Source organism: Manacus candei, unplaced genomic scaffold, assembly GCF_025592945.1.
Source record: "Manacus candei isolate 608988 ecotype Guabito, Panama unplaced genomic scaffold, ASM2559294v1 h1tg000059l, whole genome shotgun sequence".
Taxonomy (NCBI): Eukaryota; Metazoa; Chordata; class Aves; order Passeriformes; family Pipridae; genus Manacus; species Manacus candei.
This window is the reverse complement of record NW_026138107.1, coordinates 1586357-1687385: the sequence shown is the minus strand read 5'-3', so window position 1 is coordinate 1687385 and position 101029 is coordinate 1586357. Positions and strand designations below refer to the sequence as shown.

At 42.9% G+C, this 101029-nt stretch overlaps 3 protein-coding genes across 23 annotated transcripts; 1 reads left to right on the top strand and 2 right to left on the bottom strand.

Annotated features, from left to right (window-relative positions):
• Window positions 1-22364: 22364 nt before the first annotated feature.
• PIAS2 (protein inhibitor of activated STAT 2) lies at window positions 22365-49822 on the bottom strand. 11 transcript variants are annotated; one of them, XR_007907152.1, is made up of 15 exons: window positions 49803-49822; window positions 41033-41507; window positions 38386-38470; window positions 37698-37748; window positions 37502-37592; window positions 34271-34405; window positions 32178-32283; window positions 31519-31592; window positions 30521-30681; window positions 29799-29932; window positions 29215-29386; window positions 26931-27070; window positions 25430-25591; window positions 25059-25096; window positions 24275-24346 (listed from the first exon to the last, which is right to left on the bottom strand). XR_007907152.1 is itself a non-coding variant. In XM_051803675.1 (14 exons), the coding sequence occupies exons 2-14, from the start codon at window positions 41502-41504 to the stop codon at window positions 24166-24168; spliced, it is 1869 nt and encodes a 622-aa protein (XP_051659635.1). In that variant the 5' UTR covers window positions 41505-41507; window positions 49803-49822; the 3' UTR covers window positions 22365-24165. The 11 variants fall into 11 exon arrangements, 7 of the variants coding, with proteins under 7 accessions (XP_051659635.1, XP_051659637.1, XP_051659636.1 ...); XR_007907151.1 differs by having other exon boundaries at window positions 24279-24372; XR_007907155.1 differs by lacking the exon at window positions 25430-25591 and adding an exon at window positions 26368-26426 and having other exon boundaries at window positions 24287-24346; window positions 49803-49821.
• Window positions 49823-52774: 2952 nt separating this feature from the next.
• On the top strand, window positions 52775-82446 carry KATNAL2 (katanin catalytic subunit A1 like 2). Of its 6 annotated transcripts, none has more exons than XM_051803711.1 (16): window positions 52778-52924; window positions 60438-60508; window positions 60897-61063; window positions 63101-63143; window positions 63539-63659; window positions 64661-64771; window positions 65253-65351; window positions 65962-66039; window positions 69080-69178; window positions 69738-69801; window positions 71049-71167; window positions 73300-73391; window positions 74853-74963; window positions 80538-80700; window positions 81758-81860; window positions 82192-82446. In XM_051803711.1, the coding sequence occupies exons 1-16, from the start codon at window positions 52907-52909 to the stop codon at window positions 82329-82331; spliced, it is 1599 nt and encodes a 532-aa protein (XP_051659671.1). In that variant the 5' UTR covers window positions 52778-52906; the 3' UTR covers window positions 82332-82446. The 6 variants fall into 6 exon arrangements, with proteins under 6 accessions (XP_051659674.1, XP_051659671.1, XP_051659669.1 ...); XM_051803709.1 differs by having other exon boundaries at window positions 52779-52957; window positions 63104-63143; XM_051803708.1 differs by having other exon boundaries at window positions 52779-52957.
• A 176-nt stretch (window positions 82447-82622) lies between these two features.
• Window positions 82623-99156, bottom strand: HDHD2 (haloacid dehalogenase like hydrolase domain containing 2). Of its 6 annotated transcripts, none has more exons than XM_051803758.1 (9): window positions 99123-99140; window positions 98723-98789; window positions 97495-97622; window positions 95889-95999; window positions 93759-93967; window positions 91340-91424; window positions 87252-87468; window positions 86413-86476; window positions 82623-85469 (listed from the first exon to the last, which is right to left on the bottom strand). In XM_051803758.1, exons 4-9 carry the CDS (start codon window positions 95987-95989, stop codon window positions 85366-85368), a joined length of 780 nt encoding a protein of 259 aa, XP_051659718.1. In that variant the 5' UTR covers window positions 95990-95999; window positions 97495-97622; window positions 98723-98789; window positions 99123-99140; the 3' UTR covers window positions 82623-85365. The 6 variants fall into 6 exon arrangements, with proteins under 6 accessions (XP_051659718.1, XP_051659717.1, XP_051659720.1 ...); XM_051803757.1 differs by lacking the exon at window positions 99123-99140 and adding an exon at window positions 98929-99069; XM_051803760.1 differs by lacking the exon at window positions 97495-97622 and having other exon boundaries at window positions 99123-99156.
• Between the last annotated feature and the right edge of the window lie 1873 nt (window positions 99157-101029).

Below are 101029 nucleotides of genomic sequence, written 5' to 3'. Positions count from 1 at the left end.
GTCTTTAGAGGGGCTTATTTATCTTAAAATAGGAACATGATTCTAAATCTAAAATCCTAAATCGATGCAACTTTTTATAGGTATGAGTGCTGAAATGCAAAAAAAAAAAAAAAAGAAAAAAGGGAGCAGGAGACTTATTACTGGCATAATGTCTAGTTAAATGCTGAATCTACAGGGTAATCCTGCAAACTGGCTCAAGAGTAGCTTGACTCAATCACTGACTGACCTGTTGGGGCCACTCACGTTGAGTACAGTGGTAGCACAAAACAGCTTCAAATTTGCAGAATCTGGGGTATCATCTTAATATCTGAGTGAGGCCAGGACGGCCAGGACTGCCTGCTACTGTCTGTTTAACACACAGCACAAAGCAGCTTTCTGCTCCTGCTAAAAGCCTCCGGGTAGATCTCCAGTGAGACTGAACAATAACAGCAGATTGCTGATGACTTCTGGAGCAGCATTCCTGCCTTATCAACTCTCCATCAAATTTTACACCGCAAATCACATCTGAAGTTTTAAAGCTGGGTAAATGTGCGAGCTTGATTAGGGACACTCATACAGAAAAGAAGTTACAAGAAGCTGCATTGCAGGACTTCTCCATTTCTGGTACAATTCTGTACCAGATCACTGTAATTCTCTCATAACTTAGAAGTTTAGTTGGCATTCCCACTTAAAAAGTGCTTTCCCCAAGCTCTGAACAACTCACTCTGTTTAAAATAAACCAGCACTAAATCTAGAGTTTAACTCAGTGAAATTAATGACTTTACCATGTTCCAGCTTTCCCATCGGCAGTCTAGAACTCCCAAACCAGATATATTTGCAGGATTCCCTAAGATAAATGGGGATAGGAGGGATAAAATATTTCTCTGCCACTCAAATATACCTCTGATGGAGAAGTGTTGGTGGTCATAAGTAGCTCCCAGTACCTTAGTCCTCACAATACACTCAGAGTCCTACAGTTTATGGGAATGTTGCTCAAAACTTCTCATGAAAGAGCTGGCTTTTTGTCAGAATTGTTGAATGTTTTGTGAGTTATTTTTTTTTTAAATCAGAATTGTGAATGTTTGCTATATATGCTTCTCCCTGTGCTTTTATTTTTTTACAGTGCTCCCACTCACAGAAATATGACTTCACTCTTGATTTACCACCATCACCAGACAACAGTGGGCTGGCAGGAGATGGACAGAAAGGATCACAAGCTCCTCAGGGTGACATTTCTGCATTTTTTTCAGAATTTTGTTTCATCCCACAGAAGAGGCAGTAGAAAGAGTTGACATTGTTTTCATCCGATCTCAAGGATCCAGCAGAAATGGCAAGTTCAGACTAAGCATCTCAGCAGTGGCTTTTCACAGAGAGTTGTATCTCAGGGAAACAAAGCAGATCAAAAGGCACTGACGTTAAAAATGTTTTAAAAGTGCATGCACACTGAAGAGATCTGGTGCGTAAGAGGAGTGACAAGATGAGGTCCTACTGCTATTGTTATCAACACAGCAGTGTCCACTGACACCTTTAGAAAACCTTGCTACCTTCTTTTGGTCTGGTTGTGGAGCAGTACCCTGACCACAGAGGAAAAGCATTAAAACACAAAATACAATAAAATTAAAAACTCAGCGCATGGGCACTGCTAATAGAGCACACACTTGCTGTCAAAGCAAGATGATGCTGCCATTTTGCTGCTAATGTCACAAATGACATTCCCATAAATGTTGCCAACTCTGCTCTGCTCAACATTTGCGAACTAAGAGCGAGGTTTTTTGTGAGGAACACAACAATGACGCTGATGAAACCCAAATCCTTCAGTCTGTATTTGCAGGTGTCAACAAGGATCCTGCAGTAGGGCAGATAAACAAAGGAAGGGATGCTCCACGTGCCACTAACAAGAGATGATGCCCACAAGTCACTGCTGGGAAGCACAACTCGGATTCCACTTTATAACAGAATCTGCAATATTTGTTTAGCATTCACTTTGCATGAGTTTGTTCGCGTTACTTTGCATTTTCATCTTCCAGGGACAACAGGTATGAAGGAGATAAGGTGAGAAAAGCAAAGGAAGAAGAGAGATGGAAGCACAGCTAGTTTTCAGAAGTGTAGTCAACAGCTCATTATTCCAGCCCTGTCACTTACAACAGTACTACAACCATGCTGCAAAGCTAGCCTTGATTACAGCCTTGCCCAAATATACATTCACATCTTGCTTTCAACCATGCTGGCAGACACATCTTCAGGTTGAAAACACCCCTGTTTGGATACCACAATGCAGAAATGCAGTGTAGACATGCTTTCAGTGCAGGGAACCTTGTGAATGGTCAGTTTTTCTGCAAGGGAATTTGTGCAGATAAAAATCACAGAGGTCAAAAGCCTAATAGTATTTTTAAAATGGACTGGACAATGCAAATACCCACAGTTATGATAGAGATATGATCTCTAGAGATAACAATGATATATTTTAGGAGACGTAAAACCCTTTTCCAGCTTTGGAATAGAAGCCAGCCATGAAACTGCTTATGATCACAGATGAACTTCCCTGCACAGGTTTCTTATTTCAAAACTGCCAAGTGCCCAAGATTTATGCCTTTTTCCTCGGAAGCCACAAGCAACAGCCTCTCTCAGAAACTGCACTGTATGCTGAAATAAGATACTGAAACAAATATAACCTCTCCTGCTTTTTTCTATAATCTCTGATTTCACAGCTATCCGAAGCATTTCATCACATTCCGCAGAAATTAAGGCCCTGGAGATGTGAAGCTCACAATGCAGTCCTAGACATGCATGGCCAAGCACAGGAGACCAGGATGACAGGAACTCGGGTTTTGCTAACACTTCTGTGGCATTATGCCCCGAAGAGTGTGCTGAGAAACTTAAACAATAAACAATAAATCCTGAAATGCAATATTTTCCATGCAATCACCTCCCAGGCCAGGAAGGAAGTCCTGAGACCAAGCCAGCTGCACGTCTGCATTGTTGCAGGGGAACAAAAATTGGCTGAGGACCACCTCTGTTTTTCTTTGAAGCTGCCAGTGCTTCAAGACAGGGAGAGATTCCCTTGCCTGGCATTTCAGGGTCCTAAGGTTTCCATAAAGGCTGTTGAAATCCAAGCCTCTTCAACACTATAAAAGTGGTTCAAACAATGAGTGAGAAAATTTTTCATACCTCTTCTCTCTTTCTTGTGAGATTTTTTTCTGAAGTGGGACCTGATCTAATAGGTAGTTTAGAAAACAGAGGAGCACTCTATTCCTAGGCACAAACAGAACAGTTAAATATATATTAGAACAGTCATGTTTGCCAGAGAAGACAAGAGAAGGAAAATTCACAGTCAGAGCTGGAATGTTATTGTACCATATGCTTTCCCACAGCCAAGCACAACAGGGTCCCTGCACAGTCCTTGCCTTACTGCACCCTGTTGTATTTCCACCTGGAAAGACATATGGCAGTGCCTAGGACAGAAAATGTTCCTTTTTCTTTTCTTGTTTTTATTTTTATTTTTTTTATTTTTATTTTTATTTTTTTCTTTTTCTTTTTCTTTTTCTTTTTCTTTTTCTTTTTCTTTTTCTTTTTCTTTTTCTTTTTCTTTTTCTTTTTCTTTTTCTTTTTCTTTTTCTTTTTCTTTTTCTTTTTCTTTTTCTTTTTCTTTTTCTTTTTCTTTTTCTTTTTCTTTTTCTTTTTCTTTTTCTTTTTCTTCTTCTTTTTCTTTTTCTTTTTCTTTTTCTTTCTCTTTTTCTTTTTCTTTTTCTTTTTCTTTCTCTTTTTCTTTTTCTTTTTCTTTTTCTTTTTCTTTTTCTTTTTCTTTTTCTTTTTCTTTTTCTTTTTCTTTTTCTTCTTCTTTTTCTTTTTCTTTTTCTTCTTCTTTTTTCCTTCTTCTTTTTCTTTTTCTTCTTCTTCTTCTTTTTCTTTTTTCTTCTTCTTCTTCTTTTTCTTATTCTTTTTCTTTTTCTTTTTTCTTCTTCTTCTTTTTCTTATTCTTCTTCTTTTTCTTTTTTCTTCTTCTTTTTTTTGCTCTGATGTAAATGTTATTTCCCAGCTTTGTAGGAACATTTGATTATGACACATGCTCAGGCCAAGGATAAAAAATGTTCCTGTCTGTTCCCACTAATGACAAAACCCAGTCCATCGACCTGTTGGAATTACCACCAAATGAAAATTTGAAAGAATGGCTTGGATGCCACTTTGTCTCATGCGTCACTGACAAAATTGCCTCCTCTGCAGGAACCTGATGCCTCACAGTTATAGCAGGGACACTAAAACGTACAAATTTTGTTTTTTAGCTCTCAGGGTACACTGTGGGAGATAAAAATCATCCTTCTGGTTATAAAATGAAAAACACTGCTTTGTGGAGAACTGACCATGAACAGATATTCAGCACCACCACAGTCGCTTTTACCCTGATTACAGTCAGTTTTACAATGCCATTTTTTACTGTGAGAACATTCATCATTATAGCAAACTGCTTATGACTGCTGCTGGGTGAAGGAAGTAGTTATGCTAGAAGATGGCAGTCCCTATAATAATAAGAGACTACACAAAAAGCTCTTATAACTACCCTATCATCAGAAATATGTTAACAGTGGTGTTATTGCATCAGTAATGCTTTTTGCCCTTTTTCACAGTAGCTTTAAGAGAGGTGTGTTGGATCACTTCTGCTTGAAGAGGGCTATACTTCAAAAAATAAAAACAGTTGATTACTACAAGCCTCACCACCCCACACCACCATTGGGTATAAGGGGAAGGTGGTGAAGCTCTGGATTTGCTTCACCAGCCTGGATTAATATGACAATTGTGGAGGCTGGTTCCATCCTCCTTTAGTGAGGATGCCCCTCCTCTGGCCACCCCAAACTGCAGCTTATCCCTGTGCCTGAAAGGGGCACATGTGCCTTGGAAAGCTGTAGCCAGACATTGAGTTTGATTGCCCCAGGCAGCTGATCCAAACGGGCTTTCAAGTGACCGCTCCTCCAGCCCAGATTTGAAAGTGCTAGCAGTGTTTTTTCCAATGTATCACAGAATCAATTAGGTTGGATCTCCGAGACCATCGAGTCCAACCAGGGCCCGACCCCCAGCTTGTCCCCCAGCCCAGAGCACTGAGTGCCACATCCAGGCTTTCCTTGGGCACCTCCAGGGATGGGGACTCCACCACCTCCCTGGGCAGCCCCTTCCAATGCCTGATCACCCTTTCCAGGAAGAAATTCCTCCTCATGTCCAACCTAAACCTCCCCTGGTGCAACTGGAGGCCGTTTCCTCTTTTCCTATCCCTTGTTCCCTGGCAGCAGATCCCGATCTCCCATGGCTCCCCCCTCCTGTCAGGGAGTTGCAGAGCCAGAAGGTCCCCCCTGAGCCTCCTTTTCCCCAGGATGAGCCCCCCCAGCTCCCTCAGCCCCTCCTGCTGCTCCAGACCCTTCCCCAGCTCCATTCCCTTCCCTGCACACGCTCCAGCCCCTCAGAGTCTTCCCTGGATTGAGGGGCCGTGTCTGCTGGGCCTGGCTCAAGCTGGGAGCTTTTAGTCTTAATCAGTTCATTTCCTGAGTAATAAAGATCCACAGATTCCTCAGATGCTCCAAACCCCTGTACCCGAGGGTTCACCGGAGGCTGCTTGTTCCCGGTGGAGCACCTTGGAACGTGTTTGCTCCTGCCTGGGCTCTGCTCAGGGTGCACCCACAGCCGCTGCCCCTCGGCCCGCACCGCCTCCTTCAATCAGTTTCAGAACACATCCTGCTCACAGATAAACAGATGTGACCTTTCCAGTGCAATTTGGCAGATGTTCTCAATGTACCAAAGTTACCACAAAGCTGAGTGGTAGCCCTTATTTAATTCACTGCAGAAAATCTGCCTGCGCCCTTCCTGAAGCAGAAAAACCCTTAATTCCTTATGCTTTCCTTTCCTTTTCATTCTGTTTTTTTTTGCAGCCAGAATTGAGCTAACACTACAGCTAATCTTTTTTGAATCTTTGATAAAATATAACCAGTTCTACATTCATATCACCACATTAGAACTTAAAATAATCATACGTAATTAGAAAATATATTGTAATAACAAATTGTGACAAAGTAAGGAAGCATTACTAATTTAATTCATAAGCAGGGACCTCTTGGAGAATAAATTATGTAATTTTTCAGTAATGTCTTTCATTCATTTCTCAGTGAAGTCAGATGCCTTATTTATGAGGCCAGCCCCAAACTCTAAGCGAACTCGATTGAGTTACCTACTCATTCTTTTGGTTTGGGTAGACAAACTGGTGTGTTTCACTACCACAAATGGTCACACAATCCATTTCAGATTCTCACACGATGGTCTTTGCTTAGGTCTCATTTTTACAGCTTTTCAAAAACAGTCGTTTGGGGCCAAACTATTTCCAGTGACAACAGCAACCTCATTGATTTAAGGAGAACAGAATAAAGGCAGCATTGAGACAGCACTTTTGAAAATCATATGTGCTGGTTTTATGTGTTAGTATTAATTCTGAGTACTCTTGCACATCATCCAGTGAAGGAACAGAAATAATAGGGATAGTCAAGGGTTCAAACCCGCAGGGTACTTGAGGTTGCAAAGTTAAAAAAAAACTGTGGCAACAGATTAGGGAAAGTTCAGTACCACTTTGGAAAATTCCAAAAACTGGTAGCAAAATTATTCAGAAATTATTGTATCATAAAACTACCACTAACTACTTATGGGATTTTCATTTCACACTCCTAAAAATCCAAAAATTTAGGTTTTTTCTGCTCCTTACAAGGTTTACTGGCATCATTTCCACAGATTTTCTAACACTGTGTTGGTCAGGTTCCTTTTTTTGCTGCCATAAGCACATCCATCAGAGGTCTTTATTTGTATAGAAATACTGTAAAGGAGAAGATTCACAGGAATGTTTTGAGTATTTTTGAGATAAATGTTTTGAGTATTTTGAGATCCACCACTTCTTGATGGAAAATCTACAGAACCGGTCTCTGTTATTAAGTGAAATCACCAGTTGTAGAGAAACAGCTGCCCCATCAGGTATTTTACAACAGGGAAAGATTTTGTTGTAGAGTGGTTTAGTAATAAAGTTGGGAATTTTTTCTTCTTGTTACTAGAAATCAGGTCGAAATAGACAATCTACTGAAACATGGATAAACTTTCTGTCTTCAGAGGAGCCCTCAGAGTAGTTAATGGCAGGTTTAAAGAAACTTAATTGGTAAATAAAATAAATAGGCTACATATTGATCAAGATTAACTGCAGTGTTTTAACAGTATTAATACTGCAAATGAGAAATTATTTTAATCAATACATTTGATTTACAAGCAAGCTAAGTTTTTAGCTCAGGTAGTGTCTTCCTTATCCAGGCAGGGTTCAGATTTGAACTGTTCAGGGGAAAATCCTATGTACAAGCAGTTGAAGGCAGACTTGAGTTCCTCAGGTGCCCTTGGAATTCTTGAGATCTCAGGCAGCACTTACGTGGAAACTATGGATTAATGATAATGCCATAGAGTCATAGAATAGTTTGGGTTGGAAGGAACCTTAGAGCTCATCTCGTTCCACCCCCTGCAATGGACAGGGACACTTTCCACTATCCCACGTTGCTCCAAACCCCATCCAACCTGGCCTTGGACACTTCCAGGGATGGGGCACACCTGAATTAACACACTCCTGAGAAAAGACACATATTATTACCCTGATGGGCTCTTCGGCTTTCAGGTCAGAGCTGGTTTTCTGCTTGGCTAACCTGGATGACAGCCAGAGAAGGTCCTGCCTGTCTACACAAGTCCCTGTATAAACAACCATTGGTAACACCCACCCTCTAAACCACTGAATGTTATAGAAATGGGTTTGAACAGACAACAGGACTGTTTGGCTCAGTTACAGGCATGGAAAACCAAGTACTCCATGCACTGCAAAGCAAGGCAAATCTATCTATCTGAGCTGAATAGAAAGCAGAATCTAGACCAAAATGAGTCAGGAAATACATAGGAAAAACAGGAAACACACAGGGAAAACTTATGCACGTGTATGAGGATCCACTGCAGAACAGGGTAGGTGAAAATGCACAAATAATTCTGAGAAACAATGGAAGTGGGAAATGGCGTCTCCTGCCACACAGGTATTAACTAGCATGATATTTTTTTTTATTGTTCCAACATATCTTTAATGAGAATGATTCTGGCTCTTTGTGCCCTCACTACCATGGTGGTGCAATACTGGCTGCAGTCTGAACCAACTTCTTCTCATGAAGCCTCCGCTGCACTTTAACAAACCTTCTCTTTTCAGTGTTTTCCAATCCTCCAAATTGCCAATCTGCTCTTATTTACAGTGCCCTGAAAAGAACAATTCATCGCTTACAAAAAATCATTTCTGATTCTCACAGGCATATACTGGCATAGGAAAAAAAGACAAAGTCTACGCAGAAGGTGGGTACAAAAATAATGTACCACTTCAATTTCCATCCTGCCCTTAAAGTGTGTGCTTAATGGCACACAGCCCTTTCATTCTTCAGGCACAATTTAGGTGATTACATTGAATGTTTTTTTACTGGAGATAAAAGCAGAAGGGGTTCAGTACAACACTCTCCACATCCACGGCTGAAGGTGGTGCTATGGACGAGAGAATAAGGACAGTAGTTGCTCCAGAAACACAGAAGACTGTGCTTTTAGTGAAAAAAAAATGTGGGAAGAGGAATGGTTAGCATCTGTAAGAAGATTTTTCTAGGTAGTATATAAGCTGAAAGATACTTTGTGCAAGAGCTGTCACTTTTAAATGGAAAGGAGGTCATATAAAGAATAAAATACCCATGAAGATGGCATGCCAGTAAACACTGTGTGGTTTCTTCAGGCAGCCTGTTAGCTTGCAAAATTTTCAGCAGTTCTGTAAGGTTTATTTTCCTGCACAGACTGGCATAAATTGTAAAGGAATAAAAAGACAGAGGAAAATAAATTTCATTTCAATCATATGTAGAGGAACATGGCTGAGCACCAGCTGTGCAAAATGGTCCTAAAATTGTGTATTTGCATGCATGTAGACACAAGGAAAAGCTGGTTTTGTCACCAACCATCAAGTCTTCAGAAAGAACTCTCCTTGCAGACAAACAACTGTGCACAGAGCTGACATTCAGTCTGCATAAGCAAGTCCCTGCAAGTGCTGCTCAGCTCTTCAGAACAAAACAACAGCACTTTTCCTCTGTTGTGACACAACCAGGTTGTTTAAAGGAAGATATTTCATATCTACTTTCACAACTTCTGGAAGATATGCTTAAAGAAAAATGAGCCTTCGGGTAGGAAAAGCTTGACAGAGAAGTACCTGGTGAATATTTCCTCTTATTCAGGGAAAAGAGATGAATAGAGCAGCATTTTTCTTTCTTGGCCAAGAGAAGAACTTTGGTCAAATAGGTTGTTTTGTCTTGAATACAGGTACTGACCAGGCAGCAAACACATTGGGCTTATGGCCAGCTCAATGTGGAGTCGTGAAGTGTCTGGACAAAGGAGATCTGGAGCTCTTAGATGTAACTTTTCCTCTGTTATGGTGTTCATTTGAGGAGCATGGTGCAGCTACTACCTGCATTTTAATAAAAGGAGTAATGCCCTTGAGGAAACATGTAATTCTGAACTCCTGTCTGCACATTTATGACCACTGAAATTGCTGTTTAATAAAAAAAATACAACCTGCAGGCCAGAATTTCCACATCCCCACATTCTCGCCCCTCTCTGAGTGCTTGCTCTTGCTATTTTATTATCTTATATAAGTTTAATACATAATTAATTGTACTAAACTTTATCCAGTTGAGCAAAATCCTGCAAGTTCTCCGTGGAGCAGAAGCTCTGTGGAAAGTAACAGGACAGCATTTTTCCACACCCAAGGCTGGCAGGGGTTTTAGAAAAGACCATTCAATCTGTATGGCTGATACAGCCAGAGTGTGTTATATATAAATATATATACACATACATAGTTCTTTATATATAACAATATGCTTGTTTTGATATTCATATTTTCTGACCTTCAGTTCTTAGGAAGTATTACTGTATAAATTTTCCCTTAGTTTGGTCCCAGAAGCTGATGCTTTTCCGTGGAGACATTCACATACTCACTCTGTGCTTGACAATTTAATTACCTAATATTTCTAAGAGACATTTTCGGATGAAAGTCTGTATTAAAAATGTGAAGTGCTGTTATTACTTCAGTGCCTTCTGTGATAGTGAGTTATTTTTAAAGGACATGATGTCATCTTTGCGTTTCAACAGGGAGCTGATCAGTCATTTAACTGATTTTTAAAGGTAACTAATGAGGGGTTACAGCACCGAGCCTGACTGCCTGCTCCAAGCAAGAAATCAAAACTACACATCCTCAGAGGGAAAACCCAGTGGCGGTGGTCCTTGGAGCAGAGCAGTGAACACCGTGGCTGGCATGGGGCTCTGCCAGGAGAAGTTTAGGTTCGATGTCAAGAAAAGCTTCTTCCCCCAGAGGGTGGTCAGTCACTGAACAGGCTCCCCTGGAGAGTGGTCTTGGCCCCAAACCTGCCAAAGCTCAAGGAGAATTTGGACAACGCTCTCAGGGACAGGAGTTGGACTGGGTGATCCTTGTAGGTCCTTTCCAACTCAGGATGTTCGGTGATTCCATGTTTGAAAAGAGCTAAGCTTTGAATCAGTGTATTGTGGTAAGACTCATATTCCTCTTTCCCTGCAGCTGGAAGGGAGAAGACACAGAGCTCCCATCACATTGCAGGACACAATGACTTCATCCCTCTCAGTTTCCTTCACCAGGAGCTGGTATTTACAGTCTGCTTTTACTCTGAGGAACCCTCCTCTCCTCCAGAGGGACCGAGGGGGGATTAGCACGATGGTCGCACTCGGGGCTCTCCTGCATCTCCACATCTGTGCAACTCCTCCAACTTGTGCTGTAACATGAGTTCCCAGCCACAGGAGAACGAATGAACCCGGGATACCACCATCCCTGAGGTGGGGGTGCCACTGCCTCCCTGTGCCCTCCATCCCCTCCTGGTACCCTGGGACCCCAGGAAGACAATGGCACGAGGTAGCGCTGGTGTTCCTGAACGTATCCTTTTCTGCCTACCTGTGGGACTCAAGCACTCCCTGAGCTTACTCATTTGTTTTTACCCCTCCCATCCTCATTTTATTTCATCAGAAGGGTTCCAGGGAGGGTGTTGCTGGTTCTCTCTCTCCTCCTTTTGCAGGTATGGGGAGTGCTCCTGGTCAGCGCAGGTCACGAATTTGAACGTTCCTGTATGTTTTGCCCACAAATGTGTGCCATGAATTCAAGTGTAAGGTTTGGGGTTAAACCCTGATCATCAGTGTTTAGAATAAGAGATAAAAGCACTGCTTCTGATGAAGTAAAAGCTACGTGTATATGTGTGTGTGTATTATATAGTGCTGCAAAGCACTCACCTTGGGGAAGAATCACAGCATCACAGAATCAATGAGCTTGGAAAAAACCTCCTAGATCCACGGTCTGACCTGGATCAGATCAGCATTTTCTCAGGGAAATCAATAAGTTAGAAGCGCTGCAGGGTAGTTCTTTTGGTTTTCTTTTCATTTATTTTTCCCCTTAGCAAACCTGCCCTATTATTTTTGAACAGGTTGCCCAGAGCAGCTGTGGCTGCCCCATCCCTGGAAGTGTCCAAGACCAGGTTGGACGGGGCTTGGAGTAAACTGGGATAGTGGAAGGTGTCAGGAAGTTGGAACAAAATGATCTTTAAGGTCTCTTCCAGCCCCAACCATTTTGTGATTCTATTATTTTAAATCACTGCGTTTCTGGTAACGTTTCACCTGGTTTGCACCTTGTTTTATTCTAGTGAATCAGTGATAAACAGATGCTTGTACACATTTGCATTTCTTGATAATTAATGCTATCAAAACATTTTCCTTTTCTTTCTTCTTCTTCTTCTTTTTTTTTTAAATTCTTGTAATCTTTTGTTGTATTAATATTATTTTTTACTGAAATAGACATTCTAGTCACCAACATCAGCTTCCATAAGAGTTTTTATTTTTCTTTGGTTTTCAGAATATTTATTTCTGAGGTGAAGCATGCACTTCAATACAACAACAAATTTAACATCTTTAAGAGAAAGAGATGCCCTGCAGAAGAGGAAGGAGTCTACTCTGGAGGCATTTTTGGTAGCCAGGGACAGACATCGCTGCACTATGGGCTACCCAAATAACATAATGCACAGGTTAAAAGGAGCAAGGTCATTTTCTTCCTGTACTGGCCATGAAACTTTTCTTGGCGAAAGTGAGGTTCTGTTTGCAATGAAGGGGTGATGTTTCTCCCCCTTCTACAAATATTGGTTTGAGCTCACTCATTCTGGCTTGCTGGAGCACATGGACAACCTTAACTCCCCTGTAGAAAGCATCTTATAGCAAGATACCTGTGATCTGGTTGCTGCCTGTCGCAGCAGACGAGAAATTCTGTAACAGTTCCTTAACGAAAAACACTTAAAATGAAAGTTGCTGTTAATTTTTAATCCGACTTCGTGTTTTCTGTTGTATTTATGACCAAAAAAACTGCGGCACCAGTTCCTTTCTCTCTCACAGAGCAGCAAGGTCTGTTTTGGCATTTGTGTAGGTGAAGTGGTAAGTAAAATGTTTGTAAGTAGATAGCATTTATTAAAACATAATCCTGAAGTTCCTGACAGAAGGTCTGGTAGAACATTACTATTACCACAGGAGAACATCCAGGCCTGTTGGAGTAACATGTCCATGACCCTTACATTTAGAATTAGCATAAATGGAAACCTGTAGGAGGCTTAAAATAAAAGAATAGTGTAGCCTGTGTGTATAAATGATTTGGAAACTTGGAGACAACAGGAAAAACACAGGTTTCATTTCAAAATGTGGCACCTGTGCAGGTTAAATGTCAATCAGAAGTGAATTTCACTTGTATCATTAAGAAAGTGTAAAATTAGCTAAAACAAAGAGCAGGTAGGTGTACTTCTCAACACCTAAGTATTTATTTGCATTGTGAAATAACTGTATACAGCAAGTTCTGGCATTATACTTAATTGTAGTATTAATTGTAAGTATTGGTTTTAATTGTTTTAGCACAGTACAATTTAAAAGTGGGAAAATTATAAAAGTAGAAAAGAATGGCAGGGGTCCTGTTTTCTCTAAATGGAAAAGCAAGAGATCAAAGAAATATCTCAAGGTCTCAGAAGATGTGTGTAAATGGTGTGAGAATGAGACATCCTAGAATGCTCTAGAAAAGAAATATCACTGTTTCCTGATTAAGCTGAAGAATAACTCAAAGGATCAAATTCAGAAATGAAGTACCTTCGTGTGGGATGAGTCACTGATGAAAGCATAAGCACACACTAAAAATTGTCTTGTTTGTACTAAATTTTCTTTATCAGCAAAAGAAGGCAGGTGGGTTGGTTGATTTGTGCAGAGTTTGAAGTAGGAAAAAAATTGTAAAAGTGAGAGAGAGTAGGAAAATAATACATTTTGGGGTGAAGAGGGCAGGCTGCTGCTTAGATATTTCTCATCTCTGAAAAGAACTTGGCTACTTTAATAAGAAGTGTTCATTTTTTTAATGAGAACCAATTTTTGAGAAAATATATAATGCAAAAGTTGAATCTGAAGTTAGTATGAGAATATGCAGCAATACATATATCAGCAGTGTATCTGTTCTTTAAAAAAAAAAATCCTGTTTTGTTCCTTACGTATAAGTATACGTTTAGCTGGGCTGGGTTGTTTGCTTTTTTGTTTGGTTTTTTTTTAATTAAGATCTTATCCTTGTGTGAAGACAGGTTCCCTGTGTTCAGATGTGCCCAGCTGTGTTGGAAACTTCTGTTGGTGTAGCAGTAGAAATGCATTTCATTTTATTTCTATGATATTTGCAGCTCCAGTGCAGACTAGGAACACATTTAGGTGTTTCTTGAGGTCTATTTTTCTTCACTTGAACAAGTATGAACTACTGATGTAGCATGTGATTTTTGTATTTGCCTGTTTACTCTTCCCTATTATTTTTCCTTCCAGCTCTATCCTTTTCCCCGTTCCTGTGAAGCACTTCCTGCATTGAAAGGGATTTACAAGAATAGCCACTCCTGTGATTTACAGGTGACTCATTACAGACTGAGGCAGGCTGAGATTAGTGACATCTCACCTGCCTTTGCTAAGGTGTCATGTGCTTAATAGACAATCACCAGCACCTCTGGGGGTCAAGATTTCTATGGGGTAGTTTTTCTTTCTTTTCTGCAAGTGAAGGAGGGGAATTATTCTCAGCCAGAGATAGAATAATTATGGAAACAAGAACTATTTCTTTCTGTGATATAATCTGCGAGAGGAGTTCTAAAAATTTTGGTATATTGGTATATGAAAGGAGAAGAGCCAGGCTTTTCTGGAAGCCAGAAACATTTGGAAGGGATGAGCCGTTCTGCCTCCATGGGTGGATTCTTCACTACCGTGGTAGTCAACATTTTGTGGTACGAAATAGGAGCTGTGTTTTAAGTCATGCCTCCACTCCTCATACTTACACAAACATGCCAAAAGTATGGGCAGATATTTGTAATACTAAGCTTAAAGGTATGAACAACTTCGTTTCCTCTTTAGATCGTGAATTCAGTAAAAGTTTAAAATTTCACATCAACATCTGTATGCTTTTAAAGGAAGTGATAGCTGATTTTCCAAACTTTTTTCCTCCCACTTCCAGGTGAATTTCATAGCAGACCAGACCAAATCAACCTTGTCATACTATGTGCTTCAGCCACAGCTGAAGAAACCTGATTCACAGACACGCAGAAATAAGAGAATCAAGTCTACGTAAGATTCTGTTTGTATCTTTCTTCTCTTCCTTTTGTTTTCTTCAAAATCTGGAGAGAGAAAAAGAGTTTTCTCAAAGCCTTGCATTTTGCCAGATTTTTTTTTTTTAAGCTGACATGTGAATCAAGCTGGGCACTGCAGAACGGAGGCTCCCAGTTTTCAGAGTGCAATCAGAGTATTTTGTATTCTTCTTCTTCAAAAAGGAAAAATCATGATGGAAGAAGCTTGTTTCTCTGAAAGTTTAACTTCTAATGATATGAGCTCTGATATGCCTCCTCAGCCCATGGCATTTCCTGTATCTTAGGGCATTATATCCACCCCATACCCAACTTTTGGGTTGAACATAGAGTAACTGAGGAAATAAAGACAACTTTTCAGTGAAATCCTGGAGAGTGGAGCTGCCTGTCTCTCTTCTCCTTCCATCAGAAAACAGAGCTCTGCATGCAACTGAGAATGATGGGTTTGATACCACCAAATTCCAAATTTGAGTTTGCCAGTCACCACTCTATCAAGTAGACTAGAGATCTTCCCTGTATATAATGCAAGTGCTAATTGTGCCTGTGTTTTATCAAGGGCTTTGTGTACAGGCAGAGACTGTTCCGGGGCAGGGTATTGCAGAACATGTCAAACCACTACTGATGATGAACAAAATGGACCCTGGTGTGCTGGAATTGCAGCTGGAGATGGAGGAACTTTGCCAGTGTACTGTGGAAGATGTCACTGTCATCATTCCCACACATGGAGAAGGTGAAACTGGACCAATGGGTGATATTATTTGTAAAGAAAACTTTAAAGCTCTGCTCTGGCTGAAGTCTTGTTTTGGAAACTGCCAGCCTTGATAGGAAACAACGGCATATATTTATGGCAGTTCAGATCCCTGCAACCTGAAGGAGCCATTCTTCCATCCCCTCCCACCCACGCTGCTCCATACTATTCCTTTTGGGGTTGTTTTTTCAGACCAGCCAGCTGGGGAGTGAAAGCAGCTGGGAGAGAGGACAGAAATCACAAAGCAGATCATCCTTTAGTGATGCTTTCTCTCTGACAAAATGTGTATACCTCAAGCCAGTTTCTCAGTGTCATTCAAACATCAGATGTCAGACATTTGCCTGGGGCAAACTGCTGAAGGGAAGCTGTGGGTCTTTAAAGCCAGAACATGGGCTTTCTGTGCCTCACTTTGCTGCCTATGTCACTCACACAACAAGAAACATGGCCTTTCTGCTGTCCCTGATCAATGAGACATTTAATTTCCTCTTTTCTCATACCAAGATGCAAGTGTCTGTTTTTCTACCAGTAATTGTATCATAATGTGCTGGATGTCTCTGGAAGGATAGTTTGATAGAAAGACAAGTAGTATTTCCTGTATTGCAGCTGAGAATTGTAAAATAAAAAAAGGAAAGTCAACCAGAAGTCTTCTCTGGTGGTCCAACTGTTAGAGTGAGAAATTGTCAGAATTGGGTCACTTCAGATACTATTTTTTTTCAGCTAACAGCTACAAGACAGACCTTCTCACCAGATTTTAGACCTGTTTCCCTTTGTGCAAATGTGATTGTCCTGTACTGGCTTGTTTTACAATTAAAATTGCAGCTTAACCTAGTTGCTGAAATAAAGGTCTCTTGTTCAGGATTTAATTCTGATACTTGGATTCTGTGAACCTCAGCCATTCTTAGCTCAGTCTTGTCTGCCTGGCAGGAATGAGCCACCTCTACTTTAATTGCCAGAGGAAGTTCACTAACAATTCAGTTAATACTCTTGTCAAAGTGATCATCCCCCAAATCCTACGCAGGGCTCTACAAATGTGTTTCTGAAGTTTTTATTTTAGCCTCTGCTAAAAACATTCCCACCGTACGGAACAAAGAGAGGTTTTTGCTTCAAAGCTCCAGCTGAGCATCCAAAGAAAGAGGGAGACACCATGAAAAACCTCTGGGGTGGTGAGTGAGAACTACAACACTCATGGAATGGCTGTAGGTCCATGTTTAGATACCACAGTGACACTCTGAGGATGTCAGTGGTGCATACCAGTGCCTGCTCAGCCTGCAAAACTGAGCTTTCACAGGCACTTAGAGTCAGGAATTTGTAACTCTTACGACAAAAACATTTACACATTTGAGTGTTCAAGGACGACACTGAGAGAGGCATTTGTTGAGCAGATATGCTGTGAGAGCCTTCTCTGATAATCTGCTCCATAAGAGCAGAGAGAGAAGGTTCACTCCTACAGCTTCAGAGCACAAATGCTTTTCCTGAACTGAGTTACACAGACACAACACTGTGGAGCAAACACAGTCTTTTGGTTTCAGTGAGTATTTCTGTGCATTTTATAAACCTGAAACCGTATCTCATGAGTGGTGGAGTGAATTTCCTATTAGATGTGTACACAATTAGCTGAATTCTTTATACCTGTGTGAAAGCCCAATGTATTTGCTGGTCTTCTGAGGCCTTATAATAAATTAACTTACTCCGACTCTCTTTAGCTCACAGGATACTTCCAGGATTCATTTTGGATGGTATTTTAGCAAGGCTTCAAAAGACAGTTAAAGATCACAGGGTGAAGTAAGAGAATTCTTGACAGCAGTATTGCTTGCAGGGCCTAGTCCTCTGTAAAAGCCCAAAAATAATAGAATAGACTGGTCTGGCTTGGAAGAGACCTTAAATCAGCTCATTCCAACTCCCTGTCATGGCAGAGACACCTTCCAGGAGATCAGGTTGCTCAAAGCCCCAACCAACCTGGAAAAATGCATGTTGAAGTCCAGTGTTTATAGTAAAAAACCTCAAAAACCTAAACAAACAAAAAGCCATCCTTTGCCTCCCCAAACTTCTAACAGTTATGGCTATATTCAAATTAGCCACCTTCTGCTATTTTAATCTTGGCTTAAATATGAAACTTTGCAAAGTTGTTGGGGTTCTTTTTTAAAATAACTAAGTGGAAATTTGCAGGAGAAATGGATACTCCTCAAGTTCAAACTGACTGAATAAAAATAAACATCTCCTTTAGGTGTTTTGATCCAGCAGCTGGAAAATTCAGTAAATCAGCCACTAGGCCACATGGAAAGAAGTTGCTAAGGACATTCTGCCAACTAGTTCTGGATCCTGTTTTTAGGGTAGAATACTATTTTGTCTTCATTTAATTGCAGGGGTGTAAGGGGAGACTTCTTTTAATTTAGTAGGTTAACTTCTAGGAAAGATACCTCTCTTCTAAAGTGGGTCCATACCTCCTGTGGAGACTGGAAACAAGAAGTAAGAACAATGTGACAAAGGTGGGACAGAAGCAGAATACAGCAAATCTGAATGGTCTGTTAGCTGGAATAACATATTCTGCACTTCACTAGATTAAAGATTTCTGTGTTTTGTGTGTGAACCCATTCTGATAGGAATTTTAAACTTCTCTGTGAGGGGCCACCTGATGATGAAGCTGCTATGGGTAAAAAACACATTCCCAGAATACCAGAGGCTACCAAAAATACAAATACACCACCATTTTTTGTTGTTCTGTATGAATTACCAGTACCATTGGAAAAGTTGTGATTTGGGTGGGGTTTTTTCTCCCCTCCTTTCTTTCTGCCACTGTAAACAATCGGGATAACAAACAGTGGATATCCTAGAAAATCACAAAGAGCAGCAAAGATTTTTTTTTTTAACAAGCTCTTTTTGAACTGTTTAAACATTAACTTCTGTCCTTTGAATAAATGGATTTTCTTAGTACATTAAATTCTTCCATGAAAATCCTGGAAAATATATTCGATCCTGAAAGTATTTATTTATCAACAAGTGCACCTATTCACTTACCAGTTTGTCTTAACTGCCCTAAAAGCAATTGCAAGATTTTAAAATCTGCTTTAAAAATAAAATCCAGGCTGCAGTGCTGGGTGATGGGCAGGAAATCTACCAGACCAGTCGCTTAAAAAAATATCTTGGCCATCAGGGCTGAAAAATGTTTGTGCAAGTAAGGACAAAACAGCAAAATGGAGAATTTTTTTCACATTGATGGCTTCGTGAGACCCATTGTGACAAAGCAGGGGAGTTTTGCAGCTTTAGTGATAACGTGTCTAAGCCAGTGTCAGGGTTTTTTGGGCACAGTTTTTATCAGAGTGCTTGTCAGCCTGTTATGCCTGTGCATCTCCAGTTCAGAACAGATAGTTTACTCCCTTTTTCCTGGCAGCCAGCTCCCCTAGGCTTTGGTGACAGCAGAGGGTGCCAGAAAAATGTAGCAGCTTTTGCACATTCTGACTTTTCCTTGCACACCAGGCTGGGTTTCCATCATTTTAAGTAAAGGTTTTCCTTTGCAGCAAGTTTGGAAGAAAGGATTGGTCACCAGCAGCAGCAGGGTAGAAAATTCAGTACCAATCTGAATCTTTAAGGGGAGGACAGAGTGCCAGCCTGAGCAGCTTCTATGGCATTACACCCTTCTGCCAATCCTAAGACTACCTTGAAAATTATAATGTGATCCTTCTTATACTGCCCCTGAAACTTTCAGCTTATCAGTGTGGTACAGAGCCCTGGGGTTAGTGTGTGTGACCCATTTCCCTCCTCCCCATTTAAAAATGCACTTCAAGGGTAGCCTGTGACAGTGGGACATAAAGTTTACTGGCTTCATGGGGCACATTTGGAACTCCTCACATGATAAAACTATAAAAAATGTGTTTTATTTTGGAGAGTGCTTCTCTGCCAAAGCACATGACTGTGGTAACTGCTTAAATAATCAGTGATGAAATAAGAGATGGTTGACTTTTAAAGTATAAACTGGCGATTTAACATCTTAGAAGAATAATTTATATGTGTGTTTGTATGGCTGGTTTTGAGTATTTGGGGTTTTTTTTACATGTTGCTTGATTTTTAGCCTTCTGTGTCCTGCCTGCTACACTGCTGCCTTTTCCAAGCTGAAGAGTCGAGCTGCTCAGGTGTGTTCTTTGTGTGGAAGCCAGCCCAGGGCTTTGGTCACCTCTGTTCCCCTTCTGGAACCTTCGCTGCAGTAACTCCTTCGATAATAAAGGAACCACATAATAAAGGGACAGGCTTTCACTGGACACAATGTTTTGTTTCCTGTTCCTTTCCTAACAGGTACAAGCACTTATTAGGTACAAGAACTACCTAATAGGTACTTCTCACTTCACTTCTGAACACTAAACTAACACTTCTTGGAGTTATGGTAAGCAGTACAGATCTTAAGTTTTATCAGGTCAGTTCCTGAGACACACGAAACATATTTTTCCCCATATACTTTTCTATCCATCTAAATTGAATTTTGTTTGCCTTTTTATTGCCAATTTACTTGGTCACACAAGATCTTTCTGCAGCTGGAAGTTGGCCTCCCTTTAACCTCCTTGAAAGAATAACCTGCAAAGTAGTAGTTTCCTAACTGCAGTTAGGAATAGTGTTTTAGGGTTTTGTCTATGCAGAAACTCACAATTAGCCAGTTTTATTTTTTTCCCCTGTAGCTGGCTCATCCCTTTTTAATTTTAATTTTTTCCTTCCCACTAGGTTTTACTGCCAACTTGAGATACAGCACTGGCAGGCAGGTTTTTCCAGTGCGTCTTTGATCACTGGCAGATTTTGCCTGGAGATCCTTGTGATGCATTCTTATCCTTGGCAGCTTGTGGCTGAAACACATAAAAGCAAAGGCTTGCAGGAGGGTGTTCCACCTGTGGGTAACTTCCTAGATAAGTTATAATCACGTCTGTTTCATGCCCAGTTTTGTCCTGATATTGTTTCCTCACAAAATCAGGAAGGAAATGGAAAGCTTTTAGAGGGTCACATTGAACACACACACACATTGTTAACCGAGTGTAGTGATGGCATGATTACCCACTAAATGAAAGAAATAAAAATTACATTCTAATTCGATTTATGTGGTTGTTGTTGCCTGTATCTTGTTTGTGATCACCCCTACCTGTGTCAAAAATCCACATTTAAAAAAGTCAGTCACCTATGAGTAATGGTGATCTTTACAGTTTACCTAATCCACAGTCATTTTTAGCCTAGGAAGCATCTCCCTCCCGCTGCTCTTGCAGGAATTCCTGTTGAATTTTTTGAGGTTTTGTCCTCTCAGCCAGAAAACGGGTTCTCCAATTTCCCAACTGGAATCCTCCCTGCTCTTGGAGACTGATGGCAAAAGGCTGGAAAGTTCCGAGTAACCTTTCGATCATCCACCACCCAGATTTAAAGCAGATACAGAGAATTCCCACTAATGTTGAAATCACAGAGTCATTTAGGTTGGAAAAGACCTCCAAGGTCATTGAGTGCAACCTGTGCCCAATCCCCAACTTGTCCCCCAGTCCAGAGCACTGAGTGACACGTCCAATCCTTCCTTGGACACCTCCAGGGATGGGGACTGCACCACCTCCCTGGGCAGCTCCTTCCAATGCCCAACAACACTTTCTGTGAAGAATTTTCCCCTAATATCAAATTTAAATCTCCCCTGGCAGAACTTGAGGCCCTTTCCTCTTGTCCCAAGTCCTAGTTTAGGCCCCCGTGGGTGGCTGGAGAGGAAAATTGGAGGCACAAAGATCATAGGTTGAGATAAGAATTTACTGGAAATGGTAATGACATAAGAAAACCAATGGTAACAGCAACAATACTAATAACTAAAGGGTACAAAAGAGATTCACATGCAAAATGCTCTGGGGGGAGCCCAACCTGGCACTACCCTGACTGGGAGAGAATCCCTTTCCCCCCACTTGCAGTAAGGACCTGATGTGGTACAGAATAACCTCTGGGTCCCGGCTGTGCCCCTCCTGGCTGCACAAAAAATTAACCCTGTCCTGGCCAGCCATCACTGTTCCCTGGCAGCAGAGCCTGATCCCCCCCCTGGCTCCCCACTCCTGTCAGGGAGTTGCAGAGCCAGAAGGTCCCCCCTGAGCCTCCTTTTCTCCAGGATGAGCCCCCCCAGCTCCCTCAGCCCCTCCTGCTGCTCCAGACCCTTCCCAGCTCCGTTCCCTTCCCTGCACACGCTCCAGCCCCTCAGTGTCTCTCTTGTCTGAGGGCCCAGAACTGCCCCAGCACTGGAGGTGCCTCAGCAGTGCCAGCACAGGGAGGGCACTGCCCTGGTCCCACTGGACACACTGTTTTCCCATTCAGGAAACACCCAAATTCCTGCTGCTCGACAGGTGCAGAACCTCCTGGAGTATGAAAATCAGAAGCCAGTTCAGGCTGAGAGCCTTCAGGAAGGTAGAGCCTTTCTGTCACTAGGATTTTAGCAGATAGCTCACTTCCAGGAACTGCAGAAGTTGTAGCAAAGTGATGGGTGAGGGAAAAAAAAAAAAAAAAAGAGACCAGTTGGTGTAGGAAGGCTTTCACTGCACCTTTAATTATCTCACTGCATTTTTAATTATCTCACCTTTATCTCCTTCTGCAGTTGGCCTGAAGGTTTGATACAGTTCACTCAAAGTAGTAAGGTGTCATCTAACTTTTTCTCCAAGATTTTCCTTGTGTGAGAAGTTCTTGGATAGACAAGAATGTATTTGGGAATTTGCCAAAGGAAAAGTAAACCAAAACCTCATCTAGCTACAGCACAGTCCTGCAGTCCTGCTTAGCAGGGCTTGAGAGGTGCAGGCCTCAGTTCAGTTGCAGCCTCCTCCATCCACCCTCTCCACCCACCCCAACAAATTCTCTGGTGTCTTGAGGAGAGCAAATAAAAGCATCTTCAACAACAAAGACCAGTTTTAAATGCTTTATTCTGGAGCCCCTCTCCACACTCTACTTACAGGTCAAGTCACTGTGCAATGGTGATGCAGAAAGCACTGATCTGCTGCAGGCCATCAGGAAAAACTTCCTGAGAAGCATGGTTTTATAGGAAATAAATCATGCTGAAAACTGATCCTTAACAGGTACAAAAAATTAAACAGATAAGGAGAAGAAAGAAAGACTAGATGCACTATTAAGACCAACATGTGAACTCAAGACTGCTGTGAAATATCATACAAAAAAGGCAATAAGGAACAGTAATGCAGCATTAAAGGTGGGAGTACAGGGCAGACAAGAGTTACAAAACATTCTGCTTCAATATTTCTCATCCATGTACTTCGTTCAACACTGTAACAGCAATGGAGAGCAAAAAGCACCAGACATCCAATTAAAGAAATAACGAAAGAGGAACATAAAATTAGGAAAAAAAGTGAAACCTTCACATTAGGGAAGGAATAATCTCAAATACATTTATTCAACAGAAACACACCACTTGGAAAAGCTGCTATGTCAGCATACATAGACAATACCATTATTCCAGCTCTATGGAAATGACTTGTTTTTCCTAGTCTGTAACCTCTTCCACATACAGTACTGCTGAGGTTATCCCCAGGTGTATGGCAGACACTGCACACACACGAACAAAGCAGCACACTTGGAGGAGTAAAACAGGAGGAAATTGTTCCCTTTGAAGTAGAAAAGCAACAATCAGGAGGCCAGGAAACATGGGACAAAGCATCATTGAGCCCTAAACACATAATTCCAATTAGGTGGGGACATTGTGCAGCTATGGCTTCTGCCTTCCAAAAAGCCAAGCCTCCCCCACAGTCTAAGTGCAGTATTCCCATGTGGGATACAGCAGTTACTGAAGTGACAGAAACCATGAGCAAGAAATCCTTGCAAATACATTTGCACTTGAGAAACTAATTCCCATTTTATCTCCTTACAGCTGGCACAGAAAGCAACTGTACTCTCAACTGCACAGTTGGAGTTTTTGTGGTGGGGATGTGTCCTGATTCCGACATGGCAGCACAGAGACCGTGTGATGCAGGGTTTGCATAGATAGTCTGTCCCCTTCCCAGCCCAAAGAACACAAAAGAGGAAGAAGTCACAGCCTAGGATTTTGTTGCATTTGAGAAAGACATGAAATTAGGAAAAAACCCCCCCAAACAATCCCATTTACAGAGGTTTCTTATATATCCCCAGGTAAGGGGGAGGTGGGGAACAAGACAAACAACACATCATGGCTATTTCAAAGCTTCATTGTCTTAATGAAGTTTATTACAGGCCCCAGTGAAAATATTAAGAATTCACTAACTCATACACTTCTGCACCTTTATCCAGGTTGTTGTTCTAGAGTGATTAAGTTCCTTTATTTATTAAAAAAAAAAAAAACCACAACCTTATTAATTTTTACATTATTGCTGTTTCTTACAACCAAATTAGAAAACATTTATGGAATCCACCTAGCAAGAAAAAGGCAGTGCTCCCAGAACAAACCAAAAGCATAAACACATGTTCTCCAAGGGCCTTTTCTACACCAGCTACTTAATGAGCAGGGGGAAAAAAAAAAAAAAAACAAAAAAACCAAAACCAACCATCCAACCTATCGCTTCTGTCTCCTGGCGTCAACAAATTTACCCCCCTTTCCAGAAGGGAAATCCTTTCAAAATAAACACCAGGATTGACCTCCGGGGTGATGACGCTGGAGTTCCAGAGGGAGGAGCTGCAGCTCTGTGCAATGCCTGCGGGAGTCCAGTGCTGCCCCGAGTGTCAGTCCAGGGAGATGATGTCCAGGGAGATGATGTCAGGAGCGCTGCTGCTGCTGCTGCTGGTTATCACCCCGGCCTCGGGCTCGGCCCTGCCCGAGGAGCTAACGAGCGTGCTGCTCTCCTGGTGGCTGGCTGAGGTGATGATGCTGCCAGGCGTGCTGCTTGTTAAGGTTGAGGTGAGACTATCCAAAAACATAGGAGGACAGTACTGCTTGAAACAAACAATGAAGAGTGAAGAGACTAACTGCACAAGGGAAATGTATTCTCTGAAGATACATCTTCCCTACAACAAGCACCAGACATGTTTCTAGTGGAACACCCTGAGGGTGTGCACAGCAAGAACCAGACTTGTACAAAGAGAGTAAGCAAGTGGGGATGGCATACACAAGCACTTCCCCACTATCCTCCCCTTTCTGCTTTTCAAAGAATCCCAGAATGGTTTGGGTTGAAAGGGACCTTAAAGCTCATCTTGTTCCACTGCCCTGCCACGGGCACGGACACGTTCCACTATTCCAGGTTACTCCAAGCCCTGTCCAACCTGGCCTTGGACACTTCCAGGGATGGGGAAGCCACAGCTTCTCTGTGCCAGGGCCTCACCACCCTGGCTGTATTCAAGTTAGTGCTGAGCATGTACTTGCTTTAGAAAAGCAAACTGCCAGTAAGGAGCGAGTTTCCAGGCCTGGATTTATCAGAGTAAGGCTAAACTGAACCCTCCTCAGTGCACCTACATTACTGGTTCTCACTGGGAAACCAGATTTTCCTGGGCTGTGGTTAGGTCCAAGTAAGTGGACTGCAAACATGGTTTGGATGACAACAGCACCCTGATAATTACTGGAGCAGAATGTCACAAAAATCAGACTTGGAAATTAATGCCACAGCGGTTCAGAAACTTACCTGTGAATCAACTGGGATTAGCGAAAGAAAATCCAGACCTAGGAGGAAGAGAAGGATAATAAATTGATAAGTCTCTCTTTTATTCACATACAACAAATTTAAGGAATTTTTTTTTTTTTTGTGGTTGTAGAACAGATTTTGCAATTGATACACAGCTTCTAAATGGAATATACCACTGTGACACCACTCTCAATGACTACTTCAGGCAGCAGCAAAACAAGTTATCTAGTACAAGTGGCTCTTTTTAAGAATGAGGATGACAATGATGTATTATTCACTGGATATTGCAGGGTGGTTCAATGTGGTTGCTTAGATGGAGGTTGCCGTTTGGAGCTGTTGGTTCATAATGCAAGTTTCACTGCATATTGTACCTGACTTGGCCAAACTGGGACATGAAGAGTGTCATCACATTAAAGATGCTGGAATGAAGTAAAGTCACAACATGCACAAGTCCAAAAACAAGCAGCAGGTCTCTTCCTCCACCCACGGGCAGCCAATAAGGAAACATTTCTAATATCATCCCCGTTTTGTGTCTAGACAAATAAAAGGAATGAAGAAGAGGAAACTACAAGTAGTTCAAAGTATATCCTCTAAGAGCAGTGACAACTAGCGCCCATCTTAAACACCATTAGCGTGTAAGCATCTAGGGCAAGATGTTTAGAATTATGAAACCAATGAGAAATTACCACATTTTTTTGTTTTGTTTCTAAATATTGGCCTTGTGTTTGCTATGTCAACAGAAAGAAATGATCGACTTACTCCCTCCCTCTCCCCTCACCTCCACATCTGTTCTGGTCAGTGACATCTCTCCTCCTCTTTTCCATTAGAGAGAAATTTTGAAGGAGATTTAAAGCTCAGTTGCATTTACAGAATTGACAGCTTCTTTTGTTCATGCGCATTCTAGAACTTCTGTTGATACAGATGGACAACAGTTCTAGACTTCCATTCTCTCAGCTTACTCTCCTAACCAATTTGAGAAAACAACTGATTTCATAACAAGGGAGAAGTGGAGGGAGGGAGCAGTAAGGGAGCCAAAATGGACAGAGAAACAAGGGGAATGATATCCATCTCATTGCCAAACTGGTGCTGAAAGAAGAGGAAAAAACCCAGAGATGTTGCAGGGAAGGCATGGAAACAGGCAATGGAGCAGGGAGAGGGGAAGTACAGGAGGCCAAAGTGACACCTGTCACCACAAGTCACCACTTCCTGGGCTCTGGGTTTGTTACAGCCGGCCAAGAGAACCCCCAGAGTCCCTATATACAAGTGTTCTTTTCAAGGAGCCAGGATAGAAAACAATCAGTATCCCCACCTTTTGTCTGATATTTAGCAGCAGTGTTGAAGAATACATCATAGGCATTTAGGGTATGTCTAGGTAAAGAAAGTCAATAGAGGTCAGCTCACAGATTGTAGCTCACCTTAACCTTTTTCATACAGTCTAGACAGAGCACCACCACAATCAGCAAGCAGAGTATCTATACCAAGGGCTGGGATGAGTCAGCACCTTCACAACTCTACTAACTTAAACAAGCAACTTCTCTCCCTCACTTCTACAGAGCATAACCACAGGATGTTTACACAAAGTCTGACTGAGCACAGCGAGAGCAGTCTCTGGCTGCTGTGCCCAAGTGCCAATTTGTACCCCAAAAGCAACGTTTGTCACACTGCTGTTGCAAAATGCAACCTGAAACTGGGCAAACAGCCTGTACTGGGCTTGTCTAAACATCACATCAGAGCAATACTGCATATAGTCTTGTTCCATTAGAAAAAAAACCAACAAAGTGTTAATCAATTTTTCAATTTTTACCCCCCTCCTCCCGCCCCCTTAAATTAATAATGCTGTCAGAACACACACGAAAAACATCCAGCACCTACCTGGCAAGTCCGATGAAATACTGGATATTGGTGGGTGATGGAATGGTACTGGGTACTCTGTTAATGAAGGAGGAATTGCAACAGCATCGACCGTCGTCACGCTGGGCACTCTGGCAGTGGATGGCTGGTACATGAGAACCCTGTTTCAGACAGCATGGGAAATTACAAACAACCTGGCCGTTAGTTGCAGAAGGGAAGCCACACACTGCTGTGCACTCTCATTCACAAGTCACTGGGTTACGACACAACTCCAGCGTGGCTACTCACTACAAAGTATCCACTCTAATTTCCTCTTTCATAACAGTCTTCATAATAACATGACCGTATCTTGGCTCTCAACAGCAGCTGTGACATAAGAGCAAGTTGGCATTAAAACAAAGTACAGTGCTGGAGTCACTGGTGACAAAGACAGAAATGGGTGTCTGTGAGCACACTCAGAGGGGTGTGCAGGTGGCCAAAGTCAGGAGTGCTCAGTCTGATTCATCCTCAGAACTCCTCCTCAGTGCCAATCTGTCATGCCGGGGGCATGACTGACCATTATCCAGCCCCCAGAGCACAGATTATACATGTGGCAATTAAATATAAGCCCACCTTACTCAAAGCCTGAGCCCAAGCTAAGTTCAGCTCTCCAGGAGCATACAACCAGCTCCAACCTTACTGCCTTTCCTCCTGCTGCCCGATCTCTTCACAACACTGTAACAGACACCACCATGGGTGCTCAGGCCACATGAATAAAGTAGTTCATAAACTCCAAGTCAGGTGGAAACACCCAGAATCCTGCACCCAGCTGCTTCACATCACTCCCTCCAGCCATGAGCGTTATCCACTCATGTCTTCCTCCCCGGACTCCTGTCTTTAAGCTACTTCTGGTGTCAGAAACTTGGATTTCAGACCCTCCCTTCATAAGCACCTCTCACACTTCACCTACCTGCCTATAAGACACCCCACGGTTTTGCCAAAACCAGCAGACAACACTGTTTACAGGAGACAAGTTGTTGCCCAAAAGCCTGGCTTTGACTTGGATTTGAAGAATGAAAATGCCATATCCATACCCAAAAAGCAAGGAAAACACATGGGTCATAGAGAGACAAGAAAACTCAGTCCTCCTACAATTACGGTTGCAGGCAGCCATGTCAAACACAGGAGCATGGAAAAAATCTTGGTGCCTTCTGAAACTTCATTAGGAGATGCACTTGTAGCTATTTTTTCTTGTAAAAATAAGAAATAGAGTCTCTTGCAGAAGGATTCCTCCACAGTCCTCACAAAAAAGCAACAGCATTTCAGTATTGCTGCTGAAAGTGGTTGAAGATGACCAACTCTCTGTTCACCTAAGCCCACACACACATTCTTGTGGACTAGAGACACAGAGCACCTGCTCATTTCTTCTGGCAAAACAGATGGAGTTTGGGGTTATTTACTACTATTTTAGTACAAGACATAAGAGAGACATGGACACGCATGCAGCAACACTAACTGATGAGCCATTACTAAAAGCTGAGCTTGGAGCAGCAAGTGCTGGCAAGCCTGACCAGTGCCCCTCGCTCCCTGCAGGTCTCCAGTGCCCCACAGGCCACGAGCAAGAACAGGATGGAAGACACAAACAGTACCTGAGCCGAGGTGCACAGATCAGGACAGAGAAAAGGTGGCACAGCAGTAAAGTTAAGCCTGGTGCTGAAGTCAGGCCTGACTATAAAGATGGAGCAGTTGCCAGAGAACTTGGGAAGTCGTTTGCTGTGCCAAGCAAGGTGCAGGACTGACTGATAACCATGGCCAACAACAGCGTTCAAGACATTCCAGAGCTTATCAGAGACATGGAGGAAAAGGTTGTCTTGATTCAAAACAGCAAAGTGCCTCCCTTGGATGAAAGACACCACACAGTCTCGCTCCCTGGGCACCAGAGCAGATTAGATAAAGGGTGTAACAAACAGCAAGATAAAGGATCACACTTTAAGATGACACTAACTTAGTAAGAATGCACAAAACTCCTCCACACGGCATAATCTACTTTCTCATGGGAACACTGTCCACTAGATTAGTCAGCTTCCTTTTCTATGGAGAAACATCCCTGCAAACACAGCAACAGTCAGTGCAAGTCTTTTGTAAAGTGTAAAACTATTTAACAGTGTTTTGCCTGCACAAAGTTACCGTATCAATAAAACCTTCTGCAAGAAGAGGCCTAGAAGTTCTCCTCTGGAAGTGTGGAGCTGGATCCCCAGTCCATTTCTCCACACATCAGTTTATCTGAGACATTACAGAATAACAACTAACTTTAAAATTGACAAACCCTTTGGTTGGGCTCCCTTGTATTTCAGACATGAATATGCACTTCCTTTTGGCAGGAGGATCTTCCTCTTCATCAGAAGAGCTTTCTGTTGTCAGGTCGATAACGTCAACTTTCTTCTTGTTAACCTCACTGGCCACTGTCACAGGACAGGGTTTGCTAACAACACTGGAACCTGAAGAAGAAAATAAAGCACTGGTGACATCAGCAGCTTCTATTTGCAACACAACCAGGAACTCAGATCCTGCTTTATAGATCACCTTCCTGGCCACTACAGAGAATGTTACAGCCCAGTAACTGTTCTGTGACCATTCTGTGTCCCACTGAGGATATTAAAGCACAAACTTTCGTCTTCACTTATCAGTTAAGGGATGCAAAAGCAACCTTTTCATTTTCTTAACTGCTATTATAAAGAGGAAAGACAAAGCCCAAAAGCGCACTCTTTGTTTCTTAGTTCAAATTACAAGACAGTCAGAAGTACTAAGCCCTCCACAAAACAAACACCAACACCCACATACATTATCCAAGCTACAATTAAGTCTCCAAGACTTTTTGCTGGTTTGCAATCAGTACCCAGATGTACATACTTTCTATTTTGGTACATTGAGAACTTGAGACTTTCACAGCTTCTTTCTTTGGCCTCATGGGGCACCAGGAGCCATCTTCTTGGAATTTGATCTCATCCACATCTGAACATTCATTAAGAATTTCCATAAAGAGCCTGAAAAATAAATTTTCCCTTTTGAGTCCAAGTGAAATTTTTCTTCTAAGTGAAAAGGAGACACAGTAGAAAAGATAATTATGATCACCTTCCACCCACTCTTCTCTCTCCTTAGTTCCTGCTTACCTGAAAGCCTGTAATTACAGCCTTTGCAGATATCAGAAAAGATTATCCCAACCTATCCATATTTCTTTCACTCCAAGATTACTGTAATTCAAAGATTTTCATACAAAAGCAGAAATCATCACCATTTGAACCAAGTCTGGCAATTTTTTTATGAGTTAAACTTTGAAGTTAACAGCTTTCAGAGACAGGGACATGTGAAAGGAAGACCTATCCCTAGATGTCACATTTGGATTTCTCCAGAGGAAATACACTGAGGCTCAAGAGTCTCATGATGCAGTTAGGAGATAACTCACATAGTTCTTTACATGAGAGGAGAAATTAAGAGTCTAACAGTTCCTCCCAGACTAAAGCATTTTGACAAAAAACAGTGTGAAATGGCTAAACCTCAAGAACGAAAGTAGCTGTCAAGTACATAATGAAAACTTTTAAGTAACTGTGTAATCTGCAAACCCAGTCTCTTACCCATCTAGTATTAGGCTCTCATAAGCTGCCTTTTTGTCACAGACAGGGCAGATCCAGGTAGGCTTCTTTTCATTCATTTGAAGATAAAGAGCAGCATCAAAACATTGCAGGTGAGTGCAAGTCACAGCCCGGCAGGGGATTGTCAGTCTCATTTTTCCCAGCTGCAGGAGATGCATTTAAAGAGTGTCAAAACTGAAGACAGAAGCAGGCCTGGATGGTTAATAATGAATCCAGAGGCACTGGGTGAAACAGCTCTCTCTGCTCCTACAGAGGTGCCCTGGGATAAGGGTGCTGCCAACAAATCCACCCCACCACAGGACGTACAATGCTCCTAAAGGAACAATTAATCTACATTCAAAGGCTTCCCAAAGCAGAAAACAGTCAGGAACATTTCTAATGGACCTGCAACCACGTTATTTCTAGGATCCTATTTTTAATAAATTACCTACTGAAGTACCTGCTTTCACAGTTTTCTTTTAACTGAAAAATTCAGGCGTTTTCCCGAGCTCCATGAACTAGTAAGACTCAGAATGACCAATTTCTGCCTGAGAACAGAAACCCCAAGGCAGCAATACCTTGTTACGAGATGATCAACTTTTTGTTTGCTATAGTAGCTGCAGTAAAGCCATCAAGACGAGGAGGTATGGATTTTACTTACTTTTACTGTATCCTTTAATTATAAACCAGCCTGCCCCATTAGCCTCAACACCTCAGTATACAAGGTTACTCCCTCTACAGACATCACTATACAGGCACAAGCAGCAACTTGCCTCAGTGCTTCACAACTGAGGCATTCACAGTTCTAAACCACAGATGGGTGACTGCTGCTACAGCCAGGTGCTTTAGATGCAGCCCTCTCCCCACTACTTTATACTGGCTCATTAATATAAAATATAAAGCCAGTGAGGTTTCTAAAGCAGGGCTTCTGAAAAGCAGCCCAATTCTGCACTACAGATGAAAATACAAATCTGTATCTGTAAATTTCCAGCCATACTTACAGGACACATCAGAGATACCCGCAGACTGGTTGTAGCAATCTCACTATCAGGATCTGCAGTTAGCTTTTCTTTAACTATTAAAATAAAGTAGGAAGTTACACACAGACATCCTTATTTCAAATGCTAATCTTGATTCACTGGTACATGTACTTTCTTCCAGCCATCTAAAAAAATTAAGCATCTAGGAAACTAGTTCGTAGCAGTATCAAACAACAGCTTCACTACTTATCAGCAATTGGCAAACTGCATCACAACATTATCTGATGCTGTTTGATTGCAGATGCACTAACAGCCACATGGTTAGTAGAGCAAACTCAACCCAACATGTGAAGAGAGAAATGAAACAATTATCGATGAGTAAGGTACGAGTGAAGAGAATTTTAAGATATTTACCTGCACCTCACAGCCCAGTAAGGGGTGCTCATGGCATTCCCATAAGGACATTTCAGATGGGATCTCTGGGTGTGCTCCCTACCAGCACAGGGGACCCCCACTCAAAAAAAGTGTGACACCTCAGTAACAGCAAAGGGAACCTGTGACGACCTGGGCACGAATTTTCATCTCAAAATGCTGCAAATCCTTCTGTATTACCAGGTTTAGCTTTAGAGAGACACCAACCACCCTCCGAAAGTACAGACAGGCAAGTTAATGAGACTTACTTAGTGCTCTGGAATGGTCGGGGTTTCTGATACCTTTCAGCTTTAACCTCTGCAAAAGCATAGCTGAAGTGAGCTGACGGACGAGATACACAGACATGGAGTAACTCTACAAAGAGAGTGATTAAAGGTGAAATGTTGATTTCATACAGTACTTCCACTATGTCAACAGATCACTATTTACACTAGCTGTAGCATACAGTAAAAACAAAAAAACAACCCTGACTTTTTGCTTAACTGTTATTAAAAGCATTGACAGACAACTTCAATTTTGTGGAAGACTAAGGCTGTGCCGGAATTCTCTGGCCAATCAAATTCAACTGTCTCACTCCAGTTATGACAACTAAGAAAAATAATTCCACAACCAAGAGACAACCTTGGCTCTTTTCTTGAAAAGATCAATTAGATAATGACACATCTCATACACACAGTCTTTAGGAACTCCTTACATTTGTATCCTAAATCCTTCCCTTTTCACCAGTGTCAGCGGGGAGTTCAAAGGATCACATGACAGAAGATATATGGTCTTTATGGTGCAAACAGTACACCTTCAGATGGCACAGAACTGCCCCAGTTTCTTTGTACCTTTTCTTTATCTTGTTCTGCACTTCTAAGCCCAGCTTTGTTACACCGTGTTCACTCTGCTGAGCCTGGCCCCGCTCCCTGGCATTTCCTACTCCTCCCTAACTCACACCACTTGCCAGCTTCTTTTGTTCAGTGCTCACTCCCTCTTTGAGGTCACTAATGAAAAGTCTGCAAGCCCCACTGCTGCAGGATAATAATGGTTTCATCTGTATAATGAGCACAATCCATGACCTTTTATTTCCACTCTCTGCCGGCCACCTTCCCTCTGGCTCCTGTACTGCCTGGGTACTGCACAGGCATTTTAGACAACACCTACAGCTCTGCTCTTCCTTTACCACGTAGAGGAAAACCAGCTCTTACCTAGACAAGCATATAAATTGATCTAATTGCATGTGAAGCCACTAAGAAACAAGGATTTCTGGGGGTTTTTTTTGTTGTTTTTTTTTTTAAGGAACAACCATCTGTTACCTACAGAGAGGATGCTACAGGCTCAAGTCTGCCCAGCTCTGAGGGGTTTACACCCCCTTCACTCAGCAGCCCTTCACTATCAACCCAGTCCATGCCAACACCACATGAGCTGCTGACACCCCACGCTGTCCCCCAGGGTCTCACTTTGAGGATGAAAAGCAACGGCTGCTATGCAAGTTCTGGCACCAACTTTAAACCAAAGAACTCGCTTCACCTCTCAGGGCAAGAGGGAGGATGTCCAAGCATTCCAAGTCATCTGCTTTGGCAGTACAGGAGGGAAAGAAAGCAGGAGTCAGCAGGAGAGCCAAGACCACACACAGCACTGGAGTCATCTAAAGATTCTGTGCTTTGATTGGGAAGCAACAACTTAGATCTTTCCCTCCACTTCTGTTTTAGAAAAATCACCCTTTGATGTCAGCACTGCCCTTCATTTATTTCATGAACATTAGCTTTCTCTGCAATTTATTTTTAAAATTTTAATATAAAAGCTTATACTGGAGTCTCACTTTGAAACATGCGGTGACTTCAGTCCAAAGAATTTGATTTTGAAGAACAACTTAAGCAGCAAACTACTTTGCTAACTGAATCCAGAATTTACACAACTAGTCAGAGATAAAGGAATAAGTAGTTTTTGACTTGCCAAGAGCTGAAAGAGTGTTGCAACAATTATTTAAACCTAGGATGAAGTCAGAAATTCCTTGCACTCTCCCTTTCTTTCTGTAATAAATCCACAAGGGGATTTACTATTTACACAAAAAGAATTTGCTATTTTTGACATGCATTTCAGGCAAACCCTTAAAGGAAGCTTTCTAATGTGAATCCCATAAGGAAGTCTTTCCATCTGTATGTGAATCTTATATATATGTGTTACTGAAAACTACCACAGTTTTAGAGCAAACTTTGTTTCCTGGCACTGATGGTGAGTTCAGCCACCTAACACCAAACACTTGCTGGTGTTTGCCTTGCCAGGCAGCAGGGGGACAGGAATGCTAGAAGAGGTTATTTAGACAAACTTCCCATACCCTACAGAACACACAGGTTACCTTTCCAATTTCAGAAGCCCAGGAAATGGAAATCTGGTTTGGCACTGCTGACGACAGCCTAACTAGAGATGTGATATTCAAGGGACGGCCAGGTCGCTTCTGTTCAATTCCATTTTTTGGTGGAGGAGCATATCCCTGTGGGAAGAAAGGACAATTAATGTGTTACCAAGTCTGCTGACACAGACTTGTTTTAAACAGATCCATGGGAAGCATGGATCCAACAGGAGACTGCAGCTTTGTCTTGCACAGAACTGACTGACAGATTTCATTTAGTTCAAGACGGTGTTGTTTTATACAAGAAATGCTCCCAGAAAGAATATGCTGGAAAAATGTGTATTTCTTTACCCAGAGAAACTCATGCATTCACAGACTAGTGCTTGGGAAAGGAGTCACTTTGAAATATGGTAAGTCTAAAAATAAAAACAGTAATAAAAAAAAAAAGAAAAAAAAAAAAAGATAAAAACAGCCTCTTCCACCCCCTAGACCAGCAGACCATAGGATAATCACTGCCTTTAGTGGTGCTCACCACAGATGAGTGACCAGGAACCTCACCACGTGTGCTTTACCCCAGAACACAGAGGCAGCAGACTCAAGGGGACTGCTGACAATTTCACATTTAAAAGATGGAATGATTTGCCTTTTCTTTAACCAGACAAAACAGCTGCAGCCATTTACAGAGTATACATCCCTATTGCTTTGCTGTAGTAGGTCTTTCTCTACTAATGAGCTTATATGGATGAATACACCATTCCTGCAATATTTAGGAGGGTATTTCCACCCATACCATACCAGCCAAAACACCCCTGCTGCCTCCAACCTACAGTGAAGCTGCCCTGCTTTCAGAAGAAAAAGAATGCAAATTCCCTTACGTTTCCCAATTTTTTTCTTTTTTTAGAGACAGACTCTGCAGTGCACGTGACTCATTTTAGTGAAGCTTTTGTTGAGGTTTTCTTCCACAGACGTTTTTCTTGAGAACAGATTCACCCTAAAATTCCTACAACAAATTTGAAGCCTTCCCTTCCTATCCTCCAGGAGCTGAGAGCACTCTGCTTGCCTTTCACAACCAGAATGGCCTGTTTAGTCAGGTTGCCAACTCCAGTGGCAGGCAACTGCCAACATTATTTGGACCTTAAGTCTTCCATGCTTCTTCCAAGAACCATATTATTCAAAGCAGGTATCATCTGCTACAGTCAGGAAATTTATCAACAGAAAGAAGACTGCTCTTCTATCTGGCTATTTCCAACTTGCCCTGCCCTACTGGACTGTGGCCTTTGAAAGGGACCTGCAGTGGCCTACGGAGGTCACTTTTGACTTCCCTACAGGAGACTTCGACAGGAGAAGCCCTCGCTGTAATGCAACATGTATCAAATCCTTGTTACCAGCAGGGCAAGCTCTACATTTATTCCTTTTAATTCAGACCCAACACTAAGAGGAGGACACAGATGTAGGAGTACAAAGAAACACTGTGTTAACATGAGCTGGCACAACCTGAACCAGCATTAGCACACTGGCAGCATTTCCACGAAGCTTCTGGTAAGGACTGCAGCCAAGGAGATGACCAAGAATAACGTACAGACACCTGCAGAGGCGAGAACTGCCATACCAGAGAAAGACAGGTCAGTGCTCACTTATGAACTGTGCAAGCTGGCACCAGAGACTGGTATCATTACTTACCTAACACCAACACTACTGAGATGGACAATGCCGGTCTTTGAGGCAAAGAGGTTATCTTACTCTTCTTGTAACAGAAAGGAACCACGAGAGGACGCAGACAGTGACCACATCAACTAAAAAATGTCTGCAGAAGCACTCAGACTGAGACTGTATTTTTCATTCAGCTCATAGTGAAGGAGGAGGGGAAAGGAAGTTGCCAAGACAACAGTGTTTTTTTTTCACTTTCTCACCTAAAGTTCTGCTAAACAGATGAAAGAATCATCTTATGACATGCAGGAAGAATCTACAGAATTTAGATCCAAAGCAAAGCAATAATCCAAGGCTACAGTTTCTGCCATGACTGTGACAAGTTACGCACAAAATGGAGAGTACAACACAGCACAGCAGGGTGTAAACTATATTAACTCCTATAAAAACTGTAAACTGTATTAACAAGATACTGATGTCCACAAGATAACAACAGCCTCAACTCTTTTTGGTTGGTTGCTGCAAGAAATTAAGACAATCTGCCAAAGAAAGGAGAAAATGCTCAAGGTCATGGCAGAGAACGTAAGTGGCACTTGCAAAAAGTACTGACCAGAAAACATACAAAAGAAACCCTCTTATACCCTGAAGACATAAGTAGGGGGAAGAGAAACTGAAGAGTCTCATTGAAGCTGCATAGAGGCACAAAAAAAAAAAAAAAGTCATGGCTGCATAAGGGAGGAGGGAAGGTACAGGACAACACATCTGACACACCAAGACGGTTACAAGCATTCTGAAAAAGAAGTTTCACACTTTCTCCTGCCAAGCAGCATCTTTGCAAACCCACTGCTGAAAAACACCTCTGTACTATGACTTTTTCCATCTTCTATAGGTTCCAGAACTATTTCTGAGTGGGTTGTGTAAGAGCTTCTCTCTGTTCTCTTGAACAGAGAAACCTATTCCAGAGATATTTCGAGAATGAGTGCGCTTTTCCCTTTCTGCATGTATCCAAGCAGATGACCCTGCCCATGTACCGCAACATCAGACACCAGTGAAGTGTGACTGCCAACACCGTTCTGTCCCAGTATCAGCAAATGCTGGAAAGCCTAAGAAGTGCCTGTTCATCCCCATAATTAACTCTGCTCTACCCAGAACAGATGCATGGCAATGTACAAGTGGCACACAAGAAGGTGATGCCGTTCCCTTGTGACAAGGAAGAACTCAAGCCTATCACAAACTCAGATTGCCCACACAGCAAGAAATACCACCCGCAAATAAACTCAGTCTAAGGACTTATGAGGAGGATTCTCCATGCAGACACTGGTTTGTTCCTGACATATTCTGTTATGTTAACTGCAACAGATGAGGTTCACCATAGGTGGCTACAACACAGTTAGCCATTACTGCTATTAATCATGTTACAGCCACTGCATGGACTATCTCATACAGCAAATGTACAAACCACATGCCTAACCTTAGAAGAATTTGACTATTTGACTAATAGCTTGACTATTTTAGAAAGCCAACATTACAGAGGAATGCAACCTCCCCCCCATAAGCCACCAAGAAGGCACAAATGATGCAAACACTTACCGGCAATGGAAAAAGCTTCCCATTTACTTTAATACACAAACTATTAGGATAATTATCTTCTTGAGGGCAGCTTGTCTCTGCTAGGCATAACCTGAGTACACAAAAAAGAGAAAGCATCATTTTCAAGTGTCCCCACAAACACTTATGTTACATTAGCCAATTAAGAAGTTTTAAGAGAACATTACAGAAAAGGTACCTTAGTTGAACTTGGACTGTGTAATCTCTCCTGCCTCCAGGCAAGAAGTCCCTATGACAAAGAGAAGAAAAAAAAAGAGAAGTACCCATTAAGACAGCAGGACTCATATCCCAGTCATACACAGACAGAACTGGCACACCTGCCCCAGCATCACCAAACTTTGCTCTCATTTTTCTTTTATTGATCTATGAACAAGTCTTACAAGCGACACTTCCGTTTGGCTACTGCTAAGTTATGCAGGACTTCAGTATCGGCATCTCTATCAACAGTTTATAGTAGCCATAAAGTTTGATGATGCCAGAGAGGAAAAAGCACCTATGAATTGTTTTGGTTTACACCAACAGGTCTTGCAACAACATGAACCCTGGGACAAACGATAAAAGCAGTCTTCCATTCCTGCAGACAGGAAACATGCAGGGAAGAGAAGCTTTCCACCCCTCTAAATAGTGTCAATTATTTAAAAATCAGTCAATGTTAACTCTTTAATGGGGTAGGATTTACCCCAAATGCACACAAATTCTATGCACAGTAGTTCCTGAAGAAAACACAACAGATAAACTCAGCATAACTTGAGGATTATCACTCTGCATCTACAGAGCACATGATGAACAAAATGAACAAAAACCTGCACACTTTCTCTTGAAATTTTGCAGAAGTGTACTTACATTATGCCACACTCATTTCTTACCTGGAAATACAGATTTCTCTGACTTGCTGAGGTGTTAAAGCAAAGATAAAAAACTTCTCTTGGAATCGCTGAATACTGCTCTGTACTAGAAAAAGAGAGACACAAAAGAGGTTGAACCACAGTGATTAAAGTCATTGATTATAGCAGGATCTGCAATTGAGTTTTTCCTGGAATCAGGCAGAAGTCATTGAATGTACTCAAATTGTGGCTGAACTGCATGTAACTGTCACAAGGAAAGCAACAGAACAAATCACTCATTCAACTACACTCAGATGGCTTAACATCATGTTACACTTCAGTACTAAAGCAGCTTGGCAAACTGTGTTACAATCCTTTCTCCCAAGGGAGGAAGGCTCAAACAAACACACAACAGAATATTACACTGGATACCTGACATAAGGAGGACCACAGAGATGCTGACAACTTCTGTAACGTACTACAGGAAGAGAATGTGCACCAGAAGTTATCAATGGGCAGCTGGGAAATTCAGAAACAGTTAAAGGTAACTAAACCTTTGGGGAGGGAGGGAGACACCACAACCCCTACTGCCAGAGAAGCCAGCTAGACTTTGTGTCTGGAATTACCCATCAGTAGCATCTGGCAAAAAAACAAATAACTACAACTTTCACATCAGAGTCCAGCTTGTCTGTCAGTGATGGGAAGCAGCAAGATTTTAGTATTAAAGGTCAATAGTACGCACGTTTTACTTTTCTACTTTCCTTCAACTTGAAAACTTAAAAATCTTGACCTGAAATAAAGGAAGGCTAGACATGTCCAATTTAAAATAAGCAGCAAGGAGGACATATGCAAAAACAGCACAACTAAACCAGGCATACTTGTGAGAGCTGGACTGCCTTGGACACTGCAATATTGAGCAGATATCTCTATGCCCAGAAAAAACACACAAAAAAGAAGACAAACTTGAAATAGAGCCCAGGTGGAGCAAACACACATCAAGTTCTTCAAACAGTTACAAACAGCTACACTGTGCACACATGCACATACACACCACAGGAGGCACTTGATATTTTAAAATACTTGAGTACATGTCAAAAAGACCATAGAAATATTTTGCTATTTAATTAAGTGGGGGTTAAAACCACACACCTACACTTGTGCTCTCATGTTAGTGCAAAACAATACCTACACTCATCCCTTTTAAGAGTTGCAGTGAAGTGGACTGAACTCTCTGACCTACTTGTTATTTGAATCCTTAATTCCCAAACACCCAAAAACTGTTTGTTCCATGTCCCAGTTGCCAAGGTCTACTAACTGGGAATACAAGCTATCCACATAAATATAAAAATATTAAATAAAAGATGCCATATTTGCACATGAGTCCTCAATTAGCATGACTCTCAGTCAGTGTTACCATATCCCTATAACATCTGAAGGGTCCATTATTTGCATATCAATTACTCCTCATATCTGATTTCTATGCTCATCCAGTACATTGTGGCACTGACAGGTTATCTCTGCAAGGGTAATGACAGCACAAGCCAGAGCTGTCCATCACCAAAATAGCTATTGCACCAATACCCAGGTAGATATTAAACCCTCCTCTAACAGGGTGTCACAACAGACACAAAGAAGTGACAACTGGCACTGTAAATAACATTTCTTAGTAAAGTTTTCTGCTTTAGGTACTGGAGTATGACCAATGATCAGTATATGCCTCACTGAAACATAAGTCACAGACTTATTCAAAAAATAAAATGTTTAATAGGATGCAAACAGCTTATTACTAAATAGTTAGGGAACTTTTTTTGCCTTTTAAGGTAAGCCACATTGAATTTCAAGACAGAAAATGTAGTTCCAAATAATTAAACGTAGAAGACTGAGGCACTTGAGGAAGACAAACTGGATTTCAGGTTATTTGGAAGACAAAGGTCCACTCCACGCTGTAACATCCAGTATGGCAACAACCTTCAGGTTAAGAAACCTTCAGCACTCTGAGCTCAACACTGAACATCCCAACACAAAGTATCTCTTTCAGTGACAGATGTCAGAGCCTGCAGAATTGTTGCAGTGAGATAAGGGTAAAATAGACAAATGAATTTGTTCTCTTTACATTGTTGCAACTTGTAAGTTACTGAGACTCTGAAATCCTTTTCCTATTGACCCCGCCAGACCTATTCCTCATCTGTAACAGGCAGAGTTTTCAGGTCCAAATCTTTCAGCCAAAAAGTGGAGATTCAGACAAGGCATTAGGGAGCATTTATTTATCAGGAGCGTGATCAAACATCAGAACAGGCTTTTTGGAGAGGTGATCAATGCCCCAAGCCTGTCAGTGTTTAAAAGGCATTTGGACAATGACCTTAAATATTACTCTTCAACTTTCGGTCAGGCAGTTGGATGCCCATTGTAGGTACCTTCCAACTAAACTACCTGGCTCTATTATTTAATATTCAAAAGACAAAGGTCTTTAATCATATCACATTTACAAAAGAGAGCACTATTTTCCATGAAGTGTAGCTTTGCACTTCTGGGGACAAGTGGTGCAGAGAGGGCAAGCGTAAAGATGAGAAAGGAAGGGTGTTGCCACTTCTCCCCAGGAGCAAAAAGCCATTTAGGTCTGGGCTCAGTACTGTCAGAAGCAACACTTATTTCACGAATTAAGCCATCCGCAGAGGTGGTAAACACTTACCTAGACTGGTGGGTTTTATGAGCACATCAAGCACATCGTAGAAAGGTAAGCTTTTCAGCTGAACATCAGGATGAACGGGTGGGATTGGAGGGGACGGCTGCTGCATCTCAAAGTGGGACTTAGTGTCTTGGAGGAGCACGGACCTGACAGGCGAGGAAGGAGACTGAGGCGTGACCGAAGTGGAAGGGAGTGTGTGAATGCCAGAAACGGCCAGGTCAGGCTCCACAGGAGAGGAACTACTGTCCAAGTTGAAAGCCGCGGGTTTTATTGCCGATAAATCTGAAAGTCCCTCGATCGTCCTGGGGTACCGTCGCCTATAGAGTTCTCGGATTTTGATCTGAACTGCCGGGCTGCAGCCGCTTTTCACTAAGTGCAGAGCCCTCATCAGGAGGTCATGTTTGCGCCCACTTTTGTTACGTCCAGCAAACCCCAGCAACACTTGCAGTTCAGAAACACGAAAACTTGATACCATATTCTAGAGAGGAGAGAGAGATAAGCACAGGTGAGCCAAGAGTGCCCCAAGGAGGCCTTTTCAAGGAGCATGATGAAGCATCTACTTTCCATCATCGCACCTTAGGTACTACCCGCACCCTGACAAAACAAAAGAGCACGGCTGGTTTAAAGTGAAGAAACAAAGTGTCCAGGATGCAGGTTGAGTTCGGCTGAGTTAATAACTTCAAAGACTCGTTTCCACAGTGAAACAATACTAACAAACCTTTAATGCAACTCATGGAGCATTACCTTAAACTCACAGGCAGAAGCACATTCTGTAACACAAAGTAACTGGCTCACTTCAAGGAACAAGCAAACAACAACAACAAAAAAATCAGATGAATCAGTACTGTGACCTGCCTTCCAACACATTTCAAGCACTTCCTTACTTTATTTCTCAATTTCTGCATAGTTTGTTGTGAAATTCCCTTTATTTTGGACAGAGTGTTAAAAGCAGGCATGAACAGAGACAGGCACATCAGGTTTCACTGCTGAAAATATGGCACAGCAAGGCAGAGTTTTTAAAAAGCCACATTATATCTTACTGTATACATTCTATATACATCATACAATAGACACAGACTGTTTAGCCAACAATATTGATTCTTCAAATGTCACAAAAATCTTCCTGTCTTTTTCGTATCACATTCTGGCAACATGTGACACAAAGATCTCGGTTACTTGTGGAAGACTTTGAGGATTGAACTATGGTGTTTTGACTTTGCCTTCCCTAATCCTTACTACACAGAGCTTACACCCATGTGTTCTAACACAGATCTGATCTCAACTGAAGTTATAACACAACTATGGCTCAACCATGGAGTCAATCACCAAAAAACTCAAAACTTCCCCTGTGCCCCTGGTTGTTTGGTCCCTATCCCCCCCCCCTTAACATTGTGAAAATTGTTTTGAGAGTAAGACAGACCACCAAATTGTGTCAGATGAAAACTGAACTTAGAACCACAGAATCAATAAGGTGGGAAAATCCCTCTAAGATCAGAGTCCAACCATTCCCCAGCACTGCCAAGGCCCCCATTAACCCATGTGCCCAAGTGCCACATCCACAGAGTGTTTATATCCCTCCAGGGATGGGGACTCCATCATTGCCTTGGGCAGCCTCTGCCAGGGCTGGACAATTGTTTCCATGAAGAAATTTTCCCAGATATCCAATCTAAGCACTATCACCACTCCCAATGCAACTTGAGGCCGTTTCCTCTCATCCTGTCCCTTGTTCCCTGGGAGCAGAGCCCAATCCCCCCCTGGCTCCCCCCTCCTGTCAGGGAGTTGCAGAGCCAGAAGGTCCCCCCTGAGCCTCCTTTTCTCCAGGATGAGCCCTCCCAGCTCCCTCAGCCCCTCCTGCTGCTCCAGACCCTTCCCCAGCTCCGTTCCCTTCCCTGCACACGCTCCAGCCCCTCAGTGTCTCTCTTGTCTGAGGGCCCAGAACTGCCCCAGCACTGGAGGTGCCTCAGCAGTGCCAGCACAGGGAGGGCACTGCCCTGGCCCTGCTGCCACACCACGGCTGGGACAGCCCCGGGGCCACTGGCCTCTTGCCCCCCTGGGCACACCTGGGCTCGTGTCCACTGCTGTCAATGGCCATTTTTTGTGCCATTAAAAGACAGCAGGAATAAGTAGCCAGGACATGACTTTTCAAGGCCACATTATTTGTGCACATCAAAACAGCCATCTAAAAATACTATGGCAGTACTCTCATCAGGCACACCCTTTCTTCATTGTTGAGGAGACATGAATTCAGACACTGAATTTCAACATTTCCAGGTAGCCTGTTAAGATATACTCATGCTTCTATCAAGCATATATTTTGATCAGAGCTAACACAGCAGCCTTGAAACAAGTAGTCCCCCCAACACCCTGGCTATAAATGCACCACAGACACAGGAGGCAGAGAAAACAGTCACATTTGGCACTGAGCGGCTCACCCAAACTTCTGAAGAGCTCAACAGCAGATGTCACCTTAATTTCATCCCAGCAACTTCTTTCAACAGGAAAATAATATAATACAAGAGGAGATGGAAACAGAATTCCACAGAGTTTGCAAACTGCTGGAGAAGTTTAGTTTCCACCTGGCATTCCCCTTCTACTTTTCCTTACTCTCAGTCAAACAGGGTGAGGAAAAAGTGTTTCAGCATTCATAAAAAATGGTTTGAAGCACTATAATAGCTTTATAGTTATGACACATAAAAGAGGAGCTGTGTTAAAATACTCATATTCATGAATTTACTGAGAACTTGATGTTACATTTTTCTGTAGATGGCTGCAGAAGTTTGATAGCAACTCCAGCTCCTTTATTTCAGAAGCAGGCAGTAAGTATGATTCTGGATTCCATAATCAGAATGCAAATGAGCAAAATAATCCCTTACACAGATTAAGGAAACAGCATGTATTGCAAAATACCATCTATTACCCTGCCTGCTGCCTTCTGTGCATTCCTGCAAGTTAATCAAGGTGAAATGTGCAGTCAGTCACACCTCAAAACAGCTAACATTTCACAGGGAAATTCCACAAACTAGCACTTCACTACACCATGGATTCCATTTTATTAGAAGACACAGGCTGGATTCAATACCACGGTCAGAAAAATTTTAAATTAACACCTACATTAAGAAGTGCCTGGGAGTATAAAAAAATACACATGGTTTTGTCCATTTCAGGCTTTTGAAATAAGTCTTGCAAGGGTAAGGTTTACTGTAAGTATTTAAACACTGGCTTTTACAACATTTCCCCCCTAAAGCTGATTCTACATTCACTTTAAGGCAACAACCACCATGTAAATGAAAACACACCTCATCTGATCAACAAATTCTGCCTGACAAATCTGAAATAAAAGAGGCGAGAATGTGCAAACCTCATGAAGTTCAACAAGGCCAAGTTCAAGGTGCTGCACCTGGGTAGGGGCAATCCCAAGCACAAACACAGCATGGGTAGAGAATGTTGCTCAGCCAGGTGATGCTCTATGGAGACCTTGGAGCTCCTTCCAGTGTCTAAACAGGCTCCAAGAGAGCTGAAGAAGGACTTGGGACAAGGGGAATGGCTTCCCACTGCCAGAGGGCACTGTTAGATTGGATATGAGGAAGGAATTCTTGGCTGAAAGGGTGGTGAGGCCCTGGCACAGGTTGCCCAGAGAAGCTGTGGCTGTCCCTAGATCCCTGGAAGCATTCAAAGCCAGGCTGGACAAGGCTTGGAGTAACTTGGGATAGTGGAAAGTGTCCCTGCTGTGGCAGAGAGAGTGGAACTGGATGGCCTTTGAAGGTCCCTTCCAACCCAAACATATCCATGATTCTATACACATTTTACCTTCTTACTCCATTTACAGACATAAAGTGGACACTCTTATCATCAACACAGTTTTATGGACACAACATACACTTTGGAGCATTTATAATTACGGTGCAAGGCAGGTATTGCTTCCAACAAACCCTAACAAGTTATTTTCTTTTGAGGTTCCAGCAATATTGCAGAAGACTGCAGCCTAGTTATTAACATGCTTTTCACATCACTCAATTAAGATTAGACATTCAAGTTGTGTCGTGTAAATGCCATCAATTTTCTCTTAAGAGAAGTTCTTTACAGCTGCACAGCCCAATAAAAAGGCCTTTTTAACACAGAAGACCAAAGCTATTTTAGTTTTAATGTTTCTCCATGAACACAAAGAGTAGTTTGACAGAACTCTAAAGAAGGAAATCAGACTACATAATTCAAGCACTTTTATATTCCAGAAACATTTTTCCCCCTGAAATTCATACTTGAAGGTCATATGAAGTTTCTTATTACTAAACTTTAGCAACCATGATTAATCAGCAGAAATACTGTTCCAAAGCATTAAGCCGTAGGTGTATCTGATGTATCCTCTTTATGAAAAAAAAAAAAAAAGGCAGCTAAGGCCTTGCAGGCATGAGGCAGACTGCTACATTCTCTTCCAAAAAAATACTTAGAGCCTTCCCAAAACAGGACATGAATTATTATCAAACGTATGTTGAACATTTAGAAAAGCTCCAGGCAAACAGATTCATCCCATAGGCACTCCAGTTTACAAATAGGATGAATGGGAACATCAAAAACACGTCTTCAGACAATTTTTTTTTTTAACTATTGGCACCTCTTCTTTTGAGTGATGAAAGGGCAGCCCTGCAGCCAGCCTGAAACCCAGTTCCTTTTCCCCTCCATACCTCCTATACTATTTCTGGCAAGCAACTCAAGTGAGTTGCTATTAATTATCTGTTAATTTCAAAGGTATTTAGGTATCTAATTCCCAGAAGGAGAGTATCAATACTTATGGATATCCATCACAGTGCCCTGGGAAACATGGATCACAGCTCCAACTTAAACCTGAAGAGGAGGAGATAAAAGAAGAAGGGTCACCTCTGCCACAAAGTTTACACTGGGATGTTGGCTAAACCCTTGGAGACACCTTGGAATGAGGGTTGAGAATGAATGAGGACACCGAGCAAAAACACAAACAAGTTTAAAGGGAAAAATAAAAAACAAACAACAGAAGGTTACCTTAGGAAAAAATGAACCAACCATTCCTAAACCTAAAACTGAGACAGAGCGCTGTTGTCCTCAGACAAAGAAACTCAGTTCTTCCCATTATATTTTTACAAGCGAGCTCCTCAGCTGCACCCCAGCCGTGTTAGTGCTGGAAGAAGCCTCGGTGTAGGAAATTCTCTGGCGATTGCAGCACATTTCCCGCCCCTGGTCGCACCAACATCAGCTCAGCCCTCAGACCTTCCTCTCAACTAAAGCCCAGCTCACAGTAGTTCCTATTTAACCAGATTTTATCCCTTCTGTAGCAAAGTCTAGGTCGGGGGGACAAGGTGAGGGGTTGGCGTGCCCGCGGAATTCCCAGGAAGAATTCCACTTTTGCAGGTGCGGATGCTGCAGAAGGAACAACCTCCTCCTTCCGAACAAAGATACCCGCGGATTGCTCAGGAAACGGGAGGAAAAATATAAACTGTGCAGTCAGCTTTTTGTGTACACACCTTAAAAAATGAAAGGTCACACACACACACACAGACAAATCTGCTACAGCACAACATGAAAGACACTGAACTGGAGATAAAACAGGTCTGAAAAGCCAACATCGCGCTCCGCAGGCACAGCTTTCCCGGCGGGAAAGCAGTCCACGGATTCCCACAGATTCCACAACTATCAGCATTTTCAGCAACCCGGGGGTTATTCATCGCCTTCCCTTCGGCTCCCGGCAGGCGCCATGCGAGCCCCGGGGCCGCACGGCAGGGCCGAGGCGGCTCTAAAATGTCGGGAGGCGCGGGGAGAACCCCCCCGGCGGCGGCGGCGGCAGCAGCACAGCCCGCACGGCGGAGATGGAGAACCGGGCACCGAGAGGGAGGGTCCCCCCGGGCAGACCCCGCCGCCCCCCGGGGAGGCCGGGGCGGCCCCGCTCCCTCCGTCCCTCCCCAGGGAAGCCGCGGATCCCCCCCGCGCCGACATCTTGTCCCGCCGCCGCCTCTCGCCCCCTCCTTCCCCCTCACCCGCAGCTCCTCGAAATCCGCCATTTTCTACCCGCCGCCGCCGGACGCCGCCGCCACCATCATCGTGCACCCGGTGCGCGCCCCCGGCACGTGACGGGGAGGGCGGGCCGGCGGCGAGGAGGGAGGGAGGGACGCGGGGGGACCCTGGGGGGAAACCGGCCCGCTGCGGTACCGGGAACCCTGGCGGGAAACCGGCCCGCTGCGGTACCGGGAACCCTGGGGGGAAACCGGCCCGCTGCGGTACAAACACAGCGGCAACCACGAGGGGAGACAGGGCCGGCGTGCCACAGACACACCGGGAACCGTGAGGGAAATCGGCCCGCTGTGGCGCAGACACACCTGCCGGTGCCGGCAGCTGCAGGGTGGCAGGAAATCCAGCCGTCATGGACGTGATCCCGGTGGGATCACAGAATTGTTAAGGTTGGAAGGGACCTCTGGAGATCATCCAGTCCACACCCTCCCGCCCGCCAAAGCAGGGTCACCAGGAGCAGGTCACACAGGAAGGCATCCAGGTGGGTTTGGGATGTCTCCAGAGAGGGAGACTCCACGCCCACCCAGGGCAGCTGTTCCAGTGCTCTGCCACCCTCAACATGAAGAAGTTATTCCTCGTGTTGAGGTGAAGCTTCCTGTGTTGTAGTTTACGGCCACTGCTCCACATCCTGTCGCTGAGCGCCACTGAAGAGTCTGGCACCGTGCTCTGACACCCACCTTTGAGATGTTTATGTGCATTACTTATGCCCTCTCAGTTTCCTAGACTAAACAGGTGCAGCTCCTGCAGTTACTCTCTGCTCATCAGAGGAGACTCGTAATCATCTCTGTGCCCTTCACTGGACTCTCTCCAGTCTTTCTGGTACTGAGGAGCCCAGAAATGGACACACCTGCTGTGCTCCCTCCCCTCCAGGATTAACACTCAGCTCTTCAACAGAATTGTTCTGTTACAAAAAGAAAAAGAAAAACAGCAAATCACAGAAATAATAAATAAAAAGTAACCCGGTATTGCAATTGAAGTGGATTAAATGGAAAGCTGTAAAATCATAACCTTTCTCAGTTTATCTACCCAATCAAGAGCACTCTCTCATAATTTGTGTTATAATGATGATGCAGCACATTTTATTAATAAAAAATGAAGGGAAAATGTCACCAGCAGTAAGCTTCAAAAACTGGATAATGGGTTTCCCGCTGCAAGGGAAATGTTGAGACATTTACAGAAAAATAAACATCGAGGTGCAGCTGAGAATATTGTTTTCAAAAGCAGCCAGAGATCATTATCTAGTCACAATAATTACCTAGTCACAATATCCAGTTTCGTTGGCAACTGGGCCGTTAAACCAAACGACCAATTTATTGCAATAAAAAATAGCAAAGACTTGGCCAACAAACAGGCAAGCAGCCCAACCAACCCCAACAAGAAAATGAAGAGACACTGGAAGAGAAAGGAGGTCTGAAATGCAAGACATATTTGGTCATATGAACCAAAAGGCAGCTGTTTCAGCACAACTGACGGATTCAAAGCAGTGACTACAACAGTAACTAGTGGGCCAAGGGTCCAGGCTGCTCTGCTGGGGGGGATGCTGGCAGACAATTTTGGGAACAAGTAGCTGAGCTTTTCTAGAGGATACTGATCTCTACCATACACACCAGCTATAGACACTTAATACTGCTATAAGACCTGGGCACCAGGAAACTCAATAATTACCATTACTAGAGGTGATTTTGCAATAGCTTTCTGAAGCAGGCTTTCCTTTTTATTTGCTGTCAGCTACTCCAAAATAAACCTTTAGCTATGCTAAAATTTTTAACCACAGGCACAGATATCTAGTCCTCAGCATAAACTGGTTCTGTGCTTGGTCATAGGACACCCATTTCCTTGAAGTTATAAACATATGGACTTTATTAATTCCAAGCCCCTTTTGTTAATGAAAACCAAGAATTCACAGGCTAATAAAACATGCCATCTGCCACACCGTTGTACAAGTTCGACTCCCAAGTCCATCAAATGCTTGTTTTTCCCTGCAATTCAACACTAGACTAAAGGGGCAAGCTGTAGGTTAGGCTCTCTGAGATCATTAAAACACAACCAGACCAGAGCTTTCTCCTTGTCCTTTTTGCACATCCCCACAGGTTCCTTCCTGCAAGGAGAGACAACAGTGTTCAAGGTCACATCAGAGCCGGGCATTTCTTGTGTACATTCACCTCTCACTTCATAACCACATCTTTCAATATTCTCATTAATCCCATCCTCGATATCCGCTGGGATAAGAGCTAACGATATAGTTTATGTTTTAACACCTCACATGCATAAGAGAATAAGAGTTCCTTCATCGTATTTTGTTTTCCTCCACCTTTTCCTCGCAACCTTTCTGTTACACATCTCTGGAGCCATATCCTCAAAAAACCCCCAAACAAAACAAAACCAAAAAAGAAAAACACAAACCAAAAAAACACCCCAACACCAAATAAAACAACTATACTTTTGGTCCTTCTCAAGTTTTTTCTTGGGTCCCTACTTCACAAAAGCATAGGCCACAGTCATATCCTCTCCCATTCCATTATCTCCACACTGAAATTTCTCTCAAATCTCCCTCTTCTGCTTTTACAGTAACAAGAATCACTCTCCCCTTTTGCTCTACTTCTTCAAAAACCTGCTGTTTTATCAAAACTCCTCACACACACATCAACTCTAGGCTTGCACTCCACAGTTACCAGGCCATCTTACCAAAATTTCAACCATTCCAACATTTCCCTTTCCTCCAAACTTTTAAGAAACCTACCTCGAGTCTCTGACATCCTTCCAAGTTCTGATGCTTCTTCTTGCACTGACTCTTCCGATATCGCCTGTTTCCCCTCCTCCTTTTCCTCTGGTGACGTGTTGCTGCAGCTTCTAAACCATTCTGTGGGCTCTCCTGTTCTGGGTCTGCAGGGGAGGCCTCAGCACTCTGCTCATCAGCAGCCATCTGAGGAGCAGAAGACCTGCCCTTCCCCAAGGCACTCAGACCACAACCCCATCTGACAGGTTATCACAGGAGTTTTTTATATTTTTTTTTTCCCCAATAGGCTATAACTGGGGCAAGAAGGCAGCCTATAGGTGCTAAGCATCCCGCCCCCTAAACTGAGGCTTATTAGGGAAAAACAATCCATCTGTTTTCAACTTTTTCTAGTAATCTTTCTAGCACTATGAATGGTATGTCAACACAAGCACTGCCTGTTCCCCCAGCTGTGTTAACTACTGAAAGACATCTGAGCATCCAAACAAACCCTCCCAGCCTTCCACAAACTCTGCAGACAGTTAAAAATAAAAAGTTAAAAAAAACCAAAACCAAAACAAAATGAATCAAAACCATCAGTCTACAGCTGTTCCCAGCCATGCAGCAATTACTCTTATCTACATTATACCTCCTCAAACTCCTCCCGTGCTTCTGAACCAGCTGCTAATAGACAATGGAGTGTGCACTGCAAGCAGGGCTGGGAGTCTGGAGCGACTGGCTGGAAAGTAGATTTGTTCTGTGTGTGCTGTGTCTAAAGGAAAGAACTTTATAAGGTCAGCCTTAGGCTTCTCCCTCATCTCTCCTGTCCCATAGTCATTTACTTTAAGGTAAGACACGTTACTTTAAGGTAACACTAAAAATGGATGGCAAAAATGTTTAAGTCATGGTCAGTGCGTACAACCCTCTTTTGTGAGGTCTAGAGCTGTCAAAGCACAGATTAAATACATGTTTTGCTTGCCCATCCTAAGGTGATACACCTATATTTTGGTTATAAGTCCAAGAGGAAAATATTTAAATTTTGCTATAAAGTTGTTTACTTGAACATTATTATTTTTATTTAATTATGTCTGTTAACATATGCCTAGATTTCAAAGTCTTGAACACAGACTCCCTGGCTGTAGGTGGACATTTGCCTCCATGGACAGTTCTTGTGAAAATTATCCTCAAGTTTTGTTCCAAGGATTTGAAGAGTCTCTCTCTTTATCCATCAAAACAATAGAAAACCCCATATTAAGATACCACTAATCCTTTAACAGTCATGGTGGAAAACTCTCTCCAGTGGAGCACAGTCTCAAGCTGAGGCTATTCTCCCAGCAGTAATAAACTTGGAAACATTATTGGGATGGCTTGAATCCTAACTTTAATTCTCTTCACCTCTCTTTCAGAGCCATAAACCAGAAGTAACCAATAATGGAAAACCAAACTTATTACCCACTCTACTACCGCGTTAAGGCAAAAAAGATTGAATGCAAATTCTAGTAGGAGGGGACCTGACTTAGATGCAGGAACGCGAATCTGATCCACTTTGAAAAAATTCCATGTTTTATGGCACAGATTTAATAAAAGAGATATATATTTAATTAGATGCTTAACAGGGTGAAAGTACATTACATTTGCAGCACAACTATCTGAGCTGTGAAGATACACCAAAGTCATATTTTCGACTGGGACATCCTGGAGATTGAGACATACTGAAACGAGGGAGGGAAGGGTTGTAAGAGGTATGTGCCCTTGGAGATACTCATTGAAGGGAGCTCAAGGGACCACAAAGCCTGTGTTGGCCTCTACTGGAATGGGAAAGTTTAAGAAAAGGGCAAGGGAAACATCCTGAGTGGGAACAGTGAAACCACAAGAATAAGGGGATATTGACAGTGGTACTAAGGAGTGTGTTTGAAGGAAGGTCTGGATGTCTAGAAAACATGTTTTTGAGGATGAGATGCTAAGCAAGCATTGGTATGGAATCCCAGAACAGTTTGGGTTGGAATGGACCTTAAAGATTTCATTTCAAACCCCCTTCAGTGGGCAGGGACACCTTGCATTAGACCAGGTTGCATTGCATGGGTGTGAGAACCTGGTAGTTACGCTGTCCGAGAACAGCTGGTGAAACTGGGCAGCTGTTGGATTTGGGAATAGGGATGATAAAAGCCTTTCCCACAAAGCTGTTGGGTGCTATGCATGTGTATACCAACCCCTGTGAGTGGAAAGCACAAGTTTTGGGAGAGGTCTTGAGACAGAGCTTTAGGTTTCATCAACCTCTACCAGGATCATAGGTTCTCCTCCAGCTAGGCTGAAGCCGGACAGTATCCAAGAGGCACAACTGACCCCTCCAATAAATCACACCCTGAACCCAGGAGGCTGCAGCAACCAGGCAGCCGAGTCGTGCTCCGAGGAGGGCCCTTCTCTCAGCCCTGCGGTGCCTCGGAGTGGTGGTCTCCATTTTAACACTTGCCAGCATCTTTGACGTGAGGGACCGAGTGGAGTCTGCGTCTGGTTGGACACCCCTCGGCTGTGTCAGGTGAGCCTGGCGTACTTAACACTGAGGTGGGCAGGGCTGTGCTGGTTTGGCTTGGCATGTTCTTGGAATGGTTTGTTTTGGCTTGGTTTGGCTTGGTTTGGGTTGTTTTCGCTTGTTTTGGGTTGGCTTGGCTTGGTTTGCTTGTTGTGGGATGTTTTGGGTTGGTTCATCATGTTTTGGGTTGGTTTAGCTTGTTTGGGGTTGGTTTGCATTGGTTCGGCATATTTTGGCATGGTTTGGGTTGGTTTCACTTGTTTTGGGTTGGTTTGTCATGTTCTGGGATAGTTTGGGCCAGTCTGGCCTGTTCTGCGTCCCCTCAGACCGACCCTCCCCCGCTCCCCTCACAGATCCCCGCCGCTCAGGTGAGCCCAGCGCCATTGGTCAGCGCCGCTGCTAGCCCCGCCTTTCCATCACTCTACTTCACTCTTTATTGGTCGTCCCTCTTGTCAGTCTTTTACCTTCCGGCATTCCGATTGGCTGCGCGGGGAGGCAGGGCGGGCCTGTCCCCCGCGGCGCCCGCGGGGTCGGCGGGGTGCGGGCTCGTGCGTTCCCGGCTGCATTCCCCTTGGTACTCCCGCCGGCATTCCCCGCCGCCATGGAGCTGTCCTGCCAGGTGCTCAGAACCACCTACCAGGCGAGAGAAGCGGTGAGATCCGACAGGGCGGGTGGCCGCGCGTCGCCGTTGCCATGGCAACGGCAGTGCGCATGCGCAGGGGTGTGCGGGGTGTCATGGCGGCGGGGCCGAGGCCAGTTGTGATGGGCAGGGACGGGCACGGACCCCCCCACAGCCCCTCTGTTCATGATCCTGGAGCACCAGGCACAGCGAAAGCGGACAGTCCGTGCTCCTCCCTTCCCCGGCCCCTGTTTCCATCGGTCACGGCTGTACTGCCCCGCCGCGCCCCCACCCCATCAGCCCCATTCCTGGAAGTGTCCAGGGCCAGGCTGGACGGGCCTTGGAGCAGCTTGGTCTAGTGGAAAGTGTCCTTTCCCATGGCACGGGGCTGGAACTGCATGATCCTTAAAGATCCCTTTCAACCCAAACCATTCTGTTATTCTGTGATTCTTCCCCCAGAAAGCCCAGAAACAGCAGGATTTAGCTAAATTTTGTAGCCTGTTCTTTTGCTTCCATCTGCTGGTCAAATTACACCGGAGTGTGGGCGACTGCAGGGATGCTAGAAGCCTTTCCCATAGTGCTGTTGGGTGCTGTGCATGCATACACCAATCCTGTTCCTACTGTACCTGGAAAGCATAAGATTCCTCAAAAAAGAGGAGTTTTGGGAGGGGTTCTGTTGTCACCGAAAATCGTCGGGAAGAAGTGAAAGCCTCCAACACCACCTTTAAGTGTTGTTGAGCCAGGCATTGCTTTGTTCTGGGCAGAGACACCTAGTGAATTATTCCAGCCACATGAGTCCCTTGCAAGACTTTTCACATATTTATACATTTTAGCAAACAAAGAAAGTGACATTAATTGGTTCTAAGTTACACAGTTCTCTTAATTTAATTAGTATTCTGTCCTTTATTGTCTAATTGGGTCCACATTCTTTGGTTCTCTTATCATTCTTCCTTAGACAGAGAGTCTCTAACTCTCAGGGTGTAATGTCTTTGTTAATCTCCTCTGTGTCTTCTGGTTATTCCAACATGTCTTAGAAGGGTCATAAATTTAAAAACCCAGATGTCCAATCCTCAACTCCCTCAAGCTTTGTTTACTCAAGCTCATCAGAGCTAATCTAGAGAAACTCAAAGCTTTGGTGATTTAATGATTAAACTGACAAGAGTTTGTAAGGGGAGAAAAAAAGGAACCCAGCTAACTGCCACCATTAATTAAAGTTTTAGGAAAGTTATATCATACTGAACACTGAGACTGAGCTTTAGGTTATGTCAACCTCTTGCAGAATCGCAGTACACCCTGAGTTGGAAGAGACCCACAAGGATCATCTGGTTCTGCCCAGGACACCCCACCAATCCCTGTCCCTGACAGCATTGTCCAAACACACCTTGAGCTCTGGCAGCCTTGGTGCTGTGCCCATAGTAGATTATACATTTCCTAGGAATGGCGTCCTCCTGCAGAGTCTCTTTCTGAGCCCTGAAGTGGATTCAAATTCCAGCCACCGGGAATGGAGCCCTAAGGTGTGGTATTGAAACAGCACTGAGGTGCAGGAGGAAAAGGGATCTGATTTGTTACCTCACCAGTGGGTATTTGGGTGGCCTTGGTCCCGAGGATGGTGTTGGCTACTAAATGAAGAAACACCTGTGGGATGAGGGCCTGGCACTCAAGCTCTGTCAGCTGTACCACTGAGTTTGGGTTGGTGTGCTTTGTGAGCTGGCTTCTCCACAGCCTTTTGGCAGGATGGATGTGAAGATAGCAATCTGTAGTTCGGGTACAGAGTAGAAGGGAGTTGTTTGTGTTCCACAGAGGAGCAGAAGTTCGGAGCCCTTTTTTTAATTAGTGACTTGAAATGAAGCTGCCAAGAGGATTTTTTGGTTTGTTCTCTAAGGTTTTGCCTCCCTTCTATGGAGGGAGCCTCGCTACTTATTGTTTGGTTCTTGAATTCCAGTATTCCAGTGGAGTATCTCTAAGTTAGACTGTTATATGTTTAATTTGTAGCACTAAGTAATTACTGGGATTTCTAACTCCATAGTCCTACCCTTATCTGTACTGCATTTTCCCAGTAATCTGTTCTACAGAATGGAAATTATTATTTTCTAGCAATTTTGGGGAAAAGCGTTTTAAAAAAAAATTCCTACATGCACTGCAATTCCATAGCTGTTCACAGCTGCCCAGTGTAGTCTTACAGTCAAATAACTTTGTCTTGTGAGGCATTTCACTGGTGTTAATTGTAAAATATTTCCTGTGTTTGCTTTGTGAATGCCCCTTGACAAACAATATTATTGTGAACTTCAGTAAGACTTTGCAAATTCCTACAAAGGAGTGGGAGAGTTAATGCTTTATTGATCAATGCTTTATTGTTAATTGTTAATTAATTTGTAAATCCATCATCCTTAATGTGTATAATTCACCATACTTTGTGTCCATTCATTTTTATGTGTTCATAATATGTATCACTTCAAATTAGTGAGGTCTTGGCAGTGTAAAACCTGTCTTCAGCAGTGTTCCTATTAAAAGAGGGAAATAATAGTGCTCTGTGAGTGGCTCTTAAAATTGGAGCATGAATTAATGAAAGACAACATTGCAGTGGGGGCAGAAATCAGAAGGTTTTTTGTTTTCAGTGCACCAAACTCAAATTGTAAAATGTCTCTTGATTTTACATGTAACAGTGTCGGGTGCATCCTACTGCTAGGACAGCCATAAGTTCTGTGGTGAACTTGCTGTATGTCTTTAATTATGAAAGCTCATTGTAATCCTTGAAAACTTTGCCAACTCTTATTGTTTGCAGCAGCCGTGTGTAATTTGGAAGAGAGAAGAGGGCAAAGCGCTCTTTCTTTGTCCTGGGAAATTCTATTCAGTGGCAGCCAAGTTATACATTGTTTAAAACTCACCAGTTCCCTCCTCTGCTTATGTTTCTCAAAAAGTACTGTCAGCAAGCCAGACAATAACTGAACATTCAGCCCTCTAAAAAGCCTGTCAAGGCTGCAAATATCCAAAGCAACAAGGGGGAGGGAAAGCTGTGGGGATACAGGCTGATGGAGGGGGGAGGAAAACTGGGCGAGCCCCTAAAGCCTCTCTATCCTGGCACATGGTGCCAGCTTGATCTCGAGGAAGCCTGTTCTTGGCAGCGCCCTGGAATCCTAAAGACAAAGAGGGAAGGGACACTGCATGCGTGTCGTGATAAATTCTTTCCCTGTGCGATGACAGCCTGGATTCCTGACCACAGATCCCTCTGAACTCATCCTATTGACTGCCCCAGTTGGATATACACAGACACAATGCTAAAGCAGTACAGTTCTCATTCCCAAACTCCCCAGACCGTGACTTACACTGTGACCCTTTTTTTCCCCACCCTAACAAATATATTAATGTAGAATATATAGGGTCAAAAGACAATGAAACGTTATAGAGTTAAATTAATCTTTTACTAGGCCCATTAATTTGATGGAATTACACAAGAGACTTGGTTGATTTATAATGTAAATGGATTTTAATAAAAGGTGTGGAAATGACTAAACAAACAATTGCATTTAAAGATGCACAACTCTATTAGAGCTTAATTTTAAATGACTCAAAGAAAGGAGTATGTACAGCTCTTTTGTTAAGATAGAAATAAATAAAATAGCACTATAAGTGTTGGAGCTAATTAGTTAAGTGCTCAACTATTTAGTTTTTAAAACAAGATCACATTTAAGTGCCTTAAGCTTTTATTAATTTCAGGGACCCCAAAATCCCCTATAGTAATTGAAAATTTAATTACATACTTTTTTTTTGTTCTTTTAAGAATGGAAGCTTATTAAACTTTAAACATTTAAACATCTATTGAAATACCAGTGGCTATAAACAACATGCAATTCTAAATACTAATTAAACAGGACGGCTAAATCGCTATAAAGCTAAACTGAATTTTAAGTAACTTTGCACTTGTAAGCACTCCTATTTTTTCATGCTGTGTTAAGATTTACCATTTCCTCTCTGAGCACAGCAGAAGCCCTGGGCAGTGTTAGTGTCTGTCTGTACTGTGGCCATATTTTGTGGACATGTTTGCAGTGGGGGTCGGTCCCTGGAGGATAAACTGGAGTTCAGGACAGCAGACAAGGGTGGGCAGAGAGCTTTTTTAAGGGAACAGCTAAAGCTATTGGTGGCACTGACACAGGCATCTGGCAAGAGTATGTGGTACAATAGGCCTGGTGAAGGCAGGAAAAGGATTGGTCAAGAAAGCAGTGATCACCACTGACTCACCAGATTCATGATCTGGTAACAGCAACATAGTGTAAGGTCCTTGATTTTTCTTTTGTAGAAACCTCACAGAACTTGGACCAGAGATATCTCTGTTCTGTGTTTCAGATCCAACCTAATGCCAGTTGTTGTCAGTTGGTCGACTGATCAACAGCTTAGTTAGTTTTCTTTGGACATATCTGACTTCTCAAAATCAACCATTGCTCTTTGCGTTCTTAACATGAGTTAAAGGCAGAATTAACCTCTCAGTCTAAACTCTGCTGGTTTTTAGATGAGGCTCTTTTTGGATGTAAAGGTTCACTTTTCCTTCTCTTGGTCAGCGCAACCAGAACATTACTATGTCAAGGTTGAAGTAAATGTCTCATATGTAGGCACAATGTTGTACTATGCCCAAAGCAAGTCTCTACACACAGTATTTGAGATGCTGCCAATCACTGTATCACTAATTATACTAGAACTTAAAATGCTTTAGGGATAGCAGAAGTAACCCAGAGGGATGTAACAGCAGCAGAAGACATGCCAGAATGCAAACTCTTTTCAAGGGAAGTTCCAAGCATGGATAGTGAGCCCTGTCAGTTCATGAGGCAGAGGCAATTCCTCTCTTGTCAAGAGTATCCATGTTTATTACATGAAACACTTGATGTGTTTGTCTTCTGTGGCAGCTACTGTGTTTGCATACTGTGTTTTAAATATTCAGAGGTAGCTGTGACCTTGCCCTTTGAGAAATGTGGGCAAACACAACAGTTAATCTTTCTCAGCAGAAAACATCAGGAGCAGTTGCATTTTGAAGAATGTCCAGGTGGGATTCTCAGCTTCCTTCTTGCTCCTCCAACTGTGTTTCAGAAGATTCAGATCATCCAGGAGAAATGGTAAAAGGGCCACAATTCAAAATCTGTTTTCTGAGCACTGGCACCTCAAAAATTAAGAAGGAAAAGATCCTTTTGTCCCAGGATGTCAGTGTTTTCTCTTTCCTTATGACAGTTCTCAGAACTGGTTCATTTGTTGTTGCAGCACCTCACAGGAACCAGTCTGCTTCATTCAAGTGGTGCTAATCTACCAAGCATTTGCACAGTTTTCTTTTCTCACCAGAATGGTTCAGAAAAATTATCTTGGTACCACCACTGAAATGCAAACAGTATTGTAGCTTCCTTATGGACTCTGAAAAACCTTATCAAGATGGTATCGAAGTATCTAAAGGCTAGAAATGGTGTATGGTTTCTTCAGCTTTCCCCAGCCAGTTTTATTCTTCTTTCTTGAAAAGTGGAATGAAGAGTCTATGAATCTTTTTAGTAATATGTGAATTGCAAATACACTGTCACTCTGCAGTCACTCTGTTGTGAAGAGCAAGCCCCAGCCCTTTCTCAGTTGTGACACTAGGTGGCCCCACGACTGAAGGAAACATCCCAGGAAATACTTGCTGTACTGGGTTACCTTTTCCCTGCTCTACCCAGTACTTTTTACAGACTGACAGATTTTATTTTAAAATAAAACAATAGCTGACTGTGCTATCTCAAGTATTTAAATTAGCAGCAGAATGCTATGTGATATCCACAGTGCAGAGCAAAGGGAGTAGTTAGATCTAATCTGGCAAAGGAGCAACATGCTGAAGAGGTAAATTGGTTTTGCATCACCCAAAAGCACCTTTGGTTTTAGGAATATATGATTCTCCAATATCAGCAGTTTACTATAATGTCGTTTCCTTCCAAGAGATCATCATGAAGGATAGAGGAATTGTCTGTTTGTATTTATATTCCTTCTGGGTGCCTTGTGGGATTTGAGAACATAAGCCTTGGCCAGTAGTAATTCTTTGGCATGTCTGTGTGCCAGGCACGGGCAGAGCAGCAGAAGTCATTGCCACAGGTGCTGGGGCTCTGTTTGCAGCACGAAGGGGATGGAGGTCTTTGGGTCTGTCACCTGCAGGTCTCACAGTTGGGCTGGGCTTTTCTTGGAGGTGGATACAGGTGCTGTTCAGTTGGAATAGGAGGGAGGGGAACTGGGGGGAAGTGGGAGCCTGTGTAGCATTACTGTGCAGTGTGATCAGGAATTTTTCTGTGCTGTGCAAGCAACAGAAATTGCTGCTCTTACTGCATCCACTAAGTGCCACTCTTTCAGCTCACACTGGGTCCTCATAAGTAATTATAGAATTATAGAATACACAGAATATCCCAAGTTGGAGTGGACCCATGAGGATCATGAACTCCATCTTCCAATGCTGAATGCCAGCATCCTAAGAGAGAAAGAATTTATTTCCCTAAATGTGGGTTTGGCCATACCTGCTTTTCCTGTGGACCCAGCTCCAAGTCCCAGTGAGGCAGGCCAGAGTCAACCTGCTGATTTGTAGAAGTTCTATGTAGCAACTTCAGTTATGACCCTAAAATCTCAGGGTTTCTCTGCAGTCACTCAGCAAAGACAGCATATTCCACTGGAGTTAGGCCTTGTTCCAGCATCTGGCATGATTTCTGTTTCCACTGCCCCTTTAGCCCTACTTGATACTTCACCTGGTGTTCCCCCTGATGTTGCTTCACTGTATGAAGACAGAGGTGTTTTACACTGCTTTGTTTTTATTGCTGAACTGTTTGTGAATGACTTTGGGTTCTCCACTCTATACCGAGGAATCCATGGGACTGAATCCATATTGAAATTTCTGTGTCTTGAAACCTGGTTTTGGTCACCCCTGTGTTAAAATCACGCAAGTTCAGTGCTACCCCAACCCACTACAATTCTGCAAGTGTCTGTGTTTCATTTGCTGTGTTTATATGTCAAGGCCCATGAAACAGGAGGTGCCAACAGTGTTACAGCTGGTCTTTGTAGTAGAGCCATGCACATCCCAGACCTGTTCTCCATCCCCTCCTCCAAGCACTCAGAGAACAGGTTTCTAGTTGCAAGGGAAGTACACAGGCAGGCTGGAGCACTAGATTTCCTTGCACAGCCCCTGGAGATACTGGGCATTGAAGCCTCCAAGAGCCCTACCCTGGAGTCTTGCAGCAGCATGAACATGTTGGGCATCCATAACCCTAGTAAGAGAAGTAAGCTATTTGTTCAACCTCGAGGTAATTTTCTCTTTTCTAGGAAAAGGCTTCTACCCATCCAGTAGCCCTGATAATGTGTAAGAAAAATTAGATTGAAAACCACTTTCCTTGTGTTTATTAACAGTGAGTTGTTTTACAGTTCTTACATGCTGTTGTCTTAATTTGTTTGTTTCCACAGGCTACATTTAGATGCTGTTTACAGCAATAAAGAGAATATTACATTTGATCTAGAGTTCTGTCTTAATTCACAGGAGGAGATGCGAACAGAAGCTCGTCGGAAAAATCTCCTCATTCTAATTTTGCATTATTTAATGGAGGAAGGGTAAGTGTTTTAAATAGCAGGGCTCTACTTTGTGGGACTGTGTGTGTCTGACCTCCTGTACTGTGTCCTTCTGTTGGGTGGATGAATACTATGGGCCTTTGGGCTGATGTGAGAAAGAGGTAAACTACTGTTACATATTCTTGGCATTTTACTTTGCTAAATTGCTTCAGTTCCTGGAACAAAAATGTCGACTATAATTAAAAAATACTTTAGATCAACCAGCAAAGGCTTTTTTAAATAGAGTTTATACTTTTATAATAAGTAGACTTGTGGACAAGTTAAAGATACCATATAGTTACTAATACCATTGTTTGCTTTTTCTCTCAAAATCAGAGTAAGATAATGACTCTCAGTTTTTTGATCTTTGTTCCTTTTTTTAAATTACCAGATATGTCGATGCTGCAAATGCTTTGGAACAAGAGACGAAATTAAGTTTACGTGGCTTTGAAGTTTGTGACAACGTTGATCTTGAGACAATTTTGATGGAATATGAAAGCTATTACTTTGTAAAATTTCAAAAGTATCCTAAAATTACCAAAAAGGTCCTGCACACCGGTATGTGACTCTGTTCCAAAAAGAAAGCTTTTGTTTCCAAAGACTAAAATGTATGTTTGCTTGCTCTGCTAGCAGCCCTTTTTGTGTATGTCAGCATTTAGTGTTCCAACCCTTACAGTTACAGACCTATAGTTCTAGCATGGAAGGCATAAGAATTCAGAGATGGGGTTTTGAGCCCTTCTCCATTCTCTCATTATGTAGAGGAACAAAAAAGTGGCATTTTTCTGTCTTTTAAAAACTGCTGTGATAGTGGAAAATGTCAGCTAAGCACAAAGCGTTATGGCATAGATATATTTATTCACTTTCTTCTCATGGAGAGAGACTAGTAAGGCTGAGGTATAAAAGAATGATACAGAATAAGGCAAGTCAGAATATGACCATTGTGTTATGACCCTGAGAGCCTGAATGGTTTTGTACTTGAGCACAAAATGTGACTTAGAGAAACCATAAGAACAACTTTGTAAAAATCAGTGATGAAGAGCTTGAAGGATACAGATTTGAACTGGATATTTGGAAAATTTCTTCATGGAGAGGGTTGTCCAGCCAACCCTGGCACAGCTGCCCAGGGCAGTGGTGGAGTCCCCATCCGTGGAGGGATTTAAAAGCCATATGGATGTGGCACTTGGGGACATGGGTTAGTGGTGGCTTTGGCAGTGCTGAGGGAGTGGTTGGACTTGATGGCCTTGGAGGGCTTTTCCAGCCTAAGGATTCTGTGATTATTTGCATGAAAAAGGTGTGCACATGTAGAACATATTAATTGGTGCTAATACAAAAAGGAGCAGCCTTGCAGGACAAAACTAAAGGGATTTGTCGTGAATCAAGAGTGAAAATGTATTACAAAGCATTTTTTCACATCTTAGTCAAACTGAGTGGTAGTCAAGGCTCAATCCATGATCTAAGTGAAAAAACAATTCCTAGAAAGCCACTCTGGGACATTTCAAAGCTCTCAGGATGCATTTTTTTTGGTCAGTAAAGCCTCTCCGACTTGGAGTACTCCACCATTACCCAGGCTCAGAGCTGTGACTGTGTTGGCAGAGAGGCATCATCCTTTTTCCCTGAAGTGTAAGCAGCTTCCTCTCCTGCATGTAGTTTGCAAGGTGCCCTAAATTGTGCCATAGTCAGATATGTGTATCTAAACAAAAGGCTTAGTGTGGTGCTCCTTCCTACTTAACTGTTTGCAACACTCTTGGCAAGTCCTGCAGAACTAACTTGGTCATTTCCATGCTGGGTCCCAGTTGGAAGTATTACAGACAAACCCACAGGATTACAGGTTTATCTGTGGGCTCTGCTGCCTCTATGTTCCCAAGCTCTTTCAGGGAAAGAGCTGTTTGGGAAGGATTATTTTATATAAGCGTGTGAGAATCTTGAACGGAAGAGCGTCGTACAGAGAACACTGATGGGAGACATGTTTTGGAACAACCAGGTCTGTGCTGATAAGGGCACAAACCCTTGGCTTTATGAGTTCACATCTGGGCTTTGTGAGTTCAACATTTTATGACAAAAACCTTTTCTTTGACAGAATTTGTTTCAAATTATATAAACGCAAAAAATAACATAGTTTGATAACCATCATTGCAATGTGACTTTTATTCTGTCTTGTTATGTTGAACTTGATTATTATGAAGAGGAGTAAGGCAAATTCATATTTCCCAATTCAGCAGTGAAAAAATTCTTAGCATTAAATAAGCATTCTGTGTGATATATTAAATTATTGTGCTTAATCTAATTTCTGGTAGTGCCCATTTTACTGTGAACATGATACTTGTTTTAAAATGTAAGCAGAGAAACCAAAGACTGAATGAGCCTAAACTTGAACAAACTTGAAGCAAAACTGCTCTCACCAATATCAGTTTGTTTTCAAAAAGTTTTTGCAAGCTTGCAGTGCTTATAATCATGCTGATCCTGCTTATGCATCATTATTTCCAATGTCACTAATGTATGCTTGAAAATATTTTTGAAGGGAGGAAAAAAAAAGTCAAATTGCCTTTTTTTTTCTATCATTAATTATTTTCTATTTCAATGTTGATTTTGCCACAGCAGAAAATAAACAACAGCTGCGAACTGGGGGAAGAGCAAGAAGGTAAGAGAAACATGTGGGGTGTTTTTCTGGGCAGAAAATTTTCCTGTGAAAACAATATGCACCCTGGTTAAAATAATGTTGTGATACTGCAGGAATATTGAAGCCCAGGGCTATGAAGCTGACTGTGTGATGTGTTACAGGCAAATAGAGACTTATTTCCCAAATGGAGAGGCAGACAATTTGCAAAGTTTCTGCAGTGTGGATAAGGTGGGGTGAGGTGTTTGTAAACAGTGAGCACAGAACTCTGCTGTGATTGAAGTTGATGCCATAACTTCAGCGGGAGCAAAGTTAGCCCAAAACTGCTTTATTTGAAAACTTCACCTTCTAATATTTTGGTATTTGGAAGGAAAAAAGAAGTTGTGAAACTGTTTGGTTTTGTTTTTTTTTAGTTCTAGGGCAGCAAGCTCTTCTCAAAATATACCAAGGCTCAAGCAACAGACAGCGCAACAACCAGTGTCAAAAACTTTTGGGAGCACAACAGAACCTAAATCATCTGCCAAGGAGAGCCCCAGACAGGTTTAAACATGTTTTACCTTGGTAGCATTACAATTGAAATTAATGTGATTTTATTTTGAGAGTCTATAGGCAGCAAATGTATGGGAGTCACACCATTAATAACTGTGCAACTAATGGGCTTTACTGATTATGTAATTCAAGGTGAAAGACTTAAAGAGAACATGTTTTCTGGCTGTGAGTTGGGGGGGCAAGTCACAGGCAAAAATTGGAGGAAAAGGAGCCATATAATCCAACCTGCACTGAAAGCAATCAGAGTTTTCCCATTAATATCAGCATGTTCATCCTTTAGTGCCAGAAAGCAAGACAAACAAATCTAATAGAAAGCTTTGTGTCAGTTGTAAGCATCTTCACAGTGCATAAGGTGTTTGAGACTGGGGGAGTAATTTGACCCTGTAATTTTCAATTTTGGGGGTCTCATTTTGTTCAGATTACTGTGAAATCCACTTTATTATCATCCCTTACAGTGGGTCGTCCAGGAATAGCAGGTTGGTGGGCAAGCACTGTGTCTGTTACAGCTTTTTTTAAGGGCTTGTCTATATTTCCTCTTGCACCAAGAGGAATTAATCTCTGACCTGTTCTTACCCTTAAAAAACCCAAAACATTACCGTTTGGATTTTTCAGGAATAGCGGCTGTGAAGTGAATATGTGATAACTCGTCATCTCTGAGTTGATGTTCTGTGCCTTACACTTGCCTGTAATTTCTACTGTACATAAATGTTACTTCTTACAACTGTATAAAATGCAGTTTTCTGCTCTGTACATGTAATAACTGGACTGCTGAGCTCTAGAGCTGTGGCTTTCACTGCTGTCACCAGTCAGATGAAGCCTAACTAGATGTAAGTGGTGTTGGTCTGACAAGTATGGGATTACTCTTGGAACTTCCATGTAATGATACAGTTCATCTGGGCATATATGAAGAGGTGGGGTGATACCTATAATGTAATGTCTTCAATTCACCTGATTGGCAACACATCTTTTTAAAAATTTATTTGTTTTTTTAGGATAGTGACAGTGCAGTTACTCCAGACCAATCTGGCTTTGGCTTAAGCATCTCAGCAATCAGCAAACCAGGAGGAGACAGCCCTCACCCAAGAAAGGTTGGTGGAAACCTGGTATGTGATTTATCATAGAAATATGTATGGATTAAAAAACACAAAGGTTTTCAAAAATATCAAATGTTAGCCTTCTGAGTCTATATTTTTATAAAATGTTCCTGTATAGTCAGCTGAAAGGTGAATTTTATGATTTGGGTAACAATTCTTTGCATAGGAAGCTCTGTTTGCATTAAATACTATTTTAGACATACTCAAGAAGGAAGAATATGGTTTTTTTTAAAACCCAGTGGTAATACCTAAAATTGAAGATAAATTTTGAATTCCTGAATGAGATTATAAGAGGCTCTGCAGTTAAATTGTTTCAATGGCTGAGATATGTGTTCTACTCCTGTTGCTACCACAGATTTTGTGGTCTGTTTTTTGCCATAATTAGGACTGTATATGAAGTAAGGAAACCCTGTAACTGCAAACAAAATTTGGTCCAATGTAGAGCTACCGTCGTGGGTAGAGCCTATTACAACATTATTTTCTCCTTTAGGGCCAAGTAATTGACTTCCACGGGATGATCCAGGATGCTGTCAGAATGTCACCAAACGAAATTGCCTTGAACAGCCTTAATTATGATCCAGATCCCTCAGTAGGTGTTTCTGTTCATGTTTCCATCCAGTAATAATAAAATGAGTTTTACATAACCAGAAAAAAAACAAAATAGTGCAACAAAGTCGTCTTTGTTCCCAAGTGCTAAAAAGGGGCTTAGATTTCTGAGAGAGATATTTCCTCCTTGAAAGGACAGTCATACTTGATACTGGCTTAATTTGTTGACAGTTGTTTACTTTTTGAACATAAAAGTAAGCAACAAATAGAAATGATACCTTATGATGAAAAAAAAAAAAATAATTGCAGAAACCCACAGAACTTCTGAAGGTGAAATTCTGGTTCCTTTGAATGTAGTATGTTTTTAGCATTCGCCTCAGCTGAGACAGCAACGGAGTTTGGATGGCTGAGGTAAATTTTCAGTAATCACTCCTTGACACAAGCCAGACTTCTCAGACAGTGCACCCAGCTCACATAGTGCCAGTCTGCCTTACTGCAGAAATGGCTTACTTCAAAATCTTTATTATTATCCATGTTTCTACACCTGTAAGAGTTGATATTACACCACGTATCAGCTTTTCAAAAAGTATTTAATAGTTTGTCTGTCTGAAAATATTTGAAGTCTGACAAGAACTTATGTTTTTCTTTTTCAGGAACGATTATTGAAACCCCTTAGTGCTTTTATTGGCATGAGCGGTGAGATGAGGGAACTTGCAATGGTTGTAAGCAAAGTAAGATCAATCTCCATGTTAGTTTATCGAGATGTTGGTTATCTTTGTCATCTGAGAATGCTGTTTATTTCTTTTTACTGTCACTGAGAGTGCTTATTCTTGAATATGCAAGCTAATTTTCTTTTCATGCAACTCCCAACAAGTTATTTCTTTAGAAGTTGTTTCTTTTTGATAAACAATGGGAGTAATGGGGACCATTCCTTTCTAATGGGGGACATGTAATCTAATCATGCAATGGAGACTGTTGTGGCTTTTCCCTTTGTTCTTATTGCTACAGAAAAAGTACAATTCTTCTCTGAAAAGAGAGATTTAAATATATTAGTTAATACCAACTATCATCTGATGTATTATTTAACTGTAATGTAATGCTGGGAAAAAACCTGAGTCAAGCCTGTGGGTGCAGTTTCCATTCAAGGCATTGGGCTTGTGGCAGTGTGGCAGTGTCACACCAGGATCTGAATTCTGAATGTATCTACTAAACAAAAATTATTATTAAACCCTGATATTCATGCATTGTTTAGAATCACAGAATCACAGAACTGTTTAGGTTGGAAAAGCCCTCTAAGACCATCAAGTGCATCTGTTCCCCCAGCACTGCTAAGGCCACCACTAACCCATGTCCCCAAGTGCCACATCCACATGGCTTTTAAACCTCTCCAGGGATGGGGACTCCAACACTGCCCTGGGCAGCCTGTTCCTAGACTTGATAACGATTTTCATGAAGAAATTTTCCCTGATGTCCAACCTAAACCTCCCCTTGTGCAACTTAAGGCCTTTTCCTCTCATCCTGCCCCTTGTTCCCTGGGAGCAGAGCTCGATCCCCCCTGGCTCCCCCCTCCTGTCAGGGAGTTGCAGAGCCAGAAGGTCCCCCCTGAGCCTCCTTTTCCCCAGGATGAGCCCCCCCAGCTCCCTCAGCCCCTCCTGCTGCTCCAGACCCTTCCCCAGCTCCGTTCCCTTCCCTGCACACGCTCCAGCCCCTCAGTGTCTCTCTTGTCTGAGGGCCCAGAACTGCCCCAGCACTGGAGGTGCCTCAGCAGTGCCAGCACAGGGAGGGCACTGCCCTGGCCCTGCTGCCACAGCACGGCTGGGACAGCCCCGGGGCCACTGGCCTGGTACTGGTCCCATGCTTTGCTTTGTGCAGCTGCATGATCTGGAGTCCTTGTCTCTTCTCACCTGGTGCAGCTGAGAGATGCTGTAACTGCAGGCTCTGCAAGCAGTGCCCTCATCCCAGCACAGGAGCTGCTCGAGCAGCATCAGTGATGCACCATATCCCAGGGCAGACTGGGGATTCTTCCAGGATGGGAATTTTGACACCTGGAGGGTTCCATGACGTAGTCAGCACCATTTCATTTCACTCATGGGTCAGGGTGCAGACTAACGAACAGTCCCTGGGCTGCTGGGGATCAGTGGCTACAAAGCAGCTGTGCATGCATCACCTTTGGATGAGGCACTCATCCAAAAGGCTTCACAGTATTTGGTACTACAGTATTTGGTAGTGTTGTGAGTCTTTCTGGATAGAGACATCAGAAATGGTATCAGCTGTTGCTCCCACATACTTATATCACCTGTTTAAAAAGCCTGGAATACTTTTGCTGACTGATTTTTTCATAGCTGTGTATGGCCCAAATTCTTGCATTTGAAGTTTAGTAGAATTGAAGTCTTAAGAAATTTCCAACCTTAAAGTAAGAAAATTCTCATTCATTTCAGTTCCTGTCTGGTCTTTAATTTATGGTAAACCTTTAAAATAGTGATGTTCCTGCTGCTGCATTAGCAAGAAAGCAATACAGTTGCTTTCCCTCCATTATGTTATATGTTTTGCATTGTGCTTCATTGTGGTATATTCCTAGTTGCTGTGGTAATTGACACTGTATAAATCAATAAAAATAAAGAGCATGTAGTATCTATTTCATAACACAATCTAATTTAATTTGGAAACAGTTATGGAAGCCTCTACTTAATATCAGAAATCTGATTCATCTTAATTCGCTGTTAATAGAAAGTGCAATCTACTCTATATAAATAATTTTTTCTAATCGTATTAAATCAACTTTTCCCCTTGGATACAAGCACATAATCCTTCTTCAGTCTACAGGGGCTGTTTTTATTGGAGAGCAGAATTTGTCTTTAGTATCTGTATTGAGGATATGATACTTTTTGCAGAACAATTAGCCTCTGGAATGGAAAGCCACAAAATATTTCTAAGGCAAATGGAAAGATTCATAGAAGATTTGGAAAGTTTGATGAATTAAATGAAATTAATTTAGTGAGTGCTTCAGGGCATACACTAATTACCGACTATCTTTTGATAGAAGCTTAGGGGAAAATTTTCCTCCTGTTGCAGAGTTTCTTAAAGCTTTTCTTGCAGCTTATAAAATCTTGCATAGTGTGGGGTAAATAGCAATTTTTCAGTGTTACTTATAACATGAGTAATAATATAAGTAATTGGTGCAACCATAAAGTATCTGAGCATCAAGTTTAAAAAAACAAAAGTATTTTCACATTGCAGAGTGGCTGCTATTGTAAAAAGAGGGAAGAAAAATTTGCTGAAGAAAGAATGTCAAAAGGTGTTTGAACTCAAAGACTAGGATGGAATTTGAATTATTTAAGTCCTGTTGAAGTACACTTGTAGATATAAATTTGAACCAACATGTCAATACCATTGCTTATACTTCTGTTTTTTAAGCATCCCATAAGTGCCAGCAACAGAGGCAAAATATTAGCGTTGATGACCTTTCATATCATGATAGGTCTTCATATGTTGGCTGATTACTGAGCCAAACTAACAGAAAACATATCTGAGAGTGTATACATTTGGCAGGAATACATCAGGGAAACTGGGGGTTGGAGGGGAAGCTTGAGGGAAATGATTGCTGTGTATGCTTTCCTCTTGGGATGTCCCTGGCACATAGGGTTAAATAATACAGCTTGTATCACTTAACAGCACTTTTATTTTATCACCGAGTCGATCCTTTTACTTTGCCAGAGGTCATTATCCCAGTGCAGAAGGAGTTTTACTAACAAGATGTGATGTGTGTTGCAGGACATTTATCTCCATAAGCCCAACGTGAAGTGGGATGATATTATAGGACTGGATGCAGCTAAAAGGCTGGTCAAGGAAGCAGTTGTTTATCCCATAAAGGTAAAGTTCTAAATAGTTTTGGGAAAACCAGTGTTGGGCTCCTTAACATTTTCCTTGCAATTACAGTGTTGTTTTAGAGTTCTTACTATTTCTCTGCTTTTGTAAGCAGTTCATGTTAGAACTACTCCTGTTCCTGTTTCATGTCAGAACTATTCCTGTTCTCGTTCCATCTGAAATTGCATTTCCTATAGAAAAATGACCTTTCAGGATTAAAATTAACACATTAAAATATGTCAAGTTGAATTTTTGGAAGCTTTGACAATGTAAGAAGTGCTGGATTTGGCCTATATTAATTCCATGAAAAATGACTTACAGAAGAGAATATGAAATCAGTTGCATTTGAAAAAATCACTTAAAACAGATTTCAAATGGTAAATACAGTATTTTTATCAGTATTCAGATCATACATACTACATTGTTTTGGTGTGTTTTTATTCCCCTCTTCGAATTTCATATGTTTCCTGAATGTGTTAGGAGCAGTGAAGGTGGGGACTAGAATTCCTTGCTATTTGTTACAGAGGACACATTTTTAATCCCTGAATTACTTTTCTGTTTCCAGTACCCAGAGCTATTTACTGGTATTCTGTCCCCTTGGAAAGGATTATTGCTCTATGGACCACCAGGTATGGAGAGCTTTATACCATATCTCTGTGTTCATCATTGTTTCTGGTTTTGTCCCATGGATAAATCATTGATGCTAATTAGATTAAAGATGTTAGAAAAGAACCTGCTCTGTGATGTGAATTAAAAGGAGAGAGTGTTGGATGATTATGTCCACCACTGACACTCAAACCTGGCCTTTCTCGTGAGCCTTGACTATTTTTACACCTGAATATTCCAGAAACAGTGTTTATACTAACAATTCAGAGGCCTCATACCCCTGTTTTTACTGAGCTTGGACCATATTAATCAAGTTTGGCATGACCTGATCCTATGATATGTGAATAAATCTGTCATGGACTCATATCCTTAGTGAAAATGTCCTTCCTTTCTTCTGCTTTTGGGGGTTGTTTTGGGAATGGGTGGAAACTTTGCCCTCTCCTGGGCCAATTGTGTGTTTTTCTGAGTGTGTCAGCACAGCTTCCCTGCTCCCTCTGCTCCACTTTGACACAAGCACCACCACCATGAGTGTGGCTGGAAGGGGACACAGGGCACAGGCACCACTTGAGTCAGGATGCAGAGGCTGCCACTGCAGTGAACTCCATTTGTTCCTGTGAATGTTTAAATGTACTTGCCACAGAAGGCACCTGACCATTTCAACATGCACTGCTTCAGACTTTGGGAAGTGCATTTGCAGTGCTGTATTGCCTGAGTTTCCCCAGACAATCTGGAAGGACCACAACGTGCTCTGAGGGCTGGAGCCCCTCTGCTCTGGAGCCAGGCTGAGAGAGCTGAGGGGGTTCACCTGGAGAAGAGAAGGCTCCAGGGAGACCTGAGAGCCCCTTCCAGTGCCTAAAGGGGCTCCAGGAGAGCTGGAGAGGGACTGGGGACCAGGGATGGAGGGACAGGATGAAGGAGAATGACTCCCACTGCCAGAGGGCAGGGTTAGATGGGATATTGGGAAAAAATTCTTGTCTGTCAGGGTGGTGAGGCCCTGGCACAGGTTGCCCAGAGAAGCTGTGGCTGCTCCATCCCTGGAAGTGTCCAAGGCCAGGTTGGACGGGGCTTGGAGCAACCTGGGACACTGGAAGGTGTCCCTGTCCATGGCAGTGGAGTGGAATGAGATGAGCTTTAAGATCCCTTCCAACCCCAACTATACTATGACTTTTTTACTGATTTTACCTGACTGGTAGTATGATGAGGGGAATTACTGAAATGTTTGCACTTACTTTCTTTAGAGAGTGGATTTCTCAAACGCTGTTGTTTGTAGGTACTGGAAAAACTTTGCTTGCTAAGGCTGTTGCCACAGAATGCAATACAACCTTTTTTAACATATCAGCATCCACCATTGTCAGCAAATGGAGAGGTGATTCAGAAAAACTTGTCCGGGTAAGAATTATTCTCTCATTCATTATAATTTACAAACATCAGGTTCCCTCTTAAAGAACTGGGGTTTAACACAGAACTGGAAAGCAAATGTTCCTCTAGTGCTCATAGCCTTCCCTGACTTAGACAAAACATGACTTTGTTCATACGTAGTTCTCAGAATAGGAATAACATCACTTCTGCACAAGTCTCATAATGGATTCTTGCTGTTGAACTTTGTGATGTAAGATGAAGCAGATGTTCTGAAGGCAGCAAAGATCTTTGACTCAATGAAGAACAGACAGACAAGCAGAGTTCCTAACTGAAGCAGTGTTTGCTTAGTGACCCCTTCAGAGCATTTCACATCCTTTTTGCAAGTGTTGTCTCCTAGGCTTCCTACAAAATGTTACCAAATTCCCTGTTATTCTTAGTCTTCATGGCACAAAATTGACAATTCCCTTGTCACAAAGGTCTTACAGTCAAATGCACATGTAATGTTTTAAGGAAGGTAGTTTAATGGTAAATAGGTAAATGTATTTTCTAATATGGACTAGTAAGAAGTGTTCATGGCTCAGCTGTGGTCCAGAAAAATTCAGGAGTTCAGGTGTAGCATCCTTGCCCTATGATACCCATTGGAATCTATCCATAATATCCACCATATAAGAAATCCACAAGGCCTTAAGCCCTTCCTTTATGCTCATCTGTGATTCTGTGTTCTCTAAGGCTACACTTTGGATAGATGCAAAGCTCTTGGGAATGAATAACCATAACAAATTGTACTCCGCAAGTGGCATTCTGGGCATTGTTAATCTTTCTTGAAATGTTGGCAATGTCTGCAGCACAATTATTCTTCTTGCCTTCTTGTGCCTTTAAAACAGCACATTTTTCTTCTGACAGTCCCCTCCTGTTACTGATCCTCTTGACACCTGTCTCAGTAGTTTCCTGGACTTTTCCTTTCTGGCAACAGTAGGGATGGGACAGTCTGGTTTTTGACACCATTATCCAAAAGGTTCTTGTGAACATGCTGCAGCACGTGCATGTATATTGAATTTGTGACATTTTACCCTTAGCTGAGTTTTCGGCAGAATCAAAAAATGAAATAAGATTGTGGACCGGGAGAGCTCTAAGAAAAGTTTTGTGTGAATTTATATCCCAAGATCACACGAGGCTGGTGCAGGAGTTTTCCGAAGTTGTGGAGAGGATACATGGGTTTTGTGGTCATTTGGAGGCATGTCCACTCATTCTGTTTTCCTCAGTTCTACACAGTATTTCTGTGATTCTGTATTTTAGATTTCTAGTAAAATGTATTTCTGTGATTTTGTATTTTAGATTTCTAGTAAAATTTGTAATGGTCTACTTGTGACTCTAGGAAAATACTTTAAACCCTGTGTTTTTTATTCAAAGTGATGAATATAATAAATATCTTTTTAAATTTGCTTTTTTTAAGTGTTCAGGTTAAAAAGTGCTGGATTAATATATAGTGCTAGTGATGCTTATTTAAAAACTCAAAGAACACTTTAGTCTAGAAGAACTGGCATTATGGTCTTAGCACTAATACAGGCCTCTCCATGTTTATGGAAAAATAGATGAAACTTCTTTCTCCAAAGGGCAGATCCACATTTTTTGTGTCATCTTAATAGTCCATTTTTTAATCTTGATTGGTTAAGCAATTTGTGCTTGTTTTCACCAGAAAAAAAACCAAAATAACTGTTTGATTCTTATCAAGAGAATCAGTCCTATTTCTTTCATTATGGTTCAGCCAACTTGTAGGGTTTTTTTCTCAAATCCTTATTTAAAAAAAAACCTCAAATGGAGCAACAACAAAAGGCACATGTTTAATCTCTGATAACAATTTAGGAGTTCCCAGAATCCTCTGATGGATCATTTTCTTCTATCCCATTATTCTCAGGGTACTCTGATAGGATTTAACCAGAAAGATTTACACATAAAGACAGGATTACAAGGCTGTGTTCTTTATATCTCCTTTACAAACCTCTCAGAATTTGAGAGGATTCAGGGACCCTCAGCCTACCCAGAGGTTTTTCCCAGCAGACATCCCTTGGAATGTGGGTGCTGTTATTTATCTTCCATGCCAGTGGTCCTTGATGCCTTTTTGTGTCAGTTTATCCTTCACATTTACTCTTCTCTCTGAACAGGTGTTGTTTGAGCTCGCCCGGTACCACGCTCCTTCCACAATTTTCTTGGATGAGCTGGAGTCAGTGATGAGTCAAAGAGGCACTGCTCCTGGGTAACTGATGGGACCACTTTGGGGGATTTGAAGAGTGGGGTGTAGGGTTGTTTCAGTTGCAGAGGAGAAGCAAGAGTGAAAGGCAGGTTGCGTGAGGATGAGCGAGAGGCTACGGGGGCAGCAGGAGTCTGAGAAGGAGGGTGGTGCCAGAGTGTATAACCAGTGGTGCTGTATTTTAAAATCAGGGATTTGGAGTGGAAATAAAGGCAGTGGTGGGGGAAACAACAGATGAATTGTCAGATGATTTTTTGACACTTTGGACAATCTTAGGCATAGCAGAGTAATATGGAGAGTGTACACACTGGAATGGCATTTTCATTAATGGGACAGATTTAGGTGGCATTGTCAGGACTTCCAGTTGCAGGAATGGTTGAATATTATTATTTTCACCCAAGGTATAGACAGTTTATGTTTAAAAAAATGATTGAAAAGGTTAGGGATGAGAAAGGAGCAAGAGAAATGTAAAAGTATTGTTATAACCATTAGTAACTCATTACAGTGGATTTTATGTACAGTGAATTACGTGGTCACTTTGTATTATGGTTTTTGTTTACCATTTATAAATAGAATATGCCCTATTTTAATGATACTACTTGTAATCATTCTCAGTTAATAGATACTAATTATGACCCAAATTTTACCTTCCTTGATGCATTTTTACATATCCTTATTAAATACTGACTTGGCACTGATGTGTGGATGTCTTTGCAGAAATAAGCCATTAAACCTGAAGTGCAGCTCTTGCCATCTAAGACTCTGATGTTTTCCCTGGGCTCAATCCAGGAGTTTCCAAGAGTTACACATCTGGAACCAAGAGTTCCAGCTGGTCTTCTACAAAATTGATTACCTGAATCAGGGCCAGAACTCTTAGGACTTTGCTTAAGTTCTCCTTTTTTTTTGAGGAAGGATCCTTTCTGTGTGGTCTCTGCCCCATTTTTAAATTCATGTCATTGAGGCGTATTTTTCTGTTTGATTTTGATAGAACATTTTGCAACATGCTGAACTCAGTAGTTTAGTGTGTCTTTTTGTGGCCACTTAATATTCACTCACAGAAAAATACCACCCTGAATAGGTAGGTGTGTTAGTTATTTAAATGGCAACTATCACATTGTAAAAATTCCCTTCTATAGATCAGTTAATCAATCAATCAAAGCCTTAGCTGTTATCCAGTAAAAGTCAGCGTTGAGTGGAGATTTAATATGAAGGAAAAAAATAAAAATAAATATTTTCTTTGGATTCAGTAATAGTGAATTCACCTCACTTTAATGCACTGGAAAGAGTCCATTTAAGTAATCGTTAGAAAGCTTGATTTTAATGCTTAGATGTTAGCTAATGGAGCTTAATCATGCTTTGAACTGGGGCAAAACTGTGACAGGGGCTCAGTTGCTGTGAATGACACTTATAAATAAAGATGATTACTTTAATGCACTGAGCAAATAATATTTCTCTGAATCTTGGTAGTGGTGAACATGAAGGAAGTCGGCGGATGAAAACAGAATTACTGGTGCAGATGGATGGCTTGGCCCGATCTGATGATCTTGTATTTGTTTTAGCAGCTTCCAATCTGCCATGGTAAGAGATCCAGAGAGTACATTTTGAATACATTTTCATGAGCTTCTAAGCACAGATAAAGATTTTATTTAGACTTCTGCAGGAAAAGCCTTGATATTTGGTTAAAGCATTTAAAGATTAATTTGGAGCTTTTACTTTTAAACTCTTCAATTCTTGCTATTTGTGTCACATGAGAATAATCCATAATAAAGTCAACATATGCTGGTCCTACAGCTGCTAATATTTAAAATGGAGTATTTGAATTTATAGGCAAGTTATTTACTATGTTTAAGCTAAGAAGGGTTTCAGCCTGGAACTCTAAGGTGCTTAAAACATCTGGTGCTTAGAAGGATACTCCATAAATAGGAATGTTGGATTTTATTGGTATGAAATGGGACTTTGAAAAGTTGAGGGACACAATTCCTCAGTTTTCTTAACATAATTTAGTAGAGAAGAATAGACAATTTAAGACTGGAACTAGGGCATTTCATCACGTTGGTTCTCAAACTGGACAGGATATTTGTTGGGAACAAGGCAGGCAGGAGAGGGTGAGGGAGGGAGGTAAGATTTTTGGTGTAACAGCTCTGGATGCTCGGGATAGGCCAACATGGCCAGTGTTTTTGCAGCTGCTGATCCTCACAGCACTGAGGTGTTTCTGAGTGCCCATGTCCCTAAAGGCACACCAGCCTAAATTGGCTTTTCCCACCTCCAATGCAGAGGAACATGAGCTAGGAGTCATAAAAGGGGAAGATAGCAGTCCTGTTTCCAGGGAACTTCAAACCATAGTCTGGGAAATGTTTGGTGTAGCCCAGTGGAAGGTGTTCCCAGGAATGAACACCTGGGGATGAATCCCTGTGTAAACAGTGGATCAGCAGCATTTCAAGTGGCAATACTTGAAATTTGACATTAAAGGCACTTTGTTCGTTGAGGTGCCACTTACCCAGCTCTGCCGTGTGACAGCCACAGAGCAGGGCACCCAAAACCAGCTGGGAGCCAGAGGGGGCACTGCACCCACAAAGCACAGGTTTCATTCATAGATTGTTTTTCATGATTAGTGATTTTTGTCTCATTTTTATGGGGTTGCCATAAGGAGAAATGCTGGAAAAGCCTCTCTTTGTGACTTGAGGGCTCTGGGCTGTGATCAGAGCTGGGTGTGTCTGAGTCTGAGTGACAAAGTGTGTATCCCCATCTTGCTTTTGAGTACTTCAACTCCCAGTGCATTTTATTGTTGTTTTCTTTTTTTTTGTTTTTTTTAATTTTATTTTATGTTGTTTAACACATAGTTGCACCTCTCAGTCATGGCACACCACCTGACGTTCTCTCACAATGTCTGTGGTAATGTTTTATTCCTCTCCTCAGCTGATTCCCTTTTTGATTTCCCTGGCTGAAAGGGAACAGGAGAAGAGAGTTAAACCACAGAAGTGATGTTGGTGCCTGAGAATTGAGGCTCAGAGGTAGTTGTTGCTGAGAAGCCTCAGCCCTTCAGAGAAGCAGGAGGCTGTGGATCCCAATTCAAGTGCCAAAATGGCAGCATATTCAGCAGCTTTCATCTGCCCCTCTGTCTGTGGTTTGCCCAGAGCATTTAAGTAAGAGAATGGCTGTGTGGACACCTAAAATTTGTGTAGAAATTAGATGTACAAGTTAGGCTGGTTCCTACCCAAGAGTGTAAGTACAGAGCCATCACAGGCTTTTATAGCCATAATAGCTGAGTCTGTGTGTTGGTTTGGGGGATTTATGCCTTGGACAAACTCATGAATTTAAATCAGTACAAAATCCACCCCATTTTGTGTTTCAGTATCTACGTGAAAGGAACGGAGTGGAATTCTAATTATGTTCCATTATATAGGAAAGTGCGGAAAAAGAAACAACTGGACAATTAAGTTTGAAAGAGAATTAAGGCATTAATAATCCATTCGTATCTTTATGGTTTGTTACTAATACACTGTAAATGTTTATGTTACCGCAGCATCATTGCCCTTTTAGAAGGAGAAACTGTGAGTAGTGCACTGCACCTTTCCATGGACTGAAATTAATCCTGTGAGATAATTATCCATGCGGAATTATTCCTGCATGTGTCTTGTTAACCTGTGTCTGCCTTACACAAGCAATAAACTCTTCCTGGGAAGTCATGTAAAAATTTCAGAATTCAGTTTTGAGTGTTTTACACATTTGATTTTGGATCATTTTATAACACTGGAGTGCTAATTTCTGCAAAATTGCTTCTTTGAAACAGCTAAAATGACACAGCTTTTTTTTTTTTTTAATGTCGATCCAAAATTACCGGACTTCTATTTTGGGGGAACTGTCCCAAAAGGAAGCAGGCAGTCTGTGTTGATATGAGGGTGGTAGCTGAGATGTTGTGATAAGCCAGCTCTCACTTCTGAAAGTTTTACCTGAGAGCTTAGAACTTCCTTTTGAACTTTTCTCTCTTTTGGGCAGGTTGGATTTTGCTCTTTCTTGAGCAAATCCAACTTATGAATGTACTGACGAGTTTTTCTGAAAGAAATGTCCCTACCACAGAGAAAATGCTTTAAGAAGTGGCTGAATGTGTGCTTAGAAAGGTGTTTTAGGGGGGTGGAAAGCTAGTGAAAATCATGAGCATCTTACACCATCACTTGAGGCTCACTAGCCTCAAGGAATTTGGGAGTATCTGCCTCCAGAGAGGGCAGCAGGGACTGAACCTCTCTTAAGATCTCAATTGTATATTTACAGATTGAATTTGTGAGTAATAGGTGACATTTAGTCACACTGTCAGACCCGGACTTCAGCTCCACAAGAACAGTTAATAACAAACTTTCAAAATACCTGGTGCCACCGTGGGAGGTTGTGGTTTCACAGCACAGCGGTGTGGCTCTTGCAAACATTTGGTGTTAAGCTGGATTTCAGGAGATTTGTTTAACTTGGATGTTTATTGATCATGGAAAAAACTGGTACCAAGCTGCTTTTAGATGAATGAAAAGAAGCCTAAACAAAGCTCTTTATGCTGTCCTAAGCTGCACTGCAGCTATTGATCTTCCTCTTTAGCCTGTCCTTGCTGCCCAGCAAGTAGCTTTCGGCTACTCATCAGCAAAGCATTTCTGTTGACAAATTACTTGCTGAAATGATTCAATGTAATTAAATAAAATAAAGGCCTCATTAGTGAAGGAATAAAATGATCCTTAATCACGTAGTGAATGTTTCCTAATGATTTAGCACATTTAATTCAACTTCCATTGCGGTGCTGCTTTCTCCTCCCTCCCCACTCTCAGGGTCAGTGAAGTTTTGGGGTGGGCTGATAGACTCTTCCCTTCCAACACAAACCAGTCTGTGATCCTGTGATGCCTCCTAATGTTAACCTGGGGGAGTTCTGAAAAGTCACTACTCTTATGGGTCCTGTAGAACTTGGTGTATCTTTTCATGATCATCTCTCAGTACTTTCGTTGGCTGTTGCTGCAGAGAATATTTTGGTTGGCTCAGTGCTTGTTATTCTACTCTGGTTAATGTCACTTAACCTTGCCTAAAAAAACAATTTAGCAAACGACCTAAACACTTAAGATAACAAAAATATTATTTCTTTATTTTGCTCTTTAGCCAACAAGCCAGGTCATTGTAACCTTTCTGGATAAATAGAATCACAGAATGGTATGGGTTGGAATGGACCTTAAAGCTCATCTTGTTTCACCCCCCTGCCATGGGCAGGGACACCTTCCACTATCCCAGGTTGCTCCAAGCCCCATCCAACCTGGCCTTGAATATTCCAGAGATCCAGGGGCAGCCACAGCTTCTCAAAACAGAGCAACTTCATGTTTACAGAACATGGATAGAGAGCTCGTGAAACTGTGATCTTGGGGGGGACCTGAAGCAGGAGGAGTCATGGAAAACTTCACCATTTGGAGGATTTTCAGGATATTTGCAGAGACTGGCTGTGGTTGTCCTTTGCCTACACATGCTTTTTAGGGTACCTGTGTAGGCACCTCCAAAACCCTGAGAACTTTTGCCCTCTGTACACAGAGGATGTTAATATGGGTAAATAACAGCAAAGGGGTTGGTCAGCCAGAGCAATTATTTCCAGCTAAATAAACAAATTTCCAGCCAAGCAAAGCAATTTTGATAAGTTGGGCTGAAAAATACATTTGGAAGGTGAGCAGGTGAGTGTGGTTCTTTATCTTTTCTGGTTGGGCCTCTGTACTATTGCACTGGATGTTGGACAGCATCTGAAACAGCCTAAAAATATCAATAATAATATCAATATAGTGACAGCCACTGATGAACAAATTCTGGTATTTACTCCTGCAGCCTTGATTAGAAGTACTGAGGTGGATCTGAGCAAACTCCTGCTGTCCTCCAGGTTCCTGCTGATCTGGTTTTCTGATCTTTGTGTTCATTGCCCTTGGCTCAGTGCATGTGGAACGAGGTCTCCCAAACCAAGATGTCATTTCTGGGGAGGGGGGACATCACTGCTCCTGCTGAGATGAGAGCCAGCCCCTATGTGGAGTTTTGAGAGCCCCTTTTTGGGTTCCTTTATCATGTGCTGTGCCACTAGAAAACATTAGCTCTTAGAAAAGAAGGACAAGTCACCAAATGTGACAGAAACAAGCTCTGTCAGTGTGCTACATATCCATCTTGAGCTGGCTTTGAGCTCCCTGTAAATTAAAGGGAGTTTCATACAAGAAACCCCATTCATTGCCTGAATGTTGACTTTCCTGGCAAAAATATTTCACCCAGGGAATCGGGAAAGGTAGAGGCATGTTTAATTTAAGTGTATCACAGTCCCAGGTTGCAGGTACAACCCTCCAACAGCTGGTTCCTTCTGCTCAGCCAGCATGGATGGAAATGGTTCTTGTGGCTCCTGTTCTTCTGTCTGCACAAGGCACGTTGAAGTGTTTCCCCTAGATGAAAGTTTCTTGGCAGGTATGAGGACGGAATTGTATTTTAAACTGGAATAATGAGTCTGTGACTGAATGGGGCCAGTAGAGAAAGATTGGTATAGAAGCTTTTTCTTATCTTTTTTTTTTAGGCAAACCGTTTTTATCAGTTTTGATGTTCACAGAATCATGGTTTTTGGCTCACTGACACATTTATCCAGCCTGTCCACCCTTCACAAGATCCTTTTTATAAGGACAATATACTTTGTAACTGTATTATTTATAGTTTGTATTGCAGGAGCAGTCCCAGATCGGCATCTTGTTCTGCCGTAATGCATGGCCTCACATCCAAGACCTTCAGTCTGGATTTTATACCTACTGAGCATCCCTTACTAAGTAGCAATTAATTAGTCCTGACAGTGCCCCAGACAGACAATTTGTACTGTCTCCTTAATAGCAGAGGGAGAAAGGGAGAGGTTGTTACTGATGAGACATGCAGCAGATGAGCACCAGAGCCAGGGATGAAAACTGCAACTTCTCATTGCTATTGCTAATCCTCAGTGTCACAAGCCAGTGCATCACTGACATGCTGAACAGGAACACACTGGATAATTAACCCTTTTTTTTTCATTTTGGCACAGTTACAGGTGGGGTTGAAAAATGCCAGTCCCTGCAGCGAGGACCTTGCTGTCAAAGCCAGGTCTCCATGACAAGACACACTGAGATGATCCCTCTCCGCCTTTGCTTGCAGGGAGTTGGACTCTGCCATGCTGCGGAGGCTGGAGAAGAGGATTCTGGTGGACCTGCCCAGTAAAGAGGCACGGCAGGTGATGATCCAGCACTGGCTGCCCCCTCTGAGCAACAGTGGGGGTGTGAAGCTGAGAACGGATCTGGATTACAGCTTGCTGAGCCAGGTGGGCAGCACTGTGACAGGGACAGTGCCTACGTGGTGCTGGAGGCATTTCTGGGCCAGAACTGTGAACAAGGGTTGGGACAGCACTTTGGTGTGGCAGCTGTGACACACAGAGCTGGGGAAGGACCTCAGCTCAGTCTGAGGCTCCAAAGGGAGACTGGCAGCACACAGCACTGAGCATGTCACAGGCCTGTGGAAATCACTGGTTTCACACAGCTCTGCCTGCAAAATGGTGTATTCTGGTCCTCTCTGTTGGGCCAACTTTTCAGCCTTAAATACAGGGAGACTTCCAGCAACAGCACATTTTATCACTGTTCTCACCAGGCTGGGAGCACTTCCAATTCACCGGGGTAATGAACAGTTAATTGTGTAGGGAAGGTTTGTCACCGCTCCACTGCTGCGGGAGAAAAGAGCATTTGACAGTGAAAAGATTCACTAGATACCCAGGCTCTCTTCATTTAGCCCTTTGTCACATCCTGAATTCTTTGGAAATAGAATCACAGAATCCTGGAATGCTCTGGGTTGGAAGGGACCTTAAAGATCATCTAGTCCCAACTCCCTGCCATGGGCAGAGATGCCACTCACTAGACCAGTTTGCTCAAGGACTCAACACCTAAATATTTTACAGTTTACCCAGTTGACTCATTTCACATGTGTTCATGGAGAAATACTGCTCAGTTTTGGGTTTATAAATCCTAATAAGGAAACACAGTCACTTTTTAACAGGAAAGACGGGGATGGACACACAAAGGTGGGTTTTATTTGACCTACAGAAAATTGGGGTTTAAAGAGAAAACGCACAGTATTTTTCCTTGCTCCTACAAGGTATTGTGGGCATTCAAAAGAAGAACGAGCAACATAACTTCAAGAGGAAATCATACACATAAAAATAGATATGTGTCTGTGTGTGTCTGTGGGTATACATATACAAACAGATATTTCAGACAGCAGTAGACTTTACAAATATTTTCTATAAATACATATACAATATATATGCCTGTAAATGGTATTCCTGTCTGATTTGTGAGCTGTAATGCATTGTTCTGATCCCATCACAGGAAACAGATGGATACTCCGGCTCAGACATAAAACTCGTGTGCAAGGAAGCCGCCATGAGACCAGTGAGGAAAATATTTGATGCTCTTGAAAATCATCAGCCAGGTACCTCAGCTCTGAGCAGAGAATATCAACTGGCAAATGCTGATCTCCTGCTGTAACTCTAGGAACGATCATGTTAACCCCAGCAGGTGGAGCTCTGATATCTGCCTGGAAAAGTTCTAAACTCTACAGATCTAAACCATCTAAATTTCTGAAAACCAGGCCTTCTTTTAAATGTCTTTTAAATCTGTGCTCTCTGCATAAATACAACTTTTTCTTTATCTCACTGCGTTTACTCTGTTGTTTCCCTATATTAAGTGTTGCATTAGGCAGGGACATAAAAGAATGTCTTTTGGTAATGATAACAGTATTTATTCACTTCTCTTCTCTTTAGGTAACAGTAAGCTGCCCGTGATCCAACTGGACACGATCACAACAGCTGATTTCCTGGATGTGATCACCCACACCAAGCCATCAGCAAAGAATCTAAGCCGGAAGTACATGGCTTGGCAGAGGGAATTTGAGTCAGTTTGACAGAAAACACACCCAAAACTTCCAAGACTTCCAAAGTGGCATGTCCTTGCTCCAAAGGATCAAATGGTGATGGGGAAGGAAATGCTGTTGTCTCAGGAAAGAGAAAGCAGTGACAAGTGTCAGAGGGAAATCTTTACTTCCAGAATTTAAGGGTGGGTGAAAGAGTGGTGGTTATTCTTTATTAACCATTTTAATGACCATTCAAAAAACATTCTTCATGGAATTAATGTGATGGCAGTTCCTATGCAACAAAGCCTCCAGCCTTAATTTTATGCATGAAGACTTAAAAGATTGATTGCTTCTCAGTCTTTATTCATGACAACTGTGTACAGGTTGGAGGTAGAACTGAAGCAGAAAGCTTAAGAACAGTTAGACAATTAGTGTAATTCTCCATTCCCAAGACTCACTAGAGCATCACAGTCAGTGTAGCTGTACCAGCAGAGACTTGCACCCTTCTTAATGAAACATGAAACAAGGGTTTTCAGTGAAACTCAGGACCTTAGCAAGGCTTTGTAGATGAGGTTAGTTTGTCATCGTTTTCAGCTGATGTGTCAAGTGTGTCACTTTCCTGTTGGTTTGGAGCATTTCCAAGGTGGAAAAGGCAAGGAATTAAGAGGGATACTGTAGAAAATCAGCAGGTTTAGGCTAATTAACTAGAAACTGTACTGGTGGTTACCCAGTGGTTCACAGCCAGCCATAAAACAGGATCACAGAATCCGAAATGGCTCAGGTTGGAAGGGACCACAGTGGGTCACCTGGTCCCACCTCCCTGTTCCAGCAGGGCCATCTCAGAGCACATGGCACAGGATTGTGTCCAGATGGTTCCAGGATATCCCACCCTCTCTGGGCAACCTGTTCAGTGCTCAGTCACTGCACAGCAAAGTTCTTCCTCGTGTTCAGGTGGAACTTCCTGGGCATCAGATTGTGCCTGTTCCTCTCGTCCTATTGCTGGGCCACACAGAGCAGAGCCTGGTCCATCCTCTGACCCTGCAGACACTGACAGACATTAGTGAGGTTCCCTCTCAGTGTCTCTTCTTGAGGCTCAACAGCCCCAGCTCCCTCAGCCTTTCCTCCTCAGAGAGGTGCTCCACTCCCTTCATCACCTGTGTCACCCTCCACTGGACCCAGTGGAGTTTTCCAGTCTTTGCAGTGCAGTGTTTAATACCAGCCACTGTTCTTGCACACACAGCCAGGTGAGCAGTCAGCACTGCCACGTGTCCTGCACTCTGCACCAGCAATTCTGACAAGTCACTCTTTCAGGTCTCACCACTGCCCTTCTCTTACCTGTCTTCCTCACCAAGACACTTTTCCCTCTTTGCAGTTCTCCCAGTGTTTTCCTTGTTCTTGTGTGCATCTGCATTCCAAGCACCAGGGTTGTGCATGCTTTCCAGCATGTCCCAGGGCCCCTGAGGCACTGACAGTCCCTTTTAGTTCTAGCATCAGTCATATGTCAAAAGTCTCCATGGGAAATCTCTTCACAGGATTTTGCTTATAGCTCTCCCACCTCCTGAACCTGACTCTGACCCTGGGCCACAGACCTCCCTTATATCCTCCAAGCAGAAACAGGCTCAGAATTGCTGGCACAAAAACTAGATGTGTGAATTTATCCAAAACTGTACGTGACAGTATCTAAAGATGGCCTCTGTTCCTGAGGGGTCTCTGCTCCCAGGTAAAAAGTGACACCATGAGAGGAAACAGCCTCAAGTTGTGCCAGGGGAGGTTGAGGTTGAATATTTGGAATAATTTCTTCACTGAAAGGGCTGTCCAGCTCTGCAGAGGCTGCTCAGGGGAGTAGTGAAGTCCTCATCCCTGGAGAGATTTAAAAGCCATGTGGATGTGGCACTTGGGGACGTGGGTTAGTGGTGGCCTTGGCAGTGCTGGGGGAACAGTTGGACTTGATGATCTTAAAAGGGCTTTTCAAACCTAAATGATTCTGGGTTTCTACTGCAAAATCCATCCACACGTTCTGTCTGTGACAGAGATTAGATCTGAATGTAGTAACCACCCACCAAGTGAGGCTGCAGAGAGATGCTGTCATATGTCAGGAAATTCATTCATCACGATGATTTTGTTTAACAAGAATGAGCATGGCTCATTAACACAAAACTGTATTTTCAATAAGGTTAATACTCCAGTAATGCATAATTACAATCTAATAATTTAACACTCAGGAGCACTGTAAAACAACTGTAAAGGACTTTGATTATTACAGTTTGCAAATGGACCAGAAAAGCCATTTACCATCATTACAAAGTTGGTTCATATTGGGGGATGTAGAGCATAGGAAAAGCATTGCATGATACAGAATTAAATTTCATTTTACAGCTCTGCTAACCAACTGTAAAAACTGGAATGTGTCCCCATGGCTTGTGAAGGATTTTCCCCATAACATTAAAAAGAAACAAAAAAATCCCCAACAACAGTGAAATTTTGCAACTGTAGCACTAATAGGACCCTGCTGAAGCCTAATTTTAAAAAGTCACAGTCTCTGAGGCATTTAATACCAGAGTTTTGTTTCTGTATCATTCTTTTTAATAACAGCATCTAATTAAAACATCTGTAAAATGCTGACAGTTTTTAATTTTATGTAAAATTTGAAAAACAAAGAACAGGATCTGCTGTAATGAGAGGAAAGACAGCCACAGTAGTTATTATTAAGCAATAGTGGTACTTTAATTTAAAAGTCACTTCTAAATGTGCATAATCTCTACCTTTAAGTAAGAGCTCAGTGAAATCACTGCAGGCCAACTAAGGCTCTGTTACTGTTGGTATTTTAGTGCATGTTTTCAGAATAAGTCTCACTTATTCTGCAGAAAGTGACACTTTCCAGACAGGGCTTTTCATCAGATATTTCCTGAAAACTGAAGATGAGCAGAACTCTGCCGTGCTCCCTGTGTGTGGTGACTGTGCTGGGCCCACTCGGACCCTCACACCGCAGGCAGGTTTCTGATGCCACACATGCAATGACTGATCTTGGGACCTTAATTTTTGAAGCAAGAATGAAGGAAATTATGTGAAGCAACTACTCCCTTTCTCACAGCATACTCTTTAGGATGTGTTCCACTGCCTCTGGGAAACTCTCACAGGTTAAGTAGGGAGCCGGATTGATTTTGTCTTCATCTGCTGGTCGATATTTACCTGTAACAGATTAACAAAATGATCCATTTACCAGGCTCCTCTGAGTATCCTTTTTTATTTTTTTTCCCCCTGAAAATTAGAGCCTCCTCAAATCAGTACCAACCAGGTAGGAGGAATGCCCATCTGAGGTTCTCCTGCAACAAACATCCCACAAGGCTTCCCTAAACATACACTGAAGATTCCTCCAGGGGCAGCTCTGGCTCTGAATTACAGTTACTTATGCACTGGTTCACAATGCAGTACTGGCACTGTTCTCTCACTGACTGTTCATACGTCCATGTTGAAGGTTCTTGAAATATTAATGTTATTTTCACTTTTATAGAATCATAGAATCTCAGAACGGTTTAGGTTGGAAGGGACCTTAATGTTCATCTTGTTCCACCCCCTGCCATGGGCAGGGACACCTTCCACTATCCCAGGGTGCTCCAAGCCCCGTCCAACCTGGCTTTGAACACTTCCAGGGATGGGGCAGCCACAGCTTCTCTGGGCAACCTGTGCCAGGGCCTCTCCACCCTCCCAGCCAAGAATTTCTTCCCCATATCTCTAACCTGAATTTCATCTTTTTCAGTTTGAACCTGTTACTCCTTGTTCTATCACCACAGTTCCTGATGAAAAGTGCCTCTCTGAAGACTCTTCTGAGGAACAGCAGGATTACTTCCTTTCATGTTCAACATAACAGTGTAGCATGAGCAACAGCCACCTCAGAAAGGCCTCACCCAGTCCACGGTACCATCGGTAATACCGTCAGTCCCTTCACGTTCCTCTCTTACCCAAAGCAAAATTATGCTTGTAGTGACCACTGTAATTCCTAGGTGGGCTGTTACAAAGCACCAGGGCTGGCCACAGGGTGCCTTCACTCTGGGCCCAGGGGCTGCAAGTATCCAGAGTGAGATCACTGAAAGCACCACCATCTCCCAAAACGACTGATACGTGGACTACTTACCCGTCCTCACCAAAATCCCACGCATGCCCGCGTCCTGGGCACCACCAACATCATCCCTGCAGTCCTGGGGCAGAACAGAGAGCAACTGGTTGGTGGGCATGGACATTTCCAGAACAATTTCTGCTTTGCACATCACTTAAAAGCAGCGACATGGAATTGAAATCTTTTAGCTGCGTGTCAGTGGAACTGTCACAGGAGTGGTTTGCTGAGTGCTTTTTGCCCCATCAAACAGTGACTGAAGTAAGAGAACCCACCCCAGGTATTACCCATTAAGTCCTGTAAGTTTTCCTGGAAATGTTTAGGCTGGAAATGTTTAGGCTGGGAATGACCTCAAAGATTGTCAAGTCTAACCATTCCCCCAGCACTGCCAAGGCCACCACTAACCCCAAGTGCCACATCCACACAGCTTTTAAATCCATCCAGGGATGGGACTCCACCACTGCCCTGGACAGCTGTGCCAGGGATGGACAACCCTTTCCATGAAGAAATTTTCTCAAATATCCAATCTAAAGCTCCCCTGGCACAACTTTAGGCTGTTTCCTCTTCTCCTGTCCCTTGTTCCCTGGCAGCAGAGCCCGACCCCTCCCCGAGCTCCCCCCTCCTGTCAGGGAGTTGCAGAGCCAGAAGGTCCCCCCTGAGCCTCCTTTTCTCCAGGATGAGCCCCCCCAGCTCCCTCAGCCCCTCCTGCTGCTCCAGACCCTTCCCCAGCTCCGTTCCCTTCTCTGGACACACAAGGGGGTGATTCCAAAGGGTGGAACCATCCCTTTGCAAGCAGTGTGCACAGTGCAGATGAGCACTGTGTCAGTGAGCAGGTGATGAGGGTGTTGGTCCCCACGTACATCTCCGATCATGACGGCCTCCTCTGGGGCACAGCCAGTCCCCCTCAGGGCTTCCAGGAAGAAGGTTTTCTCTGGCTTCCCCACCACCATCGCTTTGGTGTCCGTCGCGTATTCCAGCCCTGTCACAAAAGGCCCAGGTCCCAGAGACAACCCATCTTTCTTCTTGAAATACCTGGCTTTATGGATTGCTATAAGAGGAGCTCCGTCCAAAATCAACCTAAAGAATGAATGAAGAAGAAAGCACAAAATATTAAAGAAGTTATATTTACAGCTGAAGGCCTCAATGGCTTTCACAGACAGGTTCGGGTGGGAAGGGACCTTAAAGCCCATCCAGTTCCACCCCTTGCCATGGGCAGGGACACCTTCCACTAGAACAGGTTGCTCCAAGCCCCATCCAGCCCGGCCTTGGACACTTCCAGGGATCCAGAGCCAGCCACAGCTTCTCTGGGCAACCTGTGCCAGGGCCTCGCCACCCTCACAGGGAAGAATTTCTTACAGGTACAGGACAAATCACTTGACCTTAACTTTGTATTGTAACATGAAAGGAATTACAGTAACAAGTTACATAACCCAGAAAGCTATTTGCTGCATTCATGTCCCACTGAATTCCCCAGTTAACAGTGCTATTACTGAGCCTGTCAGGAACAAAGCTGGATTAGAGCTCCTTCCTTTTCCTCACATCAGACACAGCAGCTCCCTGTCCTGCAGGGAAGGGCAGCCTGTGTAGCTGCTGCACTGCAGGAACCTTCCTGGACCACCAAGCACAGCCATGTTACTGCAGTTCTCCCCCCTCCCCATGTTTCAGTGCAACAAGAGCCCTCCAGACAGCATCTGTAAAAGCTGATACATAATGAGTGCCAAATGCTTCTCCTTCCACACTACACCTTCTCCAGGTACTGCAGGTCATTCCAACAGGTAGGAGTAAGGAGCAAAGCTGGGGGATAGAGGAGAAACAGTAGCTGTTATCCTCGGGGCAGAAAGGAGGATTCCTTTCCCTCTTAACACTACATGATTTACAAAACAAAACAAAAAAAAGCCTTTAAGAAAACAAACAAAATCCTGCTGTGCTCCCGTTGCTTGAGGCTGGCTGAGGTGAACTGGATGCTCCCTGGAAGAGGTCTGCTCCTTCCTGCCTGCTTGCAGAGCAGCCTGGATACTCTGAGCAGTAGATAAATGAAAATACTTCATTTCACTTCATTATCACAAAACACCTCCGTTAAATCAATGCATTCCAAAGCAAGCTCAAACAGAAGAGAGCTGGTGTGTGTATCTGTGAGCAGCCAGACACTGTTCGTGATGGGAGGATGCCTCTAGGACACAGAAAAATTTAATTTGACAGCAGCACCACAACCACTACATCCAGCAGTTTGCAGGGAAGATCTCACCTGAGAGAATTCTTTTAAGCGTGGCATCAAAATCCCACGTACACAAAAAGAGAAATTTAGTCTCAGTCATTTCAAATGGTGCCTGGAGAACGGCCTTACTCTGTGCACCTCGTTTGGGGACTCATGTTGGGTTAGATTTACCTAATGTTAGGTGTCAGTGGAATAGCTGCCTACCAGGTAATTAGTCAGCATGGGCTCTTCACAGCCAGTGCAGAGGAAAATGCACTTCTAGAGCACAGTTCAACTGTCCTATTTTAAGCACTACTAGGGGAAAAATGCCTTACAAGTGCCTCCTCCTCCCTCCAGAGCCCAGGCACCTGCACTGTAGATACCTGCATTTAATCAGATTCCCTTCAAAGTTTTGCACTCCCAATGCAATTCCACTTGCAGTGCAAATCCCAACTGACTCAATCACCTGAGCAGTAAAGGAGAAGGAATATAGACATGGCATAGGGGAGGTTTAGGTTAGATATTAGAAAGAAATTCTTTACAGAGAGGGTGCTCAGCCATTGGAATGGGCTGGCCAGGGAAGTGGTGGATTCTCCGTCCCTGGAGGTTTTCAAGATGAGGCTGGACGTGGCACTTAGTGCCACGGTCTAGCAGCTGTGGTGGTAGTGGGTCAAGGGTTGGACTTGATGATCTCAGAGGTCCTTTCCAACCCGTCTGATTCTATGATTCTATGATAAGACTCAGTAAGAAGAGAATGTGGCCAGTGGTTAGTTTTTCCATCAGGCCAAACAGAATTGACACCAGCAAAAGTTTACCCTCAATAGAAGACTGGGGAAAACACCCAGAACAAGTCAGTGAGGTGTTACAGATCAGACAAAGCCAGTCCTAGGGCCTCTGCAAAGCCTGAAACACAGGAAAGCACCAGGCAGAGCCAGGACAGGTTCACAGAGGATGAAATCTTCCTCCAGGCAGACAAGCCAGGAGTGGCTGGGAATGTGTCTGCACAAGGCAAGGAGAGCTGAAGGATGCAGCCTTGCCCAGCTCTCAGCCACACTACCCAGGCAGTGCTGGGTACGGGGTGCTCAGGCAGCACACCCCCTGTTACCCCCTAATACCTCTCCCATGGGCACCAAGGCCATGCTGCACCCACTGTCCTCTGCAGGGGACTGGATTTGGCCCTCAGCACTTTCCTTCCGTCACCAGAGCTAGCATCCAATTCTATGCTTAATGCATAAATCCTGAATCCAGCCTGGGACAACCTCGCCCACCCCCACAGGGCCAGTTCCCCAGGCATTCCCACATAACCTGGGAGCCTGGAACCCTCAAGAGACTCTCCATGCCATCACTGGTTTCTTGTTTTAAATGCCCTGATCTCCAGCCCCAGGCAGCGAATGGATATGATTCAACAGCTAATACAGTCAGGATAGAAATATCAATAAATGAAATGATGTAAGCCCTGGGACACACCATGGGTTAAGCTCATGCAGTTGTGAAATTGGAGTCCACTCATGACTGCACTGTAAAACTCCAAAATCAATGCCTTTGGCAACGTGCACTGAGGCAGAGGCAGTTTTGGTCAGTATGTGTTGTTATGACACATAATTGGCAGCAGATAAGCACAGCACTGGCCTCCTACCCCAAGGAAGATACTGGTCAGCAGTAATTCATACTCCCTTTTTGGATTTTGTGGTTATAAGGACAGATTAAAGTGCTTGAGATCAGGGTTTTTACCAGATTTTAAGGTGCAAAACTGTGTGGTAGCCGCCATCCCATTGAGCAAAAAGAGTGGAAAGGACTCATCACATCCATCACCCAGGCTACATTCAGCAACAGGCTCACACTCAACCCTCTTCAAGCTGAAGGTTTTTAGAGTTAAAAATCAAGGGTGTGGTGTCAAGCTAGAACCAGAGAGAAGGAAGTAGGGCTCTGCACACACTACTGCAGGCCTGGCTCATGGATGATGACAAGCAAATTTAGTCTGATTTACCCTTTAGCCTATGGACAAAACAAAGAGTTTTAAAAATAAGACACACTGGATCAGCTCCACAGTTCACCTCACCTCACCCATGTTGTGCTGGCCACTCCTGAACAGAAGATGATTCAGAAGATATTGCTGGATATCCTGCATTATGTAGGTAAGGAATAATCTGCCCTAAACACTGGATTTCATTCCCTATATTTGGGATCTGAAGGCTGGGCTTTGAACATGGAAGCAGCCTCAAGCTGTGCCAGGGGAGGTTCAGATTGGACATGAGGAGGAATTTCTTCCTGGAAAAGGTGGTCAGGCATTAGAAGGAGCTGCCCAGAGAGGTGGTGGATCCCCATCCCTGGAGGTGTCCAAGGAAGGACTGGTTGTGGCACTCAGTGCTCTGGGCTGGAGGGGGAACTCGATGGTCTTGGAAGGCTTTTCCATCCTATTTGATTCTGTGATTCTGTGCTTGCTTCCCCACATCCTTGCTTTTGTGTATTTCCTCTTGAGGCACTGTAACTTTGCCCCCTCCCAGTCACAATGGTGACTGTACTTCTGCAGTTTATTTACAGACTGAAAGCTGTAAAAATGAGGTTCTGGGCCACCTGAAGCTCATGGTGACGGCCCCAATCCACCAAGATGAGTGGCTCTCTCACACCCTGCTCAACAGTGATATTCCTACCACCCTCTTCTTCCCACAGGAGATGGAATTCCTCACACATGCAGAGGTTTAGAGCCCAGCACAAGACAGCCACCACCCAAAAACCCACGAGGGGCTGCCTTACCGAAATGCCCTGTTCATCATCTCATAGTGGAAGTGCTCAGGAGCCAGTCCCACCACCACTGCATTGGGGTCATCAGTGCCTATCCCTGGAAAACCAGAACACGACTCTGAGCGAGCAGAGTTTAACTCACACTTAGCAGCACACAGTCAGCAAGTGCATTTAATCACTTTACAGCAAAAATGAGCGTTTTCAGACACAGAGTATCTAAGAGACTAGTTTTTTTGTCTTTTCAGAATGAAGAAAGCATTGTGGAAAAGGTGTTGGTCTATCCAGACTCTGCAATCCTCCAGGATCAACACAGCTCTGGAGCTGAACAGTCTTAAAAACAACTGCTGAATGATTGTCTCACTGCCTCCCTTGAAATGCAGCAGACCACACAAATCCCTCTTTTAACTGAATGATGTTATTTGAGTCTGTTATTTGAGAGTCCCTCTCTACATATATTTATCTGCTTTGTAAGACAAGCAAAGCAGGAAGGCTAGTAAATTTCGCCCAGTTTTTCTATTCCCTTTTGTCCCAGAAAACTCCACTGAGGGTCTAAAATCTGTCTCTTGTTCCATTATCAAATTATTTATTTGCTGTCTGGTTATGACAGCAAACGTGGTGCTGCAGCATGGCCTAGAAGTTGTTACTCGAGATTAGTGTGGGCTCTTCTGGAAGGTCTCTTTTTTTTAATGTCAGTGCCCTAGAGAACAGCCCCTTTGTCCTACACTGCTCCTGAGGAGCAAGACTGTTTTTGCATGTCAGTGCCACCTCTGAACAGAGCCAGCAATGGAAGCAGAGCAGCAGCAACTGGAGAAACAGTTTTATTAATGACACGTCATCAGCTGCATCCTGCACTTGCTGTGAGTTTTGTTCCACCTTCAAACGTACCAGAGTTGCCCTGTGGATCTGTGACACCACCCAGAAGCATCTGGGTCCTTTAACCAAGAGTGGATTACGCTCATCCGTGACCAACTTTGTAGAGAGATTGGCCAGGAACAGCAGCCAACAACAGGAATTTGAACCATTCTGCACTGTACTTAAATGTTTCAAGAGCAGCACTGAAAGCAGGGAAGCAGCCAAACCCCTTATAGCAAAAAGAAACAAAACAATCCACTCCAGACCCAGGCAACACCAATGTACCCAAATGACATCTCTATCTGTTCCATCTTTTACAAAATTAGCATCAGTGACTGCAAAACTGATGGAAAGGTCCCCAAAACCACAGAGATTAAACTGATTTAAACGCTTTCAGCGGAAGAGCTGCTGTCTCTCCTGTTTCTGACCCAAGAAAGCCTTCCTGTGAACACAAAGTATTGCTGGGTGCATACTTCTCTGGATACAATGTTAGGCAGAGCAGATTATCAGGTTTCACGGTTCTCATGGCCCGCAGAGCCTCTTCCCCTTTACGCTGGTACATCTGGAGATTACTGACTACAGCACTAAAATTTAACAGGAAATTTCTAGATCCTAGCAAGATTAGAACCTACTGAAATTAGGCAGCCAGAGGGATTTCAGTTTTGTAAGACAAGGGGCAAGGAGCAGTGATAAGCCACCCACATTTCTGCTGCCTAGACTTTAAATGAAAAATTGAATATATAGTTTTTCAATTCTGAGTGTGTTAAAAACACGGTTATCTTCACTACTCTCAAAACAATGACGTGGGGCTAACTTCAGGCCCCTGCCAGACATATGAAAACATATCATCTTCTACTTCCCTTACTGCTGAGGGAGGGAAATGGGAACATCTGAAAGCAAAGCAGGTTTCAACCACATCTTTAGAAACGACAATCTAGAAATGTAAGGGTGGGGAACCTCCTGCCACCAATGAAGGTATCCAAGTACATGGGGTGAGACCCAGATGTTCAACACAAGATAAGCAACAATAACTACCTGGAGATTTTGCATTTAAAAATAGTCTGTGAAGAGAGAAACAGCCTCCTGCATGGCCTACACACTGTTTTTTCATCCCTTTATGAGAAAAGCCTCTGTTGGAAATCAGGTATTGCACAACCTGACACATCCTTGCTATAAAAAAACCCAGCACTGGTAGGTGCAATAAATCTCCAATAACCTACTGGTAACTATTACTGGTATTTTTTTTACACTGGAAATTAATGGAAAGTACTGAGTTTTACCCAAATGACTCTGAGATAAGCTCAGTTGTTTAGAGCATAGCGCTAACACCACCAAGGTTGTTGGTTTGATTCCTGTACGGGCCAATCACTTAATGGTTGGACCTGATGATCTTTGAGGATCCAACCCAGAATATTCTGTGATTCTATTTGGAGACCTCGGCTGCCATTTCCACTGCTCCTTCAAGAAGCTATGACTTCAGGCTGTTTAATTTAAAAAGAAGACAGGTCTATGCATGACAGAGAGCACTGTGTTTCCTTAGTCATTCCCTAATTTCCCCCCTTTTCGGAGAGCCCCTCACCTGTAAAGTCAGGCAGGGCCTTGTCGTCCACCAGGAGCAGAGGCCGCACGTGTTTCTGCTCCAGGAGGTTCCTGGCTGCTGTCAGGGACGTGAAGATCTCGTTCTCTGCAATGTCAAAGCCCAGCCTCGTCAGCCTCTCCAGCAGGTCCCTCTTGCTCTCCTTGGTCGTGTTGGTCACGAACCGGATGGTGACAGGGGCACTGCGCAGCCTGTGGGGGAACAGCACGCCCAGAGTGGCCAGTGTGATCCACAGCCAGCAATCCTTCTGTTTGCACACTTGTACTTCTCTCTGGGGCTCAAAAAGTACCATCCGTGGCTGCAGAGGAAAACACCAGAGCACTGGTGCCACACGAGAACTTCTGTGGGCTGGAGGGTACCGTGAAACAGAGAGCAAGAATTACAGCTACCAGGGCAAAACCAAGTCCTCCCGCAACTCCTCTTCCCCTTCTCCCAAGAAAATTCCAGAGGAAAGTGGTGATTCCAAGCTCCACCTTCACAGCAGTAGCAAACACATCTGTGATCAACAACTAGTTTGAAAAGCTTTTTAATTCAACCTAGATAACAAATAAACCAGCCCCACATTTTTGATCAACGGCACCCTGAACCAGAAATAAACACACCAAAGAAGCTTGCTGCTAAATTAATACCACTGAACTCCACGTGGTGGGTGAATTCCCAGCAGCTGTGCCTTGCTCTGAGGTGTAGGATGCTCCAGGAACCTGTGTTACCTTGATGGTGGTTTTATGTCAGCTTTTGCAGCCATTTCTTCCCTTCCTGAGGAACACCAGGATCACATAAACCCACATTATTGCCCTGCACTGACAGTACATGCTACCAAACAATCAAATAATTTTAAGTAACAGTTTCAACAGCATTCCCTTTAATTATTCCCCCACCATCACTTTCTCTGTTGCTATAGGAACAAACACTGGCATCAGGACTGCATGGAGAACATAAGAATAAAGTTGGTCAGTGCTGGAGACTTTGCTTGCACCTGCCACTTCCCTCTCATTTGTCAGATACACTGACCCTGCACAGGCATGAACTGCTAAACTAAAATAAAAATTGATACAATTTTTTCCTGTGGACCTCAATACTGAGAAGAAACCCTAAAAATGGCATCTCTCCGTTTGTTCCAATGCCAGTCATTCCAACTCCTCTTCAGGAAGGACAGTGACATGGATTAGCAGAAAAGAGCATGAGAAAATAAATTTTTTTCAAACCTTTAGGGAAAAAGACCTGAATCTTAAGGTGCCCTCCCTCATTCACCACAACAGCATATATCACTCTGTGGCTTTTCCTCATCCATTACAAGATGTCTTCTCCAGGAAAACAGTGTCATATCACAGTACAAATACTCCTGGGATTGTGTATCCTATTTCACCACCGACTTGGTCAGATTAAATCATTTTGCTATGCCTCAGTTTCTTTAGGCACCCTCTCATCACAAGAGCAAGAGGTATTTAATTCTCCTTTTTATTAATATATCTAAATTCCTACAAAAGATGATGAGCTGTATTATCAAACGTTTCTCAAACCAAAAAATTACTAGGTTGTTTACCTAGAAGAAAGAAACTTTAAAAATAATAATAATAATAATAAAGAAAAGTCTTGTCTGAATGAAATGAGAATTCTGCAGAGTTTGCCTTGCTCACTAGGCCAAGCTTTTCTGCTATTCCATTTTAGCTTAGCACAGATCTAAGGGCTCTGACACAGGATCAGGCTCCTGCAGTTTCACAAAGCCTCGAGGAACAGCTCAGCTGAAGTGATTTTGTGTAAGTGGGGTAATTCAGGTGAACTCAACTACTCTCCACTTTGGCTAAGGCTGTAGTCATATGTGAATCAGTGGAAACACCTTGAATATTGAGTTTTTTCTACGTGGAAAAGGCTTAGAAAACACACAGAGAGTCACTCAGGAAAGCTGAATTTTCTGAGTTGTCTGGGTGTTAATGCAGGTGTAAATAAAAGCAGGATTTGGCCAAGTCTTTGCTCCACAACAGCGTGAAAAAGGCAGAGGCTCCAGGGCTCACCTAGAGAAGAGACTTTGTGCAAACAGCACTGACACAACCTGCCAGAGGAAATTAAAAAAAACAAAACAAAACAACAGAAAAACAAAGAGGTAAAACTTGCCTTTTGAGAGCCTCCTGGGCGCCTGGCACAGCCGAGTCCTCCACGTGAAGTGTTCCATTGAGATCCACCAGGACGGCTTTGAGCGCCCGCCGAGCTGCCATCGCCCCTCCCCTGGGACACAGGAAAACAAATGAAACCACAAACTGGCTTAGAGACAATGGGCAATAAAAACAAGGAGCTCAGTTAAGCTCCTCGTTTGTGCCAAGCCCGGTATTACTCACAACATTACTCCCAGCACTAAATGGGCCCCCCTAGACTGGGGGGAAATAAGAGGCAGCGTTTAAAAAAAAAACAACAAACAACAAAAACAAACAAACAAAAAAAGCCAACATAATTGATGGAGTGGTGGTTTTTTCTCCCAAAGACTCTATATATGGAAATCAGGTGCTGTTTGTTTTTTAAGTGCCTTTATTTGCGCGTCAAAAGGAAAAAAAAAAATTCTCTGAACAGCTCAAGAGCGCTGGGAAGAGGATCATTAGGTCTGGTATTGCTGGTTCAAGGCCTCAGCAAGCACATTTCAGCAAGTCCCACCTACGCCCGACGGCGCTGCTGAAGTGAAAATAAATACACACTGCTCTGGTTGTAAAGCTCAAAATGCTCCGCCGAAGTGGATATTGTTAATTTTTATTTTTGTAAGCAAGATCGAGGGTGATCCAGCCCAAACCATGCCCCGGGGAGCCCTGACTTTGAGGCTGTTTGGTGGTGACAGGGTGGAACTTGCAGATTGTTACACCCATCAGCACGATCGAGTCCAACTCCTTCCCTTCCCTTCCCTTCCCTTCCCTTCCCTTCCCTTCCCTTCCCTTCCCTTCCCTTCCCTTCCCTTCCCTTCCCTTCCCTTCCCTTCCCTTCCCTTCCCTTCCCTTCCCTTCCCTTCCCTTCCCAAACCTTCCCTTCCCAAACCTTCCCTTCCCTTCCCAAACCTTCCCTTCCCTTCCCAAACCTTCCCTTCCCAAACCTTCCCTTCCCAAACCTTCCCTTCCCTTCCCTTCCCAAACCTTCCCTTCCCTTCCCAACTCCTGGCCCTGAACAGGACACCCCAATAATTATTTCTTCTTCTATTATTATTACTATCATTATCATTATATAATATCACTTACTATTATTTTATCTTTTACCTTCAATTACTATTAATAACATTATTAGTCATACTTATTATTTCATTATATTTTCAATTTACTGTTATTTTATTATCTTTTACCATAGATCTCCATGGGTTCTCCTGTTCAAAGGGTATTTATCTAGAAAATATGCACGTTGCCTGCACAGCCAGTTTTCAGCACAGCCTAATTTTAAGGATATCACTCATGGCCTGGCAAGGAAGTCCCAAAAAACCACTCCAGAACCTCAGTTTTCATAGTCACAGCCCCACAAAAATTCACCTGGTCAGGACAAAGGGACCCCCCAGCCCAGCTCCCACCTGGTCTCAGGGCTCATGGATACCCAGCACCCCAAAGGGCTGGTCCCTGTTCTCTCAGATGGGACAGCCAAGTAGTTTTTTTTACAGTGAGCTTCTGGGTCACACAAAAAGGTACAAGAGACTCAGCCCATAATAAGAGCCAGCATTTGAAGGGCACAGGCACTGTGGAAGGAAACAGCAAGTCACCTGGATAAAATCCAGCCTTCAGAAACAACTCTTTCTCCTCACGTGAGCTTCAAGTGCTGCCTTTTGCTCCAAAAGCAAGTCCTGCTGAGCTATTTCTTAGAAAATGTCCAATGCAGACACACACAGTCCTGTTCATCAGACAATAACAACTATTGGATAGGCTGGGAGAACTGGGATTGTTCAGCCTGGAAAAGAGGAGCTTCGGCATGACCAAACTGTGCCCCTTCCAGTGCCTGGAAGGAAGCAACAAGAAACATGGAGAGAGACTATTTACAAGGGCCTGGAGGGACAGGACAAGGGGGAATGGCTTCCCACTGCCAGAGGGCAGGGTTAGATGGGATATTGGGAAGAAATTCCTGGCTGTGAGGGTGGTGAGGCCCTGGCACAGGTTGCCCAGAGAAGCTGTGGCTGCCCCTGGATCCCTGGAAGTGTCCAAGGCCAAGTTGGACGGGGCTTGGAGCAACCTGGTCTAGTGGAAGGTGTCCCTGCCCATGGCAGGGGGTGGAACTGGATGAATTTTAAGGTCCCTTCCAACCCAAACCATTCCATGAATCTGTGATCTGTCACCACTAGCAAGGGATCACAATTTTTGTGTTGAGCTATTCTGGTTACAGATAACATGTGACATGTTTGTACTTCTAAAACACACACAGGTTAGAACCTGCCTCGATAAACTTAAATTTCCCTCAGTTTCATCTCTGCAGACAGTTTAATCAATGATCATGTGAAGCTGATGTCCCAGCTACAAGACACACACACACACACAGAGAAAACTTCGAGCCCCTACGTTCATTTTTCCTGCTGATTCTCTGCAGTAAGAAAATAAAAAAAATGCCTATTTTACAGTATTCTCTGTTGCTAAAAAGGGCCAAAGTTAAACGCTTATGATACAAAGCTGGCAACAGAACTCCTAAAGGAGCCTCATCACCTCCATGGGGTGATACAGAATAAATAATTTCTGTTGTTGTTCTTCTATTATTATTATTAATATATTTATTAATTTTTATGGCGACTTTATTTTTAATTACTATTATTTTTACTATCTTTTACCCTAGATCTCCATGGGTTCTCCTGTTCCCAGGGTATTCATCCAGAAAATAGGCAAGTTACCTGGAGAGGTAGTTTTCAGCACAGCCTAATTTCAAGGATAACACTCATGGCCTGGCAAGGAAGTCCTAAAACACCCCAGAACCTCGTTTTTCACAATCTCATCTCAACGAAAACTCACCTGGTCAGGACAAAGGGACCCCCCAGCCCAGCTCTAGGACAAGGACACGAGGGACACAAGGCACGACCTAAGGGAAAGAGGGGTATATTATATAATTAATACGTGATTATATACGTGGGGAGGATGCTGACAGCACAGGTGTGCCCCCGCCGTGCCCTCCCGCTCCATACAACCCCCCTGCGCATCCCCCCCCGAAGAGATGGTACCGCCTCTCCCCGCCAGCACACAACGGGCAGACGGGACGGCCCATTCGCCACCGGGGGAATCCCGAGCCCGGCGGGCTCCCCTCTTCCTGCCGCGGATGGTTCCGCCCGCCCGTTGGCGGCCGAGGGCGGCGGGCGCGCCCACTCTGAGGGGAGGGGGGAGCGCCGCAGCTCCGGCCCCCCCCCGCGGCACTGACCTGCTCCCGCCGCCGCCGCCGCGCACGGCCCGACGCGCCGTGGGGCCCTCGGGTGCCGCGGCCGCCCTGCCCAGCGCCAGGACCGCCTGCCGCCGGCACGGCGTGTAAAAATTATAATGTGATTATTATTGTTGTAAATAAACACCGACCTCGGCCCTCAGGGAGTGGGGTCGCCGGTTGGTGCCTGGCAGTCGCGACAGGCAGCGCGGCGGGCAGCCCGCGGGGCGCTGAGGGCCCGGGCCGCCTCACAATATGGATGGTTTTATAAATGATACAAATTACATTAATTACATCAATTGTGGCCATTACACCCGTATTATTACATCCAATGCTTATCTTTTTTATCTGATGTCCTGTTTATAATCATATCGTATGTGGATATGACAGTAAATTATATAAATTATATCTAAGGGTGTGATAATGAATTATATAAATTATATCCATTATCTCCTATATGGATACAATTATACCCATATCCATACACTGTGGACATCCATAATACATATATTATTAATACATCCATAATCCATATGTTATGGATATTTTATAACCCATATATCATGGATATATTTCATCCTATATGGATATTACATATAATAATAATATGATGATGATGATGATTATGTACCCATGTATGATATTATGATTATATACAAGTGCATATAATATATAAAATAATATATTATTATGCCCATACATGGATATATTTATAATATAACCATAACAACATATATATGATACTATATGTTTTATATATAAATAAAAGCTTTACATATACTTATATATATGTTGTTATATGTTTTATATATTCCACATATATGGAAGAAATTCTTCTAAGTATATATATTATATAACTATAGATATCATATTTAGTTATATCCATAATAACTAATCCACTTATTATATCCTTAGATAGATATTATGATTATATATAACACATTCTATCCATATATACATATATTATATCCATAATATAACCATTTTAAGATAGATAGATAGGATATTAGGAAAAAATTCTTCTAATTACATATATATAATATTATATATATAATTATATCCATACTATATCCATAATAACTAATCCACTTATTATATTCATACATGGATAAGATTATATTGATATTCCAGGCTGCCCAGGGATGTCGTGGAGTCTCCCTCAGAGGGGACATTCCAAACCCAGCTGGACCTATTCCTGTGTCGCCTGGTCCAGGTGACCCTGTCTTGCCAAGGGGATGGAACCGGGTGATTTTAAGGTCCCTTCCCACCCGAACCACCCAGTGATTTCCATGCCAGCTACAAGTGATGATGCTCTGCATAGTTTGAGGTGACCCCTGGAGCGCGGCCTTGGAGCTTTTTGCCAGGGGGAAACTTCATTTTGCATATTCCCAGTCCTTACAGAACCCGAGCCCCGGCCGGGGCTGTTAAGTCACAGCAGAGCTGTTCCAGAACTGCTCGAAGCCACACCAGGAGACAGCAGTGTGGTTATTCCCTTGCTGTTTCTGCACTCCCTTGTCCTCTCCCCTGCTCATTACCTGGGACACCTGATCTCCAGCTGCCCTTCAGATCTTGCATCTCTCAGGTAAAGCTTGTCCCAGTTTTGCCTCAAATGCAGGATTTCCTGCTGCGTGAATCTGCTGCTCCTTCTCCCTGCACGTGCCTCACCAACCTGGAAGGGATCTGCCCACGTGCTGTGAGCCACACACTGGAACTTCACCCCTCCTGGAAGGACAAGGAAATGGGGGAAATCAGCTTTTACCCGTTTTTAAATCTGTTTCTTGTAATATTTAGTATTGGCTTTTATTTTAGTATTTTAACAGTCAATAGATATAAAAATTAAATGATACACAAGCTGTGCTTCAAATCACTCAGCACTCCAATGAAACAACAGTGGGAACATCAACCAGTGC

Bases quoted from the DNA above. Each gene is read 5' to 3' on its own strand.
- PIAS2 (XM_051803678.1), bottom strand. From the start codon at position 47,055: ATGGCGGATTTCGAGGAGCTGCGG. The intron at 37,593-37,697 runs GTACCTTTTCTG...TTGTGTACTCAG, and splicing joins ACAGTCCAAGTTCAACTAAG to GTTATGCCTAGCAGAGACAA. The intron at 25,097-26,930 runs GTAGGTGCTGGA...TCTTCCTCCTAG, and splicing joins TATTTCATCGGACTTGCCAG to GTCTGGATTTTCTTTCGCTA.
- KATNAL2 (XM_051803708.1), top strand. From the start codon at position 52,907: ATGGAGCTGTCCTGCCAGGTGCTCAGAACCACCTACCAGGCGAGAGAA. The intron at 73,392-74,852 runs GTAACTGATGGG...GAATCTTGGTAG, and splicing joins CAAAGAGGCACTGCTCCTGG to TGGTGAACATGAAGGAAGTC. The intron at 81,861-82,191 runs GTACCTCAGCTC...TCTTCTCTTTAG, and splicing joins TCTTGAAAATCATCAGCCAG to GTAACAGTAAGCTGCCCGTG.
- HDHD2 (XM_051803760.1), bottom strand. From the start codon at position 95,989: ATGGCAGCTCGGCGGGCGCTCAAAGCCGTCCTGGTGGATCTCAATGGA. The intron at 86,477-87,251 runs GTACGTGGGGAC...GTTCTGCCCCAG, and splicing joins AGGCCGTCATGATCGGAGAT to GACTGCAGGGATGATGTTGG. The intron at 85,470-86,412 runs GTAAGTAGTCCA...AATCTGTTACAG, and splicing joins TGGGATTTTGGTGAGGACGG to GTAAATATCGACCAGCAGAT.